The following is a 133,216-nucleotide window of genomic DNA, read 5'->3' on the forward strand; positions in this document are numbered from 1 at the left end:
CTCCGCACGTGACAAGGTGACAAGCAAGCAGAACCTGAGTGGCATGAACAGGCCTGCGCAGGTTCTGCACTTCATAATCAATAAGGTTGAATTCAACCTAACCTCCTCAGTGAGCACTGCCTTGTCCAGCATTGATACAACATTTACAAAAATCAGCCTTTTGTAAGGCCCAAAACAATACCTGTATCCATTTCAAAAGAAGTCTGAGAAAAACACACCAGATGTGTTGCTGAGACGCAGTGAAGATGCGAAATTGGGATCCCAAACATCCTTACAAGATGCTGATGGGATGTGAAATGGTACCAAACATCCTCACGTGCTGCTGATGGATGCTCTATGTGGAGGAACCCTGTCTCAGAAAACAAACAAACAAAAGGGGGTAGCTTCTGCCATTGTTTATTAATGCTAATCACCTAACTTCATATGATCTCAAATTCAGTTTTGATCTTATCCTTCCTCAGAACTAATTAACTGGTCTTGGGATTTCTGTGCTGCTGAAGCACAAAGGACTTTAAACTAATAACTGCGAACAAGTTTTAGATGCTCACACTTGCAGTATAGCTCGGCAGTTTCATAATCAGTCACACATCTACTATGTCCAGATCTCTCACTCAAGGCACCTACTACAGAGAGAAGAAAGCTCTTGTCCATATTACCTAAGTGCAAAGATACATGCAGGTTTGTCTAGGATTGCTAAACACTGGATCTCACGTGCTATGGCTTAACCAGGGCCTATCTCCTTGAACTTGTGTAGGGAGCTCCAGATCACATGTTAATAGTATTAAGAGTGTAGAAATTAAATGCAGCTATGGTGTTTAGTGTTGGGGAATGTAGAAAATGATCAGGTTTGGAAAAAGTCATTAGGGTAGACTCCCGAGACTGGTGACTTTAACAGAAGAGGATTTGGCTTTGGCTGGTAATCTTAGCACCAGAGAAGCAGAGACAGGAGGATCACAGCAAGTTCAAGGCCAGCATAGACTAAAGAGTATGTTTGAGCCTAATCTTGGCTACAGGGTGAAACCCCATTAACAAAGGTACAGAGAAAGAGTGAACAAATGAAGGAAAGAAAGGAAGGAAGGAAGGAAGGAAGGAAGGAAGGAAGGAAGGAAGGAAGGAAGGAAGGAAGGAAGGAAGGAAAGAAGGAAGGGAGGGAGGGAGAGAGGGAAGGAGGAAAGAAGGGAAGGAGGGAAGGAAAAAGGGAAGGAGGGAGAGAGGGAAGGAGGGAGGGAGGGAAGAAAAGTATGGAGGCTAGATGTGGAAAACATGGACACAGACTTTCTCGATGACATGTCCTGTTTCAAGGCTCTGCCAACAAGAAGGCCATCATCAAAACTGAGCCAGTGTCAGCACTATGACCTTAAGCTTCCAAAACTGCAAACTAAATAAACCTATTTACTTTATAAAGTAAGCCTGCTTTGGGTATTTCATTATAGTAATGAAAAATCGACAAGCAGGTGAATGGATAAACATGTTGTTATGTATTTATATAGAATGCCATTGAGCAATAAAGAATTAACTGTGTAACATGAATCTTACAGAGAAACCAGACCAAAGAAGTATATTTTGCATAGTTCCCTTTGTATGAAATGGCACACTAATTTATTGTGACAGAAAGCAGATCTATAGTTGTCAAGGAGATGGTAACTATAAAGGAACATGAGGAAACTTTGGAGAATAAGGGTAGGTCCATATGTCCTCTTGGTTTGTTGATACTTCCATGTTTGTTGTCAAAATCTAGTAAATTACATGTCTTAAGTCCACATAATTTATTGAACATCTGTTATGCCTTAGTTGTTTCAACCCAACTCTTGGAATAAACTTAATGAAAACTACATGGGACCTACACAAAGAAACACTCTCTCAAGTGCTTCTTTTTCACTTTGTTTTGTTTTGTTTTTCGAGACAGGGTTTCTCCCTGTATCCCTGGCTGTCCTGGAACTCTCTCTGTAGACCAGGCTGGCCTCAAACTCAGAAATCTGCATGCCTCTGCCTCCCAAGTGCTAGGATTAAAGGAGTGCACCGCCCAGCTCTTTTTCACTTTTTAAAACACATCAAATATATATAGTCCAATAGAAAGACAGTTTACCCATTGATAGCGACATTCTATTTCAAAAATTGGGTGCAATAAAAATAGCCCCAAACAGTCAGGAGGTGGTGGTGGCACACGCCTTTACTCCCCGCATTCGGGAAGCAGGGGCAGGCAGATCTTTGAGTTTGAGGTCAATCTGGTCTACAAAGTAAGTTCCAGGATAGCCAGGGCTACACAGAGAAACCCTGTCTGGGGTGGAGGTGGGGGTTGGGGGAAATATTTATATAGTTGATTTACTTTTTTATTTGGTGTTGAATTGATTTCAAAATTACTGTAGAGCAATGAAACAGATGGAAACATCAAGGATGCCCAGAAACAGAAGACCAGCTTCCGCACAGGAGCAGAAGACCAGCTTCCATATAGAAGCAGAAGACCAGCTTCTGTACAGGAGCAGGAGACCAGCTTCCGCACAGGAGCAGAAGACCAGCTTCCGTACAGGAGCAGAAGACCAACTTCCGCACAGGAGCAGAAGACCAGCTTCTGCACAGGAGCAGAAGACCAACTTCCATATAGGAACAGACCAACAGTGAAGGACCGCCAAGCACACAGGTAAACCCAAAAGTGGACAGAACCTGACATGATAAAGGGATGGCAGACCAGAAGGAACGGGCACATGAACCACTGAGACTGCCCACCCGGCTGACTAAGGGTCACTCAATGTCACCAATAGGATCGGCTAGTTGGACTCTGCAGGGTCAAGGGTCCATTTCAAGAACCAAGTGGCAAGCTGGTGCTGTTGGCTGCTGGCTGCTGGCAAAAGGCTTCAGTTCCTCCCTCACAATTGATAAGTCAGGTTGTTATCCCTCCCCCCATCAAGACAATCCTAAAGGAGTAAAATATTCTAATATAAAAATTAAACCATCAAAGTACTACAGTAAAGTATGGATGGATGTTTTCATATTTATGGAGCGAGAAAACAAGTATATCAAGAATGAAAAAATTTAAATGTATAATGGAAAAGACTAGTAGATTTTTAAGTTTTAAAAGTTTGGTGGGGGCCAGCAAGGCAGCTCAGCAGGTATGGGAGCTCTCTGAGAAGACGGAAAACCACAGTTCAAACCCTGAAACACACATGGTAGAGGAAGAGAAATGACTCCCGAAAGTTTCCCTCTGTCCCAACACACACACACACACACACACACACACACACACACACACACACACTCCCACGTGCACACGCACATGATAAATAAATAAATGTAAAAATGTCAAATATATATAAACTAAAAATGTATATAAGCAACAAGACTAATTTCCTCAGTTAGTTAAAAGAAAATTCCTTACATATCAGTAAAACAAAGCTAAATAAATGATCAAATCATAGAGTAACACTCATCAAGCCTGTGAAAAAGCAACCAAATCTTACTAAGATAAGTATGAATTGAAGAATGATTTTAAAAGACTGATGACAACTTTAAGTATTCATTTTCTCTGATACTTTTTACAGATTGACAATTCATACCCTCCTAAACTGGGCATTTCCAGGCTGGGGTCTGTCAAGAAGCTCAGTCCTTTGACAGAGGCTATCATTATCAAAAAGCCAAGTGTCTTCTACTGTAGGTCAGTTCCCTATATTGGTTGTTTAGTTGTATCGGGGGTGGTGACAAAACATTTTTGTCATCAATAAGATATTACCAAATGTTCAACAACCAAAATCAAATGTGTCGTGAGCCCGTGGCATGACTGGCAACTCTTGCCATGGGCCACTCCTCTGCTGCCCTGTTCTGAACACAGGGCATGTGCTCTGCACTTCACATGTCACAGTACACAAAACCCTAATTCATTTAATAACCGTCTTACTGCTGTGAACAGACACCATGACCCAGGCAAGTCTTATAAAGGACAACATTTAGTTGGGACTGGCTTACAGGTTCAGAGGTTCAGTCATCAATTATCATCAAGGTGGGAACATGGCGGCATCTATGCAGGTGTGGTACAGCTGAGAGTTCTACATCTTCATCTGAAGGTTGCTAGTAGAGTACTGGCTCCCAGGTAGCTAGGACAAGGGTATTAAAGCCCACACCCACAAAGCCAGAGCTACTCCAACAAGGCCATGCCTCTCAACAGTGCCACTCGCTGGGCCAAGCATATACAAACCATCATAATAACCATATATAAATATTCCCTATGTGCCCATTGGGAATAAATAGTAACTCATAATGGCCATATGGAATTCATAACCATTCTGTAGAAGTAATTGAGACACAGAGAAGTTAATGAACATTAAAAATCACTCAGTAACAAAAAGGCATAACCCACCCTTTCAATGGAGATAACCTGCCTCAAAATTTCATGTTTTTTAAATTATTAAAGTGAAATAGTTTTATTTATTTATTTATTGTCTCAGGATATCCCTTTACTACTGGATAGTTTCTCTTCTCAATCAAATTCCCTAAACCTAAGGTGTAGTACAGTATATTCAATGTGTCCTTTAAAATGTGATTAAAATCTCCCTCCATGGCCGGTGCACTGAGTCACCATAGAAAGCAGCAGAAAGGATCTGCATTATTAATTCCTGGTGATGACCCCTCCTGGGCAGGAAGAGAGCTAGGAGAACTGAGTCTTCCCTGCCACAAGCCTGTCTTACATCATTGTCTGTTAACATGATGTGGATATTAGTAACTCCAACCAGTCCTGTTGGCGATGGGACCATGCCATTAGGAGACCTAGCCTCATCTTCAGGGTGATGGACAGCTAGTAACGTCATGTTATATTCCTAAGATGTCTTGTGTCTTGTTGTTGCCTACTGTGGTGGTCCTAGCAAGACTCACCCTCCCTTATGTCATCTGTTTCCACAGGAATCCATGAGCCCTGGAGTATACGTAGGTTTTCTCACTCTCATTTTTAGCAGCTATCAAGTAGGGCAAATTGTCCCAGTCCTTCTGCCCCAGCACACATGTTTCTCTCCCAGTAGAGGGAGCAACTGACTGAGCAAGACATGATCAGGCAACAGAAATCAGTGGTCTCTCCTTGCAGTTACTCCCAATGCTAGAGGTGGCTTCCTGACTTACCTTTGATCAACACGTAGTGCAAAGACAAAGACCAAGTAGTGGTCCAGACGGTGCCTTCCTTCTTCCTAGACCTCTGTGGGTGAGAAACCCTGTGCCCCAGACTGTACATGTTTTTTCCAACTCTGCTTCCTGGAATGCAAGTTCTTGAGCTGTTTCAACAGGAAAGGATATTGTGAGTGAATCCATTTTGAATGAGCACCATCCTGTTTCTCTTGATTCCTTTTTCTTGAAGTTTTCCCCATTGATTAGATCCTTAAGATGTCTCTGTCTGCCCTTTAATTTAGCATTTCTCAAACTAATTTGACTATGCACCTCATTTTGTTCCGCGTTTATAGGCTGTCCTGTTCACAGGCCCTAGCCACAGAACCCATTGTCCTGGATCCTACATGTAACAAACTTAGAGAAGATCTATTGCTTTTCCAGCCTCTGCACCCTCAAACTCCAGGGAGACTGTGTGAAAACATAATGAAAGTGTGTGGGTGAGTCTTCTGGAGTGTTGGGTGCTCTCAGCTGGCTAGGAGTCTGGAGAGGAGCCAAGTGCGCGAAGCACTTAGGTAAGAGAAAAGAAAAATGAATGTGCCAAACCCTTCTCAGATAGCTGGAAATAATCAGTCTTTACATAACCAAGCATCTTTCCCTGTGGAGAGAGACTTCTTTTTCTCTCTGTTTTTTGTATTTCAAGGTATTCATAAACAGTTGTATGCAAGGTTGTTGAAAACATTTTGTGGACTCAACCCTTAAAACTATATCCCAAAAAACCGTGTGACATCAGTACCTTGTATTTGTAACTAGTTGGATATTTTAAGCTAGAACGGCAAATACTTTTCATAAAAAAAAAAAAAATTTAACCCTATAAGTATAGTAGTGGCACACATACCTTGGCAGTAACCACTGGCTCTCTAATTGGACTTAAGACCCTCATAACGAGAGGGATACTATGTGTGACAACAGCAATCTAGCTAAGAGACAGTAAAAGTCAGGATACAGAAGATAATATGAAGTGAAATTGAAGTATTTTGTAACATATTCTATGCTAATGATCATTTACATAAGCTAACCCATTAGAATGATATGCATGGCATGTAAGCTTGCTGACTTGTTTCTAAATCTTATTTGAAAATATTATTCACAATTTAAGTTGTTACAGCTCAGGCAAAGCAGTGGGGTTTTTCTTAACTTTAATTTTTAAATTTTCTTTTTAATTTCATGTCCATGAGTGTTTTATTGTTGTTGTTTGGTTGTTTGGGTGGTTTTTTTGAGGCAGGGTTTCTCTTTGTAACAGCCCTCCCTGGCTGAGTGCTGGGATTAGTTTTTTTTTTTTTAACTGTCTATGAATGTTTTGCCTACATGTATTTCTGTGCACTGCAAGCAAGCCTAGTAGCCGAGGTGGCCAAAAGCAGACATTGGATCCCCTGGAACTGGAGTTTCAGATGGTCATAAGCCATCATGTAGGTACTGGGAACCATCTAAGTACTCTGCCAAAGTGGACTGTGCTCTTAATCACTGAGCTAGCTCTCTCATCTGTCTTTTGTTTTTAGGTGTTTGTTTTTAAGAAACAGGCATTTGCTTTGTTGCACATTCTGGCCCTAACCTCCTAGACCTAAGTGATTCTCCTGCCTCAGCCTGCCAAATAGCTGAGAACTCTGCTGTGTGCCACTGTGTTGTACTCTGAGATAGCTTTTTAAAACCATCTCTTATGGTTTGTGTTCCCTGACAGTCTTTTGTGATTAAAGACCTAGTTCCCCAGGTGACACTGTCAGGAGGTGACTCCCAGGAAGTGCCAGAACTTTCGCAAAGTGGGGCCTCATGAGGGTCTTTTTGTCATTTGAGTGCATCCTCAGCGAGGCTGGTGGGTACCAGTTCCTCCTTACTCCTCTTTTCTCTCTTTCTCATCCTGGATCAGGTCTGTTGCTTGCTCGCACAGACTTCAACCACTGCTCTCTGCCATGATGGGTCGGAGCCAAGAACTAATGTCAACACCATGCACTTGAACTTCTAAAACTGTAAGGGAAATGAACCTCTCCTTCTTCAGGAAGAGTCTGTGCCCAGTATTTCATTCCAGTGATAAACAGCTCAATATACTATTGAAGAATTACAATAGGGTATTATAGACTTTAGTTATACCTGGTTTTACATTGTCAATAAAATGCACCTTATAAATCTTGATTTTTGCTAAGATAAAGGAAAGGAAGTAAACAATGAGGGCGAATACAAAATAATTAGCATATCTGCTCTTTATTATTTATCCAAACATCATTTGGCCACTAACAGATGAAAAGTCGGACATGTTTGAGGCTATTTTGTTTTATAAAACAGAGTCTCATGTAGTCCAGGCTGACCTCCAACTTGATATGTAGGCAAGACTGACCTTGAGCTCCTGATCCTCCTGCTTCTATTTTCCAAGGCCTGGAGTTACAGCTGTGCACCACACCTGGTCAGATATGCTTAATAATCATTGAATTCATCATCATCATTGATTTCTACCATTTTTTCGTATGCATAAAGAACTTTGTCATTTTGAAGATGTTGTCAAAGTAGATAAATCGTTCACATTTAGTGGTTTCCTATTCTGTTTTCATTTCACCAAGATGTACTGCCAACATCTTTCACTATTCTTTGTCTTCCCGTCAGACTTTATTATCTTCACAGTAATTGCATGGATTGGTCCACTGACTTCTCTGTCATAACATCCAGCCTTAGCCCAACATCTTTTTGCTCCTACCGTGAGTTCCTTGACCAATGATGATGTCTATAATTCAGTGTTTCACATCATCATCCATCAACATCCTATAGTTGTGGGACTTGAGGCCTCAGATGGCTAAAATGGTCTCCTGAACACTGTTTTGTTTATAGTATCTACATACATTGCTGAGGGGAAGGCAGAACATTTCCTACTGATCCTATGTGCAGTTTCAAGATGCATTCTTCTATATTGCTCCAGGTAGCCATTGGTTTGGAATTGGCACAGTGAATGAAATCTGCCTTTCTCTGGCCCACAGTTGGGTCAGTTTGTGATAGACTCAGGGCACATCTAAGTGGACAAACGCCTCCCCTTTGGGGAAGTTTAGATGTTACTGATAAGTGACCTTTAATGACCTGAACAAGATTCTGAGACTCATCTAAGAATTCTTTCTCCCATTCCTGAAGTCATTTTGAAAACAACAACTCCCTTTCATCCTTTAGGGACTTGTTCAAAGAAAGAAACATTAGGCAGACAAGCACCTGTGTGGCATTCAGTTCACAATTCATAAGCCATGGTTCCAAAACTCAATAAATGTTTTTATTCTGAAGTGAACTTTACTCAAGCATAATAGCTATAGTGAAGAAAATCTTGTGTGCAGCTTGACAAATTAGCATGAAATGAACATCCCTGCCCAGCCAATCCCCTGTGAGAAATAAACACTTAGCACCCCACAGTCCCCGTGCCCTTCCAAATCCCACCTTTCTACATAAAAGCAAACAATGCTTTTATGCTTCAAATGCCATTGACAAATTCTGAACTTGGTGTCAGAGGAATGGACGGGATTTGCTCTTTCCCATGCCTGGCTTCTTCTGTTTGACATTCTAATTCAATCCATGCCACTCATACAGTGGCCATTTGCTCTCCATTCCCATGTGCTATTATGATTGGCTCATGGTGTGTTTTTCCACTCTAGTGGCGGCTTATTTCCAGCTCTTGACTATCATGAATGATGCTGCTAATAAACCTGTGGTGCCTGACTTCTGTCTCTCACATGTTCACATTTATAAACATAAAGAGTAAGCCACTTCAACTGTGGTGGATAGCTCCAACGTTAGTGAAAACTGACCACATGATTTTGAATTTGTTGACGTGGAGTCTTGGCTTAATCTGTGGTCATTTGTGGTTTGAAAAATAAATGAAAAATTTTCTAAAGTAAATAATTCATGTTGAAACAACTTTTTATCACAGCACAGTATTCTAACTATTTTGCTCTTTGTTTATTGCTAATCGATTACTGACCTTATTTATAAATTAAACTTTGCCATAGTATGTATGTATGGGGGGAAACAGAACTTAGATAATCTATTACAGATAAGCTAATTGGTCAATCTGCTCTGGGCCACCGCTCAACTAAGACTCCCTTCTCAGAGAACTCTAGTCTGTGTTGGCAATTAAAGTTGACTAGGACATCTGGTTTTACTACATAGCTCAGGCTGGCCTCAAACTATTAGTAATCCTCTTAGCACAGCCTCCTGACTGCTAGGGTTACAGGTATATGCTACCACACAGACTTAAATAAATACATTTCCAAGGACCAGCCTTGGCTTGGAGATGGATTCTGAGAGAAGGGTTGTCTGGAAGCACCAATAAGATAGACTCGAAGTCAAATCTTGGATTCAAGCTGATGGCCAGTCTGCTTCTATGTTCTGCTTTCTCTCTGAAGATTTCTATATCCTGCTTGCTTGCTATTCTAAGAGATCTCTCTGTCCATGTCCTACTTGTGTGTGTGTGTTTTCTCCAGCCAGTTCAGTTCTCTTTTTATCCTAAAAAATTCTCTACATAGCTCATCTCCCACAGAACACAGTCCCAGTCTTTGATTTTACATATTAGTCCAGTCATTTACTCCTGGCTTCCTTTTGATTAACTTAGGACTCAGCATCCTATGACCTGGCTCATAGTACAGCTACCTCTCTGTTCCTTTAAATCTACGAAGCCCCTCAAATAATTCATAGTGCATTCTTATTTTTTGCATAGTCAAGAATTATAGATTTTCAAACTCATGTATTTAAAGCTCTTTTCCATAACCTTAAGGACTGTCCTGAAGGTCCCAGTGTTTACCATTTTGCTGAGAAGTGGCTGCACCTCAACTTCCAGACCCATGCTGTTTCTAATTATCATGGAGTCATTACCATTAACAGGGAGGACATTCCTTAGAGAAATGTGAAATATGTATGTTAGTATACAAACAAGCTTTCTGCTCACTGCAGCCATCAACACCCGGGGCCCTGTCTCAGGGGCAGGAACCATGTCACTCTATCCCCACCAGGGCCACACCAGGCTCCACAATACATATGTAGGCTAGTAACTGATCTTGCAACTTTATCTCATAGTCTGTTTAATTCTAAAATTTACTGTCATGATCACTGTTTATTGAATTAATATTGAAAAAATATTAATATCTAGTAACATCAATCCTTCACATTTGTTCTTTATTATTTTCAATATTTTCTTGTTTCTCTTTGATACACTACATTTTATATAACTTTTAGAAGCAAAGATCCATATTGTTAGGGTCCAAGGTTCACTGAAGAATGATACCCCAAACTCAAATTGTTAGCATTTGCCTAAGCTCCACCCCACAGTTACCTGGCAATAGCCAGGTGTGCCTGACTCACTATAGCAGGGGCCCCTCCTCTCTCTTGCTCTTGCCTTCCTGCTCCCGCCCAGTCCTCTTGCCCCTTCCTCCCCTCTCTCCCCATTCCCTTCCCCCCCTCTCTTTTCAAGTGCTCATGGCTGGCCTCTACTTCTCTACTCTCTCCTACTCTCTGCCTTTCTCTGCCTCTACTACTCTCTCAACTCCCCTCCCCATGCCCTGAATAAACTCTACTCTATACTATACAGTCGTGTGGCTGGTCCCTCAGGGGAAGGGACGCCTCAGTGTGGGCCCTCAGAGGCACCCCTCCCCCACACCTGACTACACATCCACCAAAACATATCCCCCTTCTTTATCTTTTTATAAACACATCACAAATAGTATGCAAAAGCAAAGAGGGTTTATTCAGTTGGATTTCCTGCACGCAGGGAATGAGACCCCCTAGTGGGCTTTAATTGTCAGGGGAATTCCAGGGAGGGGTATGTGCTAAACCAATTCCCTTCCCTGGAATTGGTTAGCTCTATCTCTAGGGGTCTGACTGATTCTACAATTCCCCAGGCTCTGGGGACCTCCCTTATTCATTCTAGCTACCTATTCTTACTTCAGGACAGATGACAAGGTGTCCTTGGATTGGCTGCCCGAGATCGTGGTTGGCTGACCACAGGTTCCTGGATCCCTGGGAAACAGAAACTTCAGTCTAGTCTCCTAAACCGTCAGTTTGCACCTGTCATGAAGTCAGCCTGGCTCTGAGTTTAGTCCCTTCAACACACCTCAAAGAGCACTGGGGTTTTAACGTGGCTTCATTAGAACCCATACATCATTTTAAGGTGGGATAATATACTTATCATATTGAGTTCCAGGATAGATACACGAAATTCCATTGATATGTTGTATTAGTGTTAATTTCTCTATATAATGCTTTATACTTCCCTGTTTAGGGTTCTTGTAATTTTTCACTAATTTATTCATAAGTAGTTGATTTTTGGTATTATTACAAATGATGACATTGTTGAAATTTCACTTTATAATTGCTGCTGTTATAAATACACTTATTTTTCTTTCAAATTAAAAACATGTAGGTTTATGTGCATGAGTATGTGTGTGTGTGTGTGTGTGTGCATGAGTGTGTGTATGTGTGTGTGTGAGTGTGTGTGTGAGTGTGTATGTGAGTGTGTATGTGTGCACCATGTGAGTGCAGGGTCCACAGAAGCCTGAGCAGAACATCAGATCTCCATGTGGTGCTGGGAACCAAAGCCCATCCTTTAAAAGGGCAGCCAGCGCACTCAGCCTCTGAGCCATCTCTCTAGCCTCTACAATTAACTTTTCTAAAGCAACATTTTCACCAATAAACTTGCTGGACTTACTTCTCGATTCTAATAGCTATCAGTTTTTTAAATTACTACATGCAAAATTATATTTAAGTTTTTAAAAAGTGGATTTATTATTTCCCTGTGGGGCTTTTTCTTACCATATTTCACAGACCAAGAACCCTAGAATGGTCTTAAATACAAGAAAGAGTATCAGATGCCTTTTTTGTTCGTAATTCTAGAGAAAGTTTTCAATATTTTACTACTAAATGTGATGTTTTCTGCAGGGATTTTTATGGTTATCTTGTATTTGAGTTAGAAAAGCCCTATTTCTAGTTTTCAGAGATATTTTAGACTTTTTTATTTTTAACTTAAACACTTTCCCTAAATCCCTTTAAAGAGGCATGTTTTTTTTCTCCTATAATCTATTAATGTGGATGACACCAGTTGGTGTTGGGATGATTCCTTATGTTCTGTGTAAAGGTTGTCTTTGTATTATTTAAATACTGATTTCTGTACCAGCAGAGAGTTGAGAACAGACCAGACTTTGGTATTGTACCTATCTCAGCGTTTTGTAAACATCTTCTCCATCACCTCCTGACTTGTTTATTAAAGGGCGGCCTATAGCAGAACAGGAGAGGATAGTCCAGCAGAGATAGGAACTCTGGGAAAGAATCAGACACAGGAGGCTGGCCAGCCAGAAATGGAGGAAGAAATAGGTGCCAGTACTGAGGAGAGGTAACAAGCCACGTGGTAGACGGTAGATTAGCATACATGGGTTAATTTAAGTTATAAATTAACTTAATAGTTATTTTAATTACTAGTTGGGAACAAGCCAAACCTAAGGCCAAACTTTCAAAATTAATAAAAGATCTCTTCATCTCGGCAGTTGGCAGGTTGAGACAGTTCGGTGATAAGTTGGTTTTCAAATGCCAACTTGCATTCTAGATTTATTTGAATTGGTGTGCTGGATTATCCTTTTTTTTTTTTCTTAAATCAGAATTTAGTCTGATATTTAGTTGATTTTTTTCCACTTATAATATGAGAAACTGGTGTGAAGTTTTCCTTTCTTGTGTCATACTTGTCAAATGTTGATATTAATATTGCACTGTGTCATTAAACAATTTGATAAATTCACCCTTTTTGAAGGCTATGGCTTTGTATGGTATTGGCATTGATTAAGCCTAAAAATATTTAGTATGACTTGTTAGTAAAGTTATAAAAGTCGGAATTTCTTTGACAGATTTTATATCATAGATGAAATTTATTTTTCTGGAAGATATAGGACTATTCTTACTTCTCTTTCTTCCTGTGTCAACTTTGTAAGCTGTATTTCCCCAAGACATTTTCTATTTCAGCTAATATTTCAAATGTATGGACATGTAATTGTCCATTATATCCTTTATGTTGAATATCCATAGATTTGAAGTTATGTACCATTTTAAACACTCATATTTGTTTATTACACTTTCTGTCTTGATCAAATTCTATAGTGGCATGTGCATTTTATTATCCCTGGCTTTGCTGAATCACTATATTTTTATCATATATTTATTCTCCCTTTTTGAGTCACATTTTGGGTTTTCACTTGGCTTTTTGAGATAGATCACTGCTTTTCAGCCTTCTTTCTATGATATGAATTCAGAATTCTCTAAACAGTTTTAATTTGAGCTGTCAAGTATTGATACATTGTGTTTCCACTATTATTCATTCAAAATATATTTTAATTTCCGTTGTTATTTCTTCCTTGAATCATGTATTATTTAAATTTGGAAATAAAAACACTACTTAATTTCCAAGTTCCTAGGAATTTCCTAATAGTTTGGTTATTGATGCAGAACTATATGATCAGAGACTATATAGCATGCCTAATTTTAAAAAGCTAAAATTGTAAGATATTGGGAATTACCTTACTACCCTGCATATCATCAATTTTGGTAAATGTTCCATATGCATATTTGGCAGTGTCTTAAGTATAGTAATAAAGTTACATTTATTATTTGTGTTTTTTTAAATATATGTGTTCATGTATGGTGTGTGAGATTAGGTAAACATATGCCACTAATGGAGATCAATGGACAATCTCAGGTATAGATCTTCACTTTCTACTTTATTTAAGAGAGGGTCTCTCAGTGCTCATCTATGTGTATGCCACACTAACCAGCTGGCCCTCAAGCTTCCAAGGAGTCTTAGATCTCAACCTCCCATCTAATGCTGGGATTACAGCAACAAGCTACTGCATCTGAGGTTAAATTCTGAAGATCTGAACTCATTTATTCTTGCACAAGGGCGTTAGCCCCTGAGCTGTCTTCACAGCTCTGCTCATGTTACTTGAGTTATCTATGGCCTTATTAACGTTTTTTTGCAGTTCTAGTGATGGAATCTAGGGCTAAGCAAGTGCGCTACTATTGATCTATATAAACTTTCTCACAGATTTTATAAAGTCTATGTATTCTATCAGGTCCTAAGAGAATTATATGGAAATCTCCAACTATGATTGTAATTTTCTCTACTTCTTTAGTTGTCCTATTTTCTTTATATATTTTGAGATATGTTTTAATCTATACAAATTAAGCATTTTATTTATTGATCTCCTTATTTTTGTATACTAACTCTTTGTAGCAGCATTTCTCAAATATGCATATTGATATAGAGGCAGGATAATGAGTGTCTAGTAACACCCTTTTCCTCAATAAACTATATGGTAGTAGCATCCTCAACCAAAACTGTGAAGATCAAAACTATCTTTAGGTATTATAAAATGTCCAGCTGGGTGGTGGTGGCACACACCTTTAATCCCAGCACTTGGGAGGCAGAGACAGGCGGATTTCTGAGTTCGAGGCCAGCCTGGTCTACAGAGTGAGTTCCAGGACAGCCAGGACTATACAGAGAAACCCTGTCTTGAATAAAACCAAATAAATAAATAAATAAATAAATAAGTTCGAGGCCAGCCTGGTCTACAGAGTGAGTTCCAGGACAGCCAGGACTATACAGAGAAACCCTGTCTTGAATAAAACCAAATAAATAAATAAATAAATAAATAAATAAATAAATAAAATGTCCATGGTGGTAGACACTTAGTGTCAATCACTCCTGGTTATGTACTACCAATTTATGGTGCTGGGAACTGGTGAGTTTAGCTCAACGTCCCCAGCTGAGCTGTTTGCACAGGTCTCCTGAGAGCAAAACATCCCCCAGCTCATTTTGATTCCTGCTGGTGCCTGACCTATGGCTATGATTGTTTTTTCGTGTTGTTTTTCATCCGGACTCTAGTTTATATTGCTATATAAATTTATACAGATATAAACTTATAGTTTATATAGTAAATATATAAGCTATATATTTTATTATTATATAATATATTTAGCATATATTATAATACTATAATATATAATATATAATTATATTAGTAAATATATAAACTATAGTTTATATAGCTTTATATAGTAAAGCTTTGACATTCTTCTTACAGAATGACCCGTGTCTGTGTTTTCTGTTAATCCCTGATACTCAGTACTGTGGTGGTGCCAGCGCTGTCAAATTTATAGTAATGTTTTGTGCCTTACAGTCTATTTTGTTTGATATAAATAGAGCCACTTGTACTTGAATTGACAAGTGTCTTTGCCTATCTATTGCCTTACCTTTCAATGTCTTTATTCAAGCTATCTCTCTGGCTGAGAGTGGTGGCTTATATCTATAGTCCCAACACTTGGAAGGCTGAGGCAGGGGATTGCAGAGTTCAAGGTCAACCTGGATGACAAGTAAAACTTTTTCAAAGAAGAGGAGTGGGAGAAATGTCTTGTGAGTGATATAAAGTTGCCTTTTAAATTCAGTTTGACAATCTTTTAATTGGAAAGTTGTCACTTTATCTTCATTGTGATCATTGATATACAGGAATTTATAGGCTCTGTGTAATTATTTCATATTCTATGATATTTTTCTCATTTTTCCACATTTAGGAGCATGGGTTATTTTTATTAGTCTGAGTAATTATTATTACACTGATAATTGTCCTAAAACTCACATGTCCTTTGTTAAAATTTAGTATTTGTCTTAGTCAGGGTTTCTATTTCTGCACAAACATCATGACTAAGAAGCAAGCTGGGGAGGAAAGGGTTTATTCAGCTTACACTTTGCACACTGCTCTTCATCACCAAAGGAAGTCAGGACTGGAACTCAAGCAGGTCAGGAAGCAGGAGCTGATGCAGAAGCCATGGAGGGATGTTCCTTACTGGCTTGCTTCCCCTGGTTGCTCAGCCTGCTCTCTTGTCGTACCCAAGACTACCAATCCAGGGATGGGACCACCCACAAGGGACCCTCCCCCCTTGATCACTAATTGAGAAAATGCCCCACAGCTGGATCTCATGGAGGCACTTCCACAATTGAAGCTCCTTTCTCTGTGATAACTCCAGCCTGTGTAAGTTGACACACAAAACCAGCCAGTACAGTATTTTAGTACCTTTGTTAATCTTCATATCCTAGGAATGTAGACCTCTTTATTCCATTCATAACAATCCTGTGTTTTTTAAGATTTTTAAATTGTTTGTGTGTGTCTGTGTGTGCTTGCCTGAGTACAGGTAACCATGAAGGCCAGAGACATCAGATTCTCTGGTGTTTAATTTATAGGCTCTAGTTCTCTTCAAGAGCACTAGCTACTCTTAACTACTAAGTATACCCTTTAGTCTCATTTAAAATTTTAATCCCTGCATAAAATTGTGTAATTTTATAACCATATGAGTATGGGCTATTGTGATTTTTTAAATTTTAACTGTTTTTAAATTATTTATTATATATACAATGTTCTACCTGTATATATGGCTATAAGCCAGAAGAGGGCACCAAATCTCATCATAGATGGTTATAAGCCACCATGTGGTTACTGGGAATTGAACCCAGGACTCTTTGGAAGAGCAGCCAGTGCTCTTAACCTCTGAGCCATCGCTCCAGCCCTAATTTTAACCTTTATTTGTATTTTATGTGTATCGGTGTTTTGCCTGCATCTATGTCCATACAGCGTCTGTGTACAGTGAGTGCAAAGGCCAGAAGAGGGTGTTGCATCCCTGGGATTGGAGTTACAGGAGACTGTGAGCTGCCCGTGGGTTCTGGGAAATGACCCCAGTCCCTCTGTAAGAGCAACAAGTAATCTTAACTGCTGACTCTCCTCTCCAGCCCTCCCTAGTCCAGGTTTTGGACTGAATATCTACATTTGAATAATCCTCATGAATTCCCCTGTGTGTGTATTCTGTGTGTGGGTGTACATGAAGGTGTATGTGCATGCATGTGGATGCCCAAGGCTGATGGTGAGAGTATTCCTCTGCACCATTCATCCAGGTAGAGTTGCTCAGGGAATCCATCTCTACCTTACAAACATACCTTAGAAGCATTTTGACTACAGACAAGACACCAAATGCACTCAGCCTTTACATGAGTCTAGATCCAAACTCGGGTCCACATGTAACTGAGAATCCTCTCAGTTCTCCTTAGGAATTCTTCAAAAATATTTATAGCTAATTTTTTCATGTGCATGGAGGTTTTGTCTGGATATGTCTGTGTCCTCATGCTTTCCTGGTACCCAGAGAGGCCAGAAGAGGGTGTCAGATCCCCTGATACTCAAGTGGCAGATGGTTGTGAGCTGTGCTGTCCTGTGAGTGCTGGGAATCAAACCCAGGTTCTCTGCAAAAGCAGCTAGCACTCTCAACCTCTGAATCATCCCCACTGCCACCTTTTTATGAATTCCCAATTCCCCATATATAGCTCAAGTAAGCAATCACTGCTAATCAAAGCACTTCACTTTTATTTTGATTTACTGCGATATTTGTTCTCTCAATTGTCTGTTTCTTCTGCATTTTCCTGCTTCAATTTAGGACCACTTTGGTTTTGCCTGACTATCTCTCATTAGTATTTCATTTAGTATAAATTTGATGTTGATGAGTTCTCTGGATTTCTATTTCTACAGTCTTTATTTCTCCTTTATTTGAAAGCTAACTTGATTTAGAATTTTAGGCTGCTACTTATTTCTGCTGATAAATCAGCACTTTGTCTTGTGCTGTATCTCTGAAGATAATGAGGTTTTGCATATCTTTTTTGTGTAGACACATCTTGTCTATGTGTCCCAAAGATTTTATGATAAGATTAGGCTGTCATCATGATTGGCATTCAAAATACTTTTTAATCTATGTCTTTGTTACTAAGTCGATTTGGGCTGGTGTAACAGAGGACTCTCAAAGGCAGCTGAAAGGCCACTGAAAAGCTTATCCCTGCCTACAGAAGGATCCAATATGGCTTCACCCACATGGCTGGCAACTCAATGTCTCCATGGCTGGAGACAGGAAGAGCTGGGAGCTGTTCACTTCTCTCTCCTCACTTTCTATCACTTTGTCTTTTCGGTATCTTACCCATCACTATCTATTCTGTCTTCCTTCCTACTGCTAGGATAGAACACTATGATCAAAAGCAACATTTCTTGGGCTTACCCTTTCAGGTCATGGTCTATCACTAAGGGAAGTCAGGGAAAGAACTCAAGCAAAATTTGAAGCGGAAACCATGGAGAAATACTGCTGTGGACTTGATAGCAGGCTCATGTTTACTCAGCTTTCTTACATATCCCAGAACCATCTGCCCCAGAAATGCTGCCCCCACTACCACATAAGTAACAATCAAGACATCCCCCACAGACACACAGGCCCACAGGCCAGTCTAATCTTGCAATTCATCAATTCAGACTCCTTTCTCGGGTGACTGACTAGGCTGTGTCAGTTGACAGTTAATGCTAACTAGGACACATCTCTCTCCATATGCCCTTTCCACTGCATCAGAATATTCATAATTCTTGACATGGTGTTGGGACTCTTAAGAAGATAAAAGCAAAAGCACTATGTCTCTGGATGTCTGATCTGGGAACTATCAAAACATCATTTCCTCTACGCCCTTCACTCCACATCTTGAGATACCTAGAATCTCTGCCTCTGTAGAATCCTGTACCAGTGCTGTCACGGCTTTGCATCTGGCATCATGACTCTTTGCTCTCTGTGGTGCCAGGACTCTAGAACATGACTGGTACACACCAGCATTCAACAACTAGTCACTGAATAAATGAAGGAATGGATGCTTAATATTGATACAGTGCTTTCTTCATAACCATACACATTTAACATTAGGACAATGCTAGTAGAAATGCCAGGCAATTTTGCAGATTCTACATCCTGAATCTCTCTTCCCCAAGTAGCAATTAACTTATTAAACTTATGCACTGTCTTCCTCAGTCTGGAACAGGACTGTGAAGGAGTAAGAGTGTAAATGACCTCAGTTTTAAGCTGTGTCTCGGAATTCCCAAGACCTGCAATGATCTCAGACAGTCCATGCAGCATCTTCAGAGGCTTTTACTATGTCCTAGGTTATTATGAGATCATCCTCTGCTTATCTGCTTGCTGGCCTCAGTGTGGTTTCTTATGTTACCCATCCCCACTCTAATGCTCAGATGTTAATTACTGCCGGCCCCTCACCTCTCCCACCCTAGCCCATGTAGGCTTTATGGTGCCTTCTGTCCATTTAACAGTGTTTCCAATGCACACCCAATGAGGGGGTTCTCTTAGGCAGTTTGCTATGACTTTCAAGATGTCAATGTTAACAAGCCAATTTTCTCCCAAGGAGGGTAAGACCTGGGGGTGAGTTGAGGGCATTTAAGAGATGCTTCAAGTAGCAAAATCAGTCGAAATGGCCTGATGCAAGGTCATAAGCTCTCTCTCTTCTAACATAGTGACCGTGCGTGCTGGATTAGGCCCAGCTTTCCCACACTCCCTGTCCAGTTACTTTCCCCTTGCCACTATGACAAAGAACAGTTACTGTGTGCTCAGCCTGTCCAGATTTTATTTATATATACATATACAATTATATTAATATACATATATTTATATAGAATATATAGCAGTATATACAATTTATATGTGACACATATTGTTATATTATGTTATATAATTATAAAATGTGTAATATATAATTATATTTATATATAATTTTATATATTTATTTATATATATTTTACTTCACACATAATTTCAGGCAAAGAAATAGATTTTTGGCAATTGGAATAGGCGAATTTAAGGGCAGGATGTGAAGAAACTACTGAGCCGGGCGGTGGTGGCTCACGCCTGTAATCCCAGCACTCTGGGAGGCAGAGGCAGGCGGATCTCTGAGTTCGAGGACAGCCTGGTCTACAGAGTGAGTTCCAGGACAGTCAGGACTACACAGAGAAACCCTGTCTCGAAGAAAACCAAATCCAAAAAACCAAAAACAAAAAAACAAAAAAACAAACAAACAAAAAAAAGACTGTATGAGTGAAGAAACTACTGGAACTTTATTGGATGCTAACTTAAGATAAGAAGGAGAACAGAAAAGCACAATCAGCTCAAAATACATGGATTATCATGAAATAAGGATTTGCAAAAATAAATCATGGAGCCAGAGGCATAGAAATTATTAGCCCAGGGGCATTTAAGAATACTGAAATTAAAAATAACCAAAGATCATGTATAGTATTACATTTTAAAATGGATTTCCCTTCAAGTTTTGAAATAAAATTAATATTTTTTGTTTTTGTTTTTAGATATGGTCTCATATAACCCAGGTTGGATGCATACTCATTTTGTACCTGAGCTGGCTTTAAATTTTTGATTCACCTGCCTCTGCCACTCAAGTGCTAATGTAACAAACAGATCAGCTTCTGGGATCACACAGACTAAATAAATATATGGGTTTTTTTGGGGGGGGAGGGGGTATGGTCCTAATGATCCCTCTAAAGGGCTTCATATTATCTGGTAAATAGTTGAATAGAACATTGCTTTGGAATTTCCACAGCACCAGTTCTTTGTAGAAACCAGTCAGAGCTTCAGAGTATTGCAAGACAGTGCCCCCCACCTCCGCCCCAGAAGGTCTGCATCCAACCTGGCTTTAGACAGACAGGCGCTAAGCCAGGCATGTGGCAGTCCTGATGATCATCCATCAACCCCGAAGGGGATTCCCTGTTTCTGTGTTATGGCCTGACTCTTGTGCCCTAACCAAGACAATAATATGTGCTGAGCAGTTGAAAACAAGAAAGGAAGATTGGGAGAAACGTCCACCTTCTCAAAATAACCCAAGTTCTGTCAATTATCCCCTTTACCCTCCCTCTGACTGCCTGGCTAGCTGTTTCCCCTTTCAACAAACACCAAGGCCACACTGAAACAACCCTCTCCCTGCCTCCTTACGGACTTTTCTCCACTGGTGAGAATGAGCTGTCTGCACTTCCTGCTTCCACAGTGTGCCTCTGACGCACCTCAAGCCTCCGCTCTGGTTTCTTTCCACAACTCTTCATTCCCATCAAGCTCACCAGCGACTTCCCAGTCAGCATCATAAATGGAACATATCCTTCACAGCTCACTTATCTACTCTGTGCCATCTACCAAGACATTTCCTTTCTTCTAGAGATATTTAACTCTCTGGCTCCCAGGATGAACGTTTCTCTTCTACTTTGCACTGAACTTCTGGTGACCTGTCTCCAAACTTGTCCATTGCTTCTCTCATTCTACAGAGCTCGGGTTCTGCCAGTCACCACTCATATATTGATATCACTCAAATCTCTACGTTCCGTCTTAACCAACAGTCCTCTAAATATGAGCCACAGAAATCTCAACACATCAAAAACTCACTCATGGCCCTATCTTGCAAACCTGCCTGTTCTTCACAGACTGCCTGGCCTTTCCAGATGCTGAAGATCCCGTTATTAAATCCGGAAAGTAAGGAGTCCTATTTCAGTCACCATTCTTCCTACTACTTGCCACTCATGAATTAGCAAGATGTCTGAGACCATGTCTTTCTCTTGGTGAAAGCCCGACTCCAACCCCTCGCCCTCAGGTCACCCTCAATACTGGCCACCTGAGCATCCTGTCTAACCCACAGAATCCCGTTACTCTCCAGCCTAACTTCCTTGTGTGGCTCACACACCAATTCTCTCCCCTGCTCATGACCACCCTGAGCCCGCTGGGAGCATGGCCAGTCCAGTTTTGGACAGTTAGGGCTTTGGTGGCCTGTCTAGAGATGTGGCTTTGACATAAGGATTTAAGAAACACTAGGTACCTACGGTTGTGTGATGTGCCTTCTGGAAGTGAAAAGCACATTCTGAGGCGACCACAGCCAGGGCAAAAAACCCTAGACTAATTGTGCGGAGGAAGAGAGGGAAAGGTGAGCCTACAGAAAGGGAGGGGTGGATGCGGGAGAATTAAGAGATGCAGTAAAAGAAATGGCCAAGTACTGCAAACAAAGTAAATGCTCCTCAGAATATCTACAGACTCTACAGCCGGTCACTGGAAGCCAGCACGGAAAGGCACGGTTCTCTAGCACAAGTGAGTGAGGCAGATGCTTGGAAAATCCACTTTCTATAGAGGGGAGAAATGGCAAAGAAGGTAATTCAAAGAGGAGAGCTGTCTTCCAAACTAGGTACAGCCCCTGCGGACCTTTTGATGGAAGAGGCAGCATTCATTCATTCATTCATTCATCGTGCAGATTCAGAAAAGGGTGAGTTATTTTATTTACCTCTCAGAAAGGAGAATGCTATAAAGATTCTCACTCCCAAAGTCAGCTGAAATCCAAATAAAACAACGGTGAATGCACACGTTTGTTGTAGACCTACTGACCTGTATAAAGAAATCTCCAGAAGCAGATGTCCAGCATATTACCGGAACAAACAACTGACTTGACTTGTCGGGGTAAGTCCTTTGCCCCAAAATTATTGGCCCATGGAGCCCCACACAGAGGGGCATAACTTGGGCTATGGGCGCTGAACCATACAGGTCCATGTTCAAACCCCGGCAGTGCCATCCTGTCGGTGAGGGACCGGCTTTGACTCCAGTGAAGTCGCCCTAGGTGGGTCAGGTTGCATTGTTAAGCAGACCTGGGGCAAGAACCTAAGGAGGTCGCTTGTTCTTTGCAGCTACCTACAGACCAGGCAGCGAGTCCCCTGCGCAGCTATCCGCCCCCCCCCCCCATGGCTGGGGCGCCTTTGTCCCCCCCTCTCCCACTCACCAGAGAGCACCGGCGGAAGTGGCCCGTGGGTAGGGGGCAATCAGAAGGGGAGTGCAGTCCGCGGGGGGTGGGCGCGAGCAGGAGGGGAAAGAGGGGCGGCCGGGTGATGATTGGCTGGGCTAAGCCAGGCAGCTCCTGGCCAAGAACAAAAGAGAGCAGGCGGCGGGCGTCCTCGGAGTAGGCGCTCCCACCCGCCGGGCACCGTCTTCGCCGCTGCAGGAGGACGCGCCCACTAGCAGCCTGCGGAGCAAGCCAGGCGGCGCGCGCGGTTTCTCCGAGAAAGCCGGCCGTGCACCTAGGAATTAACCGGCCGGCGCGCAAGGGGAGGGAAACGGGGCGGGCGAGGGGTGGAGGGGGGGGAATGCTGAGCGCGCGCGAGAACAATAATAAGATCGTGTTTGCGGTCGCTGCCCGAGGAGGAATTCGGAGGAGGCGCGAGGCCCGGAGCTCGCACGGAACCTAGAAGCTCGGCGGGGAGGCGGCGGCTGCATGAGGCTGGCGACGCGGCTCCTGTGAGCGGCGCGCGGCGGGAGCAGCGGCGGCGGGACTCGGCGCGGCCGGACGCGTGCTCCCCTCCCCCGCAGCCGGGCGGAGATCTGCCTGCCCTGCCTGCGGTGCCCGCCGCCCACCGATCGCCTCGGCCGCTGCCTCGCCGCTCTCCCTCGTCGGAGCGGCCGCTCGAGCGCCCCGGCTCGAGGCCCGCGGGGAGCGCGGCGCGGTCCGTCGTCTCGCGGAGGGGCGGCCTCCCGGCATCTTCGCGGCGACCGAGGACCGGCGGCCAGGGGGAGCGACCGGGATGGCGCGTCCGCGGCCCCGCGAGTACAAAGCGGGAGACCTGGTCTTCGCCAAGATGAAGGGCTACCCGCACTGGCCCGCCCGGGTGAGTACGGCGACCGCGCGCGCGGGCCCGCCCGCCCACCATTTTCCCTTCATGATGGCGCGCCCGCCCCCTTTCCCCATCACCTCGGCTCGAGCCCGCCTCGCGCCTGGCCGCCGCCTGGGCTGAGCCGCGAGCCGCGCTGCGCACCGGGCTCCGGGCCGAGGCGAAGGTTCCGGGCTGCGCCCTCGCCGGCTCGGCGGCCATCCTGACGCCCACGTTCGAAGGCGGGTCCGGTCGGACAGGCCCGACGTCGCCTTCCTCATGGAAGCTGGCGGGGCCCGGGAAGCGGGCCCGGGGTGGAGGCGCCGGCTCCTGGGAAGCCGCCCTGGTCCAGGCGAACGTCGAGGCAGGTAGGAGAGCGGAAGGCTGTCCCCCAGCCGGCGATCCGTCCTAGAAAGGGGTTGGTCGGTCGTGCAGAGGCCAGCGGCAGCCTCCTGGCAGCAGTCTTCCATCTCAGAGCATCCTTCATCTTCCAGACTTGTTGAGTGTTTCCTGGGCGCGATTCCCGGTGCTCCACCTGCCCTCTCACTGTCCATTTGCCTCCCTGGTGCCCTGGTTCTTAGAAACTGACACCAAATAGCCTGTCACTGGCTGGTGAAGTCAAGGAGCTCCTTGTGCCTTTTCACCTCCATATTTGTTTTAGGTCGGTTCCCGAACATTATTCTTGGCCTCGAACCAAACCCACGACAGCTCTCTTCTTCCTAAATAGCAAGACTGTCGCTAGGTTTTCTCTAGAAAGCATCTGCATTTAATACATGGCGTTCAGTATTTTTATTACGCTCCCTGACTGAGGAAGAAGCACTACGGTGTGTGTGTGTGTGTGTGTGTGTGTGTGTGTGCACCTTATGTTGGGGGAAAAAATCAATCACTTTTACCTTTAATTTGTAATTTAATAGTTGACAGTTGGCTGACTGAAATAAATATAGGTAAAAGAGAGTTAAGACGGTTTGGAGACGTGTTGGCATTCTTGGGGAACAAAAATAGTCAAGGGAAGAGCTGATAAAAATTTGGAGCGTCAACTCCTGTGTTGTGTGGTAATGAAGTGAAGATAACAAGACCAAGGGGAAAATACACCCATTCATACAAGGAAGTGACATCAAGAGGGGCAGGCTGAAATTCAGCGGAGTTGAGGTAATGGATAGACATAGTCATTTTGAAATCGTTTGTTCTGGCATGATTTTAAATTGGAAATGACACTGGGCCAGGAACTTAGGGGATCTGGAGAGTGGTTCAGGCACTCTTAGGAACACATCATTTTGACTGCCTGCAATTCCCTTTCTGTAACTTTAAGCATCTCCAGAATTCCTTCCAACACTAACAACCTCAGGCATCAAGAGGAAAAAAAAAGTCTTACTCAGATTCCACTCGACTGTGATAAATTCTTCATGTATGAACTCCAAGTCCTTAAATAAGGCAAACTTTCAAAGTAGAATTACTGATTGTTATTGTTTGGTTATTTGTTTGCTTTAATCTTACAAAATAGTGTATAATACTTGAAGGGCAAGATTGGCAACTTTAGGGGTCTTTTAAGGAGTCCCTGTATGTACTCATCAAGCAAACAGCTCTGTGAGGTTGTATGTGTATACTCAAAAGTGAAAGGTCATAGTTATGTCATAGAATCTTGTCACGGAAAAGTATCTTCTGAGGATCAAAAAGAAAATGAGACTCAACAGTCTCATTAACTTACTGCTGACACAGCTGACCACCTGTGGTAATTAGTAAAACAAAACTGCTATGAGAAAGTATTTCTAGTTGTATAAAGAAATTCCTAGAAGGTATAATTCCAAACCAATATAAGGGAAATTAGAAGGCAAAAGCCTTCAGGTTTTCAGATTTAAAACAATGCATGGAGGAAAAGTCCATGTGTTCACATTTGCCTTCTTCTTTTTTTCTTTTCTTTTCTTTTTTCTGGAGCTGAGGACCAAATTCAGAGTCTTGCGCTTGCTAGGCAAGTGTTCTACCACTGAGCTAAATCTCCAACCCCCAAACACCCCCACATTTACCTTCTGAAAGAATGTTCTAAGGCTCACAAAAACTATAGCAACATTTTGCATTTTTCAAGTAAAGGTAAAGATTAAGAGAAAAACGTATTTGGGGCCCTACTCTTGATTAATTATTCTTGATCACATATGTTCTCATTTTCATCTCAACTTTACACAGCATTGCCCTCCTCCTATACCTGCTTCTGACTTTGAAGGCTGATATCTTAAAAATGCTAACTGGAACATGAATCTTATTTGCATTTCCAATACTTTCACCTTTTATAGAAGCTAGCAATACTTGAGGCCCCAAAGAATCAAACATAAGGTGGGAAGGTAGGTTTTTTTTTTTCATACTGTAGGAAGGAGCTTTTGAAAAGTCAGAGCTGGTCTATAGAAGAATGGAAGAATAATTTCCTTGCTTCTGAGGAAGATTTTTGGTTCAGGGAAGCACCTTGTGAGAAATGTGGGTCAACAGGATGCATAGGAAGAGCTGGATTCCACTCCTGGCGGGCCTTGATGCTTAGTGGTCTGGCTCTCCTCCGGTAATCTCTGCTGCGTTCCAGTTGAGTAATAATTCTCGCTGTGGAGAGCTTATTAGTCTCCTTTGTCTGTGCTTTCATTTCCTTCAGCCCAAAAGACCAGTCTAGTGTCATGCAATATTTTGAAAGACAACATTCAAATGACTTTTACTATAGTAAATTGTTTTAATTATTCTACTTTATTGTTTCCCTTTACCTAATTTATAAGTTGAACTTTTTCATAGTTGTATGCATTTCAAGAAAAAATAAAGACGATGTTATAGGATTTGGTACTGTCTCATTTTAGATATTCACTATGAATCTTGAAGCGTACTGAGATAAGGAGCTACTATAACCCAAAGCAGTATGCTTGAGCAAGTGTCCCTACTTTTTCCTTTATAAATTTATAACTTACGTTGTACAATTATACCATTTTAAGTTCATATCTGGCAGTTTTCAGCCCCTTCATAGATGTGTTAATTTTCTCAATATTTTACCATGAAAAATGGTAAGAGAAGTTCAATTATACAGTGAACATCCATGTATCTTTCACCTAGATTTGTATCAATTATACTGTAGTTTATCATCTCATATATCAGCCAATCCTTTTATCCATATAGCAGTCTACCCTAATTTGATTTATTTCAACATAAGTTGTAGGCATTATTATAATTTACTCTTAGACAGTTAAATATGCTTGTCATTAACAAAAGGTCAACATGTTTAATGAATCATTTTTCCTTATGTGCACTCACTAAATTTGACCAATATATAACCTAGATTATATGTGACACAATAAAAATACCTACCAAGATATAAATTAGTTGCAGTAACTATAAAATGTCTCTTGTGTCTCTTCCTGGCAGACCTGTCTTCCTCCCTTTTCTCCCAACATTTGTCTGTGGGTTTTTTATTTGTTTGTTTGTTTTGAGACAGGTCTTCTCTGGCTGTCCTGGAACTCACTCTGTCGACCAGACTGGCCTCGAATTCAGAAATCCGCCTGCCTCTGCCTCCCAAGTTCTGGGATTAAAGGCATGCGCCACCACTGCCTGGCTACGTCTGTGTTATTTTAACATTAAATAGCAAGCTGTATAGGCTTTAAAAACTAGCTCATTTGTGCATAAGGATTTGCTAGCTTAATACTACAAAAAAAAAAGTGCACTAGACAAGGATCTGAACTCTTGATTATCCTGTTAGTAAAATTGGAGCATCCCTAATATATGTAAATTTATCTTAAAATATAATACATCCTTTTATTTTATACTACTACTATGTGCATTATAAAATAAACACCAAAGTGACTCAAAGGAGATGAGGTAAAGATATTTTATGGTTCAAATGTTTTATTGTCAAAATATTAACAGTAACATATTAGATTCATATTTTTAAGACTTAGTTTTTAGAATATTTTTGGCCTGCACTTTGTGGGACCCAATTGATCAGATGGCCTTGTAGTTTTTAATCTTCTAAAGAGTTTTTGGTTTGGTTTTGTTTGGGGCGGGGTTGTAGATTACACTTGCCAATTGATCCATTTTTAAAAGTTGTTTCCTGTATTCATTAGCATTACCTGTATGAACTTTCTTAGTCGTTTGTCTGTTTGGTGAGAGGTACTTGAATTAAATATTCCATAATTCTGTTCAACCAGACTCTTACAACTGTAAATCCTAGTAAGCCTAAGGTAAATAAATACAACTGTCCTGAGTAAGGACATTTATGTTTGTTTATATATTAAATGATAGTAAAACTTAATTTAAAAAATTAAAATAGGAAGTGTTTTCTTTCCATACACCACCCCATTCACCTGTGTGTGAGTTATTGAGCACTCTGCTACTGAGGATAGAGAATAGCCTCAAAGCTTTTGTGCTTGAATGAAGAGCTTTTTTAAATTAGAAAACTTGATATGATGGACTTCAGTGGTAAATCATGTGCTTTGCCATCCCTAGTTCCTCCCCTCTGCCCCAAGTTATTTTCAGGCATGTCAGCCCATGCCTTTAGTCCTACTACTCAGGAGGCTACCACAGGAAGATAGCTTGAGTCCAGAAAGTTCAAGGACAGTCTGGCTAACAGAGTGAGACACACACCTCTTTCCCATCTCAAAGTTTCAGTGAATATATTTTTATATTAACTCTTAAACACTGTTCATAAGTAATTTATATATTCACTTTCAAAATCTGCTTTTTTTATATGTTATTTTTTTATAACTATTCTTTTTTTAATTTTTATTGGATATTTTATTTATTTACATTACCAATTCCCCCCTCCCAGAACCCCCATCCCATCCCCCCTCCTCCTGCTTCTATGAGAGTGTGCTCCCACCTCCTCACCCTCGCATTCCCCTATACTGGGGCATCAAGCCTTAACAGGACCAAGGGCCTCTTCTCCCATTGATGCCTGACAAGCCCATCCTCTGCTACATATAGGGCTGGAGCCGTGGAACCCTCCATGTGTACTCCTTGGTTGGTGGTTTAGACCCTGGAAGCTCTGGTTGTTCTTTTTATGGGATTGCAAACCCATTCAGCTCCTTCAGTCCTGTCTCTAACTCCTTCATCAGGGACCCCATGATCAGTTCAATGGTTGGCTGTGAGCATCTGCCTCTGTATTTGTCAGGTTATGGCAGAGCCTCTCAGGAGACAAACTATAGCAGTCTCCAGTCAGCATGCACTTCTTGGCATCCACAATAGTGTCTGGGTTTGGTGACTGTATGCAGGATGGATCCCCAGGTGGGGCAGTCTCTGGATGGTCTTTCCTTCAGTCTCTGCTCCACACTTTGTCTCCATATTTGCTCCTGTATTTTGTTCCCCTTTCTAAGAAGCACCCGCACTTTGGTCTTCCTTCTTCTTGAGCTTCATGTGGTTTGGGAATTGTGTCTTGGGTATTCTGTGCTTTTGGGCTAATATCCACTTATCAGCGAGTGCATACCCTGTGAGTTCTTTTGTGATTGTGTTACCTTACTCAGGATGATATTTTCTAGTTTTATCCATTTGCCTAAGAATTTTATGAATTCATTGTTTTTAATAGCTGAGTAGTACTCCATTATGTAATTGTACCACATTTTCTGTATCCATTCCTCTGTTGAGGGACATCTGGGTTCTTCCCATTTTCTGGCTATTATAAATAAGACTACTATGAACATAGTGGAGCATGTGTCCTTGTTATATGTTGGAGCATCTTTTGGGTATATGCTCAGGAGTGGTGTAGCTGGGTCCTCAGATAGTAAGTACTATGTACAGTTTTCCGAGGAACTGCCAGACTGATTTCCAGAGTGGTTGTACCAGTTTGCAGTCCCAACAATGGAGGATTATTCCTTTCTCCACATCCTCAACTTTATCTGCCAAAATTAAACACACTTTAATGGCTACTTTGTGGCCTAGCAGTCTGTTGTCTTAGAGAACAAGAAAAGATAAGTGTTTATGTCTAGCAAAAGGTCTAAAAGTGTTTGCACCCATCTGCATATTTATAATAGACTAGTAGAAACAACCAAATGCCCCTCAGAGGAGACTCTGTACTGTGCCAAGTATTACTGATACAGAGACCCACAAAAACTATAAAGGTGAGCCAGAGAAGGCCGGCATGACAGTAGACTGAGTAGAATCCTGTTTACATAATGTTCAGAAACAAACAAAGCTTCATAGTGATGGTGAGCATCCCGTGGGAGCCGCCCGCACCACAGCTGTCCTGTGCCTTCATCTCCTGGCGCTGGAGAAGCCAGGGCGCATGGAAAGCTTGTCAGGAATCAGTTGTAATTTTTAGAAACACCTTTTGGGGCAATATGTGGTATTGCAACCTCTCTCACACATTTTGTATGAGGTGTGGAGACAGAAAGTGGTCCTATAAGCTACATGGATTCCAATTTCACTGTTTTTAGTATTCAGTGTTTTGTTTTCCTTTTTCTGCTGGAGATTTAGCCCAATGGTAGTGCTCACTTAGCAATGGGAAGCCCTAAGTTCCGTCCCGAGGCACTGGAAGACAGAAAGAAGTAGGTTTAATTTGCCACTTTACAACTTTCTCTCAGGTCTCCTTTCAGTTCTGGTTTCAGCTGGTTTCTTTACTTGCATTTGTCTTTCTGTTCCTTTCTTACTAGATCACTTTGGGTTATGTTTTGGATCTGTCTCAACCTCTGTCACTTGATAGAACTTTGCAGAAAAACATTTACCTTACCCTTCTGTATTGCTTGAAGTCCTGAACTCTTACTGAAATTTTGTTGAGTATTTCTTCTGTGTAGGGCACAATACTAGGTGAGATTTTAAATTTACGGCATGGTAAAGCCATAAGTATCAAGTATTTGTGTAACCTTTACTAATGTAAACCTTTGGTGTTGGTTCCTTACCATAACACTGTCCAGGAGGCAGTGTCATGTGTTTGCTTGTCTTCCTTTGACAGTAAAGTACTAGTAGATAAGACTTCCTTTCTGGAAAACAGGCCACACATTTTCAAGAATTTAAGTTCCCATAAATCTCAGCATAAAGGAAGATATCTACAATGTTCACTACTTATACATGAGTCCAGAGAAGTTATCTTCAGGTAGTAAACATCACGGGCCTTTTCCCCAAGGGGCTGCATTGACCTTGCCAAGAAATAGGTGGGTTGTCTCATTCTTTTACATAAACTGAAAGCAAATAGGCAATTTAAATTCTTAATACCAATCTGTGCATTAATTCTCTGATGTAAAATCTCTAAGGTACTGTTTATAACTCTTTCGGAAGGTGACTGATAGTTTAGATCTGTATAAAACTTTATTAGACGTGTCCATGATGGGCTGGAGAGATGGCTCAGTGGTTAAGGGATCTGGCTGTTCTTCCAGAGGACCTGGGTTCAATTCCCAGCACCCACACCATGGCTGATAACAACCCATAAATTCAGCTCCAAGGATCCAATACCCTCTTATGGTCTTGGGCATTTCATGCATGTAGTGTACAGGCACACATATAGGTGAAACGCTAATACATATAAAAAAAAATAGAAGTGTCCATGAGCCAGGCAGTGGTGGTACATGCTTTTAATCCCAGCACTTGGGAGGCAGAGGCAGGCAGATTTCTGAGTTCAAGGCCAGCCTGGTCTACAGAGTGAGTTCCAGGACAGCCAGGGCTATACAGAGAAACTGTCTCAGAAAACCAAAAATTAAAATAAAATAAAATAAAATAAAATAATAATAATAAATGTCCATGAGTGTCAAAGCAGTATAGGCTGGTCAGCAGGAGCTCATTTTCTATTGTTAAGAATATCCAAAGGTTAGACAAGAGTCTTGTCTGCTTGGTATGGTTGCTGGTGTAGGCCTTTCTGCTCACTTCAAGTGTGTTACTGGGAACATGATCTCCAGCTTGTCAACTGTCATTCGGAGACTAGGTAAAGGAAATATATAAGAATGTGAAGATGTAGCCCAGCAGTGGTGATGTGTGACTTAAATTCCAGCACTCATGAGGCAGAGGCAGTCAGGAATTTGAGGCCAGCATGCTCTACAGAGAAAGTTCCAGGACAGTCAGGACTATACATAGGAACTCTGATTTGAAAAACAAACAAACAAACAAACAAACAAACAAATATATGTGAAAATCATTTAGGGCAGTTTTGTTTGTGAATATATTTTAAATCAAGGCTTAATTTTGTGTGCCTTTTAATTATTACTTTTTAATTATTTATCTTTATTATATTTACAAACACCAGTAGACTTTTTGAAATACCAGTGTCTTTCACAATACGTAGAAATGCTGTTTATAAAAGACTATTTTAATGGCCTTTTCATCTAAAATTTTTGACTCAATAATATAAACTGTACTATTACCAATTTTTAAAAATAATAGATTGAATTTTATATTATAGTTACTAGTTTCTCCTAGTAAAAAGTTGTAATATGCTATGCAAACAGTATTCATTGTAAAAAGATTACTATCACAGTACCTAGTTATAACCAACTTGAATATGTACTTAGAATGGTTATAATTTATAATAGTTCCTGTTATACAACATAGGTTATTTCAATTTATAACTATATTACAAGACTTAGAAAATTCTAAATCATTATTTTATTTGAGACACCTCTAGAAATTCTATTTCTGAGTCAAGGGACGTGTATGCATTTTGGAGTTCTGGATTTATATTACTAAAATTGCTTTAACAGAGAAGTTTTGACTCCCGCATGTTTATTAGTAAAAAAATTAAATACCTGTTTTCCTTCTAATTAAAAATAAATAACTTGACTTTTTAAGTGTCTAGCATGCATAATGCTCTAGGTTCTATCTTCAGCACCAATAAATAAATAAATCTGTCAATTTAATAAATGCTCACATGTACCTGAATAAAGTTATTTAATTATGATTATCTCTAAGTATATATATATATATGTGTGTGTGTATATATATACACACATGTATGTATTTATTTTTTGATAATAGGATAAAGTAAATATAATAATACTTTTTACTCCCAAGACTTATCTTAAATGCACTAAGAATTATCCAGTTAATGAATATCTTATTTTTATTATTGTTTTAAAACAGAGTTTCCTATTTTCCAGGCTGTCCTCAAATCCATTCTGAAATAATAAATGACTTTAAACGCTCTTTGCATTGTAAACCCTCTGAGTACTTGGACTGTAGATGTGCATTACCATGTTCAGTCACAGAGCGCTGGGAGTCAAACTGTGCGATTTCTAAGCAAACACTCTGCCATCTATCTTAATCCCTGACTGTTAAGAATGACTTAAGAGGATAACAAGTGTGACATTAGATTGCATGAAACAACTGAAGGAACATTTGAAAATACGTAAGAATATCAGATAGATGGATGGGTGGATAAATGGATGGATAATGGATGGATGGATGGATGGATGGATGGATGGATGGATGGATGGATGGATGGATAAGATGGATGGACGGACAGATGGACGAACAGATGGAGTCCAGCATCTATGAAGCTGACAATCTTAAATCATAGAGCATTCATTATAGTGGTTTGTATTATATGTCTCTAGTCCATCTCTTTAAAAGCTCTTTTATATAAGGTAATGTAAAATTAAGTGAGGCATTAGTTATGTATTTAGACAGATTAGAGAGCTATTAAAATCAATTCTGAGTTAGATGCACAGTATTATTTACTTAGGTGAAGGTTTCAAAACCTGCATGTGTAAGAGAACAGGTACTCTGAACATCAGGTAGGCTAATTAAGAGTATTTAGTTGCTGGAGCCTTTAAGTTGTAAGACTATTAACCAGTGTAGTTTCTACCAATTTACTGCATTCCTGATCCTGAGAACATTTTTCTGAATTTCCCTGCCATCTATATGGTAACTTTTCAGTCTAATTAAAATGGAGTTAGTAAATAATTTTCTATCTCTTCTCTGCCCAAATACAAATTGATTACAATTAGTTTGGCAAATAACTATGTGATTACAGAGAACTACATAGAAGGAAAGGAAGAAGAAAGGAAAAGAAAGATAAATTCAAACCTACAGGATAACATCCCCCAGATACTGAGGCAACCAAACATCTATTTTACCACTGTTTTGGTTTACTAGGCTGAGCATACCTTTCACAACAAGAAGAATGATAACATCTCAAATCATTTTCCTAGGGATTCACTTTTAAATTATGCATGAAAGAACTATTTAGTGACTAGTCAGTTACTTCCTAAGAGCACCCAACTCTCTACTTAGGAAAGAAAGAAAGAAAGAGAGAGAGAGAGAGAGAGAGAGAGAGAGAGAGAGAGAGAGAGAGAGAGAGAGAGAGAGAGAGAGAGAGAGAAAGAAAGAAAGAAAGAAAAAAGAAAGAAAGAGAGAGGCTAGTAAAAATCTCAGTAAATGTTTTGTATGGCTTGGTGGGTCTGTTTTTCAACAGTTTCCTTATGATTTTATAATTATTTTGGCACTAGGTTCTGGGAATTGTGGGGCCTTCCTATTGTAAGATTTTCAAGAGTAATGAACCATTTCTAGAGAATCCACATAGCTTCAGAATTTGGGGGGCAAGACATGGCCATTTTGGTGCACAAGTGGGTCACTAAATGAACCAATCAACCTTCCTGCTTGGTCACTGGAACGCAAGCTCCATAAAAATGTTGGTGATAGTTTAAGAAGTGATGCCCGGTTTCCACAGAATAGTATGCATAGTCAACGATAGCAGCAGTGCTTCTCGTGCGGGCACTAGAAAATCCTCGGTAACACAGTAGTAATTTCTAATGCAAGATATGCTTAAGATTAAAGTTATTAAAAGTGTGGTTCAGTAGTGCTTAGCACATATAAAAATAAGCTTCACAGAAGATTGAAAAAATTATGTAGGCAGGAATGTCAGAAAAGAACCTCCTTTTTTGATTCTGAAGTAGAAACTTTGTACTAGTGACATCTTTCAAAGGAAATGCATATCTAGAGGGAACAATATTATAAATTCTCAGTGAGTTTTTGAATTCACATATTGAATTGATTGAAAATGAATTTTCTCTCTACCTATCTTTGATTTTCAATATGAGACCAACTTTATCAAACAAAAACTTTCTACTTTATTCGACTGCTATATGATTAACTCACTGGTTTTGAAGATGAGGACTAAAATGAGTAATTACTGCTTCACTTAGGGTTGTTTTTTGTTTGTTTTTGCTATATTCCATAGGGAAAAAATGCTCATTCCAAGCACACACACATACACACGCGCGCGCACACACACACACAAGAATTTTTTTTCCAATCTATACTTTCTGCATGTAATACAGCCTGATAGTTTTATATTTAATTTGATGTAATGTTACATTGAATACCAGTAAATCAGTTTTTACAAATTTAAAAGCACGGTTTTGTACTGTTAGGCAAAGGGGGAGTTAATCTATTGTGTGTTATATGTGTCTATATGGAATAATTGTTAGATTTTAAGAATAATGATTTAGCCGGGCAGTGGTGGCGCACGCCTGTAATCCCAGCACTCTGGGAGGCAGAGGCAGGCAGATTTCTGAGTTCGAGGCCAGCCTGGTCTACAGAGTGAGTTCCAGGACAGCCAGAGCTACACAGAGAAACCCTGTCTCAATAAAACCAAATCCAAAAAAAAAAAAAAGAATAATGATTTACTAACATTCCTGAATTGCGTATTTTAATACAACTACAGTCTTATATCAAAGTCATAAATAAAAGAAATGAAAGTGATATTGTGTTAGATATTTTAATCATCCAGGCCTATATATCCTTGTATTCAAAGGCTCTAAAATACAAGCTCAAACTTTTCTACTTTCCTCATCTTTCTAATTTTTTAACTGTAATATATTTATAACTACCTCAAAGCTGTTATAATTTTATGTATATCACATGTTAAGAGTAAAAAGTACTATGTCTTTACTAATTGCTATTTATACAGAGTCTGACTGTATAATGTTCCCTTGCTAATATTGAGGCTCTGGAATTTGCTTGGGTTTACAGTGCCAAACTGTTAAAGTGTCAGACCATCTGTGACTAAGGATGCAGAGTTTTGTTATGTTCGCAAAAGGCAAGTTTGTGGAATACAGACAGTGGAAGGGAAGGACCAGTTCTGAGAAGTTACCCTCTTACCTCTACAAGCACTAGAGCACTTAAACACAAAAGAAGCAAATGTGTGGGGAGAAGATGTTTAAAGGAGAAAATTTGAAGCATTTATATAATATTTGTGCACCACTAATCAGCACTGAAGCCCTATATAATATTATTATCCTTCCCTTTTACAAATGGAAAAAACCTAAAGTCTAGAGAGATTCTAAGTATCTCCCCTCAGTTGCCCAATTATAGTAACTGATATACTGAAAACTGTCTCTAGTACTTACTTTATATCCAGTGAATTGTGTGCTTATATCTGGCAATACAAGTTTATTCATCTTTTTCATTCAAAAGCAGTTGAGCACCTGTACACTGGTCTAGAGGCAGGGTTTATATGTTTAGAATCTGACAAAGACCTTGTGTTCAGGCATTGCTTAAATACCTGAGGAGATGGTGTGTGCTACCAAGTATGTGGAGTGCAGACTAGATACTTCTGTGTTACACAGAATATTCTGAGAAAAGCCCTTTAATAAAATGGCATTTAAATACAGACCCTTAGAGAAAGATCACTAAATCCTGAATGAGCTACTTTTACATTTTGTTCTATTGCTTCTTCCCTTCCTGCAGGCAGTTTTGAAAACTTTAATAAAAAGTTAAATGGTGGTACTTTCTGAAATGTACGGTTTAAGGTTTGTTGTTTTAGAGAAGATGAGAAATTTAAATGTATTATTCTAGGCACCCAACTAAGTTGCTTAGATTACACTCAGTTAATAGAAAGTGCTTTGCTGAATTTGATGCTCTTATCTACCCGTGTAACATAGAGGAGGAAGTGAGAGTAAATGAAGCCACTATGGGTCTGACAATTAGAAATGGTGGTACATTACACATACTATAAAACCATCATAACCATATCTTGGTTGTTACAGGACTTTCTATTATTAGAGCAGTGCCCTAGGCTGCAAAGAAAAAGACCACTATTCCAATTGAAGAGTCTCAACAAGGCAAAACTTGACTCTTAATCTAGAGGGTATACCACTCACAAAAGTAGAAGAGCAAGAGGGTTCAGGAAGTGCACCTAAAGTTTGTTCTAATGCAGGCGGTGACTGGGTCTTTCCCCATTGGCTGGAATCCAATCCCATAGTCTTTTCACAATTTGTTAGGTTTAAAAGAATCCACATAAAAGAAATGGAGAAAAGCTGGTTGAGGTGTGCAACTTAATTCATTTAAGTTCTGAGAATGCCACATGACCTTTGTGTAAACAAAGATTTTGCCCAGTGGGAGTGTTTTTAAAATTTGCACTAAAGTCTTAACAGGTAGGGTAAATAAAAAGACTTGACTTCCTTATCAGAAACACAAATTTTACAGTGTTTAATAGAAAAATTAAGATTAATATTTAATTTTTGTATACTATGTGGCTCAGGCCTAGAACTTTTAGCTTTTCTACATCAGTTCCTTGTTAATAGAGCACGTACCAGCTTAATAACCACACACAAGTGAACGGTTTAGTAATGTAATATCACCATCTATCTTTAGATCTAGAAATTATTTCCTCCTATAAAAATAAAACTCTATGTCCATTTAATAGTAACTCTCCATTTCCTACCTGCTAACCCCTGGCAACAGTCTCTATGTATGTGATTTGTCTAGGCATCTCACATAAGAAGAATGATACATTATATATATTTTTGTGACTAGCTTATTTCATTTAGCATAATTTCTCAAGATTCATCCGTGTTGTGTCGGAATCCTTTTCTCTTTTAAAGACCAAATAATGTTCCTTTGTGTGAGTCAAGAATTGGAGTCCTAGGAGAGAGGACAGATTCTAGCAAGGGTATATAGTAGGTATAGCGACTTACCCTCCAAAAACCAAATAGAAAAGGTTATGATTAAGTATTTCTTAATCAGGGTTACTTACCATTGCTGTGATAAAACACCTTGGTGGAAAGCAAGTCAGGGAGAAAGGGTTTATTTGCTTAGCTCTTTATACTCCCCCCCCCCACACCTTATTTATTAGCGTTATAATACCTCATCCATAATGACATTAGCTTTCTAATCACAGAACGCACAATCATGTGACTTTAAAACTGTAACATACATTGCTGATTCCTTCCTTCTGCTTGCTTATTCTGTCAAGAACATATGTCCATCAAAATCATTTTTATTTTGTTTTATTTATTTTTATGTTAAAGATTTTGAAAGATAACAAAACTACTTTTATATTTTACCCTTAAAAGATACTTTACAGAGGGATGCATTAAATCCTCAGAATGGTATTATTACTACTGTAGATTAAATTTTTGAGGTATTTGATAGACTATGAAATTTGTGCATTGATTCAGTGATTTTTGACATTTGTCTAGTATTTTCTAGTACATATGTTCCTGTTTACAGAGTTAAATAATCTTAAATCTGAAATTACATAAAGCATCTCTCTCACTGGTCTTTGTATTATTTCTTCCTTCCCCAGAAGTTTTGTGATCTTTTGTGTTGATCTTCACCTTCATCCACAGCTAGTCTTTTTAGCATCTTACCAACATCTGTGCTTCTTAAAACACTTTTAGTCAGTGAAGAAAAATAGAATGTTAATAATGATGACATAAAATGCGAAAATCCAGACCGGAGTCTATAAAACCCCAACACCTAGAATCAGTGCTGCAGAGAACAGACTAACCAACAGAGCCAGACTTTGAGGCATATAGCCAAAGCAAAAAAATAAATTATTAGAGATAAAATGATAATTAATGAAGTATACTGTAGGAGAGTCAACTTTCTGAAACATGAATGCCAAAAGACAGAACAAATAATTTAAAGTTATCAGGAAAAAGCTTTAGATTTACTTTAAAAGAAAAATCTGCATTTAGAGCTAGGTAGTATTTAACATTTTTACAAAACACATTGTTGAAGTCTTAGACTTATAATTCTGAGTAGTTCCAATCAATTAACTGTGTTGGGATTTTGGATTTTGATTGGATTTCAATTCCATTGTGTATTAATATGGGAAGAATTGACATAATAGTGAGGTTTCTTACTTACGAATGTAGTTTATTTACTTCTCTGTTTATTTAGGCCTTTTCATTGTCTGTGGTGAGAAGTCTGGTGTAAGTCTAATAGGTCTGCCTTTATATATTACTTGACCTTTTTCCCTTACTGCTTTTAATATTCTTTCTTTGTTTAGTACATTTGGTGTTTTGATTATTATGTGTCAGGAGGACTTTCTGTTCTGGTCCAATCTATTTGGAGTTCTGAAGGCTTCTTGTATGTTCATGGGTATCTCTTTCTTTAGGTTAGGGAAGTTTTCTTCTATAATTTTGTTGAAGATACATACTGGCTCTTTAAGTTGGGAATCTTCACTCTCTTCTATACCTGTCATCCTTAGGTTTGGTCTTTTCATTGTGTCCTGGATTTCCTGGATGTTTTGAGATAGGAGATTTTTGCATTTTGCATTTTCTTTGACTGTTGTGCCAATGTTTTCTATGTGCACCTGAGATTCTTCTATCTCTTGTATTCTCTTATTGATGCTTGCATCTATGACTCCTCCCGGAGGAATTTAGGTATGTAGCTCTGTGGTCCAGGATCAGCTTTAGGCGCAGACAGAAATCAGAAGCCACCAGTCCCAGGCTGCCGTTGGGTTTCTATGTCCTGAGGGTTAAGGGCAGATCCCTCTGAGCAGCAGGGGTGTTCCTACCTGCACTCACAGGCCTGTCCACACTCCTGGGAAGCTAGCTATCTCCCTGTGCCACCTGGGTATGAGCCCTGTGTCAGAGAATCTTCTCCAGCTTCAGACAGAAACTGGAAGGCTCCTGTCTCCAAAAATTTTCAAAGAGTAATTATAAAGATAAGGTAAGATAGTTTAGACTCAGAAAAAGGGGATTCAGAATCTGGTCCATAGATGATGCAATCCACAGTAGGTGACAACTGTGGGATTATAAATAGGGGAGTATTTTAAAGAGATGCTGACATGCTTAGTTAGTCACATGAATTGTTTCAGAGTTTTATTTTGTTTTTGACAAATAGCCAAAACAGTTTAAACAGCATTTGTTTTTGTTCACAGCTTTAGATATTTCAGTCTGTAGTCATCTGGTTGTGTTTGTACCTGAAGGAGGAAGAACATCATAGTAAAGGCCATGATCGAACAGAGCTCTGCTTGCTCAGTGTCGCCAAGAAGCAAGTGGGGAGTAGCAATGTGGGATCAGGGACAAGTTCCTACCCTTCAAAGGCACGCCTCCAATTATCCACTTCCTCTAGCTAGCCTACAGATCTACTCACTTCTAATAGTTAATTTGTTGATTAGGTCAGAGCCTCATAATCTAATCATCTCTGAAAATGCCCTCACAAGCACACCCAGAGAAGTTCTTTCCTAATTTCCTGGGTATATTTAATCTTCATCAAGTTGACAAGATTAATATCACATCAGATATTCATATGAGTTAACTGTCATAACATCTATGTAAAACCAAACATCTATTTTTACACCTTATATAGATGTCAGGTGAAAGTGTGAAGAGTTTTTAGGATGTATATGAGAGTATCATTATGTCCCAGGCGTAGGGAAGAATTTTGTGACAAGATAGAGGGGATGAGCTATAAAAGGAGAGATTTATAGATTTGAGCTCATTAAAAATAAATTTTAAAAAATTCCATAATGTAATTGCAAAGGTAAATAAGATTGAAAAGGATGCTCACTATACATGGAACCTATAAAGCTTTTTGAGTGTATTTAATGAGTCAAGTAGACAAAGACAACAACGAGAAAAGCTGCATGAACATCCATTCTATTGAAGAAGTACATAAGGTCTAAGTTTATAAAAGTGCTCGCAGAAATGCAAATTAGTATCACTATGGGAATGCCAGAAATTAAGAAATTTGTAAGTATCATAAATTGCTGATGATGTAACTCCAAAGAGCTTCTTTAACACAACTGATGGATTGTGTAAGGTTCCAGCCACTTTGGAAAACAATTTATATTGTGAAGTAGAATGTTACATGCTTTCTGACTCAGCATCTATAGTTTTCATGGCACATATATTCCTATCTCTAGAGGACTAGGAAAGTAGCTTAGTTGGAAGGATGAAACACACACACACACACACACACACACACACACACACGATTTATAGAGTGGTTTATATGCTGTCATCCAAATATTCAATAATGGATTTTTCCCAGTAGGCCAAGGATACAGTAGTTGTTTAGTCTATGCGACAGGATGTCTCAGCAATCTCACACTGGTGCTAGAGTCTCCAAGGAACCATAGAGAGCTGTTGTTCTGCAGTCTATGCTGGAATCCTGAAGAAGCAGCTTCTAACACTAGTGAAGGAATGAATGCCTTAGCAGCAGGATAGATGCATTTGCCTGTAGAGTGTGGGCAATGGTCAGAAAACAAAGTTTCCTTCTTCCATGTCTTTTTATCTGGGCAGCCACCAAAAGATGTGGTTCAGATTTAGGATAGGCCTTTGCACCTCAGATAATCCAATCAATCCACAGATGTGTCCAGTTTCTTGGCTGATACCAGATCAGATATAGTCCTGGGTACTAGAGATTAAATGCTGAATGGTATGAAAATGTTTCTGTCCTTGTGAGATGTTTTAGTTAGAAGGGATTTATGGATAGTTTAATAATGTAACCATGTGAGAACGGGAGATGAAGCGAGCTACAGAGGGTGCTTATGATGAAATGCTGAGATGAGGACAGGAAAAGCGCATGTGTCTGCAGATAAAGGAAGAACTAGCTGAAAACGCCAGTGTTTCGGCAGATTTTATTATTCAAAAATCCATACAACTCCCTGAAGGAAAAGTGACAGCGAGGTTGGAACAGTCGAGGAGTAAGTAGACGAGTGAGGCTCATTTTCCTTCTGGTAAAAAGACACAGAAGATAGTTCTACAACGTAGACAAAAAAGCCTTAATATGTAGGCTTTTAGATTTTATAGCCTATTTAGAATTTTGTAACTGGTAAAACATCATTGGGGAATGTTGAACAGGCAAAGGAAATCTGATTTATATTTAGGAACTGAAGAATTAGAAGCTAGGTGCGCAGTTGGGGAGGATTGGGAGTAAGGATTGGGGATGTTGAATGAAAGGGCCTTTTTAGGAGGCATGTACGTGTGGGCCATAGATGACTAACGGACCAGGGGAACAGTGTGTGTGGAAAGAAGAGGCTAGTTTGGAGATGTTTCTTAGCAACATAATTGGAAGAAGTTAATGATGACCAAGATATAATGCCTTTGAAGAAGATTACATCAACAACAGTGTCTGGTAGGAAACAGCTGAGTAGACCGTGCCGCCATTGACTTATGTGGTGATCAGCAGGTTAGGCCACAAGCTCACATTTTTAGAACAACCTCAGTATGCGATCAGTAAGCTATGACGATCACTAATAGAGTAAGTGAAAATAGAGGTGACTCATGAGAAGAGGTAGTTTGTGTGGAGAGAAGGGTGTGGTATTTGAGTGAGTGGATTGATTGATATCCTGGAATTAAAAAAAAAAAAAGTTTCCAAAGACACTGACTGTCTTGGGAATGATTTGTACTAAGGAAATAGCAAATGTGGCAGAAAATAATTTTAAAAAAAAAAGACAATTCTGTAGGGAAATGAAAAAAATGATATGCATAGGGGTAGTTTGCTGAAGGGCAAATTATAATGTTATAGTGGCCAATAAAGCTCTGAACAGATGTTAACCTTCCCCATCGATCAACAAATGCAAATTTAAAAGAAAAATAACACCCAAATGCTATCAAAAATGGAAAAGGAGGCCATTTTTATACTTCGATGGAAATTTGAGTTACTACAGCCCTATTAAAAACAATTTTATCTATGATCCAACAAAGTCCTAGCAATCTATTTCATTGAGATTGTTACATAAATGTAGGATAAAAGACACTGAAAGGCAAGTTCCATGTCCATCTCTTAGGGAAAAGTGAACGTCCAGGCTCTAAAATCATTCCATTATTAGTCATTTAAAAAGTGAATTGGTCTATGCCAATTTTAAGAATTTTCATAATGAAGAGCATTTTATAAAATAAAATTCCTTCTTTTTCTTTGTGTGTGAGAATTATCACAGGCACCACTCTTCCCTCCCCCCTCCCCCCAAAACCAGCCCAACACTGTCTAAAACATTTGCTTATGGTTATGTGTATAGAAATGGAGAAAAGCATACTTTGTTGTAAGTAGTGTCTACCTGGGAGTGAGCAAGTCTAGGACAGGAAAGTAAGCCTGTCATGAACAAACATATCCCATTCATGTAGTATGGACACACACATGTAGAAGATGCAAACAGATAGTCATCACAATTACAATCTTAGGGATTATTAATTTTAAAGTACTAGTTGGTAAGTACTCACTACCTCTTTATTAACCTTTCAATGTTGGTTTAGATGGAAAAAAATCTTTACATTGGTCAAGGTTCAGTTCATTTTACTTGTGAGTAATATACAGAAATGTTACTAATTTATGCTTTTCACTAATGTTTATTTCCATGTTCATTTTGTTACTTTCATTTATCATTTTTAACCATCATCTTTATTTTGGGTATAAACTAAATAATATGAGACTAATAACATACATTGGAACAGTTTAATAGTTTAGTTCACAAATAACTATCAGTGCTTAATTGAGTATAAATTGTGAACACAATTATCTGATATCCTCTACTGTTAAACATATTTGTTCAATAGACATAGTACCATACTGTTAGGTTTTGGAAAAGAAATACATAAATTATTATTTACTTTGAATCTTAAATGGAAGTGCACTAATACCTGGCAGTTTTTTTGGGTACCTGTGTGTTTGCTAACTACCATTCATAAAATGCTATATCCAACATTGTTAGTTTTCTCTTATGCCCTTAATTTGGTCTTGCGCTATAAGCTGTTAAGACTTCTTTTCTTACTTTACTCTGCTGAGGCTGTTTTGTCATACCTACTTATGTGGTGCTGGCATTTTCTCTGCCACCTTGAGTAGGCCTGCTAATGAAAAGTTCTGAAGTCAGTTCTAGTTTAACACACAGAAATCAATAATTAATATAGTCAATTTTGTGTAATGATTGAAAACTTTGAATTTTATGTCCAGTTCTCCTTCTGAAGTAATTTGTACATGCCTCCTGAATATTACAATAGGTGAGGAATCAACTAATATTTCTGACCTTCCCTATCTTACAGACCCTTTCCCCCACATCCTTACTAGCCATATCTTCAGCCTTCAGTCACCTACCTCAGTGGAAGGGAGGTAGAAATGGCAGGAAAGTTTTTTGGGTTTGCTTGGGTACAGAGTGTTGAGCTCTGGGCTTTTTGAATGTTAAACTCCTCTGCTGTTGAAAGTTCTTACCTATACTTGACTAAAACTGGTGAGCTGGTGTTTCTGCTGCCTGGACTTGGCAACTCTTTAAAGCTAATTCTTTGCTTGTGAATTCTTTGCAATTTCTTCTTAATTACTCTGTAATTGTATTTATATTACTTACTAATCTGTTATAATGTTACCATTCCAAATTAAATACCTTCATAATAACAGATTACTCTAAAATTTAGTAGTTTAAAACAGCACGCATTATTTAATAGTTTCTGTAGGTGTGGGTATTTTGGCTCTGCATCTTCAGAAGAGCACAGTTATCTTAAGGCTCAATACAGGATACATCCACTTCTAGACACATGAGCAGTTGGAAGGATTCAGCTTCTCTTGCTTTGTTGACCTAAGGAGTTCATTTTTTTTCCTTGTTGTTAGTTAGTTTGTTTGCTTTTCAGACAGGATTTCTCTGTGTAGTCCTGGCTGTCCTGGAGCTTGCTCTGTAGTCCAGACTGGCCTCGAACTCAGATCCACGTGCTTCTACCTCCCTAGTGCTGGCATTAAAGGTATCACCATCACCACCACCACCACCACCACCACCACCAACAACAACAACAACAACAGCCTAGGAGTTCACTTCTTCATAGCTGTTAGTCAGAGGTTGTCCTGTACCCTATGCCTTGCTGGCTTAAAATATCAGTCCATAGCACAACAAAAGTCATTGTCTGATTAACCTTAGAAATGACATCTAATCATGTTTGTCATGTTTTACTCACTACTAGTATATAACTAGATCTAGCCTGTACTATAGGAAGGAGATTTTACACATAACAATGACTATCAGGCATGGCTATCACTAGGCACCAGTTTTTAAATTTTATTTTATTTTTCTACTTATTCACATTATATCTCACTCATTGCCTACCTCCCAATCACTCCCTCTCCCACAACCCTTTCCCTACTTCCCCTCCCCTTCTCCTCTGAGCTGGTGGAGGCCCCTCTGGGTATCCCCACACTGCCCCCCCAACCCTGGCACTTAAAGTCTCTGTGAGTCTCTCCCACTGAGGTCAGACAAGACAGTCCAGCTAAAAGAACATATCACATGTACAGGCAATAGCTTTTGGGATATCCCATGTTCCAGTTGTTCAGGACCCACAAGAAGACCAAGCTGCACATCTGCTACATATGTGCAGGGAGGCCTAGGTCCAGCCTATGTATGTTTTTTTGGTTGGTGGTTCAGACAGAGCCCCAAGGATTCAGGTTAGTTGACTCTGTTGGTTTCCTGTGGAGTTCTTATCACCTTTGGGGCCTGCAATGCTTCCTCCTATTCTTCCATAAGAGTCCCCAAGCTCCATCCACTGTTTGGCTGTGGGTGTCTACATCTGAGTCAGCTGCTGAGTGGAGCCTCTCAAAGGACAGCCACGCTAGACTCCTGTCTGCAAGCATAGCAGACTATCATTAATAGTGTCGTGGATTATTGCTTACCCCTGGGATGGGTCTCAAGTTAGGCCGGTGGTTGGCCATTCCCCCAGTCTCTGCTCCATCCCCAGTGCCTGCATTTCCTGTAGACAGGATAAATTTTGAGTTGAAAGTTTTGTGGGTGGTTGGTGTTTCTATCACTCCACTAGGGTTCCTGCATGGCTACAGAGGGTGTGACCTCTTCACGTTTCATATCCCCAGTGTTGTAACAGCTAACGTTACCCCCCACCCCCATTGATTCTTGGGCACATCTCTTATCCCAGATCTTGTACTAGGCACCATTTTAAAAGCAACCTACAATTTTCATACCTACAACATTCCTGGGATTACCTCGTTTTTATTTCCTTAATACAAATAAATGTACATCCTCTCAGTGATCTTTTTCCTGGTCATCTTCTAGTGGTACCAGCTTTTTTTTCCCTCCTTTTTTTCCCCTCCCTGCAGTCACCATCTTACCTCCAGGTGGCCCTCTTGAACAGGAGTTTAGAGATCCCATACTGCCTCTTGCAGGTGAACCATGGAGTTTGATGTTATTTACAGGAATTCCTGGCAATCTCCCTTAATTTTATGCTGCTGTCAGAATAACCAAATGATTCTGTCTGTAGCATCTCTCAAAGATTTCACAGATTTAAGTCATCTAAGGATGTAGAAGACGACATACCTTGGGCTCTCAAGGGATCTTTTTATATGTTGGAGTCCTTGGGAAAAGAGAGTCCCAGCATACCAGAATCTTTACCAGCTCTTTCCCTCTCACCCTTTCTGTTTGTTATGTAGAGTAAAATTTACATGAATTTTTTACTGCATTCTTGTCCAGTGGGTGATTATTCACCTCTTTTTGGAATATACTATTTTTTAATTTTGGATCTTCAGCTAAAACTGCACTCAGATAGCTTTGTGTCCTCATTGTGACCCGTGGGATTTGCCTTCTTGCAGCTCTTTTACTTGGGACTGTTTACCCTCAGTGTCACTAACAAGAAAATTGGTTGCTATTTTATTAAGCCAAACCCTGAAACCTGATGAAGAGGAAGGGCCAGGTTCATAAAGATTGGGAAGGGAGAGCAGCGTGAGAAGAAAGCACTAAATATCTTAGTTTAGATTATGATAAATATTGTGGTTTTGGGTTAATTTAACTGCTGATAGAATTTTAAAGAAAAAGGATACATATAGAAAAAACACTGTTTAAAGGTCAGCACAAGTCGTTTTTCTTTAAACTAGTAAAATTCAGCGGTATGACCCTTAGGAGAGACTGACGTGACAGAGTATGGAAAGCAAAAAACAGTCCCAAATTGGAAAGACATATTTAGATAAAACAAAAAGATGACAGTATTTATGTGATATCAAAAGGGATTGTCACATATCTTGTAACCTGGGTTTACAAGTGTTTCAAATAATTAACTTCATGTGCTCATCTTCATTTAAAATTTTTAATGATAGGGCACTGGAAGATCAGAATTAGGTTCCCTATTAAAATATATTATAGAAAATCTTGACTGTAGTTAGGAAATTTTTGCTGGATAAGAACTTGCTAAGAATCCTGCCTGGGGCTTCCGGTCTCTGCCTCTGAATTGGAAACAGCCTCGGCCACAGTGCCTCGTCTCCAAGCAGTGCAGGAAGCCAGCTATACACCCAGAGGCCAGCTAGGAAGAGGCAGCTTGCACTGGTGAGTCCGGCCCTACAGAGCGGAGGATCCAGTCCGGAAGCCTCTGGCAAGAGCCTTCCGGTCTCCACCTCTGGATCAGGAACAGCCTCGGCCACAGCACGCAAGCTAGGAAGAGGCAGCCTGCACAAGTGAGTCTGGCCCTGCAGAGGGGACGAGCCGCCTGCACAGCCTGCATCCAGAGCTGATTGGGGCCACAGAGGTACACACCCAAATATAACTACAAGAGAGTGGGTCTTGGCTGTCATCTTAGCTTCTGTGATTGTGCAACAGATTGGTAGGCAGGTTCCACCAGAGTAGAGGATCACTTGGGGCACATCACACCAGGGCTCCACCTGCACCCAGGAACTCTGCAGCATCACACCAGGGCTCCACCTGCATTCAGGAACTCTGCAGCACCACAACAATTTGTGCCAGGAGAAAGCAGCTCACCCAAGGTTGCTGAGATAGGCCTACAGGCACACACACAGGAGGGGCAAGTTCCTGCCGGTGACAGCAGGCTCAACTAAAACCAGAGATAATCTAAAAGGCAAACGTGGGAACGTTACCAACAGAAATCAAGGCAATATGGCACCATCCGAACCCAATTCACCCACAACAGCAAGTCCTGGATACCCCACACACCAGGAAAGCAAGATTTGGATTTAAAATCACAAGTCATAATGCTAATGGAGGGCATCATGGAGGGCTTCAAGAAGGACATAAATAACTCCCTTAAAGAAATACAAGAGAACACATATAAACAGCAAGAAGCCCTTGAAGAACTAAGGGAAAACACAACACAGGTGAAGGAATTAAACAAAGCCATCCAGGATCTAAAGAAGGAGGTAGAAACAATAACAAAATCACAAAGGGAGACAACTCGGGACATAGAAAACCTTGAAAAGAAGTCAGGAGTGATGGATCCAAGCATCAACAACAGAATACAAGAGATTGAAGAGAATGTCTCAGAAGATACCATAGAAAGCATTGATACAATAGTCAAAGAAAATGAAAAATGCAAAAGGCTCCTGACCCAAAATATCCAGGAAATCCAGGACAAAATGAAAAGACCAAACCTAAGGATTATAGGCATAGAAGAGAGTGAAGATCTCCAACTGAAAGGGCCAGTAAATGTCTTCAACAAAATTATAGAAGAAAACTTCCCTAACCTAAAGAAAGAGATGCCCATGAACATACAAGAAGCCTACAGAACTCCAAATAGATTTGACCAGAAAATAAATTCATCCCATCATATAATAATTAAAACACCAAATGTACTAAACAAAGAAAGGATATTAAAAGCACTAAGGGGAAAAGGTCAAGTAACATAAAGATAGACCTATCAGAATTACACTGGATTCCTCACCAAAGACTATGAAAGCCAGAAGAGCCTGGGCAGACATCATGCAGACCCTAAGGGAACACAAATGCCAACCCAAACTGCTATATCCAGCAAATCTTCAATTACCATAAATAGAGAAACCAAGGTTTTTCATGACAAAAACAAATTTACACAGTATCTTTCCACAAACCCAGCCCTTCAAAGGATAATGAATGGAAAACACCAACAAAGGGAGGGAAACTACACACAAGAAAAAGCAAGAAAGTAATCTCCTTTCACCAAACCCAACAGAAGATAACCACACAAACATAAAAATTACATCAAAAACAGCAGGAAGCAACAATCACTATTCCTTAATATCTTAACATCAATGGACTCAATTCCCCAATAAAAAGACATAGACTAACAGTCTGGATTCGTAAACGAGACCCAATATTTTGCTGCATACAGGAAACGCATCTCAGTGTCAAAGACAAACACTACCTAAGAGTAAAAGGCTGGAAAACAGTTCTCCAAGCAAATGGTCCCAGGAAACAAGCTGGAGTAGCCATTCTAATATCACATAAAATAGACTTCAACCAAAAATCATCAAAAAAGATACAGAAGGCCACTTTATACTCATTAAAGGAAAAATCTACCAAGAAGAACTCTCAATTTTGAACATCTATGCCCCAAATACAAGGGCACCTGCATTCGTAATGGAAACCTTACTAAAGCTTAAAGCATGCATTGCACCCCACACAATAATTGTGGGGGACTTAAACACCTCACTCTCTCCAATGGACAGATCAGGGAAACTCAAACTAAACAGAGTCACAGTGAAACTAACAGAAGTTTTGGACCAAATGGACTTAATAGGTATCTATAGAACATTTCATCCTAAATCAGAAGGATATACCTTCTTCTCAGTACCGCATGGTATCTTTTCCAAAATTGACCATATAATTGGTCACAAAACAGACCTCAACAGATATAAGACGATCGAACTAATTCCATGCCTCCTATCAGATCACTATGGAATAAGGGTCGTCTTCAATAGTAACAAAAACAACAAAAATCCCACATACACATGGAAGCTAACAGTTCTCTACTCAAGGAAGAAATAAGGAAAGAAATCAAAGACTTTTTAGAACTCAATGAAAATGAAGGCACAACATACCCAAATTTATGGGACACAATGAAAGCAGTCCTAAGAGGAAAACTCATAGCTCTGAGTGCCTACAAAAAGAAGCTGGAGAGAGCATACACTAGCATATTAACAGAACACCTGAAAGCTTTAGAACAAAAAGAAGCTAATACACCCAAAGAGGGGTAGAAGGCAGGAAATCATGAAACTGAGGGCTGAAATCAACCAAGTTGAAACAAAAAGAACTATACAAAGAATTAACAAAAGTAGGAGCTGGTTCTTTGAGAAAATCAACAAGATAGATAAACGTTTAGCCAGACTAACCAGAGGGCACAGAGACAGTACCCAAATTAACAAAATCAGAAATAAAAAGGGTGATATAACAACAGAAACTAAGGAAATCCAAAAAATTATCATATCCTACTACAAAAGCCTATACTCAAGAAAACTGGAAAATCTGGATGAAATGGACAATTTCTTAGACAGATACGAATTACCAAAATTTAATCAGGATCAAATAGACCATCTAAACGGACCCATAACCCCTAAAGAAATAGAAGTGGTCATTGACAGTCTCCTAACCAAAAAAAAAAAAAAAAAAAAAAAAAAAGCACAGGACCAGATGGCTTTAGTGCAGAATTCTATCAGACATTCAATGGAGACCTAATGCCAATACTCTTCAAACTATTCCACAAAATAGAAACAAAAGGAACATTACCCAACTCGTTCTATGAAGCCACAATTTCATTGATACCAAAAACACACAAAGATCCAACAAAAAAGAGAACCTTAGACCAATTTCCCTTATGAATATAGATGCAAAAATACTCAATAAAATTCTTGCCAACCGAATCCAAGAGCACATCAAAACAATCATTCACCACGATCAAGTAGGCTTCATCCCAGGGATGCAGGGATGGTTCAATATATGGAAATCTATCAATGTAATCCACTACATAAACAAACTCAAAGAAAATACCCACATGGTCATTCATTAGATGCTAAAAAAGCATTTGATAAAATTCAGCATCCATTCATGTTAAAGGTTTTGGAAAGAACAGGAATCCGTGGCCCATACCTAAACATAATAAAAGCAATGCACAGCAAACCAGTAGCCAACACCAAACTAAATGGAGAGAAACTTGAAGCAATCCCACTAAAATCAGGCACTGGACAAGGCTGCCCTCTCTCTCCATATTTATTCAATATGGTACTTGAAGTTCTAGCTAGAGCAATTAGACAACACAAGGAGGTCAAAGGACAAATTGGAAAGGAAGTCATCAAACTATCACTATTTGCAGATGATATGATAGTATACTTAAGTGACCCCCCCCCCCCAAAAAAAAAAACTCCACCAGAGAACTACAGCTGATAAACAACTTCAGCAAGGTGGCTGGTTATAAAATCAACTCAAGCAAATCAGTAGCCTTCCTATACTCAAAGGATAAACAGGCTGAGAAAGAAATTAGGGAAATGACACCCTTCACAATAGCCACAAACAATATAAAGTACCTTGGTATAACTCTAACTAAACAAGTGAAAAAGATCTGTATGACAGGAACTTCAAGTCTCTGAAGAAAGAAATTGAAGAAGACCTCAGAAGATGGAAAAATCTTCCTTGCTCTTGGATTGGCAGGATTAATATAGTAAAAATGGCCATCTTGCCAAAAGCAATCTACAGATTCAATGCAATCCCCATCAAAATCCCAACTCAATTCTTCATAGAGTTAGAAAGAGCAATTCTCAAATTCATCTGGAATAACAAAAAACCCAGGATAGCTAAAACTGTTCTCAACAGTAAAAGAACTTCTGGGGGAATCAGTATCCCCGACCTAAAGCAGTACTACAGAGCAATTGTGTTAAAAACTGTATGGTATTGGTACAGTGACTGGCAAGTAGATCAATGGAATAGAACTGAACATCCGGAAATGAACCCATAGAATTATGGTCACTTGATCTTTATAAAGGAGCAGAAAAAGTCCAGTGGAAAAAAGATAGCCTCTTCAACAAATGGTGCTGGTTCAACTGGAGGTCTGCATGCAAAAGAATGCAAATTGATCCATTCATATCTCCTTGTACTAAGCTCAAGTCCAAATGGATCAAGAACCTCAACATAAGACCAGACACACTAAAACTAATATAAAAGAAACTGGGGAAGACCCTTGAGGACATGGGTACAGGGGAAAATTTCCTCAACAGAACACCAATAGCTTATGCTCTAAGATCAAGAATTGACAAATGGGATCTCATAAAACTGCAAAGTTTCTGTAAGGCAAAGGACATTGTCAAAAGGACAAAACAGCAACCAACAAATTGGGAAAAGATCTTTGCCAACACTACATCCGACAGAGGGCTTATATCCAAGATATACAAAGAACTCAAAAAAGTAGACTCCAGAGAGCCAAATACCCGCCTTAAAAAATGGGATACAGAGCTAAACAAAGAATTTTCACCTGAGGAGTATCGAATGGCTGAGAAACACCTAAAGAAATGTTCAACATCCTTAGTCATCAGGGAAATGCAAATCAAAACAACCCTGAGATTTCACCTCACATCAGTCAGAATGGCTAAGATCAAAAAGTTAGGAGAAAACAGGTGCTGGTGAGGATGTGGAGAAAGAGGAACACTTCTCCACTGCTGGTGGGGTTGCAAGCTGGTACAACCACTCTGAAAGTCAGTCTGGCAGTTCCTCAGAAAACTGGGAATGATACTTCCAGAGGACCCCGCTATACCACTCCTGGGCATATACCCAGAGGATTCCCCAGCATGTAATAAGGATACATGCTCCACTATGTTCATAGCAGCCCTATTTATAATAGCCAGAAGCTGATAAGAACCCAGATGTCCCTCAACGGAGGAATGGATACAGAAAATTTGGTATATATACACAATGGAGTACTATTCAGCCATTAGAAACAATGAAATTCATGAAATTCTTAGACAAATGGATGGAACTAGAGAACATCATCCTAAATGAGGTAACCCAGTCTCAAAGAACACTCATGGTATGCACTCACTGATAAGTGGATATTAGCCTAGAAACTTGGAATACCCAAGACACAATGTACATATCAAATGGTGCCCAAGAAGAAGAAGTGGTCCCGGGTCCTGGAAAAGCTCAGTGCAGCAGTGTAGGGGAATACCAGAACAGGGAAGTGGGAAGGATTGGATTGGGGAACAAGGGGAGGGAGGAGGGCTTATGGGACTTTCGGGGAGGGGGGATCCAGGAAAGGGAAAATCACTTGAAATGTAAATAAAGAGTATATCGAATAAAAAAAAAAAAAGAATCCTGCCTGGGGACCCGGAAAAGAGAAGGTTAAAATTTCTAGAAATAAAGATTCTTTTTTAAAAAAAATTATACTTCCAGACAGTGGTGGCACACGCTTTTAATCCCAGCACTTGGGAAGCTGAGGCAGGCAGATTTCTGAGTTCGAGGCTAGCCTGGTCTACAGAGTGAGTTCCAGGAGGAAACCCTGTCTTGAAAAAACCAAAACCAATATGTATGTATGTATGTATGTATGTATGTATGTATGTATGTATGTATATAAACACACACACACACTAAAGTATAATAAAACAAAACCTAACACATAGGCTTGTTAGCAAGCAAAAGGAATAGGGCCTGAGAGAAGGCACAAAAAACAGAGACAAGAAACATTTATACTCACAGGAATCCACAAAAAACTAAACCAGAAATCCTCATATACTCAAAGGGCCTGGTGCAAACCTGTGCCTCAGTCTTTGTGAGTTAGCATGAGCTTTAACATTGTGATTTAGAGGGCCTTTTTCTCCACCCTCTCTGGCTCTTACATTCTTTCTGCCTCCTCTTCCACAGGGTTCCTTGAACCCCAAAGGGAAGGATTTGATGGAGACATCCTGTTTGGGGTTGAAGTGTTCCAAGATCTCTCACTCTCTAATGTCTTCCTGTGGGCCTCTGTATTTGTTTCCATCTGTTGCAGGAAGCATCTTCTAACTTTCCATCTCTTATGATGGCTGAGCAACACACTGGTGTGCAAGTATAGCAGGATATCATTAGTGTTATGTTTGAAACCCAGGACAAATGATGGAGATGCCTATTTAACATATATTGGACCTGGCCACCAGGTTCTCCCTGCAGTCCCCCAGTCCTTGCATGTTAAAGGGCCCTTCTGGCTGGCATGCCCTACCTTAGAGCTGGGCTGCTCTTTCCTATATACTCCAACCATTTAGGTTTCCTGCTTGATCTCTTTGTACCTTTGGGCATCTGGCTGCTGTACCTGGATCCTTCCTCCCCTCTTCTTCCAATCCTCCGCTCCCTACATAGCATAGATCATTCTAGTCATGTTCACTCTGAATTCTCCAGGTAATGTCTGCCTCTGACCACGATCTCCCTTTTATCTACAGTAAACTTTCCACCATTGCCCTAGCATATTTTATAAGCAGGACAAGTAAGGTTTCATGGCTGGGTTGGTGTTTACATTTCTTATAGCAGCATGCAGAGTACCTTCATGTACCAAAGACACTGGAACACTGAACTTAAGGTGTAGGCACCAGTTCAATGTGTTGTCTTCAGCAATAAGGCCTTGCCATCAGTTTGTGGAGAACAACCTGTAATCTTGCCAACAGCCCGGGCTGTTTGGAGATTCTCCTAGGACGGCTTTAGCCAATAACTTAGATGTAACCCAATCCTGGTACTGGAAGCTTCATTTGACAACAAGAGATATCCAGTTAGGACTCTGTCCCCATTATTTGGCAATTTATATCACCTTCATATATGTAAATATTCCAAAAGCTTCTACTGTATTAGGTTTCCGTACTACCCCTCAGATGGCCTTTAATGTTAGCTCTCTCCCCAGTTCCCTCCCTCATCCCCTGCTATCTCCCCACTTGATCCACCCTGTTTCCACTCCCTTCCCCATTCTATGTATTCCATTCACTTTTCCTAATGAGATCTATCTGTCTCCTCTAGTCCCCTACTTTATAACTTACCTGATTCTTCTGATTGTAGCTTGGTTAGCATTCATTTGACTTCTGATATCCACTTCTAAGCAAATACACAGCATATTTGTCTTTCTGGGTCTGAGATACCTCACAGTAATTTTTCTTTTTTTAGTTCTATTTATTTGCCTAGAAATTTCATGATGCCCCTTTTAAAACAGCTGAGTCTCTAATGTGTAAATGTACCACATTCTCTACACCTATTCTTCTGTTGAGGGACATCTATGTTATTTATAATTCCTGGCTACTTTGAATAGAGCAGCAATGAACATGTTTGAACAAATGTCTCTGTAGGAGAACAGAGTGTCCTTTGGGTCTAGAACCAGGACTGGTATAGCTGAATCTTAAGGTAGATGATTCCCATATTCCTGATGAACTGCCACACTGATTTCCATGGTGGCTGTACGCTTCCATCAGCAGTGGGTTAGTGCTTCTCTTACTCTACATCCTTGCCAGCGTGAACTGTCACTTGTCTTATTGATCTCAGTCATTCTGAGTGGTGTAAGATGAAATCTCCCAAGTTTTAATTTGCATTTCTTAATGTGCACGCTAGCTTTATGTCAACGTGACAGAAGCTAGAATTATCTGAAAGGAGGGAACTTCAACTGAGAAAATGCCTTCATAAGATTAGGCTGTAAGTCATTTTCTTAATTAGTGATTGACAGGGAAGGGTCCACCTCATTGTGGGATAATACTATTCTTAGGCTGGTGGCCCTGGAATATTATAAGAAAGCAAGCTGAGCAAGCTAATAAGTAACACCCCTGCATGCCTTCTGAGCCAGCTCCTACCTCCAGGTTCCTGCCATTTGAGTCCCTTCCCCTGACTTCCTTTGATGATGAGCAGTGATGTGGAAGTGATAAACCCTTCCCTCCCCAGTTTGCTTTGATCATGGTTTCATCACAATAACCCTAAGACAGCTGAAGATGTTGTACATTTCATCAAGCATTTCTCAGCCATTTGAATTTCTTCTTTTGATAATTCTGTTTAGATCTGTACCCCATTTTTATTTGGGTTATTTATTTTCTTGATATCCAGTTTTTTATTTCTTTATATAATCTGGATATTAACTCTCTATCAGATGTGTTGTTGGTAAAAATCTTTTCCAGTTCTGTAGGCTATCACTTTGTCTGAATGACAGTGTCTTTTGCCGTTCAGAAGCTTTGCAGCTTCATGAAGTCCCATTTATTAATGTTGATCTTAATGCCCGAGCTAATGGTGTTCTGTTCAGAAAGTCTTTTCCTGTGCCAATGAGTTCAAGGTTATTCTCCACTTTCTCTTCTATTAGGTTCAGGTTTCTGGTTTAATGTTGAGGTCTCTGATCCTTTTGATCAAAAGATGAGTTTTGCAGGGGATAAGTATGGATCTATTTGCATTCTTCGACATGCAGGTATCCATTTTGATCAGCACTATTGGTTGAAGATACTTTTCTATTTCAGAGCGTATTTCTGGTTACTTTATCAAAAAGCAAGTGTCCATAGATGTGTAGATTTATGTCTGGGTCTTCAGTTTGATTCTGTTGAGCAATGTGTATGTTTTTGTGCCAGTATCATGCTGTTTTTATTACTATAGCTCTATAATAAAACTTGAAATCAGGGGTTGTGATACCTCCAGAAGTTCTTTTGTAATTCAGGATTGTTTTAGCTATCTTGAGTTTTTCTTATGAAGTAGAACATGGTCCTTTCAAGATATGTGAAAAATTGTGTTGGGATTTTAATGGGGCCTGTGTTGAATCTGTAGATTGCTTTTGGTAGACTGGTCATTTTTACTATTATAATCTTACTGACCGTGAGCATAGGGGATCTTTCCATCTTCTAATACCTTCTTCCATTTCTTTTTTCAATGTCTTAAAATTTTTATCATACAAATCTTTCACTTGCTTAGTTAGAGTTACCCAATAGTTTATATTCTTTGAGGAGAATGAAAAATTATTTCTCTGATTTTATTTATTTCTCTGATTTCTTTCACAGTATGCTTGTCATTTGGATATAGGGCTACTGATTTTTGTGAGTTACTTTTGTATTCAGCTAAAAATGGATATCAGCTGAAAAGCTTGTTGAAAGTATTTATCAGCTGTAGGAATTCCACAGGGGGAATTTTTAGGGTCGTTTATATATATTATCATATCACATATGCATCAAAGATACTCCATCCTCTTCCTTTCCAATTCGTATTCTCTTGTCTTATTGTTCTAGCTAAGACTTCAAATACTATATTGAATAGGTGTGGACAGAGTGGACAACCTTATCTTGTATCTGATTTTAAAAGAATTGCCTTGAGTCTACTCCCTAGCTCTGCAACAGATCACTTGCTAAGGCCTCCCTTTTCCCCTACCCTCATCTCCAGTAGCTCACACAGATCTTCCCCTCGTAACCATATCTCTGTTGCTTTATCCTAGCCCCCAACTCCAGCAGGCACTTCCTGGGAACCCATAGGCCTCTCTGATCAGGGAAGCAAGTTGACAAGTTGACTAACTGCAGATCTTCACCTATCCCTCAGCTCCTCCAAAACCAGTCTTAGCCCCAGCTCTGCAGCAGACCACCTGCTGTGCCCCCCCCCCCCATCTCCAGTGGAATAAAGATTGTCTTCTAGTTAACTCAATTTAAGGCTAGGGAGGAGGGGTCCTTAAATGCTGGCAATTATGACTAATATACAGAAAATAATTCTTGTTACATTTTAAAAGTTGTAAGGGTAAGGAGATGGATCAACAGGTAAGAGTCCTTGCTGTACAATCATGAGGACTTATGTATACCCTTAGAAACCACAAAAAGACAAGTGTAACAAGTACCTGTAACCCAGCATGGGGGGATGGGCAGAGGGATCACTATATCCTACCCTTCTCCCCAAATTAGAGATCCTGCCTCAAAAGAGTAAATCAGAACCACAGAGGAAGACACCCAGTGGCCTCCTGGCCTCTACAGAGTTGTGCATGGTCATATACACAGAAAAAGAGTTGTGAAGAGCTAAGTGTGGTAGACGATACCTGTAATCTCAGCACTCAGAAAGCTCAGTTTGAAGCCAGTGAGACCTACAAAAAAAGAACAAAACATCTCAGAATTGTAATTTGTCGATATTCTTCCTAATTTTAAACATCATGTGGAAATATTAGCTTCACAGTAGTGCAAGAAAATCTTAAAGTTCAGAATTAATTAACGTCATGACAGGAAAACATCCATTTTATTTTAAATAGCAAAATATTTGCTTATCTTACACACCATAGTGATTCTATTCAGACAGCTGACAGAAAGCACTCTGATCTGTTCCATAATTTACTTTGACTCTTTGAATTTGATTACTGTCTTTTAAACACTTGTGAGTTTCCAATTACTATAAAAAATATTTCTAGGGGACTAGAGAGATGGCTTAGTGGTTAAGAGCACTGACTGCTCTTCCGGAGGTCCTGAAAATCATGAGAGCCTGAGTTTAGACCCTGGTGAAGTAGAAACAGGCAGCTAGATCCCTGAAGCTTGAAGCATTGGCTGCCCAGCCTAGTGGAATTAATAAGCTTCATGTTCAGGGAGAGACCGTGTCTCAAAAAATAAGGTGGAAAGCAATTGAAGAAAGGCACCTCTGTTCTCCTTGGGCCCGTGACATGTGTACATGCTCAGGTGCAAAGCCAAGGTATGGCCCATAGAAAATTTCTCAGGTTGATGGTAGTAATGATTACCTATAATTTTATTTATTGAGCACCTGGTGTTAGGGATTCTAAACTACCTTTCACTTTATAGTCACAGCAACAATATGTGTCATGTGAAGAGAAGAAGAAACTGAGTTGAGTAACTAGCCCAAGATCTCATAGCCAGTAAGTGACAGAGTCATGACTTGCACCCATAGAGAAAGATCATGGCCAACAGATAGATTTACCGTGTTACTAAATCTTTAATTTCAGAACCCCTCATATGATTGCCAAGGTTAAAAATGTTCAAATTACCTTTGGAAAGCTGTATTATAACTAGAAACCATTTCTATATAAGCACATTGGGAAACTGCTGATGATGTCTCATAGCTTATATTGTTATTATAAACAAATATTTATTTTTGTAATTGAACAACATGTGTCTCTGAAAAGATGGGAAGTTCAATCATTAGAGAAGACTGTGGGGCTGGAGAGATGGCTCAGCGGTTAGAGCACTAACTGCTCTTCCGGAGGTCCTGAGTTAAATTCCTAGCAACCACATGGTGGCTCACAACCATCCATAATGAGATCTGACACCCTCTTCTGTGATATCTGAAGACAGCTACAGTGTGCTTGCATATAATAAATAAATAAATCTTTAAAGAGAGAGAGAGAGACAGAGAGAGAGAGACAGAGAGAGAGAGAGAGAGAGAGAGAGAGAGAGAGAGAGAGAGAGAGAGAGAGAGAGAGAGAGAATGTAATCCCGGCATGCAAGAGGCAGAGGCTAGAAGATTGCAAGTTGCAGGAAGGCCTGGGCTACATAGTAAGTTCCAGGCTAGCCTCAGCTACAATGTAAAACCTGTCTCGACAGTTACAAAAAAAATTAAAATAGCATGCTTATAAATAATTCCAGGTAGTTTCATGTTGTTGAGTCATGATATGAGGAGATGAATGATCATTTTTAAAAATAATCTAAGAAATTCAGGCCTTCTCCTATCTGAAGTTTTCAGCCTCAGTGGTACAAAAGATCTGATAGGTCTTCAGAAGAGCTGACTTGTTTTTATTTTTTTTAAACCCCAGAAATGGCTCCGATACATAACTAGGAATGACATATGCATCAAAAAGCTATAGAATCTGGACTACAGGATCCCTGCTCCCACTGACTGAGGGACCAGGAATCTACTCTTGCAGTGTTAGCATTGACTGCAGATACACATTGAGAAAGAAGAACATAAAAGGCTTCTGGGACAACCCCTACCTCCACTCTAGCCCACCCCTAAAAAAATAACAGCCTAGAAAGGAAGCCATCAAAGAGAACTTAAAAAAAATCGTGTGGGAATGCTGAGGTGTAGCTCTCCACAGTTGATGGCTTCTGGCAGGGAGTGCAGGTGGAGACGGACCCAGCTTCTCTGGGGGACCAGCCATTACAAGGTTGACCATATATAAGAAGTATATGGTGAACCCAACATGGACTTGGATTTTTTTTTCTTTCTTTTTCTTGTTTTTGGAGGTGGGAGGATGTGAGGGAAGAGAGGCAGATATGGGAGGACTGGGAGGTGAACTCAATTGGGGGCATGATATGAGATTCCCAAGTAATCAATAAAATATTATGTTAATGAAAAGATCATGGATGAAACTGGAGAAGTATTAATAAAAAGTACAACATTTGTTTCTCTGTTATTTTATTTCACTAGAACAGATTTCTAGGAGTAACTCTTAAGTCAAAAGAAATGAATAGTTTGGGCTCAATAATTATTATAATGGGGATAACCAATTTACAGTTTTAAGTAGGCCAAATAGGATGCTTAGAATAATTTTGTTAGGTTTGAGAAAAAAAAGCTATTAGAATTTTTATTATACTAATTTTATTTTGAAATTAGCAATAAGTTATCAAAACAACGTTTATGTGTTTATAACATTATTTCATAACTGAATTTATTTTTAATAGATTGATGAACTCCCAGAGGGAGCTGTGAAGCCTCCAGCAAACAAGTACCCTATCTTCTTTTTTGGTACCCATGAAACGTAAGTTAACAAAATAGCTTAAATTTTCAATAACTCTAATTTGACTACACTAGATTATATACTTAACTGTGATCTATACAATTCTGTATGTTGTTAATCATTATATCCATTTAAAAAGTTCCAAACTTAACATATTTTTATTAATAAAAGGTTTATTATTTTTGCATGTTTTAACAAAATATATAACAGAAGCAATATTAAGAAGAAAATGTTTATTTTGCCTCATGGTTTTTTGAGATTTCAGTTCATCATAGCAGAGCAGGAATGATGGGGTCTGTATAAGAAAGAATTTTTGGTGATGGGTTTTTACATGGTGAACTAGGACCTGTAGAAAAGGCAAAACAGGAACAGACATAGGCATAGCTTAAAAGATCCATTTCTATTGGCCTGTCATTCAGGCCTCACCTTGTAAGACATCACAGCTTCCCAAAATAGCCTCACCATCTGGGGACTGCATGTCCAAACACAGGAATAGGGGAAGCATTTCAGATTCAAGCCATAAAATAAGTTTTCAGGCATAGAAGTCTTGATTACTGAAAGCACATCTTTGCTTCTGTTTCTGTTTTAAGTGTTGGCTATCACCCGCAGTCTCCTTTCAGGACACTTGTAAGTCCCTGGAGTGGGACACTTAGCATTCCTGGTAACCCCTTTTGGAACTGTGTATTTTCTCTTTACAGAAGCGTCTTCAACTCATTTTGTATAGGACAGAGTTATATGTTCTCTTAAACTCTTTCCATTTTAGACCTATCACAGATGTACTGCCTTTTAAAGGTTTTCTAATTATGTCTGTTAATATATAGATTAAAGTAATATAGACATGTATTTCCTTCTTCCACGATATTACAGAAGTGCGCACAGGTAGAGTGGATAGACAGATTTGCCAAGAACTCAGTGTCCTTTGTCAGACCCTACCAGTCCTTGGTATTACTCTTGTGTACTTGTTTGTGAGAGTCTCACTATGTAGACCAGGCTGGCCTTGAACTCACAGAGATCCCCCTGCTTCTCCCTCCTATGTGCTGGAGTTAAAGTCACTTGCCTTCACGCCCAGCTTGTTTGCTTATTTCTAGAAATTAACATGCTTCAGTTAAACGTTCATGGCCCAGGGATAGGGAAGGAGAGGAGTGAAAACCAAGGACTGCCTCATACGGAAGTGGCAAGAAGGGCTCCTGGACCCCTCTGCTCTCACTCATCCTGTGCCAGGAGCCTGGTCATGCGGCCGCACTGGCTGTGTGTGTGTGGGAAGCTGGGAAACAGCCTCCGGCCAAGCAGTTCTGAAGTGTAGGAGAGGTCATCTGTTCATGAGAAAAGAGAATGACGCTGGGACAGTTGGCCGTCCTGCCTCACCTCGACTGTATCGTTTATTTTCATTTGAATGGTGGCAGAATTTGACATGAATCCTAGCTTGCTATTTCTTCCATTCTACCTTCATTCTGGTCTTGAAAGCACTGGGATAAAGTCCTAAAGACAGATTTTTTTCTTATGTGAGAAATAATTGTGTACTTCCAGTAAATAAACATTTCGTAAACATTTTTTGGTATTGTTTTGAGTTTGGCTTAATTATTTTTGTTTGTTTTAGGTTGTTTGTTTGTTTTCGTGTGTGTGTGTGTGTGTGTGTGTGTGTTTTGCTGGACTAGCTGCAAGTCCTCAAGCAGGCAAGGACTTTACAACTAAGCTATACCCAAGCCCTGTATTTTCATCTAATAAAAATTGTATGTGCCTTTTCTTCATTAGGTACCTTAACCCATAGTTACTTTCTATGCATAGAGTCAATGCTTGCAGGAAGTCAAAAGCCAGCGTACTAATTCCTGTTAAGTTTCCTTAAAAATGAACTGGCTTTATACAGTGTCCACTTTTTTTCTCATGTTCATATTGTTTGTCAAATAAGGCTTTGGCATACCTACACCTCAATAATTTTCATTAGTTCTTGGTTTTGTGTTTTGATCACACTCATTTCACCTCCCCCAATTCTTCCTGGACCCCATACCTTCTATATCCACTCAACTATGTGTTCTCTCTCTCTCTTTCTCCCTCTCTCTCTCTCCCTCTCCCTCTCCCTCCCTCCCTCTCTCTCTCTCTCTCTCTCTCTCTCTCTTCCCTCTCCCTCCCTCTCTCTCTCTCTCTCTTCCCTCTCCCTCCCCCCCCCCTCTCTCTCTTTTCTTTTGGTGTTTTGGATTTTGGTTTTTTCAAGACAGGATTTCTTTGTATAGCCCTGGCTGTCCTGGAACTCACTCTGTAGACCAAGCTGGCCTCCTAAACTCAGAAATCCGCCTCCCTCTGCCTCCTAGAGTGCTGGGATTACAGGCATGTGCCACCACCGTCGGGTGTGTTATCTCTTTTAAACTGCCAATAGCAATTCGTCTTGGATGTGTGGTCTTCCTAGAGTATGACAGACTACCAGGGCTACTTCCTAAATGCATTAGGAGTTTGTATCAGCATGCTTAATATAAATAGATCTGTTAGTTGTATTTTTTTAATCAACTGGACAGTGTGAGAGATTATTGCTATACCCTGTCAGAAAATGGAATTTATGAATTGCTGTTAACATGTTGACTGGAAGTTTTCAGTGTCATCTTTTGCTGATGTCTAAATTCCTATCTCTAGGTCACAGCCTTTTTAAATAGAATCATCTTCTAACTCCCTAGTTGATATCTTCATTTAAATGTCTTAACTGGGACTTTAGATTTTAAACCTAACAATGAGCTTTTCCCCAAATATTTCCTCCAAAAGAAAAATCATATTTCAGTAAATAACAACTCCAGCTTTCTTATTTCTTATTCTGGAACCTTAGATATAGCCTCAAATCCTCTTTCTCTATGAAAAGTTCTTTCCTAAGAATGAATTCTGGACTTGACTATTTTCTTCACCAACGATATTGTCCATCCTGGCACAAGCTGACAGTATTACTTTACTTTAGTAGCCTTCTGTTACTTCTTACTTACATCCTCCTTCCTAACCTTTACGTGGTTTCCAAAACCAACATCCAAAATGATGCTGTTGACACATCACTTAATACCTTTGCAGTGACCTCTAGGACCCTAAATAATCTGTGTTGCTAACCTGTTACCTCTCTGTCCTTATCCCACACTGGTCTACTGTTACTCATTTCACTCTAGCCCCCTGGCCTCTTTGGTGTTTCTCAGACACGTTATTCTTTCCCAGTACAGCACAGATGGTTCCTCAACCCTCTTGTAGAGGCTTGATCTGTTTTTATGTATTTTAGTACTAAGGACAGGGTCCGGGGTAAGGGGTAAGTAAGACCAGTCCTAGAAACTAGAGAATCTGCTCTTAAACTCAAGAGAAGCTATGTGACTGTGCCTCCTGGTTATTTCTGATTGGTGAATAAAGATGCCTACAGCCTCTAAGTGGGCAGAATTGAGATAGGCAGGGCTTGGTGTTCTGGACCATGAGTGGGAAGAGAAGAAAGTGGAGGGAGGAGAAAGATTCCTAGGGTTAGGAGTCAAGAGTGCATGAGTGTGAGCGCTGGCCAATTGGAGTTAAGAGCAGCCTAGATAAAACTTAGTAAGGAATTGGAATTAAGAGCAGCCTAGATAAAACAGGAATAACTTGGGGTTATCTATAGAAAATAGATTTTAGTAGCATAGATGATAATTATCTGCTCAGCTATAGAGCTGATTAAGGCTTATTGTAAATAATAAACGTTGTGTGTCTTTTAACCAAAAACTGAATGGTCAAAGGTGGGGTAAAAGTCCCGGATTGGAAAAAAAAATCCCGGATTGGGATTAAATATTTTCTACAACTCCTCCTTTTCTTATATGTTCCCTTTCTGGTGATGTCTTCCCCAATCTTCATAGCTAAAATTGTAAAAGTCATCCCTAGTCTATCCATCTGTGATCGCTAGTTTAACTGTCAGTTTGACACAATCTAGAATCACCACAGAAAGTTTCAATGAGACGTTATCTAGACTAAGTTGGTTTATGGGTATATCTGTGCAGGTATTTCTTAATTAAGTTGAGATAGACTCATCCACACTGACAGCACCATTCCCTGAAATGGATTCTGAGGGTATGAGGGAGTGAGTACAGCATTATGTCATTACACTCTGCTCTTGGCTGTGGATTTAATGTGTCTAGCTGCTTCAAATCCCTGCCACCCTGACCCCCCCTACAATGATGGCTGATAACCTAAATTGTAAGCTAAATAGATCTTCCTTCCTTCCTTAAGCTTTTTTCAAGGTAGTTTTTGTTGTCCTTTTTTTGGTGTTTTTCACTTTGAGTCCCACTAGTTGTCCCTCTCCCAGTCACCTCCTCCACAATCCTTTCTTCCACTCCCTCTCCTTCTCTGAGAGGGTGGGGAGCCCCCTGGGTATCCTCTCCCACTTCAGGGTGCTATATCACAACAATAGGAAAAGAAACTAAGATAACTTCCTTCCTTTCTGAATACACAAAATACATGCTTTGTTTCCCATTTTAATCTATTAGCACCTATACTTCATGAAGGCAGCAATGGCTGTGCCTTATTCTCTATTGAATTCCAGTACAACTGCAGCAATGTCTGCCACATTATAGGTGTTTGATTGGTATTTGTTAAATTAATAGATACATAAACCTTAGTTTTAAATGTACGTCTCCAGGGTGTCAGCTAAAGAGAGCCGCTGAGCTTCTCTCACTAGATTTAGATCACAGATAACGATGCTAGAGTACAGCAGTGTGTTAGCTACAGAACTTAACTACTTTTTAATGGTTACACTTAATTTAGATTAAGATTTAAATTAGATACAAATCTGTATACCTCTGGTTTATTCTCCCCTCCCGCCCCCACTGATGCCCAATTTACAGAAATAATACTGGCTAACTATTCTAAAGTATTATACAGAATGAAATAATTTTTATCCCAGTATTTAACTTCTTACTGTAAATCTCACAAACCCTTACTCACACGTAAGGTTAGCATAGATACTAGTGTAACCGATGATAGGAGCAGTCAGAGTAAGTAGCTTCAGTTAGACATGTGTGACTAGGAATCAGTGTCAGACAAAGCATATTGTATATTAATATAACGTCAAAATAGGACAGTCCAGAGTTGGTGGCTTACACACTCAGAGACCCATTTTAATTGCCTTGAAATATGATTCTAAAGCATCTTATAATATGTGCTTAACCCACAGGATTTGTGTATACTTTAAATATGTTTATTGTAATGTGCTCTGACATCATGTTTGATCCTGATATTTAGAATACTTTGTATTTGAAGATCAGCATGTCAGTTCTATTTCTATCTATCCCTGCAGTGCATTTCTAGGTCCTAAAGACCTTTTCCCATATAAGGAATACAAAGACAAGTTTGGAAAGTCAAACAAACGGAAAGGATTTAATGAAGGATTATGGGAAATTGAAAATAATCCAGGAGTGAAATTTACTGGGTACCAGGTAATAGCTTGCATCACGGTCTCTTGTTGTGTCTCATTCTTTGCTTTTAACTCCTATGCACCTGTGTAAAGTGTCCTTCATGTTAGTACTAACCTTCCATTCATTTGAGGTCAGAGTTCTTCTTTGATTAAGTACCAACCAGCTTTTGCTCAGGAGAACCTGAGTTAAGTGGACATTGAAAATTTGACTTTGGCAGTCACTTGAGTCATTAATTGAATCAGGATTACACACGCTGCTAAGGTTAGCTTCAATATCTTGGCTTCAAGCAACCCTCCTACCTCAGCCTCCTAGTAGCTGAAATTAGATATATGTGCCATTGTACCTGGCTCTCATAGTCCTTTATTCTGAAAATGTTAAAAGTAGGCCAACGTCTTTGAAATTAAAACATAGCTTTTTTTTTCCAGTTTGTATACCTGCTCTTTTTTTTTTTTAAATGTAATTGGCTATTTTTTTTCCTTAGACAATTCAGCAACAGAGCTCTTCAGAAACTGAGGGAGAAGGTGGAAATACTGCAGATGCAAGCAGTGAGGAAGAAGGTGATAGAGTAGAAGATGGAAAAGGCAAAAGAAAGAATGAAAAAGGAGGCTCAAAGCGGAAAAAGTCCTACACGTCAAAGGTCACTGAACCCTCCTACTGTTACTGTGTCCTGCATATGCACTGCCGCTTTCGGATTGGGCTGGTGGGAGGGAGGTGTAGCTCCTTGGCAAAGTATGGCCTAGAACCCGTCATTCAGCACCACTCCCCACCCCCACCCCAACACACACTACAAACCTTGGAGGCAGCGGTGTACCCAGGAGAGAAAGCCAAAACTGCTGACTTCTCAAGGTTGACTGGCCCTGAAAGTGTGTGCTTAGTTGACGGAGGAGGGTAAAGCATATAGGCTGAGCCAGACCCTGAACTGGTTGTGCAGGAGTGAGGACATTCAACTCCATACAAAGGGAGAGGGGAGATTTTTTAAATTATTTTAACTATTTATTAGAAAGTTAATAAATAAATGTAAATTGTGAAGGGGGTTCTGAAGGAAATGAATGAGACCAAGAAAACACACACTAGAAAAGTGACTAGACCTTTCTGTAAAGGTGCAGCTTATGCTGAAGACTTGAATGAAGGGTGAGGGAGAAGAGTCCTGTGTGGCAGATGGGAGGGAAGGAGCAGGAGACATGAGAAGGCAAAGATCTGAGCCGCACCCAAACTCAGCGTAGGCGTGCCCAGATCCTGAGCACAGAGAGATAGGTACTTGCTGCATAGGCGGACTTATAAGCTGTATCAACGAGTTTGGATTTTATTACAAAGGTAGCATCAGTGACACGGTGATTTACTAAAGGACTGGATCTGTTTTATGGTATTTCCGATATGCAATAAAAAAAAAAGCATGATATTTGTGAAAATGTTTGTCCCATAGACACTAAAAGTGAGATAAGTGGATCCTTGAAGACCTAAGGTTCAAGATTCAGTAGAGTCTATCACATGATTGAAAACACGAAGAAATTACTTCTATTTAGGTTCTCGTATTTAGTGGATGGGTATATTTAGAAATCATCTGAGAAAACAAGTACTTCTCAGAGAATTAAAATTTTATTTTGGCAATCTTTAAAATCCACCTTACTAACATACAGGTAAAATTGTATGCATTTCCTATGTTCCTAATTGTGTTATTCTCTGTGCACCTTATTGATTACAAACATGATGGCTGGACCTGAGCTGGGCGGTGGTGTCACACGCCTTTAATCCCAGCACTGGGAGGCAGAGGCAGGCAGATTTCTGAGTTCGAGGACAGCCAGGGCTACACAGAGAAACCCTGTCTTAAAACAAACAAACAAACAAACAAAAAGATAGCTGGGGCTGGAGAGATTGTTCAAGTGGGTCAGGTGTCTCGTACACAAGCAGGAGGACCAAGGTTAGATAACCTAGCACCCACCCAAACTCCGGACCCACATGGCTGTAGCTCCTAAACTGGGCACGTGGGTGAAACAAGATGTGATCCCTAGAAAGAAAGGGCTTGCTGGTCAGCTCACTCAGAGAACTCCAGGTTCATTGAGAGACCCATCTAAAGATACATGGTAGATTTGGGCCCTTTGAGGATATCTGTGCTCTGGTAGATAGCCTTCCCGTGAACATACAGGCTAAATGGACATAGTGGGCACTAAGTTAAATTTTTAAAAAAGCACAAACACGTGCAGTTGGCAGGAGAAGGTAGTGGGAGGGCAGAGAAGTAGATGAACACACATGTGAATACACACATGTTCCATAATTAGCAAACAAACATGCATGATTGCTTTTAATGGGGATAAAGTTTATAAATGGTTAAAAAAATACATCTCAAACTGTTTCTTCCATTGCATTTATTTTTAGATTGAATTTTTTTTAGCATTTTGGGTTTCACTTAAACATCCATTTGAGTTATTTTTATTTAGTTGATTGCCTGCTGAGCTTCTATGAACTGTGTTTGCCACCCTAGATTATGTAAAAGCTACAGAGGGTTTGTAGACTTAACAATGAACATGTGACCTTTAAATGCCATTATTTCATTACATGTTTCAAAGAGCAACAGTACCAAGACTCGAAGTTAGAGTGGAGTTAACACTGTACAGTAGTGAAGGTGAGGGCTAGCGTTTATCTGTTTAGATGACTTTAATTTTAATTAAAAAAATTACAAATTATATTTAATTTTATCTTCACAATCACTCAAGAACTGTTTAATTTTGTTGTTACTGGTGGTTTTGCACAATGCTAGGCAAATTATGAGCCCAACCAGAATTTTGTATGTTAGAATGGAGGAAGAATCAGTTTTGTTTTTTGTTGTTGTTGTTGTTGTTGTTTGGTTTTGGTTTTTGTCTTTTTTCTTTCCTTGTAGAGGAACAATCTCTGTAATCCAGGCCTAGAACACAATTTATATCACAGACTAGCCTTAAACTCGTGGTATTCTTCTTGCCTTGAACTTTTGATAGTCTTCTTGCCTCAATCTCCCAAAAAATGTGATTGCAGGTGTGGGCCCAGAAGCCAGTCAGACCTCTAGCGTTTTACTGTCAGAATCACTTGGGAGTCCCATGTATGTCAGATTCTTGTGACATGCTGTTGACATGCCTTAAGGCCCAGCACTGCTAATTGAGAACTTTTAGGCAAGGACAGGGAGTTTAGTTTCTGAGTGTGCTGGCATGGGACTGGCACTTGGGGAAACTGCTTCCTGCTATAGCCCTGGTACATTTTCTGGATTCCCACTGTTTTGTTGTTGTTGTTGTTGTTGTTGTTGTATGTGTTGAATTTCTCTTAAAGTTGAGTAGTCTCCTTTTGCAGTTAAAACCTAATAGTCAATAAACTTGCAACGTTCCAGTTAGGTAAAGGATTATCTCATGTCTTCTCTATTTACCTATAAGGGAAAAACCTTCAATAATCAGAAAGCCAAAGTACAACAGATCTGAAGAAAATTATGTGCCTTTTAAGTAAAGGTATAGCTGATTCATGTTAAGCACTAGCAGATACTGAAAAATATAGATTAAAAGTATTTGTATGCAAATGATTTACAGTTAAGGCTTATCAAATTCTTAAATTAGCTAGTAAAGATGCTAAAAGAGCAAGAATCTTAGCAAAGTTAACTAAGTTAGTCAACTTAGTTAATAATTAGATGTAAACCAAATTCAGTACCAACCTAATAAAATAGGTGATAAACACCAATTTCAAACAGACGTATAGGAATTATGATCTGAAGAGATTTAGAAAGTCAGTTTGGCAGGAAGACTTCCTGCTAAGATCCTAAATACTGTTACCCATGTGTAGGAGTACAGCGGTGTCCTTGTTCCCATTGGTGCTGAGACTTGGTGTCTGCATCATGCCAAGTGCTGAGAGGCATCAACTCAGAGGTGCTCACAAATACCCTGCACAGGAGATGGATAGATCTGTCTGCATGGTGTACGTTAGGCTGAGAGTGGCAGAGCAGGATTGTTATTTGAGGATTACTGGATAATGCAGTTAGCACATTTCAGCTGTTACATGATAGTTACTAAAATGAAAAAGTTACCATTATATATGTCATCATATGGGATCTTTAACTGACCATGCTGCAAACTTTGTTAATAAATCTTTGTTTTAATCAAAAAGTTAAAAGTAATAACATTTTAAACTAACATTTTGAGTATGGTTTGTAGTTTTAGTTAAGTAAAATAGAAGCAATGTAATGTGTTCTGTCATGTAACTGGATGATCTTTCTGTGTATTTTACATTTAAATATGTATTTTAAATTTATTTATTAAAATTTGAGTGTGTGACCTGCATGTATGTAGTACAGTACATGTGTGTACTGCCTGCAGAGACCAGAGTAGGGCTGTGTGTGTGTGACCTGCATGTCTGTAGTATAGTACATGTGTGTACTGCCTGCAGAGACCAGATCGGGGCCATGGATCCCAGGACTGGAGTCACAAATAACTATGAGCCATCATGTAGGTGCTGGGAACTGAACACAGGGTCTTTTAACCACTGAGCCCATCTTTGCATTAAGCAACAACAACATCAAAGCCCCCCCCCCCAAAAAAAATGATTCTGCAGGGGCTGGAGAGGAGGCTCAGAAATTAAAAGCACTTACTATTTTTGTAGAGGATCAGAGTTGGCTTCTCATTACTTTTATCAGGCTGCTCACAACTGCTTATACCACAGCGCACACACATACACATGCACAAAATAATACAATATTTAAAATCTGATTGTATGAGGGGACTCAAATTAATAATTCACTTCTGGAAGGTCAAAAAATGATTTGATTGAGTCCATTTAGCTTAGTTTTTGTTTACAAAGTATTTGAAGATAAATTTCTTTTAAATTTCCCTCTCCCCTTTTTACTTCTTTCCCTAGAGAAATGGTTGCATATAGCCCAAGTTGGTCTCAAACTCATTATATAGTCCCAGGTCTCGCTTGAACTTGCGATCCTCCTTCCTCTGTCTCCTGATGGCTGGGCTTACAGACATGCACCCTCGTGCCCAGGATATAGAATGCTACAAATGAAACCCAGAGTCCCCTGCATGCAAGCACTACTAACTGAGCTGTAATCCCAGCCCTCAGAACTTCTTAAGAGAAAAATGAATTTGACAGAAGAAAAGGTAAAAAAAAAAAAAAAAAAAAAAGTTAAAGGAACTGCATTAGAACAAACTGTCTAGCTTTTCTACATAGTGGTCATTCACACAAGCCATTAGTCATTGTTTATATGCTTGGAATTAAACTCAATTTTTACTTAAAACAAAAAACCACTTCAGAGCAGTCATGAAGGTGATTCAGTGGGTGAAGTCACTTGCTACCAAGCCTGATGACCTCAGTTACACTCAGGAAGCATTTGATTGGAGGACAGAGTTAGATCCCACAAGTTATTCTCTTACTTCCACACATGCTATGTGCACACACCCACACAAATATACACTCATACACAGTAAATAAATGCAATTATTAAAAGTCAGGGCAGGGGGGTGGGGGAGGGCACACGCCTGTAATCCCAGCACTCTGGGAGGCAGAGGCAGGCGGATTTCTGAGTTTGAGGCCAGCCTGGTCTACAGAGTGAGTTCCAGGACAGCCAGGGCTATACAGAGAAACCCAATCTCGGAAAAAAAAACCAAATCCAAAAAACAAACAAACAAAAACAAAAAGAGCTGGAGAGAGAGGGCTCTGGTTAAGAGCACTGACTGCTCTTCCAGAGATCTTGAGTTCAATTCCCAGCAACCATATGGTGGTTCCCAGCTATCTGTAATGGGATCCAATGCCCTCTTCTGGTGTGTCTGCTAAAGTGTACATATATATATAAAACTTTTTAAAAGTCTTTTAAAAGGAAATGTTAGAAAACTCTGCATTGCATCATTGTAAATAAGACTTAAAATTGGAGACATCTTTTTCTAACTTTAGTACTGTTCTGCCAGGAGACTTTTGCTGCAAGCTCTAGTTTGATTTCAAATTCAAGATGTCAAAGAAAATAGACTGGTTTACCAGTGTAGCCTTAGTGTTTAAGTAATTACCCATAGTTTAAAGATTAAATTGTTTGTATTATGCTGTGATACAATAGCTTTGTCTAGGTCCTTTCTGTGTATATCCTTAGCCAAACTGCTGCAAGAAAGATTCTACCTTGAATGCCATGTGTTGTCTTGGAAAGCTCACCTCACTTCTCTGGACCTTGGTTTCTATTTCTATAATGTGACAGAGAAGGACACAAAGATGTTGAGTGTGCCTCCCAGTTGTCATGTCTCCTGAGGTAGTAGGTACTCACCCAGCTGTATTCAGTCCTGGTGTGGGTATCTGTGTAGTCTAGTTTTTAATATCACACTTCTTACAAGACTTCAGGAGTTGTCTAGCCCACATCTGCTTCCTTTCTGGCTACTTATTAGAGGCCCAGAGGAGTAACATGACACGCCCATCATCACCCAGCCTAGCCTCGGCACACTGCATGTTCTCTGTGTGTGCTGTGTCAAGCACTCAGACCACATGCCAGCAGCTCCGTGTGCACCTCTGTGCTTACATGTGTGCATTTGGAGCTCTACTTTTGACTCTAATTCTTAACTTGTCTAAATGTTTAGAAGTCTTCTAAACAGTCCCGGAAATCTCCAGGAGATGAAGATGAGAAAGACTGCAAAGAAGAGGAGAACAAAAGCAGCTCTGAGGGCGGCGACGCTGGCAATGACACAAGAAACACGACTTCAGACTTGCAGAAAGCCGGTGAAGGGGTGAGGATGTGCTGATGATTTCCTTGTCTCCTCTTGGCCTCTTAGAAGACATTTCACTCTGGCTCAGTGTCCATGGCTTAGCATTAGTGACCATTCGGCTTGTTACTCACAAAGCCTGAATGAGGTCAGATGCTTAGACTCTGACGACAAAAGAGAGCCCTGTGGAAAGTAAACCTTCTTGGAAAATTCAGGCTTGAATTATTGAAATATTACTTTTTCAAACTACATTAGTAACTATATATTTTAAAGTAGGCTACAAATTATTGATACTATGAAATGTAACAGTTCTGTTTCTTTTATTACAAAGTCAATGGCATGTCCAAAATAGAATATGTAAATGAAGTATCCTTAATATAAATATAAAGAATGAATTAATAAGGCAACTATATTTCTTTTTTTTTAAAAGATTTATTTATTTATTTATTATATGTAAGTACACTGTAGTTGTCTTCAGACACCCCAGAAAAGGGAGTCAGATCTCATTATGGATGGTTGTGAGCCACCTTTGAACTTAGGACCTTCAGAAGAGTGGTCAGTGCTCTTAACCACTGAGCCATCTCTGCAGCCCCCTATATTTCTTTACCTTTTGCTATTCTCCAATAACCACACAGTAGAAATAAGATTCAAAACTGTATTTCAATAGCTGAGCAATTAAATGATTACATTTAACTCCTCTGCTAATCTGGCTCTTTGGACCCCTTCTTCATGGGTCCAGTTCCTGCTGCTGATCTCCACTCCCCCACGCACCCCCCACATCCCCCCATCCCGCCCCACCCCCCACCTGCCCCCACCCCCGCTGGCAGATGTCCCACCATATTCTCTATTCCCAGACATTGGGTGATCAGCATTTATTGACAAGACAGAGAATAAATGGTAACTGTTTATACAAACTTAACAGGAAATTCTTGGTATAAGCATTACAGTGCCATGCCCAGGTTGAAACAAGATAGGAAGGCAGAGAAATAAGCACTTGAATAACAAGGGTAAACCTTACATAGTGCACTAAACATTACACCTACAAGAGTAGAAGTGTTCAAGCTATATTTGAGTACTAATATTTAAAAATACCCACAGGAACAGATTTATTTACCTTGAGTCTTGTTAACTTCTATTGACTTTGGCATTTACAGGCAGGTCCACACTCATAAAGGGTAGTAAAGGTCATTTGTGCACATAGGCATTTTCCACAGCATTTCTTCTATGTACATTTCTCATCTTCAAATAATGAGTCATGCAGGCTGAGCACTTGAGTGGAGAGTGCTGGCCTAAGGATTGACTTACCCCAGTGATGGACTAAGTGGATGAGTGGTGTCGCACACCGGGTACATTGTTACTCTGCTGGGCTCGGATTGTGTGACTGTGTTCTTACCTGTTCGTATCAGTGCCGTGCCTCTCAGCTTTTTCTTCCTTCATCTTAGTTATCTGTCATTACTCTTAAAGTATGGTTTCAGTTGTTGTCTTGCTCTTGTCACTCAGGATAACCTTCCTCAACCTCCTCCTCCTCCCTCCTCTCAGTTTCTGAGACAGGATCTTACTGTATAGCTTTGTCTGTCTCACCATATAGCTCAGGCTGGCCTCAAATTCATAGCCTCATGCTCTCCCCTCCTGTGTGCTGGGCCTACAGGATGCACACCACATTTGACTGGTTCCTTGCAGCATCTGGTAGAACTAGACGGTTTGTTCTGACTTTCCTGCCAACCACCATTCTCTCCTGCTTGCTTCCCAGAGCTCCCAGAGCTCTCCTTCCATCTGTCTAAGTACACTTCCTTAAAAGTCCCCAGACCTATCTTACCAACATTGTTCAATTTGGTTTGTTAATGAGTAATTTTTAATGACGACATTTATTCACCACTGTGATTCTAAGGTTTATTCATTTTCTTAATAAAAAAAAGTTATTTCTTGGGGTGGGGCCTGTCACAGCCTGCAGTGGTCCAGGCTTGGAGGTCCCAGGACACCTTTTGAGAAGCCATACTCCTCACATTGGTCCTGGGGATTCAGCTCAGGCGTGGGACTTAGCAGAAAGTGCCATCTTGCCAGGCCTTGTTCAGTTTTCAATGTTTGTGTTTATATGGTGTACATAACTCTATGTGAACATTGCCACAATTTATTCTGTCTACTGTAATGGGTACCCGGCCTGTTTCCAACTTTGGACAGTATTGTTACAAGCATTTTGTCACCTAATGTTCATGCTCAAGATGTTTAGGTATGTAGCTAGCGCTGACGATAGCTCTCAGCCTTGTCAAGTTACTTTACGGAGGAGTTGGCCAGTTTATGCTCGGGCCAACAGCATATTAAAGCCCCTGAAGTTAACTTGGTGTTGTCTGAGCTTCATTGTTGACAATATATTGATGTAAAGTAGTCACTGTGGTATGACTTGCAATGCTGTATGATCAACGATGAGGTCACATTGTTGTTGTGCTTGGTTTCTGTCAGCCAGCCGTGCTGCTGCTTCATGATGTGCAGTTCAGGATGCTCACCTATTTGCCCATTAGACTGTTTCCTTACTGGTTTATAGGACTTCACTTACTCTGTAGGATACTCTTTAATATTTGTCTTACCTGTTCACTTTCTTTCGCTTTTTAAAAAGAACATACTTTATTAACTTTATTATACTCAGCTGTTGACTCTTTTTCTGTGGTTAGCAGTTTCTGTCTTTACACATAACCATGTCAGCCATCTTACTGAGATTGTCTGTTATATATTAGGAGCGTCTATCTAGGTCCTCCTGGGCTCCCCTGGTCAATTACCCACCCACCCTAAATTACAGTAGCTTTCTAAAGAGCCATGATACTTCATAAAGCTAATGGCCTGATGTTAGACTTACTTTAAATACTTAGTACTCATAAGCTGGGTAGAATGTCCAAGGGCCTCTGTTTTCTTGATGCACAAATCTCTAAAGTGGTTCAATATATGATTTATCAAAACGAAAAGTTGATGAGAAGCCTGAGATGAGTCCATATCATGAGGCAGGCAGTCCCAGGGCAGAATGCAGGTACGTGGGTGCTCACTTGGGATACACCCTATAAACTTGGTGTGTGATCGCTTGTTTCCAAGGAAACAAGCTCATGGCTTGGGAGTACAGGACAAAGTGCTGAGGGTTCACAAGAAAGGACGAGGTTTGACATAGTTTCTTAGAGTCGGAGAGTGAACAGACTTAGGGAGTGACAATAATTGTTGAGGCTCTTGGGGCTAGTCGGCGTGTGCCTGAAGTAAGCAGTGGGCACGGTTGAGGTTTGCTCTAGGCAGAATGAGTTGTACAGGCTCAGAGAGGGCAGAATTCAATTCATCTTGATTACAGTAAAGGAGGTTGAGGCGGGGGTGGGGTGGGGGGCACTAGGGAGACTGGGGTGGGGAATGGGGGGCTGGGGTGGTGGTGGCTGGGGGGATGGCTAGCTATAGAATCCAAAATATGTTTATCAATTGAATTTCTTAGTGTTCAGTTTTTGCAGTTTCTCATACATTCTAAATACTATTTCCCTGGGAAATGTAGAGTTGGCAAAAGTTGTTCCCCAACAGATAAGCTGTCTCTCTACCTTCTTCAACTTTTTCCTTTACCTTAACAGGAGCTTTTAATTTTATATAAGCCCATTTATCAATTCTTGAGATTATTTCTTATGATGATAAAGCTTTAGAAAGTTCTGGCTTGTGCTTATGTCTTAAAATACTTTGCCTATGTTTTTCTTAACTTTTTTTGGATTAAAAAGTTATTGAGAATTTCATATATGTATATATAAGGTGTTTTGATAAAATATTGATCCTTCCAGTCCATAAGTATGGGAACCCCTTCCATCTCCTGCTTTCCAGGTTTTTCAGTGTCTTCAGTTTTCATCATGAAGGTCTTCAACTTCCTTGGTTAGATTTATTCCTGGGCATTTTACTTTCTTTTACAATGAGATGGTTTTCTCTGGTTCTCCTGATGTCTGTAGGTGGTCTTCATATCTTGATCCTTTGTTTATGTGGTCTGAGGATTCCCTGGTGGATCGTCAGCTGCATACGGGATGACTTTTTATTCCCCACCTCTAGCCCTTTAGTTCTTGTGTATAGTAAGTAGTATCTGAAAGGTCATTACATTAAGAACTTGTCTAGTTTCCTTCTCTTGCTGTGACAAAACACTGACCAAAAACACCTTGAGGAGGAGAGGCTTATTTGGCTTACATTGCAGGTCACAGTCTGTTTCTGAAGGATGCCAGGGCAGGAACTCAAGCAAGGCAGGAGCTTGAAGAGGAAACCACAGTGGAATGTTGTTTGTTGGCTCACTCATTGGCTTTCCCACTGCTTTGTAGTCAGCTAGCTTCCTTATATAGCCCAGGAACACCTGCGTAGGGATGGCTTTGGCCACAGTGTGCTGGGCTCTGCCACATCAATCATCAGTCCAAGACAGTTGCTCCCAAACACGGCCACAGATAACCTGATCTGGGGAGTCTCTCGGTTGAGACCCTCAGATAATTCTAGGCTGTGTCAGGTTGACAGCTGATGTTATTAACAAGAACAGAATCTGAACGTTTTATATTTTGGTTCAGTAAAGTCTCTTAGACTACCTCAGATAGCTTTTACTTGTTTGCAAATCCTGGTTTACTACTTCTTTACGCTGCTACTTCGTTGTAGTGTACTACTTCTTGTATTAGTGTATTTTATTATATTTTAATCATGTTTCTAAATATCACTGTCTTTTTAGAAGTCTTTAAATGTGAAGAAGCTGTCACATGGAGGATTTAAAAATTAAAATTTTTACTTAATCAAATTTTATCACTGGCAACAAATAATATATATTTTTGCCCAATAGTAAGGTTTTTATCCGTTAGAATAACTTAATAACTATACATACACACATACATACACACACATATATTCTGGTCTGTTAATAGAAATATTAAAAAAAAAAATAGAACCAGCACATTCATTCCTGCGCTTGTGCCTCTGCCCCAGCGGCCTTGCTGGCCATGCACTGGTAGGCAATGGCCAACCTGTTTTTATCTTTTGGAGATTCAGACTCTGATCTCCACAGTCTCTCCACCCAGCTCACTAGGTTTCCACTGGCGAGTCACTACCATGCCAACCTGTGCTTCAAATCCCCCACATAAGCACCTCAGGCAAACCCACGCTTGGCCACCATACCTTTCTCTCTTGAATCCAGACAAGCTGCTGAGTGAAGGAAAACGCAACGCAAACTTAGTTCAGAAACAATGGTAACTCAATCTCTGGGTGCAACAACTAAAATCTGATCTTGTAAGCCTTATTAAAATTTGATTCCTAAGGATCCACCATACTAGGAAACTCTAGCATTACATTTTACCCCTCTGCTGTCCTGGTTCCAAAGAGAACTAACTCTCCTGATTCCTGTCTCCTTCCATCCAACCTAGAAGTCCTGCCTATTCACCCAGTGATTGGCTCCTTTATTCATTAGGGGATTGGTTCACAAGAGCAGCATCAGGCCCATTCACAACACTGGTCCTTGTCCATTCCCACACCCTGCTTATCTCTTTCCTGTTTCCAATCTAGAATCTGTATATGGGAGAAAACAAGACTTATTTGTCTAAGTCTTGTTTATATGTTTTATCTCAATGATCTCTAGTTCTAATAATTTTTATTCAATCACCATAGTTTCTTTTGACTGAGTAAAGTGAATGTGCATGTCTGTGTGTGTGTGTGTGTGTGTGTGTGTGCGTGTGTGTCTGCTTCTGCCTGTCTGTCTGTCTGTCTCTATGTATCAAATTTTCTTTATCCTTTCATAGGCGCCCAGCCTGATTCCATAACTGTGCTATTACTGTAACTACTACAATAAACATGGGTATATATGTACCTCTACTATATGCTGCCTTTGGTTCTTTGTATGCACATATTCAGGGTTGGTATACATGAACTATAATTCTGTATAATTTATTTTTTTAATTTGTATGCATGTCTGTGCATGTGTATGTCAGAGAGCATCATTGAAAGTCCTCTATAATTCTCCACTTAAAAAAAGGAAGAAGACAGTGTCTCAGTAAACCTGCTGCTCACAGATTTTGCTAGGCTGACTGGCTAGTGCCTTCCATCTCTTCTTTCCTCTTACCAGCACTGGCAGTACCAGTATGTACGTCTCTACCCAGCTTTACATAGGTGCCGGGCCAGGGATCCGGACTCAGGGCCTCATGCTTGAGCAGCAAGCACTCTGCATGTAGAGCCATCTGTGCTCCCAGCCCTTGTTTGTAGTCTTATGGGGACCTCCATACAGATAATAATAGCTAGGCTAATTTGTTTCTCCAACAGTGTGTTAGGCTTCCATTTGCCACCCACATCCTCCCCAGCCTTTAATGTTTGTTTTCTTGATGATAGATAGCTATTCCTGCTGGCATGAAATGAGATCTTACTGTAATTTTGATTTGCATCTCACTGCTCAAATCACCAAATATCCAAATCATAATACCGTTTTTCCATAAAAAATGATATATATGAAAATATATATGGCTCTTGCCTGCCATATTTTGGGTATCCATTAGCTTTGCTGTCCCCTAAAGCCTCTTTACTGTGTCTCTCATTAAAATAAATACCTCAAGGCAGCCACTGATGGGATCCTCCAGATATCAGCCAACATACCACACAAGGTTCAAAAGGTGACCACAGAACATGACTACCACATTGGCCTTTAGGTCAAGGAAGCATCAGGCCTAGCAGACACCCAGAGTTCTAGGTCTAGTCTATAGACACCATTATGACTTAAAAATTAATACATGAGATCACAGTAGTTATAGTAGACATTACAGTCCCAAACTTGACAGTTGCACTGCAAGAACCTATTTGACAGCACCTTATTTAAAACAAAGATGTGTGCTCCCAAAGTGGTCGCATTGGTGCTGCCATCCCTAATGCATGGGCAGAGCTCTGAGACCACTGCTGGGTCTGCTTGAAACTATTCTTTAATAGGAATTGAGCTGTTCAATGAATTTTCTGCTGCAGTAAACAAAAGATTTATTGCCTTTTAAGTGATATTAATAAAATATACTTTTAAAGGTTTCTTTGATTAGCAAATTTTCATTATTTGGGTATCTTCCTCCTCCCAAGGGAAGAGTCCTCCAAAGTGTCTGTAAGTATAATCATATGTTTAGTGTTTCATTTACTGATAAATCAGTTATCAGGCATTACATTTTTCAAGTTCAAAGGTTATAAGTATGCCTTTAAAAGTTTAAAGATCCACTAGTCTCTTTGTTTTGGGTAGCGGCAGACAAATTTAAGTTTTCTGTTATGTGGGAACGGTAAGCTTGATACCTTTTCTCCTCGGGAAGGTCCTATGTGATTTGATAGGGTAAGTGTAACAGGCTTTGGGTAAGAGGGAACATCTACCTACACATGTGTTGATTGAGTTATTTATGATAAAGCTGTTTTAGTGGGAAAATATTTGGGGCCTAAGTTCCCTTTTTTTGTTCAACTCATGAGAACTAGAAGTGGTTAATATATTTAGGTTAATGACACAGAAAACAAAAATAACATCTCTTTGGGGAAATATAACCTGACATGATTTGAAGTGAAATCTAAATTTAAATGTAATTCTTGGGTCTGTAAGATGGCTCAGTGGATAAAGTGATTTACCACCAAGCCTGATGACCTAAGTTTTGATCCCAGAGTCTATGGGATAAGAGAGGGCCTACTCCAGTAAGTTGTGATCTGACGTTCATATATGAGTCCACTGTATCATGTGCAATTGTACACACGCGCGCGCGCGCACACAAATAGACACATGTACTTAAAAAAGATAGAATATAAAGATTAAGATTTTAATTATTTTACAAAGCAGGAATATTTTATCTTTGTTGCAAAGTCAGAGAGTAGATGCACTGACCTTGTTAACTTTTGTACTTTGCTGTGCATGTGCATTACAAGTAACTACAGTTGCAGGTGTGGTGAAGGGGTCTGAGTGTGCCCAAATAGCCGTCAGCTTATGTCACTCATCTCTAGTCAGACAGGCCAGTCCCATGGCACGGATCACTGCCATCTTAGTGTGGTGGTGGACAGCAGCAGTACACACCTCCCTGAGAGGTACACACCTCCCTGAGAGGTACACACCTCCCTGAGAGGTACACACGTCCCTGAGAGGTACACACCTCCCTGAGAGGTACACACCTCCCTGAGAGGTACACACCTCCCTGAGAGGTACACACCTCCCTGAGAGGTGCAGCATGTGTCACTGTCATAACTTCCTCCTCTGGAGAGGAGGCAAAGGGGACTCTTTAGGGTTTGTTTTGGTTTTGAACAGAATCCTAACAATAGCATGTAACTTTTTAGTTGATACAAAGCAAAGCTTCTGAAGCTGTTTCACCTCAGAGAACTAGAGTCTGGTGCCTGAAAGGATGCTGAATTTTGTCAAATGCCTTTTCAGCATCTAATGAGACGATCATATGGTTTTTTTCTGAGTTTGTTTATGTAGTGGATTGCATTGATTGATTTCCTTATATTGAACCATCCCTGCATCCCTGGGATGAAGCCTACTTGATCATGGTGGATGATTGTTTTGATGTGTTCTTGGATTCGGTTGGCAAGAATTTTATTAAGTATTTTTGCATCAATTTCATAAGGGAAATTGGCCTGAAGTTCTCTTTCTTTGTTGGATCTTTGTGTGGTTTTGGTATCAGCGGAATTGTGGCTTCATAGAACGAGTTGGGTAGTGTTCCTTCTGTTTCTATTTTGTGGAATAGTTTGAAGAGTATTGGTGTTAGGTCTTCTATGAAGGTCTGATAGAATTCTGCACTGAAGCCATCTGGTCCCGTGCTTTTTTTGGTTGGGAGACTTTCTATGACCCTTTTTATTTCTTCAGGTGTTATGGGACTGTTTAGATGATCTATTTGATCCTGATTTAGTTTTGGTGTCAGATATCTGTCTAGGAAACTGTCCATTTCCTCCAGATTCTCCAGTTGTGTTGAGTATAGGCTTTTGTAGTAGGAGCTAATGATTCTTTGAATTTCCTCAGTTTCTGTTGTTAAATCTCCCTTTTCATTTCTAATTTTGTTAATTTGGGTACTGACTCTGTGTCATTTGGTTAGTCTGGCTAAGGGTTTATCTATCTTGTTGATTTTCTCAAAGAACCAGCTCCTGGTTTTGTTGGTTCTTTGTATGGTTCTCTTTGTTTCTACTTGATTGATAGGGGCTGGAGAGATGGCTCAGCGGGTAAGAGCACTGACTGCTCTTCCAGAGGTCCCGAGTTCAATTCCCAGCACCCACATGGTGGCTCACAACCATCTGTAATGGGATCTGATGCCCTCTTCTGGTGTGTCTGAAGACAGCAACAGTGTACTCATATACATAAAATAAATATGGCTCTACTTGATTGATTTCGGCCCTGAGTTTGATGATTTCCTGCCTTCTACTCCTCCTTGGTGAAATAGCTTCTTTTTGTTCCAGGGCTTTCAGGTGTGTCATTAAGCTGTTAGTGTATGCTCTCTCCATTTTCTTTTTGGAGGCACTCAGGGCTATGAGTTTTCCTCTTAGCACTGCTTTCATTGTGTCCCATAGATTTGGGTATGTTGTGTCTTCATTTTCATTAAGTTCTAAAAAGTCTTTATTTTCTTTATTTCTTTCTTGACCAAGGTATCATTGAGTAGAATATTGTTCAGTTTCCACGTGTATGTGGGTTTTCTGTTGTTTTTGTTGCTATTGAAGACCACTCTTACACCATAGTGATCTGATAGGAGGCATGGGATTAGTTCGATCTTCTTATATTTGTTGAGGTCTGTCTTGTGACCAATTATATGGTCGATTTTGGAGAAGGTACCATGAGGTGCTGAGAAAATATCATCCTAAGTGAGGTAACCCAATCACAAAAGAATACACATGGAATGCAATCTCTCAACGTGGGTATTAATTAGCCCAGAAGCTCTGAATACCCAAGGCACAAATCGCATAACAAATGACTCCCATGAAGAAGTATGGAGAGGGTCCTGATCCTAGAAAAGATTGATCTAGCATTGGAGGAGAATATAAGGACAGAGAAAAAGGAGGGAGGTGATTAGAGAATGGATGGAGAGAAGGTTTATGGGACATATGGGGAGGGGGGATCATTTGGAATGTAAACAAAGAATATAGAAAATAAAAATATTTAAAAAAAAAAAAAGAGTCTGGCGCCACAGGTGTGACCCACAGGTGTGACGAGCTTCCCTTGTCAAGTGTCCTAGCTCATCTAAGGCTTGTTTTATTTGCTTTTTTTGTTTTTACAGACCTAACTACCGTAATGAATGCTGCATATTGAAAGAAACCACAAGAAGGTTAACTGTTTGGTTGTCTAATCTTGGATTTGATGTGACCCAACAGTCTTTGTTGTCACTGACAGAGCCCCAGTGTGTGCATTATTCACGTTCCTCTCTGTTCTGTTGAAGGAAAAAGAGACATTTTAACCTTTCCAAGGTTATTGACTTAATTTTATGTTATTTGGTTGCATGAAGTTGCCCTTAATCACTAAGAATGAACAAGATTCTGCAGACTTGTCTAGGCTCCTTTTCCAAAGCAGTCCAAGTCATCAGCTTCCTGCCTCTACCCCACCATCATCAAATACTCAGCTAAATAGTAATTCGTATTTTTAGATGACTACTCAACATAATACTTGAGGATGGGATTTTCTTTATAACAGAACCCAAGAACCAACTCCTAGATGCATACTGTTGGTATATGGGAGATAAAATTAGAGTCATCTTTCAGTTTTAAGGCCATGTGTAAAGTTTAACCATATTGTACAGTACCTGTTCTGTATTAGAAATAGCTCGTTGAAACTTACACTTCTCAAAACTCATGTTCCTGTGTACACAAACTGAGTTTGTATGTGAACTTAGTCTTTTTGTGTCATACCAAAATAAAGCAAGGATTTATTTTTTTCCAAAAGCCAATATGATTTGAGCCAATCACTCAAGATGGTCACTGTCACTTTACACTCGAAAGCTGAAATCAGCAGGAGCACTATGGGAAAACAAAGCATTGACTCTTGAATATAGACTTTTAAAATAAACTTTTCTTTTAGAATTAGAGTAGTTAACATTCATCCGCCAACCGTTATTATGTGTACATTATTGCCGCTATTGTGATAATAGAGTCGTATTTATTTTTATGCCAGCTTATACTGTGAGAACAGATTAGTCAGTCTGGGTTTCATCAATACTGCTATGCTTGTCCTTGGAAGATCTTTTGTGTGTGTTTGAGGTTTGTAGCTGAAAAGTTTACTGTAAAAAAAAAAAAACAAACAAAACCAACAAAAAAATGTATTGTTTTTACAGAATAAATTTATTGGAATGTGTACTGGGAGTAAGGTTTGAGGTTGTAAACAGCTGAGTTCGTGTTATTTGGCTTCATATGTATAATGTGAGGTATTCATGTAATTCCTGTATTATAGCAAACAATGACAGCAAATTGACATTAGAATTAAGTGCAGGTGAAATTTTTATTTTTTCTATCATTTTTCCTTTTAAGTATTCTGGATGTTAGGTTAATTGAACACTGGGAGGGACAGGAGGGGGTAGCAATAGGATCTGTCTGCACGTCTGAGACAACCCGCTCAGTGGACCCCACGTTACACACAGACTGTGTGCGTCCCATTTGCTTTTGGTGTTCTTACTTTGGTGAAGAACTAATGGACATGGAGAGAAAATAGAAGAAGACGTAAAGCCCAGTGTCATTGTGGTGATGGAGGGGAAGCGGAGCTCCAGGTGGATGCACATTAAGAGACAGGCCGTCAAGTCAGGTTTTTTTCTGAAAAGGTACTTTTTAATTTTAAATATTTTATTTTAAAATAATGTAATTTGTCAAAAGATCTCTTCATTGTCATGCAAAACTTATGGAGAATGTAGATAGCATTTTAAATTGGAACATATAACAAAGGTTTTTGTTTGTTTGTTTATTTGCAACAGGGTTTCTCTGTGTAGCCCTGGTGGTCCTGGAATTTGCTCTGTATGTAGACCAGGCTGGCCTCGAAATCAGAGATCAGCCTGTCTCTGAATCCCAAGTGTGGGATTAAAGGCATGTGCTACCACTACCTGGCACAGATTTCTTAAATAAAAAGTTCAAAATTTGTCATGAAAATGTATATATAAAATGCTTCAAAATTAATAAAGTTTATCTTCATAAACACCAAAAATAATTTTATTGAAGATATACACAGAAACACAAGAGAAATATTATCAGCCAGCCACCAATAAAACAAGTGTTCATTAAGGCAACTAATAAAGTTGATTTTTGTCTTCTTAGCTCTTTAAATTCACAATAGAAGTTTTGACAGCAATTTTTAAAACAGCAATAAATAATATGCTTTCCTTGTGAAAACACTTGAATCAATTTAAAAATATTGTGATGATCTGGCATTTATATTAAGATTGTCAACAATTCATACATTCCATATGAAGCTATTTCTCCAACCCATAATTGCTATTTTGAATTATTTCTTATGCATAGTGAATATGGTTAGTTACTTCTGAATAGTTTCATTTTTATGCTTTTTGTAGGCACTAGAGTTGTAATTTTCACACATACTATGTGCAAACAATGTTAAGATCAATGGTCACATTCACAGACAAATGGTATATTTCCTTAAACAAGCTGTTTTTCAACTTTAATTTTCTTTCAAAACTGAGAATATACCTATGTAATACCATTAGTTCCACTCACACGTATGCTGCAGAGCAGGTGTGTTCTTGTGATTGTTCCTATGTGGAAGGGGAGAAAGGAGAGGCCAGTCCCATGAACAGGTCAGAGACAACGTGAGGTATTTTATTCCAGCTTTTCATCTGCCTTGGTTCTTAGGAAGAACTCGGGATTGTAGGTACAGCGGTAGGCCAGGAGCTGAGGAAGAACTCCATATGCTATGTTCAGGGCTAGGAAAAAGAGTTTCGCTTCTTCCGGGACTCTGTAGACATAAGCAGTTCTAGCATGAAGGGACGCACCAATGTGAGAAAACTGAGCCTGTTTACATTAAAACAAACAAAAACCAGTAAGGATGAGATCTGTTCACTTGGATTAATGATGAATTCTGAGCGTCTCATTCAGACCGTGTGTCCTCAAAACCTGTCTTACAGACCTTTAGATAGATAATCCAGTCTTAATATATAGTCTTTCTCTAAATTTGAGGTGGTTTTTGATATAACTATTCAAATAATGTATCCATTTTAAAGTGTGATTTTTATCATTCCAGTTGTGTGTTTTTAACCTTCCAGTGCTAAATACCAAACAGTACTGGCTTGGCTCAATTCAACAACAAAAATTGAAAAATATCTCCCCCCTTTTTTCTAATTTGAATGTTGGGAACATTAACTACATAGACACTCAGCAGGGTGTCACAAATTGGGTTTGAATTACAAATGAAGTTGAGCTTTAGCATTTAAGCTGTAGTTAGTATAGAGCTGCTTAAGAGAAGCACTGAGGGCCTCAGACCAAGCACTGGAAGCCAGAGCTCAGAGCCCATCACATGGACTCGTGTATTTATTTGGTTTTATGTAACTTAATGGCACTGTGGTTGTTTATCAAGCTTGTTGATAGCTTGTCTGTGGGTAGCAATATGATTATAAAACCATAAATACACACACAGGCAGCCTTTCCAAATCACACTGAAATCTACTTAGAACTATGACTGGTCAGCATGTTTGAAGTTTCAGAACAGAACAGCAAGGGCTCTCTGTTTTTATGGAATAGTTTATAAACTATTCAGAATGTGCCAGTTGTATTTTGCTTGGCTCATTTGTTTTTTATACTTTTCATAAGCACAGAGAAAAACTATTAGAAAAGTAATACAGGCCATAGCAGGATTAAAAAACAATAGAGTATTTTTCTCAGAAAACTTATAAAACGCAAACCCCAAGTCTGCACTTTTATGTTTGCTTGAAATTCAAGATACACAGAAATAAAGACTTAAATGTAGTTAAATAGCAAATATCAGTATACTCTGATGGAAGCGAAAAGATGAAGGATCCTGCAATCTAAAGAGACAGAAGTAACAATCACTAGAGAACTTGTTTTTAATGTATTGTTACCTTATACGTCCTTCCATATGGAATCAATTGGGAGTGCTAAGTGCTAACAGATAAAAGTGCTACTTAGCATTTGATATGACCTTGACAAGAAAAGAGCATGTTTAGAGATTTGTATCAATGGCAGATATTTTAATGGGCTACAATTTATAAATTATTGATATATTGCGATACCTCTAGTACGTTTTTACTACTCTGGAAATAAAAATTAAATCCTGTGGTGTGTTGGCAACTTAGAACAAGTGGCTTACCTACACTGTGATCCTCCTCAGGCACTGAGAAGGTTCTGCCCTCACAAACACCTCCCTAGGGCACATAGCAAAAGGCCCAGCAAATGTTTGCATCTCAGGGCTACACAGACAAAGACCTTGAGAATAAAGGGCACTTAGGAAGCTGCCTTGAGGAGACACTGTTGTGGACAGTTTGGGAACTCTGAACAGAAACTTGGCTCCTGACACTTTTTCTCTAGGTCCTACTTGAACTGTTTTTCTGAACATACAACACTTTTCTTCTGGACTAGAGGCACGTTTTGAACCCTGGTTTTGTCAGATTTGTGGGTTTAGTGATTCTATCTTTATAGATTATTGTGCTCATCATAAAGTGATGGGAAAATCCTACCCATAATTTCCAAGAATAAGTAACATGAGCAACTGGGTGTACTTATGTAGGCAAACCTGCCTGAAAGGCCAGTGATTGTGTGGGCCCTTCCCTGCACTGAAGAGTGCAGTTAATACCTCATTCTCATGAACAGGAAGCTCATGGCAACACTCAAAAAATGATTTGTGTCCTTAGATTAGATTGTACGCCCACTGGGCAGATACTGTGTCTAATGTTTTGTGTGGCACCTATCACGTTGTTAGAGTTCAATAAACGTTCAACAACAATGGTCTTGTGACTGTCAGAATTCAAAAAGAATCTTTAAGCATTTTTCTTATACTTATAGTAGTAGGCCATTATACTCAGAATTATTAATAAGGGGTGAAGATTGCAACATCTCTACCAAAAGGTGTGTGCCCATGAGAAAAGAAGAATGAGGCAAGTCTGTGTGCAGCTCCTGGCACGACACTGGGGGGAGCAGCTGCGTGGGCCCACACCTGCACCTCCCTCTGCTCAGAGTTCCAAGTTTCAGGAACGCTGTTTCACCTGAAGAGGGTTCCTTTCCCAAATGCATACTGGTAAGCCATGCCCACCACACCTGCTTCCCTGCAGGGCCTAGAACTCTGCCTGGGAGTTTTTACTCTAGCTTTTACTGGTGTTATGTAACCCGTTTCTGCTTGGTATCTGAGTAGGAAATTGCCTTCTAGTTTGTTGGAAGGTATTTCTGCTATACACACACACTTATTTAAATCTAATGATACCACCTTGGAGATGTAGTTATATGGTGAAATTAAGGTTTTTCTGGAATCACAAAAGTAGCAAATGGGACTGCTGTGTAACAGAATTGTTTCCCAACCTATATCCATTATGATTACTGATGAGTGCAGAGCTATAACTCATGCTGTCTATTCTATCTAAGTGAAGAGTCCAGAGCACTGCTATATAACGCTCAGCAGAACCAGGAAGGCTGCTGGTTCTGTTTCTGGAAACCTGAACCTTCCTGTTCCCTCCCCCTGGCACCTCGCCAAGTCGCTGCCTGACAGCAGGTGTTTAATGAAAGCAACACTGACCTGGAGTGAGATTGGGGCACACCGAGAGGCAAAGCAATTAATTACACGCTCATGGTACAGTAACCATGATGGAAGAAAGACCCCAGAATCCATAGGGTTGAAAAACAGAGTACTTATGGAGTCAGTGGGTTAAGTCCTTCCTGGGGTACTTAATTACAATATTCATAGAGAAAAAATAATGCTTGCAGAAGAAACACCACTTTGCTCTCCTTGGCCAGCCTCTGAATACCTGATCCTCAAGGCCTTGGCTTGCACTTTTTTTTTCAATTAATTTATCTATCTTATGTATATGAGTACATTGTAGTTGTCTTCAGACACACCAGAAGAGGGCATTACAGATGGTTGTGAGCCACCACGTGGTTGCTGGGATTTGAACTCCGGACCCCTGGAAGAGCAGCCAGTGCTCCTAACAGCTGAGCTGTCTCTCCAGCCCCTGGTTTGGGCTTTAATTTCGCCATCTTTAAGGCCTTACAGCTTAGAACTATAAGCTGGTGACCAGTCTCTTCAGCCCTGACTAACTCCTAAATTTAACTCCCAACTTAATCATCTCATTTGGATGTCTCACTAGCTCATCAGATTTTATTTTTTGAGGCATTTTGAGAATCTTCCGGTGCCTTTGTAATGGAAGCAGGTACACGAGTTTTTAAGCACAGCTGCAAAACAAGTTATCAGTCTATACAAGAAAACATATTTTCCTGTTTGATGCAGTCTTGCTTTGTAGACCAGACTAGCCTTGAACTCACGATTCGCAATCTCCCACCGTGTCCAGGTAGCATATCAAATACAGAGACTCAAACAGGACTCTTCGCCTCACCATCTCTCCTGCTGCCCATCATTGTCTTTGTAAACAGCTGGAGCTTGCATTGGGCAGCTCAAGCTAAAACCTGGAATCCTCTAAATCCATTTAGTGTATATGGATATTTTGCCTGCATGTATATCTATTTGAGGACCTGCGGAGACTAAAACAGGAACCTTCTCGCCTGGACCTGGAGTTCCACATGGTTGTGAGCCACCATGTGGGTGCTACCATGTGGGTGCTGGGAATTGAATTCCAGTCCTCTAAAGAACAGCCAGTTCTCTTAACCACTGAGCCATCTCTCCAGACCCTGGAATAGTTCTTTATATTCCCTTCCTGTCACCCACTACATATAAGCCCATCCCTAGGTCAGGTCAAGTCGATTGTTTCCGGAGTGACTCTGTTGCCACTGTGCTAGTCTGAGCTTCTAACCTCCTGTTTGGTTTTACTTGCTTGTGTGAGGGTATGCTACATGCTGTGGTAGTAACAAGGTCTCAGTGGCTTAAGTAAACGTGTCTACTGGGGCCAGCTGAGTCAGCTTATACAAAGATCACACGGGCAGTTTGCATGAGCCAGATCTTGCAATTTAGCTGCAGGGGAGGCTGGCAAATGTGATCTCAGTTCTCCAAAGCAATGGTGTAATGAATGGACAGAATGTCTTTCTGTGTTTTTAAATAAACACTCCTTCAAAACGAGGTACAGCGTCACTGAATGACATAGGGCTAAATTCTTCTGCCCAACTCTACAGCTCAAATCCACAGTATCATCTCCTCCTTTCCCTGCAAGCAATCAGCTGAGGCCGTGCCCAACAGCACAGCGTGAGCCTTCTATTGTGAGGTTCCACTGTGAGCAGAACCACAGTGGGGCAAGCATGGCGGTGGGAGGCAGCACTGCCTGGAGCCAGGGTTTGAGGACTGAATGGCACTTCACTAATGGCCGGTGGAACTGCTTCAGGGAACAATAGGCAGACACTCCCAGATAACTAGGTTACAATCTCCCATCAGCCTCTGGTGCTTCATCACCAAGCATCTTTAGTGTTACATTTTGACCTTGGGTTTCACTTTCTTACATGCTTATCCTTTGATAGAGGAGCTAAAAGATCAACAAGGGGATCTAAAGACAAGGAGCCCAGGCTGTCAACGGAATGCCAGATCACACACAGGCATTTAATCCGGCTTCGTGTGCCTGCCTGCTTGCCCCCTGCTGAGGTGGACCTTTTACCTGGCTTGTGGTGGAGCTATGATCCAATCTAGCCATGTGGTTCTAGAGTCAGCATTACTAACCTCCATGCTGTGGATCACCTCCTTGTATTACATGAGGTCCAACAGAGGGCTTTGTCCCGATGCCTACAGGTTCTACCCTCTTTACATTCATGTGGACATGTAAGACTCACTTCGTCTTGGAGCCAGGATTGTGATTGGGGGGAGAGGGATTATGATGGGGGGGGGCATCCTTTCCTAATTTTCTCTATAAACACAGGAAAGGGAGCTATTACAATTTAGCTTTTGCTTACTTTCATTACTACATTCTAAACATTCAATTGGACCAAAACCAAAACCAACCAACCCAAAAAACCAAAAAAACAAGTATTTCTTATTTCTGCTAGGTAAACTTAGAATTGCGTCAAAGGGAAATGACCAGATGTGTCAGCCACATCACTGAGTTTTGTAGTTAGAACTAATGAGCCTTCTCCAAAGGGAATGTTCTGAGTACCTGAGCTAGACCCCCAGCGTGGACCAGCGTTACGTCAGGCATCCATGAGCACCCAGGGACCACTAAGCCATAAAGTGCGATCACAAAGTAAGGGACAGAATAGAACATGTATGCCAGCATCTGTGGAAAAGGGAAGAGACAAATGAACAGCTTGACCTTAACAAAGAGCAAAAACATGAAATATTTACAAAGATAAAATGCTAATTCCTGTTCCCATTTAAAATAAGAATTAACTTTAGACAAATGTAACTACTTGACCTGAATTTTAGGATAGGCAGCAGGGTCCTTTAGGTAGGGCTCCTGAAACTGTGTGTAGAGTCGGCAGAGCTCAGCCGGGCAATCCAAAGCAATCTAAGGACAAAGTGAGTTCATTATAAATAGTCTTGTCTGGTTCTTCAGTTGCTGATAAGGCTGGGCACCAGCTTTAGTCACAAGCTGCTTCAGTTCTCAACATAAATGATGTGTCTTTATAGGCTCACCAGTAACAGGAAAAAGAAATATTCAAGAACTGTTCAGACCTCTCTAAATGGCTAGGCCTAGGTTGACAGTGGAGATGGGATTTTGAGACTCTAGTCACAGCTTCAGCACCTAGGTTTAGTGAGCCAAAACACAGCCGCTGGAGTGGATGACCAGTTCCAATTTTCCAGGGAATAACTAGTCAACAAGTCTCTACAGGAAGAAAAAGAACACTCCTGTACAAAAGTAATTTTACTATGCTTTGCAAGATTCGAAAATAGCATCCACCTCTCTCCAGTGCCTCAGAGAGCATCTGACCCTTGGAGGCAGTAAGGGATGCTTTGAAAGCAGGGTCCTCCTGTGAAGCCCCTTGTGTCCACTTTGGAAAAGAGCAGGGTTTAGTCCTGGCAGTGAACCCTAGGCCACAGAATAGACTTTGGCACATTCCTGAGTCACCTCTCCCTCAGGCACCATTCTTCATATCCTTGGCTGTACATGAAATTTTCCACCTAGATGACAATGGAGATTACAGGCTAGCACTAGAGTTGGGCCTCTGCCCAAATTCTCATCTGCAAAAGCCCCACCCAGTATACATGCACACATCTCTCTCAGGGGCAGGAGAAAAGGGACATGGAAGCATTCCACTGTCTCTTAGGTTTGAACTTGGCAATCAGAGCAAACCAACCCAAAAAAGATAAAGGGTCTATGGCTGGTTCTCAGCTTGTGCCAATGCCAGCGAGTTTAGAATAATTGGTAACTGTTGAAGCTGAATATGAATAGCAAATAATTCTGAGATAGTAAATATTTCTTCTAAGAATAAATTATAAAGCTGGGTCATAGTGAAGGATCACTGATGAGTTAAGACCCTAACAACTGTTTATTGAGCACTTACTATGTACAAAAATGATAAAGGGCAAAGAGAAAAGAAAAACAAAAAGCTCATGAGACCTTCATGTTATCAGACTCCAAACCTGAGCCTAAGTCAGCATTACCTTAGCAATGAGAAACTCACATGACCCGGCACAGGTGAGGACCAGGGCCCCTTCCTCCCTCCTGGCACCCCTACCCTTCCTCCCTCCTGGCACCCCTACCCTTCCTCCCTCCTGGCACTCCTACCCTTCCTCCCTCCTGGCACCCCTACCCTTCCTCCCTCCTGGCACCCCTACCCTTCCTCCCTCCTGGCACCCCTACCCTTCCTCCCTCCTGGCACCCCTACCCTTCTCCCTCCTGGCACCCCTCCCTTCCTCCCTCCTGGCACCCCTACCCTTCCTCCCTCCTGGCACCCCTACCCTTCTTCCTCCTGGCACCCCTCCCTTCCTCCCTCCTGGCACCCCTACCCTTCCTCCCTCCTGGCACCCCTACCCTTCTCCCTCCTGGCACCCCTACCCTTCCTCCCTCCTGGCACTCCTACCCTTCCTCCCTCCTGGCACCCCTACCCTTCTCCCTCCTGGCACCCCTACCCTTCCTCCCTCCTGGCACCCCTACCCTTCTCCCTCCTGGCACCCCTACCCTTACTCCCTCCTGGCATCCCTACCCTTACTCCCTCCTGGCACCCCTACTCTTGAGCACATGGATACCCTGGACCACAGGTATACTGAGGTCTTAGGGGACCACCCTGACCAAAGATGGTTGCCTTTAAATAAGAAAAAAAATAAGATTCTAATACTAATTTGTCAGGTGACTAAAGTACTTCTAGACAGAACTTGGTCTGGGGACCCAAAGGAAGATGGGTGAGATGGCCCAGGATGAGCCATTTCTTGTGACTGGGGGACTGAGGGCGAGAGGGCAGCAGGAAAGTATTCAGAGCTCCAGGCTGTGGCAGGAGCAGAAGTTTGTCAGTTTGATTTTACACACACACAGACACACAGTTTTTCTTGTTTGGAATAGTATTTTGTTATTTGACATCATGCTTACCAAGCCTCTGAATAGGCAAAATCCAGTTGCCAAGAAAAGACACACCACCAGCATTAAGTCACATGGTCTTCTCAGCAGGGCCTTTGCTTGGGCTTCTTGAAGAACCTGAAATACAGTTTGTCACCAGAGAACAACCTTGTCCCAAAGTCAAGGACAAGTCTAAAACACTGAATGCCAGGATATGGATACTGAGTCTAAATGATGCACAGTTCACACCACAGCCACTGGCACTGAACGGCAGTCTCCTCCTCCAGGGCATCCCTTACTCTGCGAAATGGGGGTAGTGAGCCAGGTGATGTGGGGCCCTTCCAGCTTTAGTCCAGGTTTGTTCTTGAAATTACATATAAAGGTTAGCTATGTTCATTTGAGAAATGAAATTTTAGAGAGTAAACCATAAGCAGCCACACTGCACACGGTCTGTCATACGTGGCTCTCTTTGGTTGGTTGGTCAGTTGGTTGGGTGATGGTTAGTTTTGGTTGGTCGGTTGGTTTTGAGACAGGATCTCAATTATGTGGCTGAGATGAGACTCTCTGGGTAGCTCAGGTTAGCCTCAAATTCATGATTATCCTGCCTCCACCTCACAATCGCCAGGATTAGATTTCATGTGTGCCACCATGCCTGACTTAAAAGCGTCTATACATTTATATGTATTTACATATACTCACATGTAACCTTTTTGAAAAACAGAACTTAGAATATAAACAGTTTTTCATTCTTCCCTGCATCCCCACGTGGTTAAGAATTGAGAACACCGTAAGGAAGCCACTGGTCCTCACACTGCAAGACAGGGGCGGTTTTCACTGAACACTTCCTGTGGTGGAGACAGCTGGCAAAGACTTCACTACGGTGTCTGGACCTGTCTGGACTGACTGACTGCCTCAGGACAGGCCCTGAGGGGGAGATGGGACGGAAGCCTGGCTAACCCGCTTTGCCGAGTGCTTCAGTAGTTGTTGGTTTGGGTTGCTCTGAGTTTAGGTCTTATCAGCTCTTCCTAACAAAGCCTACAGCCTGGCTTTAGCATTGGAATAACAACGCAAATGGATCTGTGTCTCCGGTTACACAGACAGTGTTCACACCCTGGCCAGGGTGGAGACTTTTCAAGACAGTGGAGCCAGGGCCACAGGGTTCCTGTTTATCTTTCCCTTTAACACCTGCTCTCTGCCTCTCTCCATAGAGATGTGTAAGTGTGGCTGCTGTTGGCCTGAGTTTATACAGTACAAACTTACTGTGTAAGTTATAATGGACATGGAACGAGATGTAAACCTGAGTGGCAGAAAGGCTCAGTACACAGGACTGATTCCCAACGCTCTCCAAAAACGGCATTTTAACGATTTCTATTTATAAAAATATCTTTGGCCAAGTGTGGTGGTGCACACTTTTAATCCCAGCACTCAAGAGTCAGAGACAGGTGGATCTCCATGATCTTAGGGCCAGCCTGGTCTACACAAAGAGTTTAAGGCCAGCTACGTAGTGAGACCCTGACTCAAAAATAATACATTTAAAACTAAAATAGCTTTGTAAGGAGAGTAATTGTACTCTAACTAGTGGAGTTTTCATATATCAGGTAGATCTAAAGGTCCTTATCCAAGGATCTTGTGTATAAACTGAAGAGAAAGTTAGAAAGAAATCACTAGTGTTGATATTCTGTCTGTACTCCACCCCCACGGTTACCTGACAACAGCCAGGTAGGCGTGGCCCACTGTAAAAGGGGCTGCTTGCCCCTCTCTCTTCTCACCTTACTCTCTTACTCTTGCCTCAGTTGCCCTCCTGGGCTCTTCCCTTTCCCCTCCCCCACCCCTCCACATGCTCATGGCCGGCCTCTACTTCTCTACTCTCTCCTCCTCTCTGCCTTTCTCTGCCTCTACTACCCTCTCAACTCCCCTCCCCATGCCCTGAATAAACTCTCTTCTATGCTATTCAGTCGTGTGGCTGGTCCCTCAGAGGAAGGGATGCCTTGGCATGGGCCCACCGAGGCACCCCTCCCCCCCCACACCCCCATAGAACATATTCTTACTCCTATTTCTCTTTTTATGGTCACACTTCGTCCAGACCACCTCAGCAGTGAATGGAAGAGAGGGGCCTCAGGTGTGCTCCTGCCACCACGTCCACGGGCCTGCACCCCAGGGATCAGACCCTACGGCCATGTGGATCACCTTGAACACCTCACCAGTAAATGAAATTATTGAAAGATGTGTCAGGTGCTAATCTACGGGCCATTAACAACCCAGGCAAACCACATCCTCTGAACTTCACCTGTCGCACTAACACAGAAGGGTGACAGAAGCAGAGGTGATCCCTGCAAAGGAAGCCTCCAGAAGTGTGGCCTGGATGGGCTCAGGCAGAAGCAGACAGTTGGCCATATTACAGAAGATGCCAGCAAATGCCAAGCCATCAATACAGCCCCAAATGCACCTCTCCTCACAGGAGATGTTAAGTGGGCCTGTGGGTCTGAAAGCATGTAAGAGTTACAGCTGCTGGAGATCTAGCTTGAGTTTACACCCAGCACTTAAACATTCGCATCGGATACATCTAAATGTAATGAAATCACCTTTGAGGGATAATTATAGTTTTCTGATGGCTGATTATAGATTCTGAAGCCAGCCCAGACCGGAAGACACGTATACGGTATGCTTAAGAAAAATGCAGGGCAAATCCGTGTCCCATACTTTCCTAATCAAAAGAAAGAGGAGAAGAAGGTCAAATGTGTATTCACAGAATTACATACTACATACGTTAACACAGTAACATTTAAGCTACCTTCCACCCCAAATTATACAGTTTTGCTATGAACCAGGCAATATTTGTATTCGGCAAGACAAGTCAACCTAAAGCCATGAGATGTTTGTATCAGTGACGCCCTAGATACATTAAAAAGCATGTGTAACACATATGCCTAAGGTTTTGCACATCATATGACTTCTCTTACTTCGGCCTGGAAGCCTCTTAATGTCCCATGCATTTAGCCTGAGCTCTCTCTGCATGCGAGGAGTGAGCACAGCACTGACAGCTGCGAGCAGTGCCCTGCACTACTGCCAGGTGCCCAGCTAACTGCTGAGTGCGTGCGCCTGAAAGCGGCCGTGAAGCACTCCTCAACAGGCAGGGGCACCGAGGGGAATAGGAACAACTTCTCCAAACTGTTTTCATATCCTTGGAATTATTCTAGTACAATCTTTTTTAAAACAACTTCTCTTAAAAACCCATCACCACAGTGGGGTGGTGGTGGCACATGCTTGTAACCCCAGCACTCTGGGAGGCAGAGGCAGGTGGATTTCTGAGTTTGAGGCCAGCCTGGTCTGCAGAGTGAGCTCCAGGACAGCCAGGGCTACCTGTCTTGAGAAACCCTGTCTCGAAAAAACCAAACCCAAAAAACCAACAAACAAAAGCAAAACAAAACAAAAACCCGTTACCACAAAATAGAAGACAATGACAACAAAGTGACTCGTTAAAACAAGGTTCTTACCTACAATGTTTCCAGGCACAAAAACCACAATGCTCATTATAATGGATCCAACCCAGTATAGGCCAATGGTTCTGTAGCTTTCCCTACAACAAAACATTTTTGATTCAGTGCACTTGTCTTGAGACACAAAAGATGATCCTAGAATTAGCCTTCATTCTGGCTACAGAGTGACTAGAAACTCACTGAATCAAATGATACGCTCAAGGAACCCTGACGATCGAGCGTCACTTCCAGAAGGGACACAGTACAGTACATGGCCGCCTTTGTGTCCTTTGTAGGTTTGTGCACTCATTCACAAAAACATGTGGTATATGTATGTGTGTGCACATGTAACACATGTGCCTGTCCATGTGCATGTAGAGACCAGAAGGCTATGTCAGGCTCCGTTCTCAAGCACCCTCCACCTTATTTTTTGAGACAGGGTCTCACTGAGCCTGGAGCTCTGGCCAGTTCAGCTAGGCACGCTGGGCAGAACGTCCCCGGGATCCTCTTTTCTCCGCACCGCACCCCAGTACTGGGGCTCCATGCCCTCACACCTGAGCCCTGGGGATGTAAAGTGGACTTTCTGTGGAAGCTCAGAGTTTGGGGTAAAGCCCCAGAGGTGAGGATAGTGACATGTCCCTGTGTTGTAAAGGGGCTGCTCTAAGCTCAGTGATGGCCAGATGTCCCTTCAACTGCTAACCCAGAAACAACACCACACTAGAGGCTAAGACAAATCCAAAAGGAGGGGACAGCGTGGTGAGCGCTGTGTGTTTTCTGCTCTGCTGCAGCCCGCTAATGGAACCAGCCCCACCAGGTCAATGATGTTAGGGTTCTGTCTAAGCTCCACCCCACAGTTACCTGGCAACAGCCAGGTATGCTCCGCCCCACAGTTACCTGGCAACAGCCAGGTAGGCGTGGCCCACTATAAAAGGGGCTGCTTGTCCCTCCTCCCTCTCTTATCCCCTTACTGGCTTACTCTTGCCTCTCTTGCTCTCTTGGGCTCTTCCCTTTCCCCTTCCCTTCCCCCCCCTCTCTGCATGGTCACAGCCAGCCTCTACTTCTCTACTCTCCCCTTCTCTCTGCCTTTCTCTGCCTCTACTACCCTCTTAACTCCCCTCCCTATGCCCCGAATAAACTCTCTTCTATGCTATACTATTGTGTGACTGGTCCCTCAGGGGGAAGGGATGCCTCGACATGGGCCCGCTGAGGCACCCCCTTCCCCCCACACCTCACCACACCCCACAGGACATATTCTACCTATTTCTCTTTTTATGATCACAACATTGGTTCCACAACAGGTGATAAATCTCAGAATGCCACAGGAAGACAAATAAGACAGAGCTGGAGCATGACACAGGAAGTGAGGTCAGCTCACAGGGCGCCCTGCAGCCTCCCAGGGGCAGAACTCAGACTTCTAACCTCAGGCCACACGCACGCACCGAGGCTGGGGAGGCTCAGGCTGTCTGGAAAAAGTCCATAGTCAAAGTCTGCCTCCTGCGCCCAGAAGGAGCCATGGCCGCCACAGTGGACAGAGTGAGAATCCAGCCAAAGCTGCTGGTTACTTTTGCAGTTGGTGTGACACAAAGAATTCTGCTGCAGGAGTCCCCAAAGAGCCCACGTACTGTGAGAGACAGTTAGACTGTCACAGCAAAGGGTACTGGTACCCCCAAAAAACAGCAACTGTCACAAAATCTTACCTCATTTCTTTAATAACATAGCCATGCTCCCAGAGGGGCCAGCCACAAAAATTTGAGGGGTAACCCCAAGTCGGTGTCCAATTTCCCAAGGCCTACACCCGAACTTGAGGAGAAACTCTGAACTGAAATCAGTAGGAACCTTTGCAGTACAAGGTCCTCGAGTTTGATTCCCTGTGGACCTAAGTTCAGATCCCTAGCCCCCAAATGAAAAGCCAAGCCAGGTGATGCATGCCAGGGAGAGGACGGAGGCGGGGAAGACCCCAGGTGCCTGCTGGCCAGCCAATCAGTGAGCTCCAACCTCAGTGAGAGACCCTACCTCTAACAATAAGACGCTGAGCCCTCAAGGTGGCTCAGTGGGTAAAGGAGCCTGCTGCCAAGCCTGCCAATCTGAGTTAGGTCTCCAGGCCCCACATGTGCCAGGAGAGACCTTAGCCCTGTGTGAATTAACCTCCAGATGCCTATCATAGCACACATACACACACACACACACACACACACACACACTCACATGCTCACATACACAACTCACACACTCACACACACATACACACACACGTGTGCGTGCGCGCACTCACACACACACATACACACACTCACACATACACACACTCACACACATACACTCACACACACACACTCACACGCTCACACTCACACACAACTCACACTCACTCACACACATACACTCACACACACACTCACACGCTCACACTCACACACAACTCACACACTCACTCACACATACTCACACACACACACTCACATGCACACAAAATAATAAAATGTGATTTAAAAATAAGGTAGAGAAGAAATTGAGGACTATATCCAATGTCAATTTCTGGCCTCCATTCAGGCTTGCATGCATGAGCATACACTCCCACACAGGTACATACACATGTGCCAACACACACACACACACACATACACACACACACACACACGAGTTTAATTGTTGTTGTGTGTTTATTTGTTGAGACAGGGTCTCACTGTATAGCCCTAGCCTGGAAGTCACTCTGTAGAGCAGGCTGTCCTTGAACTCACAGATCTGCCTGACTGTCTCCTGAGTGCTAGAATAAAGGTGTGAGCCACCACACCAAGAGAGATTAAACCTAACAGGTCATTCTGCCTGAGCTACCACCAAAATAAATAAATAAATAAATAATAAAAAAAGGCAACAAAACAAGCCGATGATACGGGGAGATAAAGCTTCGCTCGCCTCGGAGAACTTCCCTGTCCTGGTGTGCCCGTGTGCATGCATTTCCCTTACATACCCCTTATGAGTTGCAAAGGACAGCACAGCCACCAGGAGTGCTAACTTACTCCCAGGCTATGGCGGCCACCATCACCAGGTACATGAGGTAATGAACAGAGCCGTCCCAGTAGCAGATCATGTGCCCATAGGCTGTGTTCAGATACGGTTCACCCTAAGGAAAGCATTGAAAAGACATCTTAAGGAAGACTCATATCTTTAAATTGCAAATAAAACAACAGAGCTAAATGCTGTTCATTCACTGAAATGAAACAGCTTCCATGCAGTTGGTGGGACTGTGAAAATATATCTTTACCCTGGGGCTGCCAGAACCAGGGTCTGCCAGGGCATCAGACAGGAGAATGCCTGACAGACTGACATTTGATTACTCAGCAAAGCTTTGTACAACACCACAAAGGCATCAGATGGCCGTGTGGGCAATCCCAGCCAACCGGAGCAAGGTGCCTGGGCCTGCAGGTGCTTGGCCTTCCCCAGAGGGCCAGCCCAGGAAGGCCACGTCCACGGGTGCCACCTGCTGGCCTTCACCAGCCGTGCTGATCTTGTGGGCTGGGCAGTAGGTGGGGAGCTAGCTGCCTGTGCCCAGTTCCGTATGCACACACAGACAGGCAGCCCTGAGCTCAGCTTCCTACCTACCCTTTCTTCAGCTGGCCCAACAGGCTTGTGGGCTGGTCAGAACTGACTGTCCAGAGAGGAACAAACACATTTCAAGAGCTTCGAGACTTGCCTGAAGTCACATAGCTATCACAGAGCAGCGTGGGTATCACCAAGAACTGCATTTCTGAGATATTTTCCATTTCATGAACACAAAATTGTATGATGAACTGTGCATGCTTCCCTTCCCCAGGGAGTCGTGTTTCCGGGTCCCCTCATGGGGCATGGGTTCTTCAGTGGTGCTTTCTCTCTTCCTTCTCCCAATCAGTGCCCTCCCGGATTGCTCGTGTATCCCTAATAAACCTGCAGTCCTTTCTCTAACTAGGAAAGGTCTGAGCAGTCAAATTGTATCAAACATCCAAGCAGGCATTCTCTGAAACTCCGGGGTTCCCCTGGGGCAGGGACAGCAGTCTGATGCCCAAAGTCAAATCAAATTCAAATCACAATGAGGGAGGAAGCCACACCCAAACTCTAGCCCAGAGCCTGGACTCTGCCCTTTTCTCTCACCACGTTCTGACTGCATAATTCCAGCTGGGTTCTTGGTTCCAGTCAGTCCTGTCTTCACCCTCAGCGCTGAGAGTCAGCACCAGCCTCCTCTGAGAGTTTCACAGACATAGTGGGCCCTTCAAATTCACCTGAACTCCTTCAACCAAGTTTCAACTGCTTCCCCCTTCAGCCAAGCCCTTCCTGGCCTCTCCACACAGGGCTCAGACAGTTCCGAGCTCTGCTATGCAGACTTTGGACAGATCTCACCAATGTTATGTCTGTGCCTTCATCTCGGGCAACCTTCCCTCTTCGGCACAGCGTAGGCCTTCAGAGGCGCGCACAGAACCACTGCTACATTTCCAAGCAGGCATCACCTCCCTCAACCCCTTCCCTTCACCACACTCCCGCTGCAGGCCCGAAAGCCCGTGGGTCAAAGCACCATCTCTTCTTCTAGGTGCCCAGGTCTTACCACTGCCGCACCCCAGTTTCCTTTCTTGTACCTATTTGCCCCAATTCTCGTCACCACACCGGGTGGATATCTTGCCCCTGAACAGCAGCCTGCCTCCTGAAGACCCCTCCTCTGGGCTCATTAGCCCCTCTCTGGGCTTCCCGCCTGCCTCTGTCTGCCGGCCATGGTCCATTTCCAAAGCTCCTCCCCTTCTGACCAGTCTCCAGAGTTTGAGCATCTCTTCACTACTGCCTGTGTGAGCAATTCTCTTCTTGGACTTCTAAATTTCAACTATATTTGGGTAGCTCTTGAGTTTCTCTAACAGAACCATTACTCAGAGGTCCAGACCTGCCCAGACCTGCTATCTGGGGCATTAGTAGATGTCCTTCAAGCACCCAAAATCCAAATGTTTCCAGATGAACGCTGCATCACCCTGCAAACATTCCTGGGCCTCTAGGAAGGGCCAGATACTGGGCCTCCTCTCCAGACCTATGCCCAAGCTTTCCCTTTGCCACAGAAGGCCTTTCCCTTCCTTGCACCATGCAGAAGTATGTGTGGTCCTCTCCCGTGGCCATTCTGAAATTCTGGGGAAACAACAGTCACTCACAGAGGCCCTCCCGGCCAGTCCCAGAGCCCTCCATCTGTGAGGAAAGTGTGCCTCTGCCATAGAGAGTGTGCCTTTGCTACCACACCCAGGGCAAGGTCATCCTCCCTTCACATTGGACAATGAACTCTTTTTTATTTTTATTTTTTTAAGATTTCTTTATTTTTATATATGTGAGCACATTGTTGCTGTTTTCAGACACACCAGAAGAGGGTGTCTGATCCTATTACAGCTGGTTGTGAGCCACCAGGTGGTTGCTGGGATTTGAACTCAGGACCTCTGGAAGAGCAGTCAGTGCTCTTAACCGCTGAGCCATCTCTCCAGCCCTGGACAGTGAACTCTTGAAGGCAGGAGACAAGGTTATTTCAATGATTCTCCATAGAACTTCACCCCTCAAGCCTCCAGTTTAGTGACACCAGCATTTGAACAAACCTCAAAGTGGGAATCAGGACATCAACCAGGGCCTTCCTCTTCCATCCCCCAACTCAAACTCCCCGAAACCCGGTCCTCTCTCTGTTTGCCCTGCACTGCTTCTGGCTACCTCTATGCCCTCACTGGCCTTGCAGAAGCCACCTTGGGGATGTCCCACCTCATGGTATGGCTCCAGGCCCACAAGCTTGCCTTCTTCCCTGGTTCAAACTCTCCTCTCACACACTCCTGGGGAGACATATAAACTCCCCATTATTTGAAGCAGAGAAAGACTATAGACAATACTGTTTTCATCTCTGTGACTTATTCTCTACGTGACCTTGAGCAAGTGACTTGGCCACTCTGGGACTGGATTCAGCCCACTCTAAATTAGAAAACAAGACTGGTTTCGTTGAGTGCTATGATTTGGTTGGTAGATTATTATTATTATTATTATTATTTTGGTACAGGGTCTCACACTGTAGTCCACGATGGCCTAGAACTCACCATGTTGTCACACTGCCCTCAGTCTTGCAGCAATCCTCCTTCCGTAGCTTCCCAAATGCTGAGATTACAGGTGTGCTGATTACGGGTAGGCCGGTTAGGCCTCTCTGAGATTACAATTCAGTAACAGAAACCCAATTCTAAATCCATGTGAAGTTCTTCCCTTAAAGGGAAATGCTAGTTCACACAGTGGTTCTGGAGTGGAGGAGCTGTGGAGAGAGTGGTCTCCCGGCCCTCTGCTTTCTGTGGCTGGCTTGCTATCGGCCTGTGTGGTAACTGAGGAAACACTCCATCAGTAGCCACCCAGTCACCGACCAACCCTTGAGCAACCCCGTACCTCTCTCAAGTAGTGCGTCATAAACCCATCAATGATGCCGTCTTGCTCCAGGCCTATGATGAGGTTCACCACGCTGGTAAATCCAAACACTGCATACACTAGAACAAAGGAAGAAGCCGCTGAAACCGCATGCCATAGCAGACAACCAGGACCGGGCATCCACCAGGTGTCATGGAGAGGTGCTCCTGGTTGTCCTGGAAGAGGCTGTGAGCATCATCTTCACAGAGAAACAGACTGCATCTCCTTCACATCAGCTGGCGGTTACCTGCTGTCATGGACTTCTCCATACCCATCCAAGGCTCTCACTGAGGGAACTCATGCCAAGGAGACCTTCAGTGTCCCAGAAGACCCTGCCAGGGACCCCACTATCCTCTCTCGCTTCCGGTGAAAGCCACTTGGGCACTCTTGGGCAGCAGAAGCTATGCCTGTGACCAAGCAACCAAAGAGGCCCTCAGGTGGTCTAGAAAAGGTGTCATCTCAGTGTGGCATGCAGGGGACAATGAAGAGTATGTCCAACATTTCAGCCTTGTCCTTCCTGAGGGTCCTCAAGACAGGTGGCTGATATGTGACAGCCAACAGCTTTCAGAAAAAAGGCAGTGAGTTTTTAAAATGCACCTGAGACGGTACAGCTCTAGCTGCAGGGAGGCGGGCTGTCGAATCTTCAGCAGCGTCCAGCCTGTTGTACAAGATCCCTAAGTAAACTTTAAACGTGGCGAGCGCCCACCAGCTAAGGACCAGAGCTTTCTACCAGTTGGTGAGCCCACTCGGAGGCATGGAGGAAACTGTATTTCCAAGTTCTAATGAACTGGTGTCCGAGCCTGTGGAAGGGGCGGTAGAAAACCCAGCTGGTGAATTCAAAAGCTGTGGAAAAGCAAAGGAGCGCGGGACATCCGGAGAGAGGCGTCCGGAGAGTGCTTCACCAGGCTCCACTGAGGCAGGCCCAGGGCTACTTCCTGCTGATGTCACCACTTTGACTCCCAGGTGAGTAGTCATGAGTCTCCTGGAAAACCCATTAGTAGCTGCTGAACCATGGAGGGTCAGATACTGCCTTAGAGGTGACAACGACAGAGCCTCTGCCTCCTGGTCCAAGGCTTGACCCCAAGGTCAAAGGATCCTCTAAGGCCTAACAGAACTGAAGACACAAGAGTGGCTGCCCTGCCTCAAGGACAGGGGACTGTATCAGTAGGCTGAGGGTGGGCTCCCTGGGGAGGGGGGAGAGAAGGATAGACAGCAGCAGGAGACTGGTCTGGGACCAGATCAAAGCCTGTAGGATGGGGGAGGGGCGGGGATGCTGATGTCAGAGGTACAGCCTGACATGGTTCCTCTAAGGGTCAGTTTTATTTGTGTGGGTCACCTAGGACCATTGGAAAACCCAGATATTTACGTTATGATTCATAATGGTAGCAAAATAACAGGAAGTAGTAACAAATAATTTTGGGGTCACCTACAACATGAGTATTTAAGTGTTGCAGCATTAGGAAGGGTGAGAACCGCTGGTGTCAACTGAGACTAACTGTACACTAAATTCAGTCCCCCATGCCAGCCACCAGCTGAAGGCAGAAAGCCCAGCCAGGAGGCTGAGGTAAGACCTTGCTGGGGGCTCAATGGTGCAGGGAGGAGGCCGGCCTGGTCCTGCCAGTCACTCTGTAGCAGAACTCTATTTAGAAAGTAGACAACACAGCCTAGAAAGGGAGCTGAGAGGGAAGAGCCTTCTCCTCAACAGCCCTGTACTTCCACTTTCTGTGGGCTCAGAGCAGTCACAGCTCAGAAGGAATTCATACCCAGTGGCCAGCTTCCTGCCACAGGGTGGAAACAAACCCTTCCCCTCTGAGGAAGCCTACCTACCGTAAAACAGAGGGTCCCTCGGTGGTTTTCTTCTGACAAGGACCCGAGCCAAAAGGGCCACCAGGAGCAGGATGAGGGCAGCAACCCCAACAATGGTCCAGGAACTGTGAGGACCAGAACAGGGAGGCGGTCAGTAATCACAATAAACAATGGCGCCTGGAATTTCCTGGCTGTTGAGGGCCCTTGCTCCCTGTGCTGCAGAAGGCTCCCGGAATACAGCCTCGACTCCATTGAAAAGTTAGTTAGTTCGGTTTATCTACAGCACGCAGATCTGGGTCACAACCCCATGACTCTCAGGATGAGAAACCCAGCTCATTCGTTTCTCCTTCCCACCCATCTGGGTACGTGTCCCTCCCTCATCCTCCCTTATCCCTGAGATGGCACTGGCCCATCTCCCTCTACCCTCCTGTTTCTCTAATCCATTACCCTGAGGCTAACAAGCCTGAGCACAGGCTGCCCCAGTCCCCCCACCCCCGGGCCAGCCATCATGATTGCGCATGCTCTCCGGGCTAGCCACCATGATTGCGCGTGCTCTCCAGGGAGAGCTGTGCTTCCTTATGAGGCCTCTGCTGGCCTCGAAGAGACTCCAGATGAACAAGAGAGGCCTCCGTCTACATGGAGAGATCTTTCTTGTAGGTTCTGAGCTCCACCTGCCGTAAGGGCACTCCAGCCCTACAGAGATATCCAGATTGCCAATACAGGCAGGACTTCCTGTCTTGGACAAATACCTGTGTGCATCTCTCTGTCATCCTGGCATATACCATCCACTTTCCCTCCACTGCCACTCAGAGATCCTACAAGCCCTGAGCCGTACACCTCCACACCACAGCCTGCACTCTGGGATGTCCAGATAACCTTCGTCACGGGCCTCTGGGAATGAGGAAGACAAAGGAGGGGGAGGAAAGGGAGGATGAACAGAATGGAAGGAGAGAAGATGGACAGGTGAATGGATAAGAAACATGGTTGTGGGTGGAGGGGTGGTAGATGAAAAAACATGATTTTATGGATGAACTCTATAATATCATGAGGAGGCTGTGTCTGTGTGATAACTAAAAATAAAGGTTTCTGATGCCCCACACCAGTGTCTTCTCCAGACTTCTCACAAAGGTCCAAAGCAGAGGATGGAGAAGCTGTCATGGGTCACAAACGTGACGCTGGTCTAAGATACCCAGGGAGGAGAGAGGCAGTTGCGTGGGGCATATGACAAGGTGTGAGTGATGAGCCCAGAGGCAGGTACTGGTCAGGAGACAGCCCTCATCCTGGACACCGAAGGCTGAGCTCACAGCCAGCCTGCTCACCGGGCTGGGTGCTGATGGAGTATGACAGTATGAATTAGTTCAGGCTGTCCTCTCATGCTCTGAGGGAGGAAGATAGATGAAGAGAAACTGGGGCAGTAGGTCATTTCTTCCTCCCAGGTCTGTCCTTAGGGACCCTCTAGGGAAAACAACACATGCCCAAGACAGACAGAAAGAGGTCTAAGTGGGACTCCAGGTGATGGGTAAGCGGCGCTTTGAATAAGCCATGGCTGTTAGCCTTGAGTGGTGGGAGAAGTTACTGGGGCTCTTTAATGACTCCTCTGGACCGCCAAACAGCCCTTCCTAGGCTACCCTGCCAACCAACACCAGGCTAGCCCTCCCCCTTCCTTACCCAACTCACACACACCCCAGAACACCTGCAAGGTTCTGTCTCCAGATCTCACCATTACTGAACATATGTGGGTGCATTATGAGACCCCCCTAAACCCTTCCTGACGCTTCAACCTATCTGATCATTCTTTTTCTTGGAGTTTCATAAAAGACTCGGAGAAACAGAAGCTCAAGTTATAAAAGCCAAGTGCAACTGAACGCCTGCAACACAGAAGGCGGCACTGGACTGGGCAGAGCAGTACCAAGACAGGCTACCGCCTGGGAAGAGGCGCTCTGACCACAGGAAGGAACTCTGTGGGAAAAGTGAGTCATGAGGCTGAGGGGCCTCAAAGCAGAAGTCCGCGGTTGGGTGGGAGGATCCACAAATGAAGAAGTAACAGGTTCATTTACTCAGAGCTGTCAAGCTAAGGAGTCTTGAGTCTGTGTCTTCGGCAATCAGCAATGGGGAGAAAGGAAGAAGGAACAGCCAGGGAGGCACGAAGGTGGAGCAGGTGTTAAAGATCAAAAACAGTCAGTGCTGAGAGGGGCAGGAGGGGAGGAGCTGGAGGCTCAGAGACTCACAGGGGCTCAGGCAGGAGGGAGACTTTGCCATTGTGCCAGAAGAAGCCAGCACCAGAGAACTCAGAGGACACGGACACAAGACACCGGAGTAGCCCTGAGACTTACCAGGAAAGAGGACAGTAGGAAGGAGAAAATGAAGAGCTACAGGGGAGGTGTTATGGACTGCTGGTATTTATCCTGTAGGTCCAACAGGCCAGGATGGGGATGACGGGAACCAATGCACTCCAGGGCTCAGCACTGATCAGCAACACACAGAGAGATGTGGCGTCAAATCCTCGCCGCCAGCAGCTGCCCTTCCTAAATTGCTCTTCTTGCAAATACCTGTCCACTGCGTCCACTTCCTCCCCACTGCGTCCACTTCCTCCCCCAGCACGCTCACCCCTTCCCTGTGCTCTGTTGTCTCCATAGCATGCTGTTCTCTATATCTGATGGTGTCTGTTTTAGTGCCTGGCTCCTCAGCCGTCCCTGGCCTGTTCACAGCTGGTCCCCAACGTCAGCAAGGGAGCCAAGCACAGAGGTGTTCAATGAATGGCACTGCTTTAGGAGCCCAGGTCCCTGTGCTCTATTGTCAGGCACAAAACATCTGACTGCTCAGAGCTGCTGCTTCAGGAGACACACCAAAGGCCAACAGCAGAGGCAGCCTGTGTCTAAGGAAGCGTCTCAGTGCTCACTCATGCTGTCTGGATGAGGTGACCGCAGGAGGAGAGAGAACCAACCCACTGACTGTGTGCACACTCTCCTAGCAGTCTGGAGGTCTGGCGGGGTTGCAGGGTATATAGACGGATGCAATTTCCTTAGCACCAACTGCTGTGAAAAACATAGCTGGTTACTTCCTCCACCAACAGGCCGGCGATCAACTTCAACAGGGCCACCGCTGGCGCCTTTCCCCTGACCACCCAGGTCTTCAGCTGCCCAGGGAGGCAGGTCAGTCAGTGATCCCTTTAGAGAAGTGAGAGCCAAGACTGGGAGCCACCAGTAAACTAATGCTCCAGGCCAGCATCGAACCTCTGTCCCTTTCACAGCGCCCTTGCACAAAGCTCCCACAAGATCCTTGAGATGCAAAGACTTCCCTTCCCGTTTGACAGACCAGAACAGTAAAGCCAGGTCACCCTGTTAGTAGCAAAGCCAGGCCCAGAAAGCCATGGTTTATTTCTGCTAGCCGCTCACAACAGTTTCTAAAATTTAAAAAAAAAAAATGGTAAGTATGTGAAAGTCCATACATGGAAAGTGTTCCTTTCAAATAAGGCAGTTCCTGCCTTCCGTGTTGCTCTGCACCCCTCTGATGTCTGTGAGCCTCGGAGGCAGGGGCATTTCGATATTGACTTCGGTAATATCAGCTACCCACCCAGTACTGGCAAAGAGCAGGCGCCCAGCTTTCAGACCTTGAACTGCCCTAGCCCAGCCGAGGACCTAGGGCCGAGTGACCCTGGTGCCTCCCTCATGCTGCGGGCGTGGCGTTTCTGAACGCTACCCAGTCCCAAAGCCGAGGTCCCAAGCCCGCGTGAAAGTTGCGGGCGCTCGTCGACCCCGCGCGCACTCACTCACTCGTGCTGGGCCGCCAGGTGGTTGAAGATGTAGGTGACCGGGATAGCTGAGAGGGACAGCACAAAAACCCCCGTGGCCGCAGAGGCGCTCATCGTCACCTCCGGGTCTTTCTTCTTTCACCGCATCGCGCCCGGGGTCCCCTGCCCCAGCCTCCGGCGGCGCCGCGCCCCTCGCCGCTGCCCTTCCAGGCGGCCCCCGGCCGCGTCTCCTCTGCGCGTCCCTGTCGCCCGCAGCTGCCTCGCGCTCAGAGGCACCAGCCGGTGCGCTAGGGCCGCGGTACGATCCCCAGAGACGTCCCCACCCGGCTCCTGCTAACGAACGCAGGGGCTCAGCAGCCACGGCGACGAGACAAGCGCCCCAGGACGCTTGCTTTGGTGGGAAAAGGAGGGGCTGGGCGAAGGACGCGGGTCACAGAAGAGAGCTGGGCATCCTCGAGCTGGAACCGAGCTGGGCTGAGCCAAGGGCCAGCAGAGGGTGGAGCCAGATCCGAGGGTGTCAGAGCCCGCAAGCCCGCGAGATCCGCTCAGAGACCTACGGGGACAGATGCTCCTGGAACCTTGGGAACAACCCTGCCGCCCGTCCCCACCCCCACCCCCACCCCATCCTCCAACCCCCACCACACACACAGCAGTCATCAACCGCCGCAACCAATGTTCCAGTGCCAAGTGGAAATATTTGTTTTCCACCCTGGTTGCTCGCTCACTGGCCCTTGACCTTGATCAAGTTACTGAAACGTTCTGTATCTTTTCTCTTTGTGAAATGGGGATATCCTGATCCATCATAAGGTTGTGGAAATCAACCGAGTTAACAAGTATGAAGTGCCTGCCCTGCCTGGCACACCGCTCTGTCTCCTGCTCCCTTTCTTTTAGTAGAACTGACCCTCGGAGGAATGTCCTGATGTAAGACACTGAGGCAGTTCATTCCTTGCCTGGAGTGTCCTTGGAGGCCAGGTTACCACCCGCTAGCCTGGCAGGTCCGGAAGACTAGGGCTCTTTGGGGAATATCGTCAGACGTTTGGGTGTAGAGCATGGCAGTGCCCGACGTGCTGCTTGAGCAGGATCTCCGGTGGGCGTGCTCCGGAAGCTCCTGGGCCTCAGCCCTGTTGGTATGGCCCTGGGGAAGGGAAAGAAGTGGGTCCTGGGCAGCAGCGGGAGTGGGGAGGGCAGCAGAGTGCGTGTCTTCCTGTCTTTAGGACAGAGGCTTACAGGTAGGTCATTTGGCTCACTTTAAATTTGAGGAAAATGAACCTGCTCCAGGCCATCCGGTTGTTCCAAAGCCAGCTCTCCTAAATTTCTGTTCTACCTTTTCCTGAAAACGCAGCCAACAATGGGCACGTATGGGTAAAGCCTCTGTCCAAACTGCAGCATCCCCAAAGCTTCTCCCAGAAGTCTCAGCGGGAGCCTGGACATCACGGTCTTCCGTGATCTCTCCTTACCTTGACCACCTCCTTCATTCCCCAAAGTACCTTCTCTCCCCAGGTCAGTCCAGTCTCCGCCCCTTCCCATACCTAGCTGCTTTAGCCTCTGGGTGTGTCCTGAGCCTCTCTGACTACCCTGGATCTTTCTTGTCTACCTAGACACTTGGTGGATATCATTTCTAATTATTCTTTCTCATCCATGCTTGGTTTGTTTTAAATTCAAAATTACATTTATGAAAATAATAGAGTGTGGGAATGTAATTGATAGTGCTTGCTTAGTGCATACAAATCTTAAGGCTCTGCCCTCATGCACTTCATAAACTGAATTTGATGGGGCACATCTGAAATCCCAGTGCTAAGAGACGGAGGCAGAGGGATTCAGTGGTTAAGGGTCATCCTCAGCTATCTAGCAAGTCTGTGTCCAGCCTGGGATATATGAGATTCTGTATCAACTAACAAAAAGGTACCAGGAAATGCTACAGTGCACACCACATCCTGAGCGCCACGTCATCTGTTTTGGGTGGAAATTGAAGTGTTGTGGGACAGAGGAGAGGAGGGTGAAGATGGGAGATCAGGCTCCCCTCAGAAGACGGCACGTGCAGGAAGCCACTTGTCAGGTCTGACCTGGTGAAGGAAGCATCTTAAAAGCTTGTGGTGTGCATAGCTGCTTTCCGGAAAAAGAGGCATCAAGAAGACCAATCAGGAAGTGTCTACAGTGTACCCTGGCAAGAGATGAGAAACCAGAACCAACCCAATGGCAATAAGAGGGAAGAGGAAACAGATGTGAAAGATGCCAGGAAGAACTGGACCAAGTGGGAGGAGAAGGTTTTCTGGGTGTGTTGGGTTTTCAGTACCCACAGTATTCTAACCATCCTGAAGGCACCGGGGCGGCGGGGAGGGGTCTTGATCTGTTCCAGCAAAAGAGGCAACTACTGTAGATACAAGTCTGGGTGTCATCAGCCTAGAGGTGGGGCTTAAAACCAAGACAGGGAATTCAGCCTAGAGGATGGGTCAAAGAGAAGGGTAAACAGGAGCTGTCTGAGAGGGGTCTGTGAGCATTGCCACCAGCAGCGCAGTACCCTCACGCCTGTCCTGCCAGCGCCATCAGCTAACAACAGCCCAGGGCTGAGCGCTGACAAACTGACAGGCATGTTGGCCCTGTGTTCGAAGTGCTTTATCTTAAAGATGAAAACATACACAGTAAGTGGTGGGAAGGTCGGCAGGAACTCACCCGGGCTTGTGAGCAGTCACAGCCTAGCAAATATAAACCCTGCAGATTAAAAATAATTCCCATCTTTTGCCGCAGGATGTCTGCTTCTCCATCTCAGGGTGGCCAGGCCCGTTGGAGGGAAGGAGGCTTAGCTGGGGCGGGTGGGTGCAGGCAGGATTTCCTTCAGCAATGAGTACTTGGGCAAAGAACACCCAGAAACAGCTCTGAGGAACTGTTTCATTTATTGGGGGGTGGAGAGGGAACAAAAGCTATTTGAACCTTTGGGAGCAGTGACTAGGGGCTATCGGCCTGAGTGTACCACTGGCAGGGACCAGGGTGCAAGAGATGCCTCATTTGCATAAAGAGGAATTCCAGGTGCTGCCGGGACTTGGCTTCGTGAAGGGTAGAGGAAGTGAAACCTGACTAGCAGGTTCTGTGATCTCCTCTGGTGGGGTAAGGGTTGGGGACACAAAGCTACATGCACCAGGACACTCAGGCCCAGGGCAGGGGAAAAGCAATCCTACTCCTGTAGATCTCAAGGCGAGATTTCCAGGGTTTGGACACACCTCTGCCTGACTCCTGCTCCAGGCCTGTTGCCCTGGGTCCCAGGGCCCCACAGCTGCACAATCTCTATCTCCTGTAGACAAGTCCTAAAGAATGTAGAGCCATTTGTGGATGAAGAAACTGAGGACTCAAAGAAGTTAGCCGACTTGCTAAGAGCCAAAGGGTAAAGAAGAAGGAATGACAAATTCATGTGTCCCTTCAGTTGCTCAGGATGCCACAGTTAGCAACAGGACACTGGGAATGGCACCTTAGGAAACTGCACATAGCTCAGGTTTGCCTGGATGACCCAGAGCCTCGCTCAGTACTGCTTAGTAATTAGAGTTTGAGAGAGGGACAAATTCTGCTTTTAAAAGAACATCCGGGGTTCTGAGACATGGCTCAGGAGTTAACAAAACTGGCTGCTCCTCTTCCATAGGACCCAGGTTTGATTTCTAGCACCCATGTGTCGACTCACAACCACCTGTAACTCCAGTTCCAGGGGATCTGAAGCCTTCTTCTGGCATGCAAAATTTTTAAGGTATGCAGACAATGAAATTGTGTTTTGGCTAGCGAGAAATTAAACTGAAGGTTCCTCTCGGTTTCCATCAGTGAGGAGAAAGGAAAGCAAGGCTCTGAGGAGCTTGGCTGCCTGGGAACTAAGAACTCATACCCGTTAGCGCTGCGGTCTTGCAGATGGAGTCTTCTGGAAGGCGCATAGAAACCAGCCAACATTCTGCTTTTTACCCTCCCTGCCCCGGCCCCAGGGCCTTCCCTCTCTGTCCCTCAAGCTTCATTTTTACTTAAGTGTGTATGGCTGGGGATGTAATTCAGTGATAGAGCATGTGCTCTATCTGTATACGAGGACCTGGGTTTGAGCTCCAATAGCACAAAAAGGAAAAACAACAACAAAAAGCTGAGAATGTGTTCTTACAGAAGCTTTCATGCTCTAGATGAGTGTTCATGAGGCACTCAGTGTTCTGTGGGATACACTGTGGCAAAACAAATGATGTGAAAGTGATTAAAGTAAGGACTGTGTGACTCGAGGGGTACATCATGAGGACGCTGTCTAATGACAGAAGCCAGGAAGGAATAACCCAGCACTTCCTTCCCTCGGTGCCTATGACTGCTAACTCTACAGTTACTGTGAGGGGATCCTGAGGGGTGAGTTTGCTGTGCGCCCAGCCTCTAATGGCACCAGGCATAGAACATGCTCAACACTGACCGCAGAGGGTGAAGCACGCGTGGGGGCCAGATACAGAAGGATGTAGAAAAGAACAGTAGGAGAGGACAGTGAAAGCAGACTGTGTGAAAGGTTTGCAGAGGTCCTGAGCAGTCGCCAGTTGGAGGGCTGCAGTTTGCCCCGGGTTTCCTAGCAACCAGAGCAAAAAAAGAAACACAATCAGTTGTAACATTCACTGTGCCCATAAGATTAGAACAGAGCAGTTGCTTAGAAAAACTCTTCCCTCAGTCTTAAGGGAACATTCCTACAGTACATGTGGGCTCCTGTTCTAGACAGCAGGCGTGCAGTACAGCCTCAGGAGGCAGGTGATTGGCATTTCGCCAAGTGTCACTCAGGAGACTTGAGTGGTCAAAGCGATTCAATGAAGGTAAGAACTCTCCTGACCACTCGGACTTGGCTCAGAGGGAGATTCTATAAAATCTGGGGACAGTGAGGTTTGGAAGACCCTTTCCCAGCAGCCTTACCATCCACCACTTCCAGTTAAGAACGGGACAGACACCACCACCTGACTAGGGCACTCTCCTGCTTTAGGAGTCACCTTCCCAACAGAGCATGCTGGTAAGTTTCTCCTTGCAAAGCATTTGCCATGCAAGCTTGGAGAAGTGAATTTAATCCCATAACGGTGGAGGCCTTGCACCGCGATGTGCACTTGTAATTTCAATGAGGAGAGACAGGCTGACCCCTGGGGCTCGCTGCCCAGCTGTCTTAGGCGCTATTCTAGTGCTGTGTGAGGAGACATGGCGGCATGCAGCAGACATGGTGCTGAGGGCAGCTGAGAGGAGAACTCCAGGAAGAGGGCGACTCTGGGCCTGGCCTGGGCTTTTGAGATGTCAGAGCCCACCCAAAGTGACACAAGGTTTCACTCCAACCTCCTTCCAACCAGGTTACACGTCCTCCCTCTTAAATAGTGTCACTCTCTGATAATCAAGCACTCAGTGTATGAGTTTATGGGGCAATTCTTGTTGAAACCCCCACACCAGCCAGTCGAGCCTAATCAGCAAAGTCCAGGCCAGGAAGAGACCCTTGAAGTTGTGGCAGCTGGCAAGCAAGAAAGAAAATGTTCCATGCTTTTTAGATACTTTGACACTCTGAATGAAAACGGTGAGTCCGGCTAAAGCCCTATATCAAAGCCCAAAGCTTCAGTAGTGTTCAGGCTGTCCCTGAGGCATGGGCAAGAAGACTTCACCAAGCTTTGCATTAGAAAGAACTGGACTGGAGCAGGGCTTAAAAACTAAGCTACTTAAAAACAAAAACAAAAAAACAAAATGAGATTGATAGGCCACAAAGTCTGGAGGGTAGGCAGAAGGCTATGGCGACTGTCAGGGTGGGGACAGTAAGCCACACCACTGGACACCAGGCTTGGCAGCATAGCCTATTCCTCCCAGTGAGACACCAGCACAGATAAGCTGAGGGCTGTTAGTGGGTCTCGTTTCGGGAGTCCAAGCTCTTAGAACCTAGCTATGACTGATGAGGAAACTCCCAGTAGCCATGAGAAGAGGCCTGGCTGACACCCATAGACATTCCCAGCAAGTAGGCAGCATTTGTAACCTTCTAACCAACCCAACACTGACATCACCTGAAGGTAAATTTTCATAATCATTACAGATTGCAAAGCTTTGGTGTACCACAATTCCTAAAGCACGGAATTGTGGGTATTTTGTTATACCACAGTGGGCAGTGATGAGGAACCTAAACCTGACCTATCCGATGCTTCCCATGGGAGAGGACGAGTAGGCCTAGGGTCAGAGTCCTCAAACGCAGAGAAGGAGGTAGGTCTCGGTGGTCTTTCAGGAATAGGGCTGGGCATGCCTGTCCTCTTCCCTGCAAGACTAGGAAATGGCCTGAAGTAATGGCTTCCTGTTTCCTATCAGAATCTGTAAAGAAATAGGTAATCTGCCAAGGGAGTGTTTAGAGGAGGGTGAAGGGACCCCAGCCTGAAGGGCTGAAGTGCCCTACCCCTTAGAACAAGGCCCGCTTGCTTGGTGCTCAGTACTCTATGCTTGGTACTCAGTACTCTATGCTTGGTACTCAGTACTCCATGCTTGGTACTTAGTACTCCATGCTTGGTACTCAGTACTCTATGCTTGGTACTCAGTACTCTATGTTTGGTACTCAGTACTCTATGCTTGGTACTTAGTGCTCCATGCTTGGTACTCAGTACTCCATGTGCCTCCCTAGGCCTACCACTACTTCTCAGTTCTACATTCTTTTAGATCCTGCCTGCTTACACAAAACTCTCTGCTGATCTGTCAGCTAAAGAAGGCCTGTTGAGCAACCTACACACCTGCAAAAACACGAAAGTGCATACTGACCACCACAGTCCTTTATTCATAAATGTAAGCAAAACCCAAGGATTTCTAAATACATCGGGAAAACCAACAGCACAGAAGACAGGTCCAAAAAGAACCAACTAGGAGGCCTGCCTTGGAGGAAACAGGCAACTTAAAGAAGAGTGTACTCCAGCGCTAGGAGTGGATCTGAGGTATCTTAAAAGCAAGGAGAGGAAATTACTGTGGGAAAGGAACAAAAAACCAACAAAGCAGTTGGTCCAGGAATCTCCGGATGTAAGAAGAACAAAGGGCCAGAAGTATTAACGAGGGAGAAAACTAGAGATCCATCAACTGTGTGATTAGGAAAAGACCAGACGTTCCCCCTCCCGACCCCCCATGCCCTTCCCAGTCTGAGACTGTAGATGTGCACAACCATGCCTAGTTGAACACTTAAGTTCATGAGTTCTTAAGACTGAAAAATCTCACTGAATAGATTAGGAAAAAATAGAATAACTCCCCCTCCCAGCATGCCTCTCAACCTGGTCTGCTCGAGTCTGTCCTGCACAGATCTACCCGTCACTAGCATGCTGCATACTTTTCTCATGCATTGCACATATTAGCTATGCCCTATCTCCCCCACAGTTCCGCCAGCTCCAGGAAAACAGGGACGGTTGCCTGATTGATTCGCTAACAAACTGTGCCTAGACTCAAAGATGCAGCAAAGATTTATTGAATTAAATTAAACCTGGGTACCTGGGTGCAAAGAGCAATGTCTTATAAGTCCAGTTATAAGAAGGGAATTAGGAAAAATGTGGCATTTCCTTCAAGAGATCAGAAAGCAGAGCTGTCCCCAACACAAAGCTTCAGCTCCTAGAAAACAGAGTTAGCAAGTTAGGGGTCATTGGTCCTAGAAACTCTGCCAAAACAGTTACTTGTCAAGTGCTAAAGAATATACCCTTTTCAAACATGATATAACACAGGATATTTACTACCCATACCCCCTAGGTAGGAGAATTAGTCAATACTATTCAGTAAAAATCAAAGGAGGTCCAATGATGTGACTTTTCCCACTTATAAATGTCCTCTGGCTCCACTCACACTAACTCCAGAGTCTGTTCCCCACCCTCCCCCACAGAGGCAGTGGCTTTCCCCTCACAGACAGCCATTCCTAGATTGCTGAACTACAGAACTTCATGATGCCGATTAATGTGATGGCCGAGAATGGCTTACTTACAAAAATAAGACTTTAATGGTGAAATTAATGAATGAACAGCTGAGTAACAAAGCTACAGCCGTGGTGAATACTTCCACACAGGAAATACTCACGCGTGAATATCAAGGGGTCAGAGGTGGAGGCAGGATGTGGAATAGCCCAGCGGACACCATTTCTGTCACTGACTGGCTTGTTAGCAAGCATTTTGAAGAGCTGATGGCTTTTGCTACTTCTCACAAACTGTACGTAAAGGTTAAAGTGTCACGTCACAGCCCACCTCCCTCTGGAGCCTGATGTGCTCAAAGCTGGGCCCTCAACTGCAGGAGCAGTTGGAAGGCGACTGGCCATGAGGGCCACTTAGCCACAGTTAAGTTGACTTCATACTGAAAGGTTGCTAGGGGTGGGGCCTGGCTGGAGAACATAGTTACCTAAGTGCATATTTTAGGGCATATTTTGTCTGGACCCCTGGATTCTCTCAGGGCCTCTAGTTTAACACAGGGGCAGCCATTTTCCTCCTCCATGTCCTCCTGATGTTCTGCCTCAGACACAGAAGCAGCAGAACCCAGTGATCAGGGACAGAGACCTATGAAACATAACCTTAAGTAGATCTTCCGCCCAGCAGGCTCACGGTCTCAGGCTTCATGTCTGGGATGAAAGCTGTTTCACACACCCTATGGCGGGATCCTGAATAACAGACAACCAGACAGTATAAGTTCTGGGTCTTGGGTGCTAGCTGTCTGTCACAAATGCTCTTCCTTCAGTAGTTCACCATCTCCTTGATCCTAGCGTGGGCAAGACAAGCCTATAGTCAGGAAGTAGAAAGGAGAAGTGAGAAAGAAAACACAGCACGGAGATAACAAACCACACCCACCACAACCCCAGTGCTGGAGAGCTGAGTGAACTCTACCCTAGTTGTCGGATTTAATGACAATGTCCCCAAAGAACTTTTCTGCACTCACTGGATACTTCCTGTGCTAGGCATTGTGGGTAAGTTACCAACTCATTCACAGTCTACAAGGGAGTTAGAGACATCACTCACCACAATCACAGGTGGGTTGAGATTGAGGGCCCCACAGCAAGGGAAGTGTGAGGGACACGAGATCTTCCTTACCTGTTGCTAGGTTCATGGCAGAGACACCTAAAGTAAAAGATGAATGATCAAGAGAAAATCATATGAGTGGATTTGTAACTTTTCTACGCCACCACAGCCTTCAGAAATGAAGGCTTGCAAAGCACAGACTGTGTGTTTACTGACGTGCAATTTGATAAAAGTGTATATCATGGGAAATAAAACTGAACAAAGGCAGCAATCACAGGTAGGAAGGGAACCAGACCAGTTTGTTCAGGTTCTGCTTGGCATCTCTGGGTCTTCAGGGACTAGGAGATCTCTTTCCACAAGGGCACGTCTAGAAAGAAAGCTTTGCGACCTGCCTCACAGAAACAGAGTGAGGGGAAGGACGATTTTCTCTTTCTGTCGTTTTCTCAGATGTTAAGACGCTGCCTCCAGAGGTATCTTAGGCGCTGTTGTTCTGCTGTGGGGAGACACCATGATCAAGGCAACCCTTAGAGAAGAAAGCATTTAGTCGGGTTGTGGTCGCACACATACCTTCAATCCCACATACCTTGGAAGGCAGAGGCAGGAGGATCCGAGTTCAAGGCCTCATCTCCACAGCAAATTTCAGGACAGTCAGGGTTACACAGAGAAACGCTGTCTCAATAGAACCAATAAACAACAACAACAACACAAGAAAGCATTTAACTGGGGCTGGCTTACGTCTCAGAGGTTTAATCCATTCCTGTGGCAGTGAACGCGGCAGCGCACAAACAGACTGTGTTAGACAAGTAGCTGAGAGCTCTACATCTGGAACCACAGGCGGCAGGGAGAGAGACTAGACCTTGTGTTTTGGGGACTGCAAAGCCAACCCTCAGTGACACACAGGGCCACACCTTCTAAACCCTCTCAAGTGGTGCCACTCCCTGATGACCAAGAATTCAAAATTATGATGGGAGCCATTCTTATCTAAACCACCACCAAGAAATAAGTCCTGTGCCCCAGGATAGGCAAGTCCACAAATGTGACCTCAGAAGGAGCAGAGAGGAAGGGACCTTTCAAAAAAGCACATGGAATGGCCCAGTGGAGGAAATGCTTAGGACAAGGGGACTGGTGGAAAGGTTAATAAGACCCAGCTAGGCTGTTTCAGTAGCTGGGGCTGGCAGTGTGTGTGTGTGTGTGTGTGTGTGTGTGTGTGTGTGTGTGTGTGTGGTGGTGGTATTGGTAGTATGTGTATGGGGGGGAGCTGGTAGTGAGGGGGGCTGGTAGTGGGGCAGGGCTGAAAGTGTGTGTGTGTATGTGTGTGTGTGTGTGTGTGTGTGTATGTGTGTGTGTGTGTGTGTGAACATGCGTGCGCACGCGTGCTCAGGAGAAGGGGTGATGGGGTGAGCAGGAGGAGACAGCAGCACAGAGGACAGGACAGTCATCTCAACAGGAAGCTAAGGGCCTTGGCTGAGCAGCTGAGAGCAGAAAGGACACGTTAATTAGGAACAAGCCTAGAGTCCGGTGGTTAATTGACCGAGAGTAAAGTGGGCCGGAGGACTTAGGGATGACAGGTGGCTAGGAGAAAAGAAGCCAATGACAAAGATTCCTGCAATGTACTGAATCCCATTGTGTCTTATGGTTTTCCTCTAAAACCTGGAGACAGGCTCCTCCTTCCTTATGCTCATTGCTTCCCAAATTAAGCAATTGAGGGTTATAGAAACTGGGAAAGAAAGGAAACCCTATGAGGAAGCAGTTGTAAGACGGAGATCTATCGGATGATTTATCTGCTCATCCCCTCCACCCAGGTTTCCACTATGTAGCCCAGGCTAACTTGGAACTCATTCTCCTACCTCAGTCTTCCCACTGCTGGATCACAGGAGCCTGTGACTTTGTCTTGGCGCTGTTCTCAGTGTTTGAGTGTCCAACACCTCCTAAGGCTCTGCTTCCTTCCCCAGGGAATGCAGGGGTTCTGAGACTCTGCGCATCCCTCACCAGGCTTAGGGAGAAGCGCCTAGAAACATCTGATATGAAAAATCCTAGAGAAATAAGGCTCTTTCTTCAGCGAGAGCGGCGTGGGATGCCACTAAAGACATGGCCGCTTCATGCCTGCCTAATCCCACCCTCAGCATGTTGAATTGTCACCTTTAAGCATGTTAGTACATGTCTGGTTCCTCTGGGGTTGTTAATTTAACTAGACCACAGGAACCTTCTCGCTGGCTGGAACTCGCAGTTCGATTGGTTCAGCGTCACCAGCAGGAAGACAAGATCAGTCTTAGTTGCTCCCTGAAAACAGAGTCAGTCCCTCAGGGCATGTGACTGTATTCTATAATCTAGAAAAGAAATAGAAAGAAAGTGGGTGTCTGTGCTTTGGAACATCACAGGAGGAGGAAAATATGTAGAAAGAAAAGAAGGAAACAAAGAAAAACAGAAGGCCAAAACAGTTTCCTAAATACTTCTTGGTGGCACTTAACAATAGAAAGATTTTGTTGTTGTTGTTGTTGCTTTGTATTTTGAGACAAAGTTTCTGTGTGTAACCCTGGCTGTTCTCAACTTGCTCTCTAAGCCAGGTTGGCCTTAAACTTATGGAGATCAGCTGGCCTCTGCCTTCCCAAATGTTGGGATTATGGGGATGCACTACCATGACTAGCTTCAAAAGATTTTTTTTAAGATCTTATCCATGCAACACATTTAGCAGGATATGGCTGGTTTAAGTGTACTGTCATAACTGGGATATATGCATTTAAGGGTCCTAGCACAGTGAAAAGCTTTAGTAACAATGCCTTAACAATTGTACTATAAAATAAGGTGTTTGCTAACTCCTTGGTATAAGTGGTGTCCTGCACTTTCCAGTATGTTCCTTATGGGCTGCAGTGAGAGAGAGGCCAGCCCTTCGCTGCTGGTCCCAGAGGCCTCTCTGCTGGCCTTACACTCAATGCCATCTGTGTCTTTTTAATCCATAGTAAAGGCCAGTATTGGGTAAGATCCTTGGGAGTTGTGAGTGTAAACGATTAGTCCTTTTGTTATCCTGGGTAAACAAATAACAGTGTTATCATGTCCCTTAGACCGGTGAGGAAATAAAGTTTGGGAAGATTTAAACCCGTGCCCAGCTTCACCTAGACTGAACACAGTCGCAGAGCACCCGGGCTCAGAGGCTTTCTACTGCGGCTTGTGGCTGACTGTACGGTGGTGCCAGTTCATAGGGCAGGAATGTAATCAAGTAACTTCATCTGTAAACACAATGCTAGCGTGCTGTACAGTTCTGTTGCGTTCTGTTGTGACTATTGAGACCACAGGCAAAGCCTGACTGCCTTTCCACTTCACATCTAGAATGTTGGTTGAACTTCTCAAGTTTGTTTATATTTATTTATTGTATGTGCATGTGTATGATTTGTCTCTAGCATTAAGGAATAGATCTGAGGGCAACTTCAGAGTTGGCTTTCTTCTTCTCCTTCTCCTTCTTCTTCTTCTTTGGTTTTTCAAGACAGGGCTTCTCTGTGTAACCCTGGCTGTCCTAGAACTCAATCTGTAGACCAGGCTGGCCTCAAACTCAGAAATCCGCCTGCCTCTGCCTCCCAAGTGTTGGGATTAAAGGCGTGCACCACCACTGCCTGGTGGGGTGGCTCCCTTCTTCTAACATATGGATTCTGGGGATCAAACTCATGTCATCAGGCTGACAGGAAAGTACCTTTACTTATTGAGCTATCTTTATGGTGTGTGCCAGTTGACGTTCGTCAACTTGACACAAACCTAGACATATCTGGGAAGAGGAACCTCAGTTTAGAAAATGTTTCCATCAGACCACCTAGCCTATAGGCAAGTCTGTATGGCTTTTTTTAAAATTAATAATTGATGTGAGAGGATTCAGCTCCCTGTGGGCAATGTCACCTCTGATTAGTTTGTTCTGAACGGTTTAAGAAAGTAGGCCAAGCGAGCCGTGAGTGAACACACCGATAAGCAGCATTCAAGATGCTGTGAGAAATTATAAAGCTTGTGCTACAAAGCCCAGGCCCTGGCAGTGTCAGAGCATGAGACCAACCTTCATGCCCAAGGAGGTCAAGTCACAGATCAGAAAAAGAGTCAGAGGCCTTGACAGCTAGATCACCAGCCAGAGCCTTAGAGCTACACACAGGGGTGGGTGACAGAGCCAGACAACACCAGCTTGAGGAGCATGAGGCACGTGAGGAGATGAAGATGCTTACACAGGAAGGAGGAGGACACATGAACGGACATGTGAAGGAAGAGACATGAACAGAAGCCAGGCTGGGTTGAGGAAACTTCCCAGGATGGGGAATGGTTATATACTTATAGATGTCTGGAAAAAAGAGCCATGGAGTGGGAACATTGATATCACCAGTGGGAGAATGTGCAGAGTGGCTCTGGATAGCTGGATGAATTCAAGCACAAAGACAGGAAAATTCATCTGAAAAGAAGGGGGATTTCTGCAGCTGGCAGGCCAGAGTCAAGCAACTGCTTATAGTTGGGTTGTCTGCTTCCCGAGGGCTAGGGAATAAGTAGAGATGGGCAGAGCTAATGAGACGTGGTCACATAATCACCATCTATATTTATTTCCCTGTAACCCAAGAGGCAGCAGATGCAAGAGAAGTGGACTCTGAAACCCAACCTGCTGCTCTGTGTTTCATTTCTGGCCAGGACATGTTTTTCGTGGAAGGTCATATTTAAATCCTGCAGCGGAATCACAGCAACTGTGCTCAGAACACATGGCCCAGCTCCTCCATGCTGAAGGCCCTAAGGTTCTTTTTCTTATCACAAAAATCTTGAGACGTCTAACAATAATAATGCAACTGAATGATGGCAGGAGAATCAAAGTAGCAAGGTAGCAATGATGAGAGTAAATGCAATCCTCGGAAGGTGAAGAAATGAGACTCTGTAAGGTAAACAAAAGCAACGTCAAAGTAAGCTCACGTAGAGCAGGCCTCAGGAAATGTGTAGCACAGAAATTAGCAGTGAGATCCTAAGCCTTGAGGCCCAGGCCTGTGAAGCTGAGGATGTTAAGACAGAGGATCAAGGGTTCAAAGCTAGCCTAGGACACATAGGAAGAATCTTTAAGACAAACAAAAAGCCAAACAAAAAGAAATCAGAGGTTACTGTTTAAACTGACTCATTTTTAATAATTTCTAGCATTTTGTAGCAAGGAAAATGGGGAATGGAAAGGTGAGGTAAACTGGTCACATCATAAATTGTGGCCCAGACGCAATTCAAAACCAGGTGAACTGGTTTCAAAATCCTTTCTCTCATCAGTCTCTAAACCCGCAGTTCTCAAATTGGTCTCAAGAATCTTCACATTTTTGGTCTTAGGATCGTAGAAAATATAACAGCTTTTATGATGAAAAAATCCTTAGCTAATTGGAATAAACAGAAATGTTCCTACCCTCAACACCGGGAAGAGCAGCTGAGAACAGCCCATAGTTAGCATGGTACTCACGGGGAAGGAGCAAAGACGCTGGCCTCAAGATGTGACATTAGAATGGGGTGGTCTGCCTCTGCTGTCTGTGGTACTGTTGACGACCAGGTTTGAGTCAGCTAACCTGTCTGGGTGGGCAGAGTGTTCTATTTTTCCCTCACTATCCCATGCACGTCCCTCTTAAGACCATGCACTGAGAGGATGACCTTCCCTACAGGGAAGAACTACTCGGTGGTCACGGCTATGTGAGTACCGGCTCCCCTTCAAAACCTCCAAAGCAACTCTCAGGATGAGAAACACAATATGCTAATTCTCACCCCGCCCCCCCAGTCAACACTACTCTAGGACTCCAAGATAGAGCAATCAGGATAAAAGAAAAGAAAAAGAACAAACATCTAAAGTGGGAAGTCTAAAATAAAACTGTGTTTAGTCATAGATTATCTGATTCTATATAGAGAAAGTATCAAAGAATATATGCACAAAAGCCATTAGAATTAATTGCTGAATTTGGCAGTTTGGCAGATATAAGATCAAAACCCAGAAATCTGTTTTTTTTTGTTTTTTTTTTTTTTTTGGCTTTTTCGAGACAGGGTTTCTCTGTGTAGCCCTGGCTGTCCTGGAACTCACTCTGTAGACCAGGCTGGCCTCGAACTCAGAAATCCACCTGCCTCTGCCTCCCAAGTGCTGGGATTACAGGCGTGCGCCACCACCGCCTGGCAATCTGTTGTATTTTTATGTGAACAATGAACCATTCAAATATACTTTTAAAAAATTCCATTTATAATAGCATCAAAAAGAATACTTCAGAATAAGGTTAATGAAGGAGAAATAAGTTTTGGTGTGTGTGTATGTATGAGTGTGCACATTCATATATGTGCAGATGCATATGAACATGTCTGCACTTGCATGATGTGGAGGTCAGAGGACAAACTTGATTCCTCAGGTACCATCTATAATTGTTTTTTAAAAAAACAAAAACAAAACCAGAGTCTGCCTTAGTCACGATTCTATGGCTGTGAAGGGACACCATGACCACAACAACTCTTATAAAGGAAAGCATTTAATTGGGGCTGGCTTACATTTCAGAGGTTTAGTCAATTATCCGCATGGCAGGAAGCATTGTGGCACGCAGGCAGATATGGTGTTGGAGAAGTAGCTGAGAGTCCTACATCCTGATCCACAGGCAGCAGGAAAAGCGGCCCTCTAGACCTGGTTCATTCATCTGAAACCTCAGCGAATACCCCCAGTAACATACTTCCTCCAACACCTACTCCAACAGGGACATTCTTCCTAATAGTGCCACTCCCTGGTGACCAATCATTCAAATCCATGAGCTTCTAGGAGCCATTGCTATTCAAACCACTGCAGTGTCTCCAGTTGATCTGGAACTGCCCAGCAGATGAGCTGGCTGGTCACCATGCCCCAAGGATCTGCCTGTCTCCACCTCCCCACTGCTAGGCTTAGAATCATGCGGCTTTTTGTACAAATACTGGGACTCGAATTTAGGCCCTCATGCCTGCCACTGAGGACACCAGGTACACACACAAGCAGGCAAACACACATACACACAGAATAATAAATCCTTTAAAAAAGAAAATGGGAAAACCAGACCAGTGGATCTAATCAAAATTAAAAAGTTTTAAGGTTCTAATAATAGTAGCAAGAAAGTAAGAACACAAGTGATAGAATGGAGACAGTATTTGTAAACCATGCATTCAATACAGCTCCAGCATTCCAGAGCATATAATGAATAATTACAACTCAAAAACCCAATTTTAAAATGGCCAATAATGCAGGGCGGAGGTAGCACACGCCTTTAGTCCCAGCACTTGGGAGGCAGAGGCAGGAGGATTTCTGAGTTCGAGGCCAGTCTGGTCTACAGAGTGAGTTCCAGAACAGTCAGAGTTACACAGAGAAACCCTGTCTTGAAAAACCTAAAAAAAAAAAAAAGCCAATAAGCATGACTAATCAGGGAAATACAAACCAAAACCACAAATGAGATGCCACTTTACAACCACTAAGCTCTCTTGGGTCTGAGGCAGGAGAGAAAGACCGCCATCTTGTCCTGAGCCTCAGAAGCAGCATTTAGATGCTGGAGTACCACAGACATCTATGTGGCTGTGTGGAGGAGTGGCTGCAATGCTGGGAGTCGCCGATCTGGAAGCAAGTCTCCATCTCCCATCTCGCTATCTGAGACACGACTCCAAAGAAGTGGCTGCTGCTCAGGATAGATGATTGAATGGTGAGCAGAGTGAGGAGGAGAACACATTCAAATATTTTACTAGTAAATAAAGGGTAGCATGAGGCAATGGCGCCGGAAGTTTCCTCCTTAAATTCTAATCAGAAGTCTAGAAAAATGCTCAACGTAAACTACTCTCGTGGTAACCATAAAGGTTCGGAAAAAACATATACCCACACAATGCTCAGAAGCACTGAGGAATGGAATTTCCTTATTTATCTTTAAACATATTGGTCTCACCAGGCCCCACCTACTACGTGAGCTGGGGAAATGTGTCTTGCTTGTTTCAATACAATTCGTCCAAGGCAGGAAGACAACCAATCCCCACACAGCCTGTTCCCTCAGTGAGGCGAGTCTCTGAGTCTACCTTTTCTCCCTCCTCATTTGTATGCTAGCAGCTGTATGTTGTGAGGAAGGACCCACATGACCTCAGGATATTGTTGAGATATTCAGCTAGCTTGGCCTTGTCCTGAACCTGTCCTGTATGCAGGCTGGTGGTAGCTGACATACTGGCCCTGCCCTGGCATTCTGGTGTCCACAGCTGACCTTAGCATTCATCCTAACCTGTGGCCTAGATTTGCTTCTCTTGGCTAGAACCTGAGGGCTGTTCTCCAGCTGGCCCTGCCTCAGTTTGGCTTTTGCTGACCCCATGAGTTTCACTGACACACTGTCTACGAGGCCCTAGCTGGAAGGTCCAGGCAAGGACGACACTCTGCCCCACAAAGCAAGACTCCGGAAATCTAGTTGCTCTTAACTAAACCTAGGAGCTGAGAGAGGCTCGAGTCAAGGAGGACTGCGTCTCCTCCTCGACTACTGATCTTTCTCCAAACTGCCTTCATAAGGAAGCCAAATTCTCACTCTTTCCTTCTGAGGCAGGACACATCTTTGTAGGAGGCTGGGCTCACTCAGGGGCTGCAGGAAAGGAGAGCTTGGGCGTCTTTCTTTGACCCACCCTTTCCCCGGAGCTCAAACTGGAGTCACAGGCCTAAGTGCTCAAGTCGTAAGAGTAGAGGATGCGATTTCACATGCTCGTCATTTCTGTGGCACACGTGAGGGCTTCTGCCTTGGCTTCTTCGCTTTAGCTTCTATTTATATTCCCAGGGCTCAGCTGTTAAAGAGCAGGCAGTCCAACAGTGGCTACGCAGCAACTCTCCGGAACACAGAAATCCAAGGATCTAATCACTGCCTTTTATGCTTTCTAAATCTCTTCTCTTCTTTGGCATCAACTCATTTTTCAAAATAGATCCTTTCCTCCGCCCTTTCCCTGGCTGCCGTTTCTAGAGTTTTCCTCAATGCCTTTCTGTCAGTAGGTCGTTTTCTTCTGAGTCCTCACATCTGCTCTAATTATAAACCAGTACGCATGGTGGCATATGTTACCTTCCCTAGGCTGACTTCCAGAAAGCACTGACAGGCAAAGAAAGAAGGGCTCTGGAAGAAAGCTGCATTTAGCTTAGGACATGGCCAATTGCTCTTGCTGCCATGATATTTAAAGAAATACAGAGAAAAGGAGTTTGATTTTGAGCTGAACAGGCCTTCCACCTCTTGATAAGGTAGAAGCTCCCTGGGACAAGTGATGTTCTAGTCACTTTGTAATCTTACCTCTATCTTTCTGCACTGGGTGCAGAAGTGAATTAAATGACCTCTCTTCAGATTCAAGATAATGCCTACTGGTATCTCAGAGGCCCAAGAAATAATGGTGACTTCTGACAGTCATGCCTGGTGTCATGGTTGGCGCTTACCTGGGAGTTCACTTAAAATCTTGATGTAGTCTCTTCCTAGTGTTCTTCCCTATAAAAATTAACCTCTTCTTTTTCCCTCAATTAATTATCAAGTGAGGGAAATCACTCTTAGCCTCATCATTCTGCAAGATATAATAGCAATGGTTATATGCTTTTCTGTATATATTGTGCAAATATTTTTATAAAGTCTTAGGCATTTCAAACAAAATGCCGTACTCTGAGCCGGGAGGACGGAACAGTGTGCTGTGTGCCTGGCTGTGTGTGAGCCTCTTTTTTGTCATTATTGTAGGTTGAGGACACTTTTTTTTCACATCAATAAACCTCTTTCCAACAGATAATTCTTACTCCATCACATGCATGCCTGACTGTCCTGTAGTGGTCATAGGAAGAAGGAAACTAAATTGAGGAATTGCCTAGATCAGAGTGTCTCTGTAGGCATGTCTGAGGCGCATTTTCTTGGTAAATGGTTGATGTGGGAGGGATCCTCCCAGTGTGGGCTGTGCCACTCAGGGAAGTTGTACTGGTTCTGGTTCTTTTTTTTTTTTTTTTTTTTTTTTTTTTTTTGGTTTGGTTTGGTTTAGTTTTGGTTTTTTCGAGACAGAGTTTCTCTGTGTAGCCCTGGCTGTCCTGGAACTCACTCTGTAGACCAGGCCACCCTCAAACTCTGAAATCTGCCTGCCTCTGTCTCCCAAGTGCTGGGATTAAAGGCATGCACCACTATTGCCCAGCTGTACTGAGTTATATAAGACAGCTGGCTGAACTCAGGCCAGGGGAAGCAACCTAGTAAGCACTGTTCCTCCATGGGCTCTTACTTCTAGTTCTTACTCTGACCTCCCTCAGTGATAGACTGTACCCTGTAAGATGAAATAAGCCCTCTCCTCCCCAAGATGCTTTTTGTCAGTATGTTACCACAGCAACAGAGAGCAACATAGAACAATAGTCAAGTGTCCATTTAAAAATTTATCATAACACTGCTATATTGTTTTAAAATCTACACCCAGCTCCATTTCTTCAAGATAGATTACCATAGACAGAATTTCTTAAACAAGCTATTTATTGGCTTTAATCTATAGACATATACTTCTGAATTATTCCAGTATTTATTGTTTTATCCATTAAAAGTGAGAATGAGCTGTAGATATAGTTCATTGGTAGAGTCCTTCCCTAATATGTACAAGGCCCTGGGTTTGGGTTCTAGAACAAAAGAGGGAGATGGGTATTTGTCTTATTTATTTATTTTTTAAAGATGTATTTATTATATAAGTACACTGCAGCTGTCTTCAGACACACCAGAAGAGGGCATCAGATCTTATTACAGATGGTTGTGAGTCACCATGTGGTTGCTGGGATTTGAACTCAGGACCTCTGGAAGAGCAGTCAGTGCTCTTAACTACTTAGCCATCTCTCTAGCCCCATCTTACTGATTTATAAAGGTCCTTTATATATTATAATCCACACCTTTGTCTAAAAACTCTTTTGTCATATAAACTCAATATTATTGTGTTTTTTCTATTTTTAATTTTATTATGTATTTATTTTTAGGTAGATAGATTTTAACAGCTTTAATCTAAACACACTTTTATTTTTTATTGTATGGGTATTGATTTTGATTTCCTATTTATAAAGGCATTTCCTAACTTAAAAGCAACCATTCCCACTTGAATTTTACTCTGGTTCCTTTATAGTGTCTTCTTGGTGTTGCTGTTCCTTTTTATTACTATAAAAATAATTTTTTTGTTGTTAAGGCACGATCCCTGTATAAGGCTCAGGCTGGCTTTGAACTCACTATATTTTCCAGACTGGCCTCAAACTCACCTGTCTCAACCACCTGCGTGCAGAGATTACATACAATTATTGACACAGACAGGTTTACATCATGTTTTAAAATATATAGACTACCATTTCAAATGATAGGGGAGAAATATACTCTAACTCACATGAGTTAATTTTACACTAGTATCTTTCTTTCTCCACTAACATGAACTGTCATCTCCTTTGTCTGTCTGTCTATAATAGTTTCTGGATTTCCTAGTCTCTACAGGTATAGTAGACTACTGCTTATCAGCCACACACACTGTGATTTGTGGAGCACCAGCCCCTCCTGCATGCTTTCCACACCTCACTTCTGTTAACCATTGTGGAGCCTCTGCAGGGCAGCCCTGTCTTCAAACTCAGGACGCTAAAGCTCGGGGCAGTTCACTGGTATGAGGACCCTAGCAACATCTACACACAAGCCTATGTTTTTGTAAACTTTGAAGAATATATTTCACAAAACTTGGTTGACTGCTGCTTATGAAAAAGAAAATCTTCCATGACAGTCTCCCTGAGTCAGAGCATAGAAAGGAGGTGAGTGGAGGTGCACTTAGCTGGGTTTTGTAGGACATCCTTCTGTGGCTCCCAGTTTCTTGTGCTAGGCGATGCTGCAGGACAGGCTTTCTCAACCTGTGGGTTGTGACCACTTCGTGGGTTGACCAGCCCTTTCACAGAGGTCACATATCAGTTAACCTACATATCAGATGTTTACATTACCATTCAAAACAGTAGCAATGAAATAATTGTATGGTTAGGGGTCACCACAGCATGAGGAGTTGTATTAAGGTGTCACATCATGAGGAAGGTTGAGAACCACTGATCTAGCAAGTTAATAAGCAATGTCCTCTATGGTCTATTGTGTGGATCAAGCCAGCAGCATGACAGGACACCGGGCCAGAGCTTTTCTATAGTTGGCTAATCAGACCTAGAGCAGGTGAGTACTAGGAGAAAACAAGGTCAAAAGTTTGTAGGACCCAAAGCCAATCAGTGGAGAATTTCTTCCAGTCCATCAAAGTACACATGTATGAGAACTTGGTTCTCATGCCAGTTGATGGAGCAGAAGTCTCCTTCTGTGAAGACTATCCTCGATAATGCACTGGTTTCAAGCAATAATCATATTGCTTTTGTGAAACCTCACAGAATAAACAAGAATAAACTCAGCATTCTTGTTTCTACAACCTACATCTGTACTATAAATCTCTCCTGTAGCTCAGACAGAGAAGCATCAATCTTCTCTGGATTTCAGAACATTCTACAAAAGTGATTGTCTCCGCTAACAACTGTAAAAGCTGAAGATATTTACTAAAAAAAAAAAAAAAGAATTCTGATCATTTTAGAACATACTGTTTTTCTCCCTTTTCACCCCATCCCCCTTCACCCCCTCCCGGTCCCCCTCCCATCCCCTCTCCTACCCAGTTAACTCTCTCCATCTACTTCTGATGTTTATCTCCCCTTCTGAGTGAGAGTCAAGTCTCTTCCATTGGGCCCTCCTTGTTACTTCTTTGTGTCTGTGGTTATCCTGAACTCATGGCTGCTATCCACTTGTAAGGAGTACATATCATGCATGGAGGACATTTTCTGATCATATGGAAGAGAAAACTACAGGAGCAAAGCCTCACAGAGAAGTGACTTCATCCTTCCTCTTTCAAGAGTGCTGGAAGGTCTGAAAGACTTGTGTAACAAAGACTGCTCAACCCCATTTTCTACTTAGCTTTGCATATTTTTCTTTCTTTCTTTTTATAAAGATTTATTTATTTATTTCATATATGTGAATACACTGTCACAGTCTTCAGACACACCAGAAGAGTGCATCAGATCCCATTACCGAAGGCTGTGAGCCACCATGTGGTTGCTGGGAATTGAACTCAGGATCTCTAGAAGAGCAGTCAGTGCTCTTAACCACTAGTCAGTGCTCTTAACCGCTAAGCCATCTCTCCAGCCCATGCATAATTTTTTCTTAAAAGTTCTTCCTTATGATAGAAGCTTCAGACTCATGAAGGTATAGAGTAGTTTTACAGATGATAGAATGAAATAAGGAGAGGTCAAGGCAATGCTGGCTAATATACTGTCACTAAATTAGTAACTACTGACCTAGAATGTCTGTAAATGACCACACTCCCATTTTATTGCATTTTATCTCAACTTAGAGTTGTAGGGACATTTGATTTTTATTTTATGCATATGGGTATTTTGTCTACAATCTTCCATGTATGTCTGTGTATCACTTGTGGGACTGGTGCCATCAGAGACCAGAATAAGGTGTTGGATCCCCTGGAAGTGGAGTTACAGAGTGGTCTTGAGCTGCCATGTGGGTGCTGGGAATTGAACCTGGGTCCTCTGGAAGAACAGCCAGTGCTCCATCTCTCCAGCATGTTCTGGGGACATATTTATCTTCCTTTTTTAAAAATTGAGTAATACAACTTGAGGAGCTTTCCAATACACAAGATACTCTGCAGGGGGCTCTGTGACCACCTTAGCCATCAGAGTAACAGTCCACAGGAGGCAGGGTGGCAGTTTGGTCTAACCCTCAAGAAGTTTATTTTGAGCATATTTAAGCGCAACACAATTTGTTGAAAACTTCCCTAGTAATAATTAACTCAATTCTGTGTATACAATAAAGCATTCATAAATCTCCCGAGGAACAAAATAAACTAAATAAAGATTGGATATATAACTCTTTGTAAAGAACGTGTGACAGCTTCCCTAATGATGGGCTCTAAAGATCGACTGAGATAAACAGGTTTATGATAAGGTTATGTGGGAGGATCCAGGGTGGTCTCAGACCACACAGATAGCTTCAAGGTCAGCAGGCAATAACAGCTCTGCTCCCAGCCTTCTGGGCAATAACAGGTCATACATTCCCCGCTTTGAAGGAATAGCCCTGTGTGTTTAACATTCCGACTCCCTAGTGCTCATCTGGGTACACACAGACCTCCATGTCTCTTACAATACTCATTTTTTAAATGACTATATGAGCAGACCATAATTTAACCAATCCAGCCCTCTCTCGATGAGTATTACATGAGCTCTGGAGATAGAACTCAGCTCCTCAGGCTTCCAAGGCAATCACTTTACCGACTGAGCCATTTTCTTGACCAAATTAATTGTTTTCCTAATTTTGTTCGGGATTATACACTAATAGCATACAGAAGTATAACTGATAGTTCTTTTATCTTGCATACTTGAACTTGTCTCTAGGAATTTTCATATTTTTGTGCATATATTTTGCACAAGACCTTCTGTTAACCCTCCCTCCCACCCTCTCTCTCCCTCCTTTCTTTGTTGTGTTGAGATCTAAGTATATAGCCTGGAACTAGCTGTGCAATGTAGTGTTAAGTCACAGCGTGTACCACCAAGCCCAACTAGTTTTTGGGATTTTTTTACATGTGATATTATCTCATCTGTAATGGCAGATTGTTTGACTAATTGGCTTGGCCAATGTCTTTAAGCACAATGTTGCTTAAAGGTGGTAAAAGCAGATGATATCTCTGTTTTACTCCTTATCTAGAGGAGGTTTTTGTTTTATATGATGTTAATTTTCTTTATACCCTTTGTCAGGGTGAGGATGCCTTTTCTGTTCCTAGTTTAATATTTGTATGATTAGAAATAAGTTTACAGTATTATTTTATAATAGAAAACTTATTTTATATTTAATATATTTTATAAATAATTAAATATTTTACATAATAAAAATATTGGGAACTGAGGGTGTAAATCACTTGGTAGAGTTTTTATCTAGCATGCACAAGGTTCAACCCCAGCTACATGTAAAAGGGGGTGAAGGTGTGGCTGCACAGGTAAGAAGTCAGAAGTTCTAGGTTATCCTTCACTACACAGCAAGTTCAAGTCCAGCCTGGGCTTTATGAGTATGTCTCAAAATGCATGCATATATATATGTATATGTATGTGCGTGTATGTGTGTGTGTATATATATATATATATATATATATATATATATATTTGCTTTGTTTTGTCAGATGCTTTTTCTAATATATATATATATATATATATATATATATAGTCTTTTATTTTACTTATATAGTGATGTATTACACTAATGGCTTTATAAACTTTGCCTTCCTAAAATAAATTCCTCTTGAGAATACTTAAAATTTTTAGTGTGTGTGTGTGTGTGTGTGTGTGTGTGTGTGTGTGAGAGAGAGAGAGAGAGAGAGAGAGAGAGAGAGAGAGAGAGAGAGCACGTGCACACATACCACATGTGTGGATGTCTAAAGAGGCCAGAAGAGGGGATCCATTCCCTGGAGCTGGAGTTACAGGTTGTGGGCCACCTAACTCTGAGTGCTGAGAATCAAACTCTGGTCCTCCAGAGGAGCAGGAAGAGACCCTAACTACTGAGCCACCTCTCCAGCCCTAGCAATTTACTTTTGATATGTTGGTAAATATGATTGGTTAGGGGTTTTTTGGTTGTTGTTGTTGTTGATGAGGAGTTTTGCACCCATACTCATATTGGTAGCTTTCTTGGAATGGTCTGCCTGATTTTGTGTTCTTTGTCATCCCCTCTTATCAAGACTTTTCCCATCAATGTTTGCAGCTTTATAAAGTGTTTCCTTAATTCTCTCTGCTTGGGAAATAAATCAGAAAATGCTCTAAAGAGTAAAAGCTGGCCAGATGTTCATTTCTCTGATATTCTGTTCCCTCAAGTTTCAAGATCTCTATATCTATTACTCTACAATGCTGATTCTTGATCTTGCTAATTCTTGCCATTTTCTGAACCCTCTCTTCAAAGCTTCAGTTAAGGCCCCTTCTTAGCCTTCATGTGTCCTCTTAAAGGTTTCCATGCGTCCACTTTTACTTAGGCCACAGATTGCTAGCTGGCTTGGCTTAATTCACAGCTGAGTCTGATTTTTCTTCTGTTATAATGCCCCATTGTACCCATCTTAATAAAAG

The 133,216-nt window shown here is 42.5% G+C and overlaps 2 protein-coding genes across 8 annotated transcripts; one reads left to right on the forward strand and one right to left on the reverse strand.

The window, feature by feature from the left end:
- The first annotated feature begins 23,479 nt into the window (after positions 1-23,479).
- Hdgfl3 (HDGF like 3) lies at positions 23,480-84,228 on the forward strand. The gene is made up of 6 exons (XM_052159607.1): positions 23,480-23,678; positions 60,054-60,130; positions 65,379-65,517; positions 65,978-66,133; positions 72,060-72,206; positions 82,391-84,228. The coding sequence occupies exons 1-6, from the start codon at positions 23,595-23,597 to the stop codon at positions 82,394-82,396; spliced, it is 609 nt and encodes a 202-aa protein (XP_052015567.1). The 5' UTR covers positions 23,480-23,594; the 3' UTR covers positions 82,397-84,228.
- A 674-nt stretch (positions 84,229-84,902) lies between these two features.
- Positions 84,903-109,150, reverse strand: Tm6sf1 (transmembrane 6 superfamily member 1). 7 transcript variants are annotated; one of them, XM_052159558.1, is made up of 10 exons: positions 109,047-109,150; positions 104,416-104,519; positions 102,571-102,668; positions 99,183-99,286; positions 96,184-96,266; positions 95,272-95,393; positions 92,723-92,827; positions 90,611-90,703; positions 90,353-90,472; positions 84,903-85,115 (listed from the first exon to the last, which is right to left on the reverse strand). In XM_052159558.1, the coding sequence occupies exons 3-10, from the start codon at positions 102,589-102,591 to the stop codon at positions 84,924-84,926; spliced, it is 840 nt and encodes a 279-aa protein (XP_052015518.1). In that variant the 5' UTR covers positions 102,592-102,668; positions 104,416-104,519; positions 109,047-109,150; the 3' UTR covers positions 84,903-84,923. The 7 variants fall into 7 exon arrangements, with proteins under 7 accessions (XP_052015518.1, XP_052015501.1, XP_052015545.1 ...); XM_052159541.1 differs by lacking the exon at positions 109,047-109,150 and adding an exon at positions 108,168-108,714; XM_052159585.1 differs by lacking the exon at positions 109,047-109,150 and adding an exon at positions 108,164-108,247.
- Positions 109,151-133,216: the final 24,066 nt, after the last annotated feature.

This window comes from Apodemus sylvaticus, chromosome 1, assembly GCF_947179515.1.
Source record: "Apodemus sylvaticus chromosome 1, mApoSyl1.1, whole genome shotgun sequence".
Classification (NCBI taxonomy): Eukaryota; Metazoa; Chordata; class Mammalia; order Rodentia; family Muridae; genus Apodemus; species Apodemus sylvaticus.

Excerpts from the sequence above, each read along its gene's own strand:
- Hdgfl3 (XM_052159607.1), top strand. The coding sequence starts at position 23,595 with ATGGCGCGTCCGCGGCCCCGCGAGTACAAAGCGGGAGACCTGGTCTTC. Across the intron at positions 60,131-65,378 it reads TTTTTTGGTACCCATGAAAC|TGCATTTCTAGGTCCTAAAG; the intron begins GTAAGTTAACAA and ends CTATCCCTGCAG. Across the intron at positions 66,134-72,059 it reads AAAAGTCCTACACGTCAAAG|AAGTCTTCTAAACAGTCCCG; the intron begins GTCACTGAACCC and ends CTAAATGTTTAG.
- Tm6sf1 (XM_052159541.1), bottom strand. The coding sequence starts at position 108,259 with ATGAGCGCCTCTGCGGCCACGGGGGTTTTTGTGCTGTCCCTCTCAGCT. Across the intron at positions 104,520-108,167 it reads CACCTGGCGGCCCAGCACGA|TTCCTGGACCATTGTTGGGG; the intron begins GTGAGTGAGTGC and ends TGGTCCTCACAG. Across the intron at positions 90,473-90,610 it reads CTGCCTATCCTAAAATTCAG|ATGCTGGCATACATGTTCTA; the intron begins GTCAAGTAGTTA and ends CCTTTTCCACAG.